The sequence below is a fragment of the Dipteris shenzhenensis genome, chromosome 32, assembly GCF_047967505.1.
Source record: "Dipteris shenzhenensis isolate YYH24624 ecotype China chromosome 32, Dip_SZ_1.0, whole genome shotgun sequence".
In the NCBI taxonomy this organism is placed as follows: Eukaryota; Viridiplantae; Streptophyta; class Polypodiopsida; order Gleicheniales; family Dipteridaceae; genus Dipteris; species Dipteris shenzhenensis.
This window is the reverse complement of record NC_141627.1, coordinates 43,288,649-43,432,827: the sequence shown is the minus strand read 5'-3', so window position 1 is coordinate 43,432,827 and position 144,179 is coordinate 43,288,649. Positions and strand designations below refer to the sequence as shown.

The 144,179-nt window shown below is 43.7% G+C and overlaps 2 protein-coding genes across 4 annotated transcripts; one reads left to right on the top strand and one right to left on the bottom strand.

The window, feature by feature from the left end:
* Positions 1–6,034: 6,034 nt before the first annotated feature.
* LOC147880797 (cyclin-U4-1-like) lies at positions 6,035–7,264 on the bottom strand. Its single transcript, XM_087371132.1, has 2 exons — positions 6,528–7,264; positions 6,035–6,390 (listed from the first exon to the last, which is right to left on the bottom strand). Exons 1-2 carry the CDS (start codon positions 6,941–6,943, stop codon positions 6,105–6,107), a joined length of 702 nt encoding a protein of 233 aa, XP_087227258.1. The 5' UTR covers positions 6,944–7,264; the 3' UTR covers positions 6,035–6,104.
* Positions 7,265–27,035: 19,771 nt separating this feature from the next.
* Positions 27,036–120,325, top strand: LOC147880796 (putative LRR receptor-like serine/threonine-protein kinase At1g63430). Of its 3 annotated transcripts, none has more exons than XM_087371079.1 (13): positions 27,036–27,681; positions 27,822–27,954; positions 56,691–56,762; positions 80,194–80,329; positions 80,471–80,638; positions 112,184–112,297; positions 112,458–112,522; positions 112,620–112,847; positions 112,961–113,148; positions 113,281–113,413; positions 119,260–119,417; positions 119,497–119,715; positions 119,938–120,325. In XM_087371079.1, exons 3-13 carry the CDS (start codon positions 56,714–56,716, stop codon positions 120,187–120,189), a joined length of 1,710 nt encoding a protein of 569 aa, XP_087227205.1. In that variant the 5' UTR covers positions 27,036–27,681; positions 27,822–27,954; positions 56,691–56,713; the 3' UTR covers positions 120,190–120,325. The 3 variants fall into 3 exon arrangements, with proteins under 3 accessions (XP_087227205.1, XP_087227203.1, XP_087227204.1); XM_087371077.1 differs by having other exon boundaries at positions 80,186–80,329; XM_087371078.1 differs by lacking the exon at positions 80,194–80,329.
* The last annotated feature ends 23,854 nt before the right edge of the window (positions 120,326–144,179 follow it).

The window sequence follows — 144,179 nt, the reverse complement described above, 5'->3', positions numbered from 1 at the left end:
ACAGTATTGGCTCTCTAACTGTAATAATTCCTTCTGTGCTTTGTGGGGAACCACAGAGAGAGAGAGAGAGAGAGTACTGCTTTTCAACAAATGGGAGCAAGTCCATTGAGATGAAAGAGATCTTGAGAGAAAGAAGACATAGGAAATGGCCAAGGAAGCAATGATGGAAGAAAGCCAAATTTTGTCAAGGATAGAAGACATGATGACGAGGAGCAAGAGCACAACATGAGGCTGAACGAAAGATCATAGAACTATAGGTTACCGATGAGGATAGAAAGGAAGGGCACCATCACCATTGCCATGCATACAAATTGAAGAAAGCTTATTGAAACAGAAGAGATCTTGACAGGAAAGAAGATATAGAAAATGACCAAGGAAGCTAGATTTTGGCAAAAATGGAAGACATGACGATGAGGAAGAGGAACCCAAAATGGATGGATGGGATCCTGAAAGAAGCAATGATGGAGGTTGCATTTGATTAAGGGCTAGGTTTTACATGATTAAGGGCTCCTTTATTTTCAGGCAAATAGCTTACTTTATAGCATGACAAGTAGTTGAATGAGAGCCCAACTTTTTGTTTTATCCCACTACCTAAAATAGTGAGTCATGAAAAACAACAAGTCATAAGTTGCCATTTGCAATTGGCTATTATGAATTTTCACTAGTCTTAAAGATCAATTTTACAATCTTTTGGAGACATTAATGAGAACTATTTTAATAACTGTTACAGAATAAGCATTAGTTTCAAACTTCTTTTAAAAAATGTACATATTGCTAATTTAAAGATGAAAAGTTTCTACTTTTTGTGCTTCAAATGACAAATTAAAAAAACAAGATCAATGATACGATCCAATATTCTTTGAAACTACTAATAAATCATGCATGTCTAAGTAAAGTATAATACATTGTTAACTTGGAATTACAAAATGTGCTTTTTCTTCTATAAAAACTTCATCCCAATCATGGAAGTTCATTTGATTCATTGAATTAGAGCATATATTTGGTGTTAAGATAAGCAAGTATATGTATTCCATAGCCAAAGAAGAGGCTTGTTGAAAGAAAATATTTCGAAAGATGTAGAAAGAAAATGAAATATTTGAACGGTCAAATTTTAGATGATTGTGAGTAATACAATTTAGTGGTTTACTTTTTTTAAATCTAATTATGCATCATGAAGATGAAAACAATTCTTGTTTTCAAAAATGATGTAAATATGGATTCTGGAATCCAAATTGTTTTGATAAAGTTGATCCAAATTGTTTTGATAAAGTTGAACACATACAATTTTTTGTCGATGAAACAAACTTTTCATTGAAAAAAGGAAAATTTTCGAACATGAATGAACACAAATTTTATTACATTAGAAGGCAAAAATTTTCATCACGTAAAACTTTCATCGATGAAATATTTTGATCGATGGAAATTTTTTCCCGTCGATGAAAATTTCAATCCATCGATGAAAAATCTGTCGACAAAAAATTTGGGATTTCATAATCTGTCGACTCATTGAAGGATTCCAAAATCCCAAATTTCCATCGATGCATTTTTTTTTTCATCGATGACATTTGGGATTCTATCCCAAGTTAAATTGACAGGAAAAAATTCCACCGATGGATTGAAATTTTTGTCAACAGGAAAAAAGTTTCATCGACAAAAATTTTTCATTGATGGAATTTTAACATGACAATGTTTTTTGCCCGAGATTGTTGTTGATTCATGAATCAAATTTCATCTTTTTTCGGATGGAATTGTTTTTTGACAAAAGTAATCCTTTTTCAGAGAAAATTTATATTTTGTTCACGTTTGTCAATAAAGTGGATTCTAGAATCCAAATTTTGATCAATTTTTCAAAAAGACAACTATTGGCATATTCACGCTTCCAAATCTAACTAAAACCTATATTTTTGCAAACTCTAGTGCTCTCAATCAAACCAATAGATCAAAATAGAGTAAATGATAAATTGTAGTAGTTATCACAACCTACAATTTGGTTTTTTGAATCGTCAGATTTCTATTTAAATTTTAAGACATGTTTTCTTTGAATAAACCTCTTTTACGGTTGTGGACTCCTTATATACCTACCCATATTAATATCAAAATATGTTAAATTCAACCATTTGATCAACTTTGTATAAAAAGAAAAGTCTTTTTAGACAATGCACTAGCCCAACGTAAAAGTGTTTCATCAAATTATATTAGATCTTAAAGTAACATCAATTTTACTAACCATCAATTTGTGGATAGCATGCTATGTACAATAAGTATATAGAAATGATATAAAAAGCTTATCCATGAGAGCAATGTTGTTACTTATGTGTAAGTTAGTTGATTAAAAAATATTTCAATCAATGCAATTAAAGGAACGTATGATCTAGAGGTGCTTAAAGAATGCAACAAAAGAAATTAAAAGTAATTCATCGATGTGTGGACATGCTTAATTTGTAGGATGTATAAATTCTTGTATATGGATTGAGTCAAAAATACATGGGCACTTTCACAGAAAACAATTGGTATTTTAAAGCAAAGCTCTAATGACTCTCTTAGTTGAATGAAGCAGTTTCTTCTCCTTTGTAATTTGTCATGTTTTTCAAATTAAAGAGGAGAATACTATTTTTCAATTGATAATACTAGACATTTTTTAATTTTGGAGTAAAATATAAGTAATATTTTATGCAATCTTTTTTTTAATAAAAGTACTAGTTTTTTAAATGTTTGACATGAAGTGTATATTAATTTTGAAAAATTGTTCATTTTTTGGGCATTTTTTCAAAACTGGAGTTGACTTGTCGTTTGCATGATTTTGTTGTCGTTTTTTAAGAAGGATCAAGGTCCCCACAAATTTCACGCTCATTATTCTTTGGTAACATAAGTTAATCCATAAGAACATATGGATTTTTTTTTCGTCTATATTTTTTGCTCTTCTCCATCTGCTATAACAAGTACTTCTATGTAGCAACAGACTTCCCAAATGAATTCATTCGAGATACCTTTTGACTTATAGGTTTATGGAGCATCTACAAGTGTCAATAGATGGAACCAACTTATATCATATGTAATTCATGGTAAGAGGCTATTGGGGACCTTCATCATTGCCTAGGATCGTGAACAAGAAAAGGGTTAGCTCAGTCAAAAATGTTTCTACATACATGACACGGTCATTGCAATGGGGTGTTGATATCTTTGACTCTACACCATATTTGATGCTTTGGAGCTCCTTATTGCAACATCGACAAGTCATATTAAGAGCCATCATACTATTTCGCAAGCTCGTTGGACTACCCAAAAAACACCTACCCTTTTATTGAGATATCAATGCTCCATGATGCTATAAGTTTTAGAACCGAGATAAACTTCCAAAACAAATTGTTCTCCATTTACACTAGTAAAACGAGTTTAAAAAATTTGTCCAGAATTCTCAAGTGATGGACCACATCAACCATTCTCAACACTTTGTTGAAAATATTAGACTCATCGCAGGACACATTGTTAACTTTGGCAACATCAGAATCTAATGTAGAAGGAGCTAGACATTGTGCAAAGCACAACAAGGAGTATAACAAATAGCCTAAAAAATAGTGTCATATACACATGCTAGGATTTATCTTGTAATATCAAAACATGCAATTAAGTGTAATGTGATTGTTCATATCTCAAGACTCGTATATCTAGAACCAAAGGTTTTGGAGCAAGGATATTTGAGCATCGCCACTCATCCACTGCATATCCATCCAAATTGCCTTTTCCATACTAGGGAGAAAATAGCTGGATGAAGGAAGATAAGTGTGGCCTTGTGTGATAAGGGCATGGAGTTGCAATCAAAAATATGAACCTACATCAGTGGAGGAAAGCTAGTAGTGTTAAGCATCATTAGATAGCAACAATGAAGGTAGCACAATAACCATCGAGCAACAACACACGAATTTTTTTGTTGGGCATAAGCTTCCAATGTCATACTTGTACGGTTCATTAATGAGTCAATATAGTAAAAATGGGTGAATGCAAATGAAGAAACTCAAGAGTGGATGCATGAAACACAAACACTATATGTCAAATAACTTTTACAACTTGTATTTATCAATTTCCTACTACCAGTTGGGATGCAACATTTGCCATTGCCACATTGTGGCTCTATATGCCAATGTTTCCAAGGGGTACATCTGCCTTTGCTTCATGGTATGGTTGAGGCTTTGTTCTGAGAGGGAAATCCATGCATGCATGCCCAACTCATCAACAATCTCTGCACATAGGTTGGAAAGTACTTGGGCTACCTTTGTGAGGGCACTCAACAATCCGATATGAAGTACTTGGGCTACTCAAAGTACAAAGGAGAAAACTATCGGATTGTTGTACAAAGGAGAAAACTATCCCCTTGAAGTTTTCTCAACAATCCGATAGTTTTCTCCTTTGTACTTTCCAACCTTGTGAGGGCACTCAAAGGTCTTACTTGATTGAAGTACATCGAAATGAGTCCTTTGGCTCTAATCCATGTAGCACATGGGGTATTCTGTTTCATACTCATATTGCAGTTCTAGTTCTTTAGGTTAGAGTTGTTGCATTGGAACTACTGGAGCAAGATTGGGGGCTCATGGATACTACGAAGGATTGGGATTTCTCAAGAGTTGAGGCACTTGTGTCCTCATCGGGATGGGATTGAGCTATGGCACTTATGCATTGGGTGCTAGTGTTAGCTGGCTATATACTGGGATTGGCGCCTGTTGATACTATTGGTGTGGTTGTGCAACCCTCATATTGTAGAAGCAGATGTTTACATCTGAATGGCATGCAACATTGCAAATGGCACACCATAACCTTGGGGGTTGGGCCACTTCTGGTAGGTTGTGTATGTTCCTTAGGATGGGGTACCCATTGGTTGTGTGGTTGGCCATACAGTGTGGGCACCAGACATTCTCCCTTCTTGGGTACTGTGGTGGCTAAGAGATGCACAACTTTTGCTTTATGGCATGTATTATATCTTCCTTCACCCTTAAAGCCATAGGTTCCACTCGATCCTCGATGGTGCGGTCCTTGGGGGAAGTGCTTCCCTTCGAAGATTTCTTGTCATGATGACTTGATTTATAGTCATCATTGTCACTGTCAGAGTTGATCATGCCTTCCTCGATGTCATGTCATTGGAGGTCTAACTATTTTCTCTCACTTGCAACACATTTGTCAGCGTTCCTTCAGATTTTTGTGTTTGTGTGCATAAAATATTGTCTAGTACCATATGTTAGAATGCTTCCTCATAGGACAAATTGGGTCATTAAAGGGGTTTTGTATGTTAAAACTTCATAACCATACTCTGTGTATACTACAATCATAGCATTGCATGATATCACATTCCAGACAATGCCACTATGTTGTCTAGGGGCCCCTCATTTGCCATATAGCTTAAATTTTACAAATTTCAATTCCCACACAAATTCACTATGTGAGATTTAGTGAATCAACTTTTCCAAAAAGCAAATTGAAAAAGTAGTGCTTTTGTTGGCTCTCCCTCCTTTGCGACCCATGGTTCTAGGCTAATAGTGCTAAAATGTAGACCAAACCAAGCTAGAATGTAAACAAGGGACCAAATAGTCCCATGACTTTGGGAGCATTCAATTCCTTTCAATTATAATCTAGTTCTTCAAGCATCATGTGATTTCATATCTATTGGTGAAAAATGTCCTATATCAATGAGATTCTTCACAATTGTGGACCATGATGGTTCTTAAGCACCACTTAATTCTGATTGTTTAAAACCTTTTGTTCCCACACGATGTACAACTAGTCATAGTACGCATGAATTGGATGTAAGCTCTACTACCTTTTGTCCCCACATGCTCTACTATATCTCGTGAGATTATATATGTTCTAATGATTGGATCACATAGTGTGTAAGCTTTGCTATGCTCACTATATTCAACCCTAATGCATTTATTAATCAAAGTATGGAGAAAATGCAAAAAAAAACTCACAGAATTTATGGAATTGTAAAAAAGCTCGCGAGAAAATCACACCCCTCAAATTGGAAGGAAAATGTAGAGAGCTCATATTCAAACTCTAGGCACAAGGACGAAAAATTTGGAGGTCCCTTTGACGTTACATAACATGGCTGCATCTTCTCACACTCCGCTATACGTGCAAGTGCAACGCATGGCTGCCATTCTCTTCAGCGATTTCTCTTGTGTTTCCCGTTCGCCCACAGTAGAGGCCACAATCAACGGCCTCTCAGGCCCATAGCTTCCTCCCATCGCCGCCTCTTTCTCCAAATAAGCGCAGAAGCTTTCGAACGCATTCACTGTAATGTGCAAACGGTAGCCCAGACTCTTCAACAGATCTTGCTCTAGCCGATTCATCTCTTGTGTGCAAACACCGCCGATCTTGGCGTAATAAGCATTGTTGTAGTGGCTGTGGAAAGGCAAGCGCGACCGCAAGTGCGGAGGCAGCGAAAATGACATTCGGACAATTAGTCTGGATCTACAGCTCCTTCTTTGTGCACAAGAACCACACAAAACGAGTACAACGCAATCAAAATTCCTGCTTACCCATCGTCGAGAAACTTTGCTGACACCATGACGCTGGTGATTACTAGTCGATGTACGTTGAGAGACGTGATGGGAGCTCCCCACAGTTGGTGAGTAAGGTTATGGATGTATGCATAAGCAAGCACAAAGCAAGATGGACTGCACTTTGCGTACTTGAAAATCCTTAGAATGTAGTTGTGGATTCCTATGGTCGGGGCACGGAGCCCGTGAAACGGTGTTACCTTCTTCCGACAACTGCTGTGGTTCAAAGACCTCTCATTTCGGAGCACGATCTTGTCCAAAAGTGAAGATAACACAGACAAAATTCGGGGACTCTCACACGAATCTAGCTGGGACTCAGCGATTTCCAGAGAGCTGTAAAGATCGGAGCCCGCAAGGATGATCTCGGGTCCTTCATCTTCCTGGGACACCGCCATCTACACAGAGAGCAATTTCGATCTGCCAAAGCTACGATTCAATGTCAAAAGGAAAGGTTCACTATCAAAACTGATAGATCAGTGCAAAGAGCCCAGCTGCCAAACACCTCCTAGAGGCGTATATCAGCTTTGGAGGAGCTCTGCGGCGCGGCATGACTGAATTCGCGGATCTTGACAGAAATGAGAGAAGCACAAAACAGTGAGGGGATGGAGAGAAGAAAGAGTGACAAAGCGTGAAGCAAATGCAGCACAAAGCAACAAACGAACGAGAGGGTGGAGATGAAGTGGAAAGAGTGAGGAGCATCAAAGAAAAGCATGCGGGAAAGGTATGGCAAAGGGAAAAGCCTCCCATTATGGAAAACCATTCAAGAGTTTTTCCTTGGCGGTAGTTATAAGAACATTGGCTCACCTTCTCTTATGTGGCTTACACTCATATAACATGGGGACCTACACTCACTTCAGGTGGGTGCATGGTCGGTGGGTGAGGTGAGTGGTAATTGTTGGTAAGAGTGTGTATAAAACAATAAAGAATATACATGCACACCACATTGCAATTGCACCACACCTCTTCCCTCAATCCACCCTCCACACACTTTTACCTTACCTATGCATCCAACAACACATCAACCTTATCTAACATTAAAGCACATCCAACATTAATTCCCCTCCCATCTTGGTCCTTCAGTCAACTATTGTACCTCTTTACGCATACATGGTGAATCATCTCGGGATAATAATAATCATATAGAGCTCTAGAAGTTATTAGAGAATAACTTAAAGTCTACTAGAGTTAGACTTCCAAAATGGAATTTTGAGTCATTAGTGGCATGCATTCAACACTACCCTTACTAGACCAAACATGTTTATCCTTAAACTAGAGGCTAACTAGAGGCTCAAAGAGGGATCCTAGGTGCTTTATACTAAAAGAGTAACTCTAAAATGGTAATTTCAGCCAAAGTTTGACTACAAGGGTAACACTCCATGAACCAAGATAATAGTTAGGCTCCATCTTTGCATTGATTAGAATGCCAACCCCCTATTGATGTGATCAACTTCTTTTCCCACTTGCCTACTTCCTTTCCCAAAAGAAGCCCACCAAAAACAAAAGGCCAACAAAGTAGGCCCTAATAAATTTCTAAGAATATCACTTTGAGATAATGAACTTTCCTTTTCACAACACACTCACATATTTAAGTCTTTGCCATGGACCACATTATCAATCATGTGCAAGCCTTAGAGTACAAGGGATACCCTTTAAATGTACATAAGTTAAATTGCATCTAGACTCTCTCTCTCTCTCTCTCTCTCTCTCTCTCTCTCTCCAACATTTCTGCCACTCTTGGTAAGCAAACGTATTGGTTATGCAAGTGACTCTTGTTGTTTGGTGTATTGAGTTCGATCCCCACGATCAACATCTGAGGATCCCATGAGGGCCTTGCCTTGTAGCCTGATGTTAAAAATTATTCTCTTCAGTGTGTGTATAGTCTCATCCCAGCCAACGTTTCTACCACTCTTAGTGAGCAAACTTGTTGGTTACTAGACTTTCTCTTGTTGTTGGGTGTGCTGAGTTCGATCCATAGGTTTGATGTCTGATGACCTTGTGAGGGCCCTAGGGGGGGCCTTGTGGCCTAATGTTAAAAAATTCTTCTTCTTCTTATTCTCCCCCCCCCCCCCCCCCTCCCTCTCTCTCTCTCTCTCTCTCCACCACACACCATTTATGTTAGCATGAACAAACGTTCAACGTGTCCTTTTGTTACTTTAAGTAATAAGAGGGACACCAAGATACTTGATATAGATACTAATACCTTCACAAGTGTCTTTATATATACAATTGTGCAATATGTTTTTGAAGGGACATATACAGAACATAATGCACATGAGAACAAATGGTTCTTTTTAAAGCAAGTAATACGGGCTCTACCTAAAGATAGCATGAAAATTTCTTATTCTTTTCCCTTCTCTTTATGGTTAAGCCTAAAGAGGAGAGTTTGTGAGGACTCCTTTAGATTATGTTCCTCAACTAACGTAAATAGTTCAAACATGCAAGAGTGGCCTGAACAAAGCAATTAAATCTAGCTCATTGTATTCCATTATGATATGCTTCAATGGGAATCAAAGTGAACTTTGAAATTTTTTAGGCAGTGCCAAATAGTTTGACTGTTCATACTACAAACTCCTTTTGTTCAAACTCAAATAGAAATGGCTTATTCTTTCACAAACTTTCCAAATTTAAACACGAATTTGTTTCCTTTTTTTCATTGTACTTTACCCTATATTTTTTAATTTTTAATATTACTACTAGAAGGTCTCTCTTGGTTCCCTATAAAAAGGTAAGTAGTTATTGCATGGGGGTGGTTTTGAAAAAACAACGAAAAGTAGAATTCCATTGGCATGTCAAACATTGATTTTCTATATTAGTTTGGTTCTTACAAATTTTCACCAATTATTTGAGATTTATTTTAAATAAAACCATCAAATACAATGTATGTTGAGTAGTCATGGTGTTGGAGTAGAAGTAGGTCCTTAGCTCATCAAAAGTTCTAAACTCTCATGTAGTTTTATGGTGTTACAAGGAAGTTCTCAACATGATATCATGTAACAAACATAGAATTTTTAATGCTATTTCTCAATGCCTAATTTGGAAAAATTATGGGCACTAGAATAAGCATCACTAAATTTGCTAGAAGTTAGCAGTAGGATTATCTTTAGTATAAGAAATAATTTCCATCATTATTTTGTATGGTTTATTTGATTTTTTTTGGAAAAATAAATACATTCATGCTCGATCTATATCTTTGGGAACTTTTGGCATCAAGACTATAGCAGGATGATCTTTGAACAAGCTCATCTTCTGCAATAAATGCATTGTACATCATGACTAGGAAGTAGTGATAATAAGATCAATTTTGATAGAATTTATATTTAGCATAAGGAATGCCTCTAATTTCACTTGTGGGAATGATGGTAGCTCTCTCTACTTAAACATAATGATTTAGATATAGATAGTGGAGCCCTACTAGGGGGACCTAGATGATATTCTTCCATTGGACCTCTACCTTAAGATGTCAGTCTACCTCATCATCCAATTTTTAGGTAAATCCCATGCATTTTCCAAAGATATTGCCAAGTCTATCTCCCACAACAATATCCAAGAACTCATCTAAGGTAAAGACTTCCTCTATGACTACCTAAGTCAAGATCTTTGACTGTATACTTTCCATATGCCCTAAGGTTTTTCCCCTCCCTTGCTGTCTTATCTAGTATTTCCTTCTCATGAGTTGGGGCATCGCTTATGAGAAAACCTCCCACACACTTCTCACCATTTTGAGGGGAAATCTTCTAGAGCCAAGGCATGATGAAGAGGGATTACCTTTTCTTTCCTCTTAGATTCTTTGGGTTGTCTGGGGACCTTTGACTCCTCGTTCACATATCCAAATCACATCCGAGTCAATGTGCTCAAATGAGGGTGCTTTTAGAGACTGTGGTTCTTGAAGTACCTGTACAAGATCCACCATGTCCAAGTCAATGCACCAATATAGCATATAGCACTAGCAATTGCCTATCAAATTTGTGGTCCACCACCGTACAAAGCTTAATGTCTCCAAGATCCACATTGAGCACCACCCGAGCACTCCACTATTGCCCCTCATTGCACATTTTAGAGGCTTCCCCTTTGTTGTGTTGGAATTCACTTGCATTGTCAAGGGGTACCTTGAGCATTCCTTGACCATTGCATCGTACCTTGTCAATGGGGCAACTTGAGCATTCAGCCACCATAGGGTGCTATGACTTGGTCTGATCCCTAATCATGTATTTCTTGGGCCACTCTCAACCATGGATGACCATGAGTAAGGGGTAGGCATGTTACAATCTTTCTATCTCCAATTAGGGCTACCATGTCCCTAGTTAACACCCTAGACTTATCCTTAAATGCAATACATAATTTTCATATAAATAACCTTATATAACCTTCTTTGTTTTAGTATATTATTTCTATTGATGATATAGCCATGGTTCTCACTAGTAGTAATGAGTGTATGGTGCACGCAAGGGCGGGGGGAGGGGGCTGTCATGCATGCTACAAGGGGGGGGTCGGACATGCATGTAAAGGGGCGAGGGGCATGTTCAAGGGGGCTGGGGGTGTGTGGCACATGTACACAAAAAGCGGGGGCAGGGGGTGTCACACAGGTACACTAGGGAGGGGGGGGACGAGCATGCATGCAAGGAGAGGGGGGGAAGCATGCACACAAGGAGAGGGGGGGCTATCATGCATGCACAAAGGGGGGGTCATGGGAGGGGTCGTGCATTCACGCAAGACCACATAATTCATCATGACAACCAATCCATTCACATCATGGATTGCATATTTCATATAATCACGTGCATTTTTTGTATGATTTATGGACATGAACATCATGTTCACATAGGAATAGATGCAATGACAGATAAACATACTTGATATTAGAAATCTAGAAACTGACAATCTACCACTAGTAGTATTCATAGTCAAATTGGTACACAAAAGATTTATCTATGTGATATATGTACATTTATCATTGGTATAATGAACACTACTGCCATTAAACACAATCAATATCAGCAATAAGATTTTTGAGAAATTGGGCCACTGATAATGGAAAAACTATCATCAATAATGGTACTATTATCATTAAGAACGGTACTATTAACACTGGTATGGTACTATTACCAAAAACAATAGTACTGTCCTTTCTATATAGCAAGGCCATGGGGCAATTTCTGGTACTTTGAATTTAAGAGGTAATCTTCCTCTGTTTTCTTAAGACCACCCCAAAGGCTACCATAGGGAGTGGTTCTTGGTTCCTAGGCTCACTCACAAGGTTAGGGAGGCGGATGGGACTACTTGTTAGATGCAAATGCCTAGCATCTCTTGAAGGTAGCTTTGCAGTTACCATAGAATGTGAAAACTATTTTTGTGTATATAGAGTTATCTAAGATCTCGTGAGCACCTTCCCACTTGCGTAGGATAAGAGTCTCCCAAGACACCTAGGCTCTAATGTCTTCCATTCCATCTAAATCACTCAAAATGAAAATTTTATCGATCTACTAAGATGACTGATACAATCCCTACAATTGCACCAATAAGAAAAAATAAATTAAGCTATGGCCAACAATACCTGGTTGGTTACAACAACCCTGGAAGTGAGGTCAAGTTTTGCTGAGCTCCAAAAGATAAGCTTCCTTTTGACACTCTCCAACACAAGGGTAATTGTACAATGGAGATATGCCCACCCTATCCTCATAGCCTAGGTACTTGATAGGGACAACCTTCTAGATCCAAGTAAAATTAATGTTACCCACCGTCACTAATCCAAGAGCCATTGGATTTGTTCTAATTAATTTGTGTACCTACTATAGTGCAAACAAATCCAAGGCTTCTCAAAAGGAAGTGAGAATTTGTGCATTGGCATCAAAAAAAATATTAGTATCATCATCTAACTCACTATCCAAAAGCTCCTCATCTTATCTAAGCAAAGTCAGCCAAAAAATCTCCGCCTATGATCTCAAAAATCTTCTCATTGCTTTTGCCACAAATAAATGTAAAAAAGGGGCTGAAACTAGTGCTAAAGTGTAAGTTGAAGTCAAAAGTGGAGATGTAGAGGGAGCCGAGACTAGAACTGGAGCTGAGACTGAAGCGGGGGCTAAAGTCAAAGTAGAGATAGAGGGAGCCAAGGCTGGAACTAAAACTGAAACTTTAGCAGGGGTTGAGGTCGAGGTCCCGAACAAACTAATGTAGAAATCTAAAATCTCTCACCCTTTTCTCCTCTGATGTAGCACTTGGCTATGGACTCATTTGTATAAGGAGGAGACGCCTCTATTCCATGCATCTAAGAATCCAAAGCATGCAAGTGTACCTTTGAAAAAAGATGTAAAAGCCAAATTTCAAAAAATGAGGAGAGGACTCCCGAAAACATAAATGATATCTTTAATGTTGAAAGACCTTGTATAAAGTACAGGTGCTTGGAAGAGAAGCTCAACTATAGGGCTCTTGGCTCTTTGGTTTGACCATGTTATTTGGTATATGTCCAAGAATAACTTGCAAGTTTTCTTCCCCATAGACCTTTGAAGGCAGTTCATTCATCTTGTTCATAAATTCTAATGGCATGGTTCAATTTTTACAAATCCACACAATTTTCTTTACATGAGGGACTAGCTCTTTACTACACTGAAAGTCTAGAAAAGAATCCCAACTTTTCCTTTGCTATACTGGCCCTCCTAAGGAGTGACTTCTTATGGAGAATTGATGCTCCAATCACCATGGGTATCTGTCCCCCAAAATTTCAAACCAATAAAAAGGGGACATTTTTACAAAATGAGGACTGGCATTTTTATTCACCAATGTGGCAAAATGATTGTTTGGAAGCATTCTTCAAAGAGCTTACTACATTTAGATAGTCCAAATACACAATTATAGGCATCTTAGATTCTACATATCATGGGGGAAATGGGGATTAAAAGGGACTCAAATTAGTGTTTCCTATTTTCAAGGGATTAGAGAGTGATTTGAGGTGTACCAATGAGAGGCTGGACAATTCGATATTCTTTGCTGATCTAAAGACCAAAAGAAAGATTAAAATTTCAATAAAAATATTCTCTATAGCTTTGCACTATCCGACTTCTTCCCTATGTTAGCTCTTTGTTATAGCAAGGTGTCCATCTCACGTAGGAGTTTTGAAAGATGTGAAAGCAAAATTTTAGAAACTAAGAAGCGAACTCCTAAATATGAAAATTATATCTTTAATGTTGGAAGACCTTATGTGAAGTGTAGGTCCTTGGAAGAGAGAAGCTTAGGGGAAGCTCAACTGTAGGGTGCAACCTCTTTTTTTAAATCACACTATTGGGTACATTGCCAATAGCTTGCAAGCTTTCTTCCAAATAGGCCTTTGAAGGAATACTTCAATTCATTCCTCTTGTTTGTGAATTCTAATGACATGTTTCAATTTTTCAAAGATGAGCTAGTCCTTACTACTACAATAAAGAAGCTAGGAAAGAACCTCAACTCACATTTGCTGCCCCAACTCTCTTGAGGAGTGACTTCTTATGGAGAATTAATTTGCAATCACTAGAAGTATCTTCCCCCCATAAATTTTAGGCCTATAAAAATAGAATGTTTTGTAGGCACAGTGTGAAATTTCCATGGGAGAGGATATAATACATCTTATTCACCAATGGGAAAGGATCTAGTAGAATGATTGATTGGTAGCCTTCTTAAGAGAGTTTACTACATTTAAATAGCCCCAATTCATAGGTACTGACATTCAAGATACTAAGAGGTGGTAAAAGTGTATCCTTCACAAAGGCAAGTAATAGCACGCTTCTGGTACCTTACAATGACAAGGAGTGATATGATATAGGTATGTGAACTCAACCAAAGAGAGGTGATTTTACTACCACATGGAAGAGTCTCATTAGTTTCCAAAAGAACAAATTGGAATAGATTTATCCATGTGTTCTTTGATAATCTTGTTTTAGAATATTTCTCCATAAAGGAAGTTTTGGCACAATTTTTGAATATACATGGTCTTAAAGATTTAAGGAATGCCTTGAAATAAATAGTTCTTGGATGGAGCTTCTCAAAAAATAGGATGCTATACTTTGTAAATAAAAATTAACTCCCAATTTGTCTACAGTATGGAATGTTTTTCTTTTCATCTCAATGAGGTTTGAGACACATGCCACTAGGGGAAGCAATCTCACCTTCCTTTTCATAATTCCATCAAATGATCTAGTTGGCCTCTTGAATTGATCCATTTAGATGTTAAATGATAAAAATCACCTTAGGAGGAGGACGGTATTTTTTAAAGGTCATTGGTGACTATTCCTCCAAGTGTTTGTTCATTTTCTTCACTACAAAGGAGAAGTCCTTGAAAATTTTAAGGTTTTGGTTGAGACAAATTGATGGCATCATGCACCACCAGATTACACATGCACATACCCTACAAGAAAATTGTGTGGTGGAGTGTATGAATAAGATGATGGTAGATATGACATGGTGCATTGTAGTTCAAGCCCAACTTCCACCACCGTTTTGCATCAATTGCCTTCCAACACCATGTAGACTCCTGAAGATCATTAGACAAGCTTCAAACCCAATATCTCTCACTTCATAGTTTTTGGATGCAAAGTTTTGAAATCCTTTGAAGCTCTGTCCCATATCACAAATTTGCTACTGCTGCATGGGATCCGAACACAACACTAAAGGATATTGACTATGGTGCCCATGAAACTTACAAGATCATATGCAATTAAGATATTTGATTCATGGAGGATTGCCTAGTTGAAGAAACAATAATCCAAATGAGTTGGACATGCTCGAACCACTAGACACCCTCCAAGAAGACGTGCATGTCAAGCCTTCTTCTTCAACAACCCCACCTCAAGGCTCTCCTGATTACATGGTTCCATTGGATGAACCGGTCTCTCCCCTTTCCCCAGATATGATTTATGAACCAGATTTCTCTACTCACCCTCAAATGACTTCTACCCCCGATCATCCTCGTCGGCAATGTACCTTACCCACCTGCTAGGTACACTAATTTTGTGATTCCTCGTTTGTTGTTGAAAACGTAGGTCCTCCTAGGCTCCTACCCTTAACACAATTATTCGATGCCATAACTTTGATTGATGGCTTTAAGCCATATGAAGAAATGGATTCTATTTAGGCCAATGGTACTTAGTCTCTTATTCCCTTACTTGTAGGTCGTGTAGCCATTCGCACAAAATGTCTCTTTAAAATCAAATGCCACCCCCATGGTTCAATTGCCAGATACAAAGCACACTTAATTGCTAAGGCTTTCACTTGGTGAGAAGGTGTGGATTTCTACAAGACCTTTTCTCCCATTACGTGTATCTCATCTGTTTGCATTCTCTTTACTCTATCTGTTATTCAAAACTAGGAGTCCAACACATGGATGTCAATACTGCATTCCTTTATGGAGACATTGAAGAGGATATGTGTCTCCATTTGTTGGAACACTTTGAAGTCTCAGATAAAGAGCACCTTGTATGCAAATTGCACAAAGCTATTTACCAAAGGAATCAAAGTGTCTATATTATTGTTGTTTATGTGGAGATAACCTATTAATTGCCTTGGATTCTAACAAACCCATTCTTCATATCAAAGATATTGGATTATTGTGATTATAACTTCAAAGCTAAATTAGATCTAAGTAGGTTTCATTTTAATAATCATTCCATTTCTACAACGACAGACATGTTTGGTGCACCCCTTTTGTAAACTCACTATATATGCCAAGCCTTGGCTTCATAATATGCAGAGTTCTATTCAAGGCATTATTTCTTTTGATTTTGTTTTTTCTCTCTTCTGTACCGTTCTTCTGTTATACAATATGCACTATAACTCCTCATGGTATCAAATGTATTAGCTCTCTTAGCTATCCTAGAATAATCCTTCTCACCCCCCTTCACCAACAATTTGTATCTTGTGAGACGTGATTAGTTTTCTTTCCCCATAACTCCTCCTTTCAATGTCTTCCATCTCAACCTCCCACAGTTACAAAATTGAGAAGCTTTCCAACACAAATTATTACATCTGGATGGTGATAAGATAGAGATGGTGTTGCAAAGGGCTGAGTTGTGGGATGTTGCTAATGGTGCACATACTCACCCAATGTCTTAGGCAGCTACTACTACTGCTCTATAAGTCGCTAATCCTCAAGTATTCTTTACCTCAACCTGAGGTCGACATGGTAGGGGACTATGATCTAGTCACAGTTATAATTCTCAACCATTCAATCCACCTCTTCTATCAATGCCAAACTCTTCCAGCACAATTGGTTTGAATACTATGTATTCTTGAAGGTTTGCTCAAAATTCCAATTGGTCTAGTGCATGAGGACGTGGACCATCATGGTCAAATACTTCAAACAATTTAAGATCCACCAGCTATGCAGATCCATCAATGAACCTTCAACTTTTATGTCCATCCACAACAAAGCCTGACTTTATTGGCTAGATTAATGATATTTGGTTCTTGATACCATAACTTCTCAACACATGACCTCTCAAAGGTCTTGGCTTCTTGATTATACACCCCTTACCCAACCAGTGGGTAGTCTATTTGGATGATTGCTTTGCACTCCAAGCTCAGGTACGAGGAAAGTTGTCATCAAGTTTTGCAATGGACAAGACCTAGAGGTCACTGATGTTTATCGTGTCCCTCAGTTGCATAAGAATCTATTCTCAGTAGCTTCCACAGCCTTTCTTGGTTTAGACATTTGACTTCAAGGTAATACCTATTCATTTCACATGACAAACATTGATTGTCATTGCATTTTGCAAAATCATATTTACCCACTTGGCACACGCTCCCTGCAGCATCTTTATGCCTCTATGGTTAGGAAATACAACATCTAGATATAACCCATCTATGGCATGAGAGTTTGGGCCATCCCAGTTTTAAAAATCTTCATGCTTTTGCCAAGAAGTCTCTTGCCGTTACCACTCTTTGAAAACAAAATGCCCATAGATAATCCAGCACTAGTCTCCCAAAGCAATTAGTTCTATAAGTTCAAACCCAATATGGATAGTACACACAAAAAAGAAAAGCAAGTGGGTGTCGATTCAACATATCAAGACTCCACCACAGCAAGAAGTAGCAGGAATAGTCAGGCTAGCACCTTCCAATGCTATGAAAGCCTTAGGGATGTACCTGACTATTTTAAATTTTATACAAGTGGAAATGCAACAATATCCATGCCTAGACCCAATCAGGGAATTAGAGATTAAGGGGAAAAAAGGACTAGGGGAAACCCCCATTTATGAGGGACTGGCCAAGACCAAAAAATTGGATCTCACCTTGGAAGGAGGAGAGGAAAAGCCTACGTACATGGGTGAGCAACTCACTAAAGAGGAAGAAAAAGAACTAAAAGAACTATTGATGGAATATAGAGATTGCATGGCTTGGTCCTATAAGGACATGAAAGGGATATCCCCTAAAGTTGCAGTACACACCATACCAATTAGGGAAGGGTCCAAGCCTAAGGTGTGTGGATCCTATAGGACAAATCCAAAGTATGGCACCCATGTCTATCAAGAATTAAAAAAATTATTGGATGCTGGTTTCATTTATGAGATCAAGCACACTAAATGGGTGTCACCAATAGAGATTGTCCCAAAGAAAGACAAGAAGATGAGAATACATGTGAATCTCAAAAATGTTAATGCAGGCACAATCAAAGATCACTATCCCCTACCAGTGACAGAGACAGTTTTAGAATAGGTAGCAGCGTCTGAAGTATATAGCTTCTTGGATGGGTTCCATGGGTACAACCACGTACAAATTGCACCTCAAGATTAGGCAAAGACAACCTTTTGCATAGAATGGGGCATTTTTGCATACAAAGTCATGCCGTTTGGCTTGTGTAATGCCAATACACTTTTCAAAGGGACATGTACACCGCCTTCAAGGAGTTTCTCTACAAATTCCTACAAGTCTTCCTCAATGACGCATGCATGCAGTTAGGCAAAAAGGATCACTTAAAATTCCTTAAAGATGTATTGAAGAAATGCAGGGAGTACTTAAACCCTCTCAAATGTCAATTCTTGATCACACATGGAGTAGTTTTAGGACACAGTCTCTCACTAACATGGACAAAATCAAGATCATCATGAAGGTTTCCCTCCCACAAAATGCTAAGGGTGTCCAAGTAATCTTGTGCCATGCCAGATACTATACAAGGTTCATACTTAGGTATGCCATGATTGCAAGACCCCTCTATAAGCTACTGGTGGTGGTGAATTTCATTTGGATAGAAGAATGCAAATAAGCATTTGAAACCGTCAAGCAGAGATTGATCACAGCTCCCATACTGATGGCTCTGAATTGGTACATTGAATTCTATGTGCATACGCATGGTTCCAAATATGCAGTAGGGAGTGTGCTATGTCAACAAGGCAAGTATAACAAAGACAACCCAATCTACTTTGCAAGTAGGTAGTTAAATGACACAGAGGTCAATTACACTTCCACCACTGAAAGAGAAGCCATAATAATGGTCTACAATGTGAAGAACTTCTGACATTATTTATTGGCCATTGACTTTGTATTTTAACACATATCATCAAGCCTTGTGAATCAACAATGTACCACTATTCGGATCACCAGATGGATTCTACTACTCCAAGAATTCAACTTCAAGATAGTGGTAAGGAAAGGAGCTCAGTGCTACATTGCTAATCATATGTCACGATTGATGGCAGGAGAAGAGCGAGAAGGAGTAGAAGATGACCTACTAGATGCTACTTTGTTTCAAATTGATGTTGCACCCGAATGGTGTGCAAACATCATTGGATACTTAATGACAGGAAGACCACCCCCTAAACTGAGACCAGTGGAGGCAAGTAAATTAATTCTAAAATCTATCCCCTACCAACTAATTGCAAGTTAGCTATACAAGATGGGCAATGACATGATGATTCTCAAAATATGTGTTATGCCACATCCAGTCATAAGAGAAGTTCATGAAGGCATAGCAAGAGGACACTTTGCAAGGGAAGCAACAGTAGGAAAAAGTCCTCTTAGTAGGATATTGGTGGCCAACCCTTTGGGCAAATGCTTACAGCTATGTCAAACGATGTGATGTATGCCAAAGAACAATCAAACCCTAGCACTTCAACCCTTGAATAATAGTTATTGCTCAGCAACCATTTGAAAATTGGGGGATTGATTTTGTGGGACCCATACATCCAACTGTAAAGGAAACACAAGCATGCTATATCATTGTCACCATGGACTATTCACAAAGTGTGCTGAAGCTGAAGCAGTGAGAAAGGTAGATGCGAGAAGCACATCAAAGTTCTTGTATGAAAATGTGATTACACAATTTGAATGCCCCATTGAAATTGTGTCAAACAGAGGCACAGATTTTGTCAATGAGGTAATTCAAGAACTTTTGTCTGGCTTTATGGGGTTATCCACAAAAAAATCACACCCTACTATCCCCAAGGCAATGGACAAGCCAAGTCCACCAACAAGGTACTATGCATTGTCCTCACCAAAATCGTGGAGCCCAAGAGATCTATTTATGCCTTTTCAATTGGTGTATGGCCTTGAAGCAGTGGTCCCATTGGAATTTGTAACACAAGGCCTATGAATAGCTTTACAAGAATGCATGGGAGGCCATGATAACTCCCTCAAGGAAAAACCCTATCAATTGGAAAAGCATAGAGAGACAAGGTTAGTTGCCTACCATGCCATGACGGCAGAAAAACAAAGAAGAAAGGCATGGCTTGACAAAAAGCTTGAAGATAAAGAAATTGAAGGAAGGTGACCTAGTTTTGCTATACAATGCCAAAGTCCACAAGGGCAAACTCAAATATCTAGGTCAAGGACCTTATAGAGTTCAAAAGATGAATCCCATTGGATCTGTGCTGCTAGAAACACTTGACAGAGTCCAATTCACCACAACAATCAATGAGTGCCAACTAAAGATCTACTACATCAACACACAAGCCATCCCTGGCAATAATAAAGATTTGGGAGCCCCAAGCCTTCCATATCTAGTATTAAATTGTATCACAAGTACTCACTAGCATATAAATGTCTTTATACATATAGGTAGATTCAACCAATTTCAACCTAGGGCTCAAAGATGATGACTAAGTCCTAGCTGCCCTATGAACTCCCTAGCAAATTAAGCATATAGGAGGAACTCTCACCTCACTATCATGCATAGCGCACCCACACATTTCAAGCACCATGAATAAATTGCACAAATAAAATCCCCAAGAGATACTTGCTTTGGTCCACACACAAGGCATCCTCATCACAAAAAGAGTAAAATGCATCAGCCACTCACAAAAGAAACATGCACTATTGGTAAATGGCACTCTTACCACATTGCACTATATTTGCATTGTCAACAGACTGGGACCTAGTTCATGTGTGAAATGCCAGATTAAAGACAACTCACTAATATGGGGAAATGCCTACAATGCCATTGACAATGCGACACCAAGCCAAATGGCCCAATCCTCGACCTTGATAGCCCTCCCCAAATTGCAAACTTGAAAAAGGACAAGATCCAGGATCACCAACCCGAAGGTCATCAAAACAACCATGGTTGGTGGTTCTAGATATTGATAGCGATGAGAAAATAGATGCAACATGCCAAGGACACATGCTACAGAACTTGGAGACCCTAGACTCAAAAAACTAGAGGGAGAGACATCGACTATGCACAATGCATGTGCAAAATAGCTTGATGCCCAAGCCAACAAAGAGCTAACAACAGAGGGAACAATACAACTTGTATGGCCACGAGTCTCAATGTTCACCATGTCATTCGTTCTTGCAGTTAAAGGGTCTAGGAAATATTTTTGAGAAGCTACAATCCTTCTTGCCAACACCTGCTACTATGACAGAATACATCATTCAATTCATAACATTCATATAAAACTAGAGAGTTGGAGAAGGTTAAGTATGGCATAGTAACGTATAATAAAAAGCCTTTACAAATCTACCTCAGTAGATCCACAATGCAAAAAGCTTTCTCATTCTCGCAGAGGCACAAGAAGAATATCCAATGAAACATTTGAATACAAGATTCTATGGGATTCAAAATTGGCTCCCACCTAACACAAAGTCGCAAAGCAGGGGAATACACCATGATATGATTTTGGATCCAATATGCATAGAGGCAACCAAGTTTGTGGCTGACATTTTCAATCATACATGAGAGAAAAATTTACATATAAGTAAAAACTCTTCCACTCCTTGGTAAAGAAAAACTATAGGATTGAGACCAACACATATCCTTGCTGCTGCTGCTAAAATATTTTGTATCCACCACCCATCGTGGCAAAATCTACATTGCCCATCTACCGGCCATTATAATTGGGTTTGCAATATAGCAACAAGAAGCCTCTACACCCCTCTGAACAAAAGAAATAAAGGACTTTGAATCATAAGTGTAATATTAAGAATTGAAGGAGTTTTTTACCCATCATACTAGGTCGAGAAACACTACCTATTCATAGGGTGGATTTTTATAGGCCTAAGACACAAACTTTTTCCCATTCCTATTTCCATTAGGAAAATGGATAGTGTGTTCTACTTTATGTAAGTTTTATCAACCATGTTCGGTGATTTCCCTCATGACATTGTTATCCACTTTCATCACTAATCTCATTTCTTTCTTTCTTCTATAGGATGAATCCCTGTTGGTCCACAATGGAGATCGTACACAAGGTATATTGGATACTCCATTGACAGCCATCGATATCACAAGTATACACTACTTTGTCTCTTTATGAAGTCCCAGAGGAGGGATCTCCTTATGGCAAATGGCACAAGGTTACTTCGGCCTAATTAGGTTTCTGCTAATACATTTTCTTGTTCACTTTTAGGAAGTGGGCCCCACACCCGGATAGGTAGGGGTCCACTCCCTTATTTGTTCAGGTGTGTAAACCCGAATTAGGGTGGCGGAGTGCCTTGAAGGAGAAAACAACAACCGGTCACTGACTTTCTAGTGAGTTGGTTGGAACCCCAGTTTGCATTTGAGAAAGCCTCAAGTGTGAAAGAAACATCAGACCAGCTTCTAAATGTTAAACCGTAATCACTAGTTCCTTGTAGATAGGGAAGGATCCTCTTGAGAAGTTGCCAATGAGTGGGATGAGGGTGAGCACTATGCTGGGACAACGTGATGAACGCAAAAGCAATGTCGGGTCTACATACAAACCATTGTATAGAGAAGACTCCCCCCACGAGACTACTGTAAGGGAATTCTGATTCAGCTGAAGAAGAGGAAAGAGCATTGAGAACTGATATGGCATACTTTCCATAGTATCCACCGGATTACACTTGGCCATGTTAAACTTGGAAAGAATGTCATGGATATACTTTCTTTGATGTAGATGAAGAATGCAAGCAGTGCGATTTCGATAGACCTTCATGCCTAAGCAATAGCCCACGTCATCAAGATCCATCATGTCAAAACTAGATTGAAGGGTAGTTTTGACAAACTGGAGAGATGGAATGTGATTAGCAAAAAGCAAGATATCATCCACATATAATGCAAGAAGAATAAACATTGCATCTTGACGTAAGATGAAAAGATTGGAATTTGCAGAAGAGGAATAAAACCAACTTGTCAGAGATGGGAATCGATCTTGGAGAACCATGAACGAGATTCCTGTTTAAGTCCATAAATGGACTTCAAAAGCCTGCACACTTGATTAGAATGATGAGAATCAATATAACCCGGAGGTTGGGTCATATAAATTTCTTTAGTAATGTCACCATGCAAAAATGCGATCTTCACGTCCATCTATTGTATCTCCAGGTTAGCGTGAACTGCAAAGGCAAATAGTACTCAAATGGTAGTGAGCTTCACAATAGGGGAGAATGTCTAGAAATAATCAAGGCCAGCGACTTGTGAGTACCCTTTGGCAACTAATCGCACTTTATATTTGGAGAGGCTACCATCTACATGATACTCATTTACAAGGAATGGAAGCACGACTAGTCGGTGAGAGTCCAGGTGGAGTTGTGAATGAGGGATGAATATTCCTCATCCATGGCATTCTTCCATTCATCAACCTGAGGTCCATTGATTGCTTTCTAATAAAGTAACCGGATCAGAGTGTTGTTCATGATGATAATGAGCTTGAGCCTAGAACCACGGGCACTCAGCAGCATAATAGAATTGAGCATTCTCAATTATTTTACTATAAGGTTTTCGGGACCGAGGAGGAAGATCACGAGGGTGCTCATGAAGAAGCTCTTCCAAATCACGGTATACATCAGAGAAATCAAGACAATCATTAGGGGCAGATTCTTCACAAGAAGGCGGGATTGTGGAAGCAGACAATGGATCATGAGATTGATTTGATGGAGTTGATGAATCATGAAGACCTAAAGAAGGAGAACTAAGAGGGGGATCATTGTTAGTAGAAGAGCTTGCCGAGGGAATATCAATATCACCAGAGAAAGAAACGAGGGGATACGAGGAAAGATCAACAAGATGAATATCTGTGAGATCATCAGGGGAGGGAAGAGCTTGATACTGAGGTTCATTTTCAAGAAACTCAAGGGAAGTATCATTACAAGCACCTAGAAAGTAAGCCTTGAAGAAAATGACATTGGTGATGAGTATCATGGATTGACAAATGGGATCCCAAAGTTTGTATCCAAATTGATGATCAGGATAGCCAATGAAAATAGCACGTATGCTGCGTGGATCAAACTTAGTGCAATGTGAAGACATATTTTAGGGTGTAGTAAACCTCAGAAGATTGTAGCTCTTTCCTCTATTGAAGCCAAGTACATCCCTGGCATCCTAAGATATTGTGTGGCTTCGTCGTCTTCTTCATGATCTTTCTCTTCTTTCCTCTAAGTAGCTGATCACCCTGTGGTGTGACAATCAAAGCACCATTTCCCTTACCAAGAATCTTATCTTGCATTCTCATTCCATCTTAGAGTCTACACTATTTAGCATATACAATGTAAGTAAACCAATTATATTGAGTTTGACAACATACTATTTGTGGTCAATTTTGTTGGATGCATAGCACTTTTGATAAGGCAATCATATGTACATTGATTCTTGGATGTGCAATGAATCTTCTTGCAAATCTTAGTAATATGACCTAGGAGAATGATGGAAGATAGAGTGTGAAGGGTCAACAATGGAGGGTTAGGATCACAGGTCCACTTAAGTTTTTCTTATGATGCTTATTTCAAAAGAAAACTATTTTGGGTTCATCCATATGTATGCCGTGTGTGTTAAGTCCATGTTGAAGTATTGGATGAATGCTAAGTGGTATCCGTACTGTAGATTATAAAATTTTCATAGCCTGCTGGAAGATTGAAATTTGAATTATAGATTATATCAAGTAAAAGGAGGACTGACTTATACAAGGTTTATGAACCTTATCTTATGACAAAGAAATTTAAGGTTGCTAAGTTGTTCTCATTAATATTATTCCCTCATAGGAAGTAAAAAGAGGATTAACTTCTCCATGGAATATGAAAACCATACATTGTGATAAATAAATTTTAAGTTCCTAAATGTTTCTCACAGATTAACATTATCCCCCCTAAACTATCAACAATAAGGAATGTAAGTAAGAAGGAGTCATACAACTTTTACTTAGTAGAAATAGTAGATCGTAGTTTCATTTGCTTTACAATGTAGGCATTAGATTGCTAGTAACTATAGTAATGTTATACCTACAAAAATAAATAAAATAATTTCCTTAATTGAGGAAACTTTCCTTAATAAAGTTCTATGAAACTACTTATTCAAAAACATGTAATGGTGCATCATAAATCTAGTTAAAAAACAACACAAGTCTACATTTGTGTTTATTTCTTTTCAAAACACGAAGCACAAAAACATTTTGGGCAATCTTTGCTCGTTAAACAAAAAAAAGCCCATGTTACTTAGTGGATTATTTTATTGGCATACAATAGTGTCAACCTATTATGGTAAATACACAATTTGTGTAGTTGTTTTAATCAATAAATCCACTTTTAAAGGAACATACAGTTTAAAAAAAGGATGTTTATATAAGGAAAGAAAATGCAAGAATGAACATTTGTTTATGCTAGTAGGCGGGAGTAAAAAAAAATTACATGCCACATTATGCTAGTAGGTGGGGAGTTAAAAAAATTACATGCTCTTCCACATTATGGCATGGTTTTTTCAACTATGTGTAAATCAACATCTCATAATTGAAGCTAGTGCAATCATGAAGGACATATGAGGGCAACATCGTGGAGGCATGATGATGTTAAGAATCACCATCTCATACTTGAAGCTAGTGCAACCATGAAGGAAATATGAGGGCAACATCGTGGAGGCATGATGATGCTAAGAACTTGAAGATGCATCCTACCAACATACTCAATAATATTGTTAATTTGTGGAGGAGCAACCCTCTAAGGTTGTACACAAAATAATTTACTATTTGAATGATTTATGCTTGCATGTTTCTAGAAATAGGAAGACCTTAGTGAGCAAGAGAGATTTATTGTTGCAAAAGACAATGAATTGTGGTGTGTACTAAGCATCACCTTTAGTCACCTAGGGCCTTTACACACTACCCAAGCCCCTGCCCCTACCAAGCCTTTGCTATCGGGGCATGGTGCCACATTGAAAGAGATTATTGGATCCACCGAAAAAGGGGGGTGGACAAAGTTGGGCAGCCAAGACCAATCGCCCAAGAGCATGGGTGGGGGTTTTACGTAGTTGAAAAGATCTATTGCATCAAGGTTGGTGGGGCTTGAGTGTACGATACCTTGACACATACTTTGTAACGGCTTGAGCGGTGTATAATGATCCCTGCCCAAAAAGGTAAAAAATAGAGGCTTGGGCGGGTGGGGGCTTGGTTTGTAAAGACCCTTAGTTGGAAGTCAAGGGCATAGTCATTGTCTTTCTACTTCATTATGCTCCTTGACATGTTGTATAAATACTTTGTAGTGGTTGACAAGTCTTGGTTGTTGTGAAGCCTTTAAGAGTGCCATGAGCAATGCACTGTCACCTCATCTAGTCATGAGAACAAAATATTCAAATCAATAAAGATATATTATTAAGAGATCCAAATATTTTGACTGGTTTTCAATCATGCTTTAAATTTGGTATCGATAGATGAACCACCTCTTGTGGGGTCCTAGGAAACAATATACACCTAAGGGTCCTCAAAACATACCAAATCCATTATGATACTTCCTCCACAAGTGATGAGTCCCATATCAAGGGGACATGGGAATTCCTCGGAAAGTGGTGTTGACAAGCTAAGTTGGGATGTACTAGGAATTATCTTTGTGAGTGAGATGGGGCGATGCTTGGAGTAAAACTTTAGCCTTGGAATCATTTGGCAAGCCTTTGACTTTTATGGGGGGGGTGTGGGAATGTGTTGGTTGGGTGGTGACTTGTGGGTTTAGGTTGGATGTAGAGGCATGGACTTGCCATTTAAAGTAGAAAAGGCGGGGGAATAAAGGAAGGAAAATGGGGGGCATTGATAGATACGCTAAAATGGGATGTGCGGACGTGCAAAGTGGCGGCGCCTCCATTCCATCAGCTTTCCTTCCAAGCTCGGATGGAAATGAAACCAAAACGGGAAGCTTAATTCGCGTCTCCGCTTGCATTGCTTTTCCTTGTTTTGGAGACGAAAAAGGGAAGCAACGAGCGCTTTACTCCTCAACGGGATTTTTCGAGTCAGATCCTCCAATGCAAGCTTCCTTTCATCGATGCGAATCGTCATTCTGTGTTTGATCGTGGTCCTGCAGAATTGCCCAGAAACGTCACAAGGCGCTACTTCTTAAGACGATCATCTTACGTTCATTTATGGGTGACTCAAAACGAATCCTGCGATCTATCCATAGCCTCGGATGAAACGAAATACCTTGCGGTGGAACTTATACGTGGTTCAAAATATTGATGGAACGGGCATACGTCATCGTTTGAGCGCCGTGGCAGCATGCAAGCTATCTTATACAATATTGGAGATTGCATCCATATACTTGGGATTGCGCCGGTAAAAATCTTTTTGCTGCTGACGACAAGGCACCTTATTGGTGTTGGATTATGGTGCCGTGTTGTCTTATGTAATGCAGTACGGATCACTGGCTAGCAGGAGCAGAGGAAGCTGGAGAATGCAGGTTTCCACCTGCATGTTCCTTGCGGTTCTCTGGATTGTATCCTTGCCACTATGTTCGACGATTTCGCGAGATGGTAATTCCTCCCATGCGACGGGATTAAGCATCGTTGAGCTAAACAGGATTTGATTATCCCTTGATGTTAGATAACATAATCAAGCGCTACGAGTTATTGCCTTCAAAGGAACAAGTTCATTGATAATTTCCCTTTAACAGGTTCAGCCCTTCTCAAATTGAAAATGCGAATTCAAACTGATCCTCACGGGATTTTCTCAAGGTGGAACGCCAAAGACGTAACTCCATGCCACTGGCCGGGTGTGAGCTGTGTCAACGGTCTAGTGAAAACTGTGTAAGCCATCGGGTTTCCTTTCTCTGTTTTATTGCTTTATGCTTCGGTTTACCTAGTCCACTCGCAAATGTAGATACCTATTTTGACTGGTGACTGCGTAGGTTTGTTGGAGTTCCATTCTGCGTTGTGCAGCGGAAAGGCATAATGTATCAATTCTGATATGGACGAGTTTTGGGATGGTTCAAGTCTGTCTGATGAGTCGTTTTTTTTGTGGGCTCGACACTTTACATTCTGCACCATTCTGCTGTGCAGATAAGAATTCGTTGTTTCTTAAGTTAGTACGAGTTTTTGCAGTCATTGTTGTTTGTTTGGGGACATATTGGTTTAGGGCCTGCCCAACGCCATCTTTAACACGGCTAGCAGTAAGCTGCATTGCCCGCTAGAAATCAGAGAGAACAGGAAGAGGCAGGTTCCACGGTGAGGCACGATAGATAGACCCTATGGTGTTCCGGAACTCATCAAATGTAACGACATCCAGTTGTGGCGTCTTATCGGGAGGAGTATTTGCCGAGCCTGGGTTGGTCAGGTCAGTCATAGGCTTAGGGTCAACCAACAACCCACCCCTCTAAAGATAGAGGCTTAGGGCTGGTCAGGTCAGTCATAGGCTTAGGGTCAACCAACAACCCACCCCTCTGAGTCCTGCGGTAGAGAAATGTGCTGCCTCAGCACGCCTATCTGAACCAATTTATGCCCCCATTTTATGGATTCCCACATGGCCAGATTATAACAATTGGTTTTGTTGATAGAGTGTAGCATGCAAGTTGCTGTCCAACAATTGTATCAGAATTTAAAACCATAAGCTCCCTTGCTGTTGGCTTTCTGCATTCTTTCATGGACAGACAAAAGACTGAGGATATTAGAAACAGAACCAGAGGAGTGGCGAGGATCATACCAGTGCACAAAGCCTTATATCTTTCAAGCATTGGCATCATAATACGGGTTGGGCACTGGCTTTATAACACTGCCAGTTTTACCTGTCTTGTCTATCTTGCCTATGCACAAATGCCTGTATTTGAAGAAAAACTCCTTAGGACATCTCACTTATAGAGTGTGAGATCTTGATATCAATGAAAGATATCAGCTAGGTTGGTGCCATTTGTTGCTGCTTTAGCCAGTTTGCACCCCAGCTTTCAATCCTCCGTGTTGCTGATGTCAGACAGGGATAAGCAGGCTCTATTGCGATGCCTTTCTAAGGTGGTTCTGCTTGCTAAGATGGAGCTCTTGTATAGCTGGTTTACATGCGGTGGTGCAGCCTCCTATCTACCCTTTTTATGCAATGTTTCAGCTTGCTGCGATGTGAACTGAGGTAGGCTGCAGCAGGAGCTACAGACTCAGCCATGACCTGCTGCATCATTCCTTCATCGAGACATCCTCAGGAGATCCCTGTTGAATTACGAGGAGTCATAGTGTTCCCTTCCGCTACTCTAATTGCTATACTCTAGTGTACAGTTCTCTGGTGGTGTCTGGCTTTGTTTTCCCAGCTTTTGTGTGTTGGGGTAGGCCTAGAACATCTCCCTCATGTATTAGGGTCAGTTCTTCCCACATTAGGTTTTAAAAGAAAAAATCCAGACAAGGTTTAATTGCTTAATGCATGTAATATACATCTGGCCGTCCTGTGAAATTAGTCATCAACAAGGCAAACTAATGGATCGCTGTGCCTGCCCTTGAGCTCCTGCTGGTCGATTCCTGTTAGTTGTCATCCAAGGTTTTGCCAAAGACCAGGGTCTCTGTGTTGTGGGGGTTAAAGGTCACTGTGCCTTTACCCCGGTTATGTACAATACTCAAACACATATATAAATGAATGAAAAAGAAGATTAGGGTGGTTCTACACCCACCAAAACTTGTGTGGCTCTCCGTTTCTTTCTCCCTCTTCCGTTCTTGCTTCCGTTGAGAGCACTCTCAACTGGTATCAGAGCCCGGGTGATCTAGCTGAGCGTGCGTGAATGCTTGGAAGCTCAGCAGCTCTGTGGGAGGAAGGAGAAGCTCTGTGGAAAGTGTTACGCTCTAGCCGAGGTAGCATGACCTCGGAAGAATCAGTCGACATTTCCCTTATAGGATCTATCTTTGTAATATGTGTGTTTGCGCTTTATGTAAATGATCGGGAGGGATTAATGTCAAGGTCCTAGGTGAGGGCTGATAGCACCAGACTAGATAGATCTGAGACCAAGGGCCTAGTGCAAAGATTGTGCCTAGGGGCAAGGAATTAAATGCATCCCAAGAGAGGGGTGAAATGTTGCATTAGGAAGGCCCTATATGGATGACATGTGGCATCTAGAACTATCTAGGGATTTGGGGTCTGTCAAGGCTAGTGAGAGAAGATAAGGATGCGGATTTTTACGTGATTTTTGTACAGCTCCGTCTCTCTCTTGCTTAGCAGTCTTGGCAGAGTTGGCTGGGAGGAATATGAAGGTGCTACTCCCGTGATTAGGCAGGGGAGAACAGAGGAGAAGAAGAAACGGTGTTACAGTTGGTATCAGAGCTTAGGCTGTGTAGGGGAAAGGAGTGGAGCGTAGACCTGTGGGCAGCGCATGTCGATGGGCTGGACGTGGGGCCCTACGAATCGACGAATGAACAGATTTCAGACTGGGGTCCCGTAGGTGGTGGATTTACGGAACGCGTCGATCGTGACGTCGATGTGCAGCACCCTTTTGACGAAGGCAGTTCGAGGGGTTAGCTGGAGAGTAGATCGTTAGCGCAGGTCCTAGTCTAGGGTGGAGATCGTCATCGACGGAAACAGTTGGTATCACCGGACCTGACGGAGGTTCGTTGACGAAGGTCTTCGACCACCGAACAGTACGTGGAGAGTTGATCGGACCTGACGGAGGTTCGTTGACGAAGGTCTTCGACCACTGAACAGTATGTGGAGAGTTGATCGGACCTGACGGAGGTTCGTTGACGAAGGTCGTTGGTAGAAGGCATCGTTAGTTGTTGAGGTGACCTTGCGGGAGGCTAATCGGTGCATAGGGAAACCCGTGGAGAGCTGTTGGTAACAGCAGTCGACTGCTTCTCTGGCGCGTATACAGTCAGAGTACGGATGATTTACGAGAGCTGATAGCAGGCCGTACGTGCAGGCTGCAAGCAGCAGGATTCGAATTCCAGGGAGCCTTTTATCTATTTTCCCTTTTGGTTTTCCTTAATCCCTGTTTTGTCAGAAGCAGTTAGACTTTTATGGTTAGCGATTGGTATAGCAAGAACAAATTATGCTTGAACAGCTTATGCCTGTGTGTTTCAGTTAGAATTAGATTGCAGGAATTTCCCTAGTACAGGGAAAAGCGCCATATGTGATACATGCCTGTATTAAATACGTGATCGGTGTGAAGGTGGGATTGCAGGAATTCCCTAGTATAGGGAATTGTGTTCAGAGTGTCAGTTTGTGATTACAGTGTTCTAAGGGTGTTATAAAAAAAAAAAAAAAAAAAAAAAAAAAAAAAAAAACCCAAAACAAAACACCTATTGAACTAAATGGAAGCAGAAGAAGGGGCTTCCAGGAGGGACCCTGGTGAATCAGGAGTCCGGCCGACCCAGCAGGGATCGCGCCCAGTAGCTCATACGTTATCTGGCAGGATTGCATTGCTGGAAGATGCCTTGCAACAGTTGTTAGCACAGCAGTTACAAGCCAATGCAGGGCAGTCCGAACTTAGGAGAGTACTACAGAGTATGTCTGCGAGACCTTCTCGAGAGGAGAAGGGAAAGGCTCCAATGGAACCGGAGTCTAGTGTCCATACGGTCGAGCCTAGGAAGGCTAAAGTGCCAAATATTGCTAATTACAGACCGGAAAAGTATTCTGGTCGGATGAACGACCGTAGCTCCGATGTCATTGAGACCTGGCTACACAAATGGGACGAGGCGTTCGCCATTTGTGAGATCAGAAATGACATCAAAAAGATCCGCGAGGCCACCCATATGTTTAGTGAGGCTGCGGATCGGTGGTGGATTAAACAACAAAAAGACGGTATAGCATCCACTACCTGGGAGGGGTTTAAAAGAGAGTTCAGGAAACACTTCTTACCTCCTGACGAGGCATCCCGAGCTTGGGATCAATATAGGAACCTGCGTCAGAGAAATTTATCAGTGGCAGAATACACTGATAAGTTTCGAGAGAGTGTAATGAAGGTTGACGAACCCCTGCCTCAATCAATCCAAGTGAAAGATTTCATATTTGGATTGAATGATCGAATAAAAATGGAAGTTCGGGCTAAGTACGCGAACACGCTAGATGATGCAATAGCTATAGCCTTGAACTACGAGGATGCCAAGGGCAGCAAGCCAAGTGGGTTTGCACAGGTCGGAACCCTGTATGGGTATCCGAAGAAATCTGGGTTTAAGAAGAAGTGGACTAGTAGAGGGAGTGGTTCGCAGCCGAGTGGTCAAGCCAAGCAGGCGAGGCCGGCTGAAACTCCTAAACCAAGTACCACCATTGGAGTGAAGAGAAAAGTAACTCCAATGGCAGCCCGGGCTTGGTCTAAGTCTCCCTTGAACCCGGAACAAAGGGAAAAAGCGAGGAGAGAAGGCTTATGCTTTGGTTGCCTTCAACCTCATCAGTGGAGAGATTGTCCACGTAATAAAGATCGTCGGATGGCTGAGATGGTGATCTCAGAGTGCGACGTGGAGATGCAGGGAAGTCCCAGAGCGGAAGAGATGCAGATTCAGCTAGCGGGATCTTCTCAGAGGTTAGTACCTTGTTTGTTCTGTGTGTCTATTACTAAGTTAGTGACGAGTGCACCTGATAACATCCTATCTAAGCCCGCAGCAACGGGGTATACAGCCTTCAATGATACGGAGTTAATCAAAATGAAAGGGCAAGTGGCCAGTCATGATGTCATTGTGTTGTTTGACTCAGCGTCAACTCACAATGTGATTAACTCCAAGCTCGTGAAGAGGCTGAAATTAAAGACAAGTCCATCTGACTATGCGTATACAGTCAGGATGGCTGATGGAAGTTCAACTGAAGTATGGGACCAAAGGGTTACCCAGTTGGAGCTTCAGATTCAGGACTATACTGAGAAGCTTGATTTTGAAATAACCAAGCTTGCTCATGCGGATATAGCCCTGGGAATGGCGTGGCATTCTAGGAAGAATCCAGCCATTGATTGGAAAAAGCACGTATATCAATTCAAGATGAATGATGTGCTTTATGTCTTGCGAGGTGGAAAAGATATACCTCAGGGACCGTTGGTTTCCGTAATGGAAATCAGAAAGGCTCAAGTAGAGTTTTTATACCTTTGCACCACATCGGTAGAGTCGGTGAATGATTCTTCGACTAGCACTGATGTTACGCAAAGTGATGAGATGGCCAAGCTGGCTAATCTTATAACAGAGGAGTTCTCTGAATGCTTTAGGGATGAACTACCTTATGGGTTACCTCCAGAGCGGAAAGTTCAGCATAAGATTGAACTGATCCCGGGGGCAGAACTTGTAAATAGACCTATAGAATGAGTTTTACTGAAGAAGCGGAGGTGCGTAGGCAACTGGAAGAATACCTCAAGTTGGGGCAGATTCAACCAAGTTTCTCACCTTTTGCTTCACCAGTGATATTAAAGAGGAAAAAGGATGATACGTTTCGCCTCTGTATAGATTACAGAGCATTGAATAATATCACTGTTAAGCACAGGTATCCGATGGCTCGGATTGATGATTTGCTAGATGCATTACATGGAGCCGTGATTTTCAGCAAGATAGATCTTAAGTGCGGCTATCATCAGATCCGGATTAGAGCCGAGGATGTGCATAAAACCGCTTTTAGAAGCAGGTTTGGTCATTATGAGTTTTTGGTGATGCCCTTCGGACTTACCAATGCTCCAGCGACCTTCGTCATGCTTATGAACGATTTACTACGTCCGTATATCGGAAAGTTCGTAGTACATTTTATTGACGATATCTTGATATTCAGTAAAAGTATTACTGAGCATCGTGAACACTTAAGGATAGTGTTCAGTACTTTGAGGAAAGCCAGTCTTTATGTGAATAAAAAGAAAACTATACTGTGTATGATTAGGCTTGAGTATATAGGGTTCATAATTACTCCACAGGGGGTAGAAATGGATCCGAAGAAAGTGGCTGCGATACTAACTTGGCCAATCCCTCAGAGTCTGACCGCGTGTTGCGATCATTCTTGGGATTTGTCCAGTTTTATAGAAGGCATATCAAAGGATATTCCGAAATAGTATCGCCATTGACTGATCTGACCTCAGATAAAGTACCTTTTATTTGGGGACAGAATCAACAGGAAAGTTTTAACACCATAAAACAAGCTGTGGTCTCAGGACCGGTGTTAAAAATAGTTGATCCCCAGAAACCGTTGTTCCTAGAAACCGATGCAAGTGGCATTGCGGTAGGAGCAGTCCTCCTTCAAGAGGGAAGGCCAGTAGCCTTTGAAAGCAAGAAGCTTTCTCCCTCTCAAAGGAATTGGCCAACTCATGAATTGGAGTTGTATGCAGTTATCCATGCTTTGAAAACATGGAGGCATTATCTGTATGGTTCAGAGTTTTATGTGGATGTAGATCATGATACTCTGAAACATTTTTGTAAACAACCTGACTTGAGGGGCCGCCAAGCTAGGTGGGCAGAGCTCATGCAGGAGTTTAATTTAACGATTCGGTACCGAAGAGGAAAAGACAATAAGGTTGCTGATGCGTTGTCTCGCATTATGCACAATCTGAGTTTCACGGTATTAGAGAGCGCTCTAATGACCGAGATCAGAGAAACTCAGAAGGTGGACGAGTTTGTCCAGAGCTTATGGCCTAAAGCTCATGTGTTAAAACCCGGGGAAAATGAAAAGGATGACCTGGCATCCAGAAAGGGCCAAACTTATGCAAGATATACATAAGGGATGGTATGCTAGTTAGAAATGGCAAGGTTGTAGTACCTGGTCAGAATGATCTCAGGCAGAGAGTCATTCGACAATGCCATGATAGCCCGTGTGCGGGACATCCAGGTGTCGAGAAGACATATGATCTCGTGAAGCGAGATTTCTTTTGGCCAAAGATGAAAAAGCATATTCATGAATATGTGACACGGTGTTTCTCGTGTCAAGTAAGTAAGGCCGAGCGGGTGAAGCCACCCGGACTTTTACAGCCCTTGGAAATACCACTAAGTAAGTGGGAGAGCATTTCCATGGACTTTATTGTAGGGTTACCTGCAACACAAGGAGGGTATAATTCTATCCTTGTGGTGGTTGATCGTCTAACCAAGATGGCTCACTTCATTCCGACTAGAGAGTCTATTAGTGCCCCGCAAGTAGCGGATTTGTTTATTAGACATATATTTCGTCTGCATGGATTGCCTAGATCCATAGTGTCAGACAGAGATGTCAGGTTTACCGGTCACTTTTGGACAGCGGTATTTGAGACACTAAGGACTGAGTTGGGAATGAGTAGTGGGGATCATCCTGAGACGGATGGTCAGACGGAGAGAGTCAACCAGACTTTAGAGGATATGCTGAGGGCATATGTGTCATTGAGGCAACATACATGGGACAAGTGGTTGCCATTGTTGGAGTTTGCCTACAATGATAGAAAACATTCATCTACTGGGTTCAGTCCGTTTGAACTGAACTATGGTTATAGACCAGCCAATCCGACTATAGTTGGAGTACCTCAGAAAGTGCCTAGTGCCGCGAACTTTGTAGTTCAGATGCGGGAGATGCTAGCACTTGCGAGAGCTAACATCCGCCAGGCTATGGATAGAGCCAAGGTGTATGCGGATGAAAATCGGTCTATAAGAGTATTTGAAGAAGGAGAAAAAGTTTTTCTCAGAATTCCTTCGCACTCGAAGTCGTTGACTTCAGGAGAGTGTGCTAAGTTATCACCTCGATACTGTGGGCCGTGGTTAATTCTGAAAAGAATAGGCAGTGTAGCCTATAAATTAGAATTGCCACAGGGGTGTAAGGTGCACCCGGTTTTTCATGTTTCACGTTTAAAGAAAATTTTACATACTGGTGACTCACTAATCGAAGGTGTGGTTTTGTTTCAGGAGATAGTGGATATTGCAAGGCGCAAACCAACAAGAATCCTGGACCGAGGAACAATGCAAATACGAAATCGGAAGATACCCACGGTGTTGGTTGCATGGCATGGTCAGCCTCTATCCGAAGCTACTTGGGAATCCGTATATCAGTTGCGGAGAGTGTTCCCAGACTTTATCATCGAGGACGCTGATGTCTGAAGAGGGAAGGAATGTTACGCTCTAGCCGAGGTAGCATGACCTCGGAAGAATCAGTCGACATTTCCCTTATAGGATCTATCTTTGTAATATGTGTGTTTGCGCTTTATGTAAATGATCGGGAGGGATTAATGTCAAGGTCCTAGGTGAGGGCTGATAGCACCAGACTAGATAGATCTGAGACCAAGGGCCTAGTGCAAAGATTGTGCCTAGGGGCAAGGAATTAAATGCATCCCAAGAGAGGGGTGAAATGTTGCATTAGGAAGGCCCTATATGGATGACATGTGGCATCTAGATCTATCTAGGGATTTGGGGTCTGTCAAGGCTAGTGAGAGAAGATAAGGATGCGGATTTTTACGTGATTTTTGTACAGCTCCGTCTCTCTCTTGCTTAGCAGTCTTGGCAGAGTTGGCTGGGAGGAATATGAAGGTGCTACTCCCGTGATTAGGTAGGGGAGAACAGAGGAGAAGAAGAAACGGTGTTACAGAAAGCTTTGTGGGTGACTTTACTTGCATCCGAGTGTGCAGAGACCTTGGAGGAACCTTTGGAAAAGTCACTTTGGCTTTGCGAAGTGGTTTTGAGAGCCTGTTACGCAAGCATCCACGTGGACTGCCACCACGTAGGCTCCACATCAGAATACACGTAGCTAGGTGCAATCAATGGGTCATGTCAATAATAGGTGCCGGACTGTAGCGCTATGTCAGCAGGGTCTAGGGACTGGCACGTGGCAATTGGGGGTTCCAGCAGGCGCAGATCCAGGCGGGTCAGTTGGGTAGGGGTAGGGGTAGGGGTCTAGTCGTTGGAAGACCAGCCCTGGTCAGCCAATTTCAGGGCCCAAGGGGCCTATCAAAGGGCAGCCCCTTGGCCCTCATTTATCATCCCACTTTCAGTCCAGGTCTGGGGCCTCACCACTTCAGCCACTAGCAGGGGATCAGCCAGGAATAGGTCAGGACAGGAGCAGCAGATCAGCTTTCTTCTCGCCATCCTCTTCAAGTCATCATCTGGACCGGGTTCAGTCTGGACAACAGCAGTTAGGGTTCTGCTGCAGAGCAGTCCCCTTCCTCCATCAGCATTTAGTTTAGCAGTGAGGGTTTAGTCCCTCCATACAATATTTCCATTCCTCTTTTGTAGTGACAGTTCATCCCCTCCATACAGTACTTAGTCCTTTCAATTATTACACTTGTATTCAGCCCTTTGGGCAGGACTTCCCCTATTCGGGGCCCATTGTATTTTCCTCCCTTAGACTCTCACACTCACTCCACAGTTGCACTTGTGCTGTGAGTGCATTATTCAATCAGTACAGGTAGTAGTGAGTAGGCTTTCAAGTTTCTCCTTGTTACACTCACTTGGTTGGGTAACCCTGGCCAGACCCAACCCAAGGTTGCGTTAGATACCGACCCTGTAGGTTTGTCCAGGTCAGCCTGCAGAAGCAGACCAGTTGTAGGGGGTGAGGGGCTATATATAGGCCCCCCCTCTACCGTCTTTATCATCTTGTCTTGGAGGATTTTGCCCAGCAGAAGAGGGTATTTTTCCTGAGTTTTGGGGCAGCATCTCTCTCTTTCCTTTCGCATTTTCAGTTTGATGTGTATGTGCTCTTCATTGCTGTCCGCACTCCGCTGCACTCTCACATGGTATTAGAGCTGCAAGGCTCAAAGATCTACGGCGTGGAGGGCCGATTGGAGCCAGCAAACTGTGCGGAGGTTTTCGCTGCTGTACGGATTTGAATTGAGGATTTCAGAGGCGTGGAATGTAAGTGTGTGTAGGAGCAAGGTGCTACCAGTTTGAGGGGGTTTCAGTTCGTGGAGAAGGTGTTTTCAGGGTGTGGATGCAAAAATGTGAAGTTGCTGTATGCAGCAAGGCAGAACAGCCTCTTCATCGACTTTTCCAGGCTTCCTTTTCTCTTGTTTCCGCAGTCCCCTTCTATTCTCTCTTTGCCACCCGAAATGGCTGAGAACGAGGTCAAGATCCCAACGTTACTAACCTTTCTAGTGGACCGATGCACAGGTATGTTCCTTTATTTTCTTGAATTGCACTCCTCAGAGCATCAATCATGTTAAGCACATGACGTTGGCCAAAGGGATTTGGGAGCCTTTGGCGTCCATGTACAACAGAACTTCTCCAATGAAGAGAGTCTCGCTTGAAGTCCAAATGAGAGTGTTGGATCTTGCAAAGCCATCTACCATGCAGGAACCCATCAACAAGCTCCAGGAGCTTTAACAAGAGATCCTTCAGGTAGGACAGGAGATTCCATCAGAGGACATGGCCATTACTTTGCTGGCCCATTTCTCTTCCCAATATCCAACATTTGATTCATCTTTGATCACTAGTGGGAGGATGAATACTCTCACTTGGTGCCTATGATGCTAGACCGGGAGGAGCACTTTCAGTGCCCTTCACAAGGCGGGACTCAGAGGCTTTGGCAGCCTTGCAGAATAAAGGAAGAAACCGAGGGTGACGGACCTCTTCTAACAAGAAGACTGATGCAGAGAAGGAAGCACTCAAGGCGGAGCGTACCTGGAATCACTATGGCTAGAAAGGTCACTATTGGAGGAAGTGCTCGTAGAGGACATCTAGCAAGGGCCCTGGTTCCTCGTCTGCAGCTATTGCTTTAGATTTTGTTCATCTTGAAATTCTCCACTCTCTGACATCAACCGTTGGAGAGGTACCTTTAGGCATAAGATTCAAGGACCTGGATTCTGGATAATGGAGCTTCTCGAAACATGTGCCCATCCTCAACAGGATACTTCATGATCACCGAGGGTGACAATTTGAAGGTCCGTGGCATTTGGCTACTTTGCTTAAAAATGGCTCATGATTATTTGGATGGCACCCTCCTTGGATTTTGATTAATTAAGGTGATGGTTTGAAATGGCTCGTGATTATTTGGATGGCACCCTCCTCGGATTTTGATTAATTAAGGCGATGGTTTAAAATGGCTCATGATTGCTTAAAGAAAATGTATCAATATATTCATAAAAGTATATTTGGAATGATACTCTTTTATATATATGCAATAGATAAATACTCCTCTTAGGTATTGTTTGTTCTTTCTCTTGGTTTTAATTTGCTATAAGTCTATGAGACATGCAAACTTGGCACAACTGTCTCGTTTGATGTGGGGTATGTCGAGGCCATGGATAAAGCAACCGGCCAGGTGGTGTGCAGTGGTTCGTTGGATAATGGCCTCTACAAGTTTTCAGCACTCTCTTCTATCACTGGAGCCCCTCGAGGTGACCTGTGGCCCCTGCTCCCGCAAGCTCCAGCCTGTACAGTCCATCCGTACAATCTGTAAGGATTGATTCCGTACAGCCCGTACACTTGTCGTACACCCGTACAGCTCTTGCACCGTCATACTTGCGCCGCCATTCCGTACATTCCGTACCGTCGCTCTTGCATCGTACCTTCGTTGTACGACTACCATACAACAGTACGGTCATCCGTACTGTTTGCATTTCACACGTGCGAACTGTACATCTCGCACATCGTCCGTACCATCGATTAGCTCGTCAGCGCGCCGTACATCCGTACACAGACATCCGTACACAAGCGTCCGTACTACGTGTCACCATTCCGTACCTGACTACGCTGGTTGTCAGTACTCCGTACAGCTACCATCCGTACAGGTTGTTGCAAATCCGTGCACAGTATGGATATCCGTACATTTTGCAAGCTCTTGTACTTTTCGTTGGCATCCGCACTTCTGTGCAAGTTTTATTCTAGCAGGTACTCTAGCAGTTGGTTTTTTGGCAGGCATTGTTTGCAGATAGCCATTGTTTGGCTTAGATCTTGCAGAGAATTTGGGGCATTCTGTATTTGTGGGCAGACATTGCAGTTGGGTTGCAGGTTGTCCAAGAAATTGGGGCTTTTGCAATTACACTGCAATTTTACAGTGAAATTTGGGGCTTTTACAGGCAGAGTGCAATTTGTGCAACATTTGGGACTTTCGGACCATTTGCCCTCTTTTGTATGCAATTTCCCACAAGAAATTGGGGCTTTTGCATTTGGGTTGCAATTTTGCGGGTAAAAGGGCATTTTGGAAGTTTGCAAACAGTTTTGGACTCAGTACGAGTCAAATTGCAGACTTTTGCCACTTTTTGCAGATTCTATTTGCAGATTTTTGGGGCATTGAGCAGAGCAGTGTGGTGCATTTTGAGCCTTTGACAGGCTGTGACAGTATTTGTCACTATGGGCATATTATTCTTTGCAGATTTTACTTGTGCATTTTATATCCCAGGAAGGGATTTCACCTGGTCCGTTTGCTGTATTTTTTTTCTGAGATTATCTGGTGAAAATGGCTCAGAACAACTCAAATGAGGTGTTTGGGGTTCTCACACAAGAGGATAAGTTGGATGGCACCAACTACTCCTTGTGGAGTTTCATGGTTTGCAATATCTTGGTTGGGAGAAATCTTTGGGATTATGTCAATGGAGGTGAAGAAAGACCAGATACACCACCTATACCTGTCACTCTTACAGCTGGAGGCAGGGGTAGAGGTACAAATACAGCACAGGTGATTGGAGCAGCCGCTCCAGGAGCTCCCACAGTAGAGCAGAAAAGATGGGACTCTAGAGATGCACAAGCTCTTTCAGTAATTTCTCTTTCAGTAATTTCTCTTTTTGTCAAGAGGTTCATTATACCTCATATTCGGTCATGCAAGACATCTATGGCAGCTTGGGTAATACTTGAGAGAGTGTTTGCAGCAAGGAACGATGCCAGAGTTTCCTATCTGAAGCGAGAACTTTCCCATACACATATGGAGGAGTGAGAATAATGTCACATCCACTGATGGCACAGATTTCAGATGTACTCTATGTGCCAGGTATAAAGAAGAATTTGCTTTCAGTGTCCTCACTCAATAGAGGAGGATTTCAAGTTGTTTTATATGATGACAAGTGTGCAGTCAGAGTCAAAGAAAATGGCTATGCTTTGATGTTGTCTGGCACTTTGTATCGGGGTCTTTTTCAGCTTGATCTATATGAAAAAAGATCCCATCTTGCATTATCAGTTAGCACCTCCACTGCTACGATGCAGAATGCGGAGTTATGGCATGCCAGGTATGGGCACATGAGCTATGACAGCTTAATGACACTTCAGAGGCATGATATGGTTGATGCATTACCTCCTTTGGAGTTGCCTCCTCCTCATGCATGTGAAGGTTGCATTCTTGGCAAAATGCATAGGCTTCCCTTCAAGAAGGATGGTGCAGTGAAAGCTACAAGAAAATTGCAGCTTATTCACAGTGATGTCTGCGGTCCCATGAGGACACCTGCTTTTGTGGGTTATCTCTATTTTGTTACATTCATAGATGACTTTACCAACTACACTTCGGTCTATGATCTCAAGGAAAAATCAGAAGTGTTTATGCATTTCAAACACTTTGTGGCTATGGTTGAAAATGAGACAGGACTCAAGGTGCAGACACTTCGCACAGATCGAGGGGGGGAGTATATGTCTCATGAATTTGAGACATTTGTGAAAGAAAAAGGCATTATGCATCAGCTTACAGTGAGGATTACACCTCAACAGAATGGCAAAGCTGAGCGGAAGAATTGCACCGCCATGGAAATGGATAGATGCATGCTCACAAGTAAGAAGTTGCCTCACAAGTTTTGGCTGGAAGGCCTCATGTGTGCCAACTATATTTTAAATCGGGCTCCTACAAAGGCTCTGAAGACAATCACTCCCTATGAGGCATGGCATGGGAGAAAGTGTAAACTACTCGGTGCTTCTATCAATTCAGACAACGGATTTTGCAGAGGCATTTGAATGAGATGATTGCGAGTTGCCAAACACATATACTTGAACTTCAGAGTTTGCAATTAAGCTGGAATTAAGACTTATACAGCTTAAACACAAAGTGACATCATTGGAAAATGCAATATGATTGAGGGGCCAAGACGGGCCCCCCCCCCCTTATCCACGCTCACTTTATTCTTGAAAATGGAGATACAAGACCAAGGTGCAATGCACCTTCCAAACTGATGAACTCAGTGAAAACCTAGGACCTAGATACAAGACTCAAGAGCATATGTACAAGGTAGACAACAAAAAAAAGGACTCCAAGCTCAGGTTTCAACTCCTGGCTTGCCCAATCCACAAGGAAGAAGCCTGCAGCAATCACCACTTACATCCAACATTAGAGACAAACACTAGTTTCTAGGAAGATAGTAGAAACAACATGAAATAGTGCTGTAAATGAGATAAACTTGACAAGACAGGCTCCCTTCGTGACTTGACCCTTTTGTAGATGAAGTCCTTGATGCCTCTGAAGCTACCTTGGGTGAGGAGAGTGTGGAAATGGGGCTGGAATGAGAACAGCTTAGAAAAACAGCCTGTAGGCTAGAGAGAGAAAGCTTTTATGGAGTGATAGCTGTAGAGAGAGAGTGCCAATGCTGATCCCAAGGGAGGAGATGTAAGAGAGGAGCTGCTACTGTTCCAGAGGTGCACAGAAAGGCAGATTTCTGCAAGGGAAATGGGCTGGAACAGTAGAGAGAGAAATTTTGCAGTAGAGAGAGAAAGACTGCAGCAGGAGAGAGAAAGGGGCTGTGGCTGCTCCAGGCTAGGTGAAGGAGAGAGGATGCTGCTGCTGTTCCAGAAGAGCTGAGAGGGGGCAGATTTCTGGAGAGGAGGGGCTGGAACTGTAGAGAGAGAATGTGTTGTTGTAGAGAGAGAAAGTGCTGCTGAGGTGAGAGAATGGCCTGGGGAGAAGCTGGCTGCACCCAAGGAGCTGGAGAGGTTCTGCTGCATCATCCAAAAGGAGGGAGAAGAAAAGTGACGAAATTTTCATGTGTGGAATGAAGGGGAGAGGCCTTCTTTTATAGGCTCAGCCCCCCCCCTAGGCCTAGAGTGGAAGGTGGACACTTGTCCCAGATTTTTGGTGGGCTGCAGTCCCAAAGAGGACAGCCCACAACCTGCCCCAAATCTACCAGATTTGGGGCCAAACACTTGGCCTGCATGCCCTGCCACTTGCCATGCATGCTGCCACATGTGTGGGACAGGTGGACTGACCTGCCAGCTCAGATTCCATGTGGCAGTCTACCACGTGTCAGCTGCCACGTCACTCCCAAAAACCCTAAAATTTCAAAGTTGTCAAAATTTAATTCTGATCGCACCCACGGGTTCCTAACAGCTTAGACTATCTATTGACGTACTCTAAGGTCATAACTGAGCCATACTGAGCTCATTTGTTTGTCGTCTTATCTTGTATCTCCATTACTCTTGGCATGCTGCCAGGCCCACACCCAAAGCTCAGGGAACATTCTCTTGAATGGTTCCTAGGTCGGTTTTGTGGGTCACTAATGCCCATAACCCCAAGCAAGGGGGTCCACCCTCAAATGCTAGACCTAGTCCCCATTGTCCGTAACTAAACAGTAGGCAAACATTTCATTTCTTAATAAGCATACTATTGAAAAACAAAAAGAAATAGTGCCAAGCAAGTGGATACATGTTGAAGCAGGATGACAGAAAGCCTTCAGTGGACCACTTCAAAGTTTTTGGTTGTGGAAATGGTTTCCTTGCCTGTTTTCCAAATTAACTGGCTTCACAAACCTTATGCATTTCTGCAACCTTGAATTTAGGCAATCCTGCAACAATATTTTAGGCTTGCATTGATTTAAGTCGCTGTATATTAACATGACCAATGCGTTTATGCCAGATATCAATATCTGCAACTACACCGGTCCCATGTGCAAACATTGCTGCACTCAATTCAAGCATGTCCGCATCCAACATAAACATCCTGTCCTTCTTCTTTCCTTTTGATATCAAGCGACCGTTATTTTTCATATCCTCAACAAAGCATCCATGAGGATTAAATCTGACCTACAAGCCCTGCTCAACCATTTGACCAACAGAAACTAGGTTTTTGGTGATGTTCGGGACATGAAATACATCAGACAGGTATTTCTTTTTTGCCTGTGGAGTTCAAACACAAGTTGTTAGATAAGGCACTAAAATGCATTTTTGTGGGATATAGTTCACAAAGCAAAGGCTATCATCTCTACAATCCTGCTACACGTAAGATTTTTGTCAGTAGAGATGTCATATTCTCTGAAAACTCTGCACATACAAATGCTGAATTTCAGATTCCGTCCTCTTCAGATGATGTGTTTGAGGGGATGCTTCCTATAGCATTTGGTTCCCCTGCTGAAACTCAGAATTTACAGCAACCTCCGCTAGCTCCACAAGTACAGCTTCAGCCCCGAGCTGAATTGGTACAACCTCAGGGTATGGATGAAGTTGTCAGGCAAGAAATTCAAGGATACACGCAGCCAAAACAGTCCCGCATTGGTTACTTCAGACTCTCAGGGAGAGTAGGCTTGAAGCTCCATTGCTTGGCAGAACTCGTAGTGCAGTAAGGCACATGGAGGGAGCTCATTCAGTTGAATCAGCTTATGCAGGTACTCTTCTTGATGAGGAGGAGCCTGAGACATTTGAAGAAGCAAAAGATAATGTGCATTGGATGAATGCCATGCACGATGAGTTGCAGTCCATTCATAAAAATCAGACTTGGGATGTGGTGGATTTGCCACCAGGTAAGAATGCCATAGGTACATGGTGGGTTTTCAAAGTCAAAAGAAGGCCAGATGGGTCCATTGATCGGTACAAGGCAAGGCTGGTTGCAAAAGGATATGCTCAGAAAAAGGGCATAGATTATGAGGAGACTTTTGCTCCTACATCCAGGATGACCACCATCAGGTCAGTTATAGCCATGGCTGCAAATTTTGAATGGAATGTTCATCAGTTGGACATTAAAACAGCTTTCCTTAATGGAGACTTGTGGGAAGAGGTTTATGTCAAACAACCTCCGGGCTTTGAAATTCCAGGAAATGCACTTCAGGTATGCAAGCTCAATAAAGCTTTGTATGGGCTGAAACAAGCCCCACGTGCATGGTATGCCAAAATTGATGCTTTTCTGACCAGCAAGGGGCTGCACAATAGTCCAACTGAGAGCACCCTCTACATCAAGAAGGATGGGGGGGATATTTTGGTCATCATTCTTTATGTAGATGACATGCTGCTCACCGGATCGAATGAGGAAGTAATTGCAGATTTCAAAGTCCAATTGAAAGCTACATTTGATATGTCAGACTTGGGCTTGTTACATTTCTTTTTGGGGATCCAGTTTATTCAAGAGAAACGTGGCATTGTTATGTCTCAGTCCAAGTATGTTCAAAAACTCTTGGACAGAGTCAACATGCATGATTGCAAGCCTATGTCCACTTCCATGGAGCCGGGGCTGAAGCCTACAATGCATGATGCAGGTGAATCAATTGATATCACACTCTATAGCGTGGCTGTTGGATGCCTCATTTATCTTTGCAATACACGACCTGATATTCCGTTTTGAGTTTCTCAGGTGAGCAGGTATATGCACAGCCCCCAAAGATTATGCATTGGCAGGCTGTAAAACGCATCTTTCGTTACTTGCGAGGTACAAAGTCTTTTGGCTTGATGTTTCCCAGGGGGGGTGACTTGCAGATGCATGCTTACAGTGACTCAGATTGGGCTGGAGACTATGATACTAGGCAGTCCACTAGTGGGAATTGTTTCTTTCTAGGACATGCTTGCATTTCTTGGTTGAGCAAGAAACAATCTACAGTGGCTACCTCCTCATGTGAAGCTGAGTACAGGGTAGCTTTCACAGCGACAGTTGAATGTGTTTGGCTGCGTGGTTTGTTTGCTGATCTTCATCTTTCATTGGAGGGTCCTTCTCCGATTCTCACTGATAGTCAGAGTGCTATAGCAGTGGCAAAGAATCCTGTGTTTCATGCTTGCATGAAGCACATTGAGGCTCACTATCACTATGTTAGAGAGAAGTTGCATGCAGGAGAGATCAATATGATCTATGTGTCATCACATGACAATGTTGCAGACATCTTTACCAAAGCACTTCCACGTGAAAAGTTTGAGGCATTTCGCAGTGCCCTGAACTTATCTCCTTTTGGTGATTGATCATTTCCTTGTACATGACATTGGCACTGCAGGGGGGTGTTAGAATTATTATTATATTCTAGCAGTGACCAATGTAATGTAATAAGTAGGTTAGGGGCACTTTTCCCTCTTTTTAGAGGTTTCTTCCCCTAACCACAGTTAGTTCACTAACTACGGTTAGTGAAGGATAAGGTTTTGTCACTTAGACAAAACCTATCCCACTTCTTGTATTACTCACTTCTTCTATTGCAAGGACTACGTTCAGCTCTCTAGCTCACACTCTCTTTTCTAACAGATGGTTCTTGGGTTACCAGATGTGGGCAGCAAAAACATCTGCAGCTCATGTTTACGAGGGAAGCAACATCGAGAGACCTTTTTGAAGCAGGCTCCGAGGTGGGCTTCTTCACTTCTTGTATTACTCACTTCTTCTATTGCAAGGACTACGTTCAGCTCTCTAGCTCACACTCTCTTTTCTAACAGATGGTTCTTGGGTTACCAGATGTGGGCAGCAAACATCTTCAGCTCATGTTTACGAGGGAAGCAACATCGAGAGACCTTTTTGAAGCAGGCTCCGAGGTGGGCTTCTAGACCCTTTGAGATGGTTCCTATTGATCTCTGTGGACCCATGATGACCCCGAGCCTTGGCGCTGCTCTGTACTTCATATTGTTGGTCAATGATTTCAGCAGGTTCATGTGGGTCTACTTCCTGGCTCAGAAGGTCGTGGCATATTCCCAGCTCCAAGAATGGTGCGCTCTCGTGGAGAATGAATTTGGGTTGGCCGTGAAAGCCTTAGGGCTGATAAGGGTGGTGAGTTTTGTTTACAAGCATTTGAAGGGTTTTGTGCAGAGAAGGTCATTCGGACAGAGTTTGCAAACACAGGTTTTGCCTTGAAGCCATAGTAATCGAGAGGAAGAACAAGATAGTAGTGGAGATATCTGAGACTATTTGGCACATCAAGAAGTTTCCCGTTTTTTTGAGTAGAAGCTACAGCAACGGCAGTCCACATTCTCAATTGCTCTCCAACGATTGCTGTTTCTATGGTGACTGTTTTGAAGCCTACTTTGCAAGGAAACATGATGTCTCTCTTTTGGCTGTGATGCCTACGTCCATGTTCCCAAGAAGTAGGGGGAATCACCAAGATGACCTTTGTTGGGTATAACTCTTAATCGACAAGGTATTGGTTGTATGATCCTGGAGGAGAGATTGTACTTAGCAGAGATGTCGTCTGTGACAAACAAATACCATCCTCAGTGTTTGATGAGCCTCTTATTCTTGGTGAGCTTGCTGATGATTATGATGATAGTGCCAATAGATGATCCAAACAGTGAACTAGATGACGATCTATCCCCTCAGGAGGTAGGGGAGGGTCGGGGTCTTAGAAGGTACCCAAGTTGCTGATTGAGACCCTTCAAGACTGTGGAGTTGACTGATATTTCTTCTTCATGGCTCAAGGAAGTGGAAGGTCCACGCAAGTCATAGCGTGGTAAGGAGAAAGTTTCAGAGGCCACCCATCTTTAAATAAACTATTCCTTGATGTCTCGGATCATTAGAGATGGAACCATTGAAACGAACAAACATCACAGTTCCAAGCAAATCACCGGGCGATGACACTACTTTGTTCCTCCCAACCAACCTTCGTGAAAGCAAGCTCAATTTAAAATCCCACGTTAATTCACCTGCATGTTGTACACAAAGCCCATAACTCCCTAGATGGTTCTATATGCCACATCTCACAATCCTAGGGCAATCCTTAGGTGTACCATTTACCCCTCTCTTGGAGTATCAATTAATTCCGTTTGCCCCTCGGCAATTACCTATTTTGGTGCACCTAGGCTCCTAACCTTAGAAGCATATAGTCAATGCCAATTTGCCCTCACCAAGGACCTTGACATTGATTCCTTTAACCATATACTTAAAGCGCTATAAAATAAAATACAACAGATGGTCCTCTAAAGGAAAATGTCCATCGACCCTTCCGAGGTCATGTTATCTCGGCTTGAGCATAACATTCCTTCCCTCTTTAGGTATCAGCGTCCTCGATGAAAAAATACTTTCCGCATTTGGTACACTGTTACGAGGACATGAAAAGTGATGTAAACTATCTTCGTAACTCAACCTACGCTTAACCCAAGGTTAACCATGGTTAAGTGTTGTAATGGTTTGGCCGCGAAGACTGGCTAGGAAGTGCACACTTCTTAGAAGTTCCTAAGGGCAAAGTCTAGGTGCACCACTAGGTCCTAGGGGCAAGGCAAAGGCTTTAAAAGAGGGGTCTAAAAGTTGGGCCCAAGGATAACCAACGTTGTCCTTGGTATGGGGGTTAGGACTCTAACGAAGGGGCAAATGGCAAGGAGGAGATGCCATTTGTCATGCATGTGTATGCATGCCCTTCCCCCACCTTCCATCTCTCTCCCCTCACTCTCCTAGAGGTGTTGGACGTTTTCAGTTATTCTTGTGCAGTTTTTGAGCTGTTTGAGCTGTTTCAAGCATGTTTTCAACCGTTTTAAGCCGTTTTAACTCTGTTTTGACTGTTCCAAGGCTAGTACACATTTCTAGGAAGTGCCAGAAGTCATTTCTGAACTTTTAAAAATTTTCGTACGGACGGTACGGACGTCCGTACGGCTGAATGGAATCCGTACAGATGTGTTCAGCTACCTCCAGCAGGTGCCCGGGGTTGTCTTTTGCTGTGCTGGACCTTTGTGCACATGTTTTTGGCTGCGTGGTGGGCGGTGGCTTCTGGAGCTGTTTTGGACCAGTGCAGGCTGCCGGAGGAACTTTCTCTGCTGCTTTTGGCACCTTCTCTTAGGAGGACTCATGCACAGATCCGGAGGCAATCATTTCGGGGCAGATCTGTGAACCATCTTTCCTCTGTAGCTCTTTCTTGTTCACCCTCCGCTCTCTACCTTCATTTCTCTCTTCTCCTGATTGCTGGAAGACACTTACTGCACCCTGCGGGAAGCGTGGACAGAGGATAGGTGCGAGGAAGGAGCTCGCCCCTCTGCCACAGACAGCGGGAGTTGGTTCCAGGTTCAGTTTTTCCTTGTTCTTTCTTGCTTTGCAGCTTTTTGCAATGCATCCGTATTGTGTGCAGTCCTTTCAGGACTCCAACAGGTTCTAGGGAGCACCCAAAGGCCAAGGTGATCCTGTGGAAGGCCTAAGGACAGTGTGGATGCATGTCATAGCCTTGAGCTCAGTTTGCCAGTGGTTTGGATGCCTAAATGCCTCTAAGTTGTGTCAGATCAGAAGTGAATGCCTGAGTATGCCTTGCCAGTGGGAATTCTAGTAGTGCACTGGGATTAGATGCCTTGAAGACAAGTAGAGGATTTGCAGAGAGGAACAGTGCAGGGTTGAACCCTTGTTGTAAAGCGTTTCCGTTCAGAAGCATTAAATAAATACTGTCAGGGGCGCCAAGGCATTTGGGGCCAGTGGGTGCACTGTGTACTGTTTTCATTGAGCAGGGGCATTCTAGCCTCACCTTTGTTGTTGTTGAAGCTTGTTTCTAAGTTGTGCTAAGTGATTTAAGTGACTGAAGCTTACATTGTGGCTATTTATGAAGTTTATGCCGGTTTCATTGGTTCCATTGTCGGGATCGTCACCATCTTCCTACAGAGGTGGGCCCTGGTAGTGTTGGGTGAAGGACACCTTCAGTGCAATTGTTGCTATAGCCATCAATCTTAGCAAGTATGTCACACCGTGAGAGGTCATTGACCATTTCAGAGCAGGAGGGGCAGGACGAAGACAAAGCATCAGAGAGCTTTGAAGAGGAGCACAATACTAGCAGGGGTGATGACCAGCAGGATAGTGGGGCTCATCCAGTCTCTCCTGAGCATGCCATGGAGGACTCACAGGATGAGGTAGACGAGGCAGAGAAGCTTGATCCCAATGCACTTTTTCAGCTACGAATGCAAAGTGTAGCGGGAGCCTTGTCGCAGTTGCAACATGTTGTCATGGAGATTATGCAAGCTCCTCCCCCTATGGTTGCTTCCCCTGGAAGCAAAAAGTCATCTCAGAAGAAACATAAGAAGCATAAGAAGACCCCTAGGCATGTTTCTTTCGGTGGACAGCCGTCAGAGATGCCCTCGATCACCCCTGTAGTGGGTAATGAAAACTTCCATTCAGTCAATCAGGGACAACAAGCCTTTCCTTAGCCCACGATGCATCTAGGATATTTCGGAGGGGGATCAGTTTTTCAGGCAATGGTGGCACCATCCGCAGAGGCACCCGGAATGCCAGGTAGCTTTATGGGCAGCACGCAGCCGGGAATGCAGAATTTCCAGCAACCTATGATGGGTGGAATGCCCCTTGCAAATGCCAATATGATGTACTCAAACATTGGGATGAAGCCTGGAATGTAGACAGGAATGCCTGGGACAATGGGCAATACTTGGAATATGCCACAGATGCAGGGAGTGGGACCTGGAATGCCAAACCCCACCATGGGTATGGTTGGAATGGCTCAGAATGCGGGAGCAGTGATGCCCCCACCGTTTTTACAGGCCCCCATTTATGACAATCTCACCCCTAAAGGCAAATTGAAAGATTACAAGGAGGGAGGGGCAACTGTCAAGTTTGAGACTTTCAATGGATGCAGGACAGATTGAAGGCTTTGACATTCGTGCAACAGTTTGATGCTGCCTACTCAGGTGGACACTTCACAGAATCTCCAAAGTCCAAAAGGCAGCCACCTTTTTCAAGTTGGATGCTGCAAATTGCAGAAATTTGGAGGACTACAATAAGAAGATTTGGGAAGCCCTACTGCCAGTGAATTCTTACAGACATGTACCGCTGTCCGAGCAAATTGAAAGATATTGCTGCGGGTTGCCAAAGGAGATTTGGGACTACTGCACGAAGACAAGGGTCTCAGTTGGTTGAGAATGCCACTACAGCTTATGCACTAATGCAAGGGAAAGTTTCTGGGTTCAAAGGAAGCTCACAGGAAACATCAAGGTCAAAGGGCAGCAAGACGGAATCCCTTAAGAAGTTCAGAAAGTTTTCACAGCCCATGAAGGCAAAGTTTGTTGGAGGACAGAGGTGAGTACCGACCCGCATGTCTGATGAGGAAAAGCAAATTCTTTATGATGCCAACAAGTGTTATATTTGCAAGGAGGAAGGCCACAGGGCTTTTGAATGCCCACATAAGAAGCGGAAGTTCCTTCCTTCTGAGCAGGGTGAGCACGAGGAGGAAAAGAGGACTGATCAAAAGAATAAAAAGCCCAAGCCCACTGCTGGTCTTTTGCCAGACTTGATTGGGGCTGTTCAGAATACAGATGCTACAGAGTTATGCCGGGCATGGGGCAAGATAAGAGACCAGACAGCTTTGATGTTTTTCGATCCGGGAGCCAAGGCCAATTTCATCTCTCCAGAGCTGGCTGGAAAGTTAGGAATAAGGGCAAGAAGAGATGGGTCCTTTGTGTGATGCAGATATGGCTTGTCCGGGATTCAGCCAGTCAGTTACTCCGGTGATAGGTAAGCTGCGGATGCATATTCAGAGCTACGTGGACACAGAAGAGTTCTATATTATGCCGTTGAATGGTTGTGATGTGTTACTGGGGATACCTTGGCACTTTTGTGTTGGGGCTGTTTTGGATACAAAGAATAAAACAATCACAATCACTCACCGTGGCAAGACCCACGTTCTGGATGCTAAATTGAAGGGAGAATCCATCCGTGTTGTATTTGCTTCTGCCATTGGCAACGTAATGAAAAAGCATCTTTCAGCGTACTTAGTGTTTGCATCTGAAAAGAAGTCAGTAGAAGAAGAGTCTCATTTTTCTAAGCTGGAAAAACAGCGGACAGATTTTCTTTTTCAGTTTAGGGACCGTTTTCTGACTCACTTCCATAGGAGTTGCCCCCTGAAAGGCCAGAAGACCACACGATAGATATAATCCCTGGTAGCAGTCCTCCTAACCGACCTCCTTACAAGGTCAGTGCAGCCCAGCAAGAGGAAATTATGAACCAGGTCAAGGACCTGCTGGAGAAGGGGCATATTCAGCCCAGCTCACCTTACTGCTCACCCGTGCTCTTGGTCTAGAAGAAGGATGGATCCTGGCGGATGTGCATTGACTATAGAGCCCTCAATAAGATTACCATTAAGAACAGATTCCCTATACCTCGGATAGATGATATTTTGGATAGGTTACAGGGGTCTGGAATGTTCAGCCGCATTGATATGAAGAGTGGTTATCATCAGATCAGAATTCAGCCAGAGGATGTTCACAAAACAGCATTTCGTACCACATTTGGTCTGTACGAGTTTCTTGTCATGCCATTTGGGTTAACTAATGCACGTGCCACCTTCAACAGAATGATGGACAGGATTTTTAGAGAGCACCGAACCTTTGTTGGCACTTTCTTCGATGATATCATCGTGTTCTCTCAGGATGAGGCTGAACATAGGAAGCACCTGACAATTGTTCTCGAGGAGCTACGGAAGCATAAGCTGCTTGTCAATGCCAAGAAAAGTGAATTCTTCATGCATGAGATCCATTTTCTCGGGCACATTGTTTTCAAGGATGGAGTTAGGATGGACCCTACCAAGGTAGAGGCCATCAGGAATTGGCCACACCTGAAGAACATCCATGAAGTACGTAGCTTTCTGGGCTTGTGCTCGTACTACAAGAGGTTCATTCGGTATTTTGCTGAGATTGCATCTCCTTTACATGCCTTACAGAAGAAAGGGGTCACTTTCAGATGGGGTCCCAAAGAAATTGCAGCTTTTGACACTCATCCACGAGGAAAGCCCCCTTTGCAATTGTGGCAGGAGAACGGAAGGTACCTCCCATTCTGCATACGAAAGAGAAGATTTTTGAAGCGGACAGATTTGTAGAAAGTTTGGATGTTGCTTACCAAAAGGTCAAAATAGCCCTCTAGAAAAGCCAAGAGAAGCACAAACGGGCAGCCGATAAGCATCGCTGCGAGTTGCTCTTGAAAGAGGGCGATTAGGTGCTGCTGCGTTTTCAAACAGCACGACTCAGGAAGATGAAAGGCAAGACGAAAGTGTACACAAAGCTAAAGATGCGGTATTATGGTCCTTTAAAGATTTTTGAACGCATTAATGATGTAGCTTACAGGCTGAAGCTACCTGCCACTTAGGACCATACACAATCCCTTTCATGTGAGTTTATTGAAGCCTTTCCAAGGTGATGTGCCTGCTGCATGAGGATCAGCCCAAGGTGGAAGAGTTGGATGAAATCTTGGTTCCGGAACAGATTTTGGCACACATGGAAAGAAAAGTGAAAGGTAGAGTTTCCTGTTGCTACCTGGTGAAGTTCATGAATTATCATGCATTGGATGTGAGGTGGATGGAGGAGGGTGACCTGGCAGACTCACCTCAGATTTTGCAGCTCTACCTTGACTCGTTTCAGCTTGCGCCAACTACAGTACATGCTCCTACAGGTTCAGCAAAGCAGAGATCTGGAGCATTGCCTAGTGCTCAAGAGGAGCTCAAGAGGAGGGTAGCACCTCCCCTTCCTTGATTCAGACTGCTCATATATCCGGAGATCGCTTGGTAGCACCGATTGTCTCACCCGAGATGTTGCTTGCTGACAATATTTCTGCCATGAGGTCTCCATGATGGGTGTTCGCGACACTCGACATAGAGGATACATCGATGTATGGATGGACTCTCGAGCTCTCCTAGCCCATATTATCATTGCAAGTTGTATCTTACAGATGATGTATATTCTGGTATGGGCTATTTTTGCCTATTTGTACTTTTTTAGTAGCAACCTAGGTAGTTTGTTGTTTTAAGAGGAGGGTATGTCACGAGGACGTGAAAAGTGATGTAAAGTATCTTCGTAACTCAACCTCCGCTTAACCCAAGGTTAATTATGGTTAAGTGTTAGAATGGTTTGGCCGTGAGGGACTGGCTAGAGGAAGTGCACACTTCCTAGAAGTTCCTAAGGGCAAAGTCTAGGTGCACCACTAGGTCCTAGGGGCAAGGCAAAGGCTTTGAAAGAGGGGTCTAAAAGTTGGGCCCAAGGACAACCAACGTTGTCCTTGGTATGGGGGTTAGGAATTTAATGGAGGGGCAAAATGGCAAGGAGGAGATGCCATTTGTCATGCATGTGTATGCATGCTCTTCCCCACCTTCCATCTCTCTCCCCTCACTCTCCCAGAGGTGTTGGACGTCTTCAGTTGTTATTGTGCAGTTTTTGAGCTGTTTGAGCTGTTTCAAGCCTGTTTTCAACCGTTTTAAGCCGTTTTAACTTTGTTTTGACTGTTCCAAGGCTAGTACACACTTCTAGGAAGTGCCAGAAGTCATTTTTGAACTTTCTGAAAATTTTCGTATGGACTATATGGACATCCGTACGGACATGTTCAGCTATCTCCAGCAGGTGCCCGGGGTTGTCTTTTGCTAAGCTGGACCTTTGTGAACATGTTTTTGGCTGCGTGGTGGCTTCTGGAGCTGTTTTGGACCAGTGCAGGCTGCAGGAGGAACTTTCCATGCTGCTTTTGGCACCTTCTCTTAGGAGGACTCCGGCACAGATCCTAAGGCAATCATTTCGGGGCAGATCTGTGAACCATCTTTCCTCTACAGCTCTTTCTTGCTCACCCTCTGCTCTCTACCTTCATTTCTCTCTTCTCCTGATTGCTGGAAGACACTTGGTGCACCTTGTAGGGGGCCTGGACAGAGGATAGGTGCGAGGAAGGAGCTCGTCCCTCTGCCACAGACAGCGGGAGTTGGTTCCAGGTTAGGTTTTTCCTTGTTCTTTCTTGCTTTGCAGCTTTTTGCAGTGCATGTGTGTTATGTGTAGTCCTTTTAGGACTCCAACAGGTTCTAAGAACCACCCAAAGGCAAGGGTGATTCTATGGAAGGCCTAAGGACAGCGTTGGATGCATGTGATAGCCTTGAGGCTGCCTTGAGCTCAGTTTGCTAGTGGTTTGGATGCCTAAATGCCTCTAAGTTGTGTCAGATCAGAAGTGAATGCCTGAGTATGCCTTGCCAGTGGGAATTCTAGTGGTGCACTGGGATTAGATGCCTTGAAGACAAGTAGAGGATTTGCAGAGAGGAACAGTGCAAGGTTGAACCCTTGTTGTAAAGTGTTTCCATTCAGAAGCATTAAATAAATACCGTAAGGGGCGCCAAGGCATTTGGGGCCAGTGGATGCACTATGTACTGTTTTCATTGAGCAGGGGCATTCTAGCCTCACCTTTGTTGTTGTTGAAGCTTGTTTCTAAGTTGTGCTAAGTGATTTAAGTGACTGAAGCTTGCATTGTGGCTATTCATGAAGTTTATGACTGAGTAGAAGAAGATCACTGGCCTTTTGTTTATCGAAGGCCAGTTTCATACACGGATTCCGAGGTAGCCTCAGATAGAGGTAGACCATGCCATGCAACCAACCCCGTGGGTATTTTTCGATCGATCCTCTACCTCTTGAAACAAGACAACACCCTCGATTAGTGAGTCACCTGGGTAATAGTCAAGATGACTTCTTGACTCATATTCATGCTAACTTTGAAGAACAGGAAGCTCCATGGCGATCAAGAAACATTAACATAAGGGTTTACTAAGTCTACCATCCAAGACTCTTAGCTCATTGAGTTCAGTCCAATCGATGCGACACGACGTTAAAGAGGATCAGGGCACCTCTAAGCCACCTTTAAGCTGCACATGGAGGAGTTATGACTGCACAGGAAGAGGTGGAGGGCATCACCTAAAGATTATATGGATGGACTCTTTGGGACATTCGGGAATCTAGAGGTCATGAAGGAGCAAGGTGGTAGAGGGTAGCCTGAGGGTGGAGGATTCCCATGGCCAATAAGGGAAGTCATTTTTGACTGAGAGTGGGTACGACTAGGAGGGGATGAAGATGGAAGAGACGCGGATGGGAGGACATTCGGAAGAGCAGTGTGAGAGGAGATGATGCTAGATGTGCTAGCTTGCTTGAATAACAAGTGAGTACAAGTACTCGTGAGCACTGCCATAAGGTTTGCGAGATGCATACGATTGTCAAGATGAATGGGGACGATGCAACCGCTTGCAAATGCAAAGAGATTTGCAAAGTCTAAGTGTGTGTGTGTGTGAGAGAGAGAGAGAGAGAGAGAGAGAGAGAGAGAGAGTTCTTAAAAAAAGAAAGTGTGAGAGAGAGAGAGAGAACCAAAACAGAAGGGGGCCACTTGGCAACAAAGTGTGTACACTTTTTAACAAAAGTGTAACTAGAGTGCTGCCTGGAAGGCAGTGCTAACAATGGATTAGGAATTTCACTGGGAATCTATACTATGGCATTAGCAAAATTTTCCTAGCCTGAAAAGTAACCCTTTTAATAAAGATGCAACAAGGAGAAGACTGGCTTTTTCACAACTTATGACTATAAGATTGGCTACTTGGTGATCTGTAGAGTTTCCATATAGTTGCCTTAGGGTGTGATAGGAAACCATTCATTTGGTTTTTCCTTTCTCTAGAATACTGATAATGCAGAATGATATGCATTAGTGTAAATATCATTAGATTCAACGCAATATGCATTAAAAAATATTGGTTTTTTCTTTCAATTTATGTCTAGGTACTATCTATAAGACATGAAGCTTCAATCATCCTGATTCAGATCCATCAGGATGTTTTTATTTGTGTCTTAACAACTATTCTTTGACAATGTGAAGCTTCACAAAATATTGTCGCTAATTTGGGTATTCGATCTCCCAGGAATCTGAGCAATCAATATCTTGATGGCTTTATTGCACCAGAACTTGGAGAGATTGCCACCCTTCAAAACTTGTAAGTTTCTAACCTTTATACATCATGTTTATGATAATTATTAAGGATGGATATAAGTAAGGCCCTATTAAAGGAGTACACTTTTGATGTCAAGTAACACAATTTAGAGAGAATATTAAGTAAACAAAGATGGAAATGTCACCCTTCCCCCCCAACAGACTCACACCACACACACACTACACAGATGGATCTATCTATCTATCTATCTATATAGATGTGCGTGTGCGTGCGTGCATGTATGCGTGCCCATGTGTGTGTGTGTGTGTGCGTGCGCACGCAGTGTGTGTGTGTGTGTGAGAGAGAGAGAGATGGTGTGTGTCTTGAGGTGTGTGTGAGAGAGAAGCGTGAGAGAGAGCAGGTCGTGAGACAGAGGAGGTCCCGTACAGCTCCCCCATCTGCCCGTACACCTGTACGGTCGCTGTACAGGTGCCGTACGGCCGTACGAACAGGCCTGCCCCTTCTTGCGCAACCCCGTGCAATCCCGTTCCAGTTGTGTGTGTGTGCATCGCCATCGCTGTTCCCTTCTGAAGCCCCCTCCGTACGTCTGTACACCCCGCCTTTTTCCATACAGTCTAGCCCCCCTACGCCCCGTCAGCATCTCCGTCCAATTCATTTTCCTCCGTACAGCCTCCGCGTGCCCTGTCAGCATCCCGTACAGTCCGTACAGTCCCGTTTATCCGTACAGTCCGTACAGTTTCGTCTTGTCCGTACTATTTGCCCTATATTTTTCCCGTGCTGTTTGCCCTATACAAACCCTGCTGTACAGCTCTGGTTTTTTCTGCCTCTTCATCGATCTTGCCCTGCTTACCTCCATGGAGGACCATCTTAAAAGCTATTCCCGGAAGGACCTGTCCCGGGACTCCAAAAGACAGCAAGTTGATTTCTCTACTTCAGCCTCTGTAGATGCTCACTATGTTTTCGACGTGCTCAAGGATGAATTTCATCACAGCCGGAAGGAGTGGGCCAAACCTCCCCCGGCCCTTAAATATAAGCTGAAGCTGCCCTCATTGGTCGCTCCTCTCCAAAAGTTTTCTCAGCAAGCAGTCATCATTTTCTTCCTAGGGAAGCTACCTTCAGTAAATGATGTAGCTCAGTGGGTTCAGGCTTTGTTGGGAGGTTGCTTTGTTGAAGGAGTCTACTTTGCTTCTCGAGGTTTTTATGAAGTGCACTTTTTGGATGCCTCATATCGTCAGCAGATATTGGAGATGTCCCCTCTATTCTATGGCAGACAAATGGTCCATGTCATGCCATGGTCGCCACATAAGGATCATCACGGTCTCATTCGACATCACTGCCCTGTATGGGTTGAGGTAGTGGACTTTCTGGACTATATGAGGGCTGAGTTACCAAGTCTGGCAGCTACTTTGGGGCAAGTTGTATGCCCACCCCGTCCTTCGGGTAATCGAAATCGGTTTTGTGTTCTTTGGGATACAGATCACCCAACCCCTCCTTCCATTGCGGTAGAGGTGGAGGATGTTCCCTTGGGCGAAAAATATTTTGACTTGAAATGGGGAGTATTTGCAGGTGCTTGTTTCACATGTCATAAGTTTGGCCACCTAGCTTCACAGTGTCCTGCAGTTCTGCATCAGCTCCCACCTACAGCTATTGCTCCAGAAAATACTTCCCCTCCAACTTATGGTCCGGGGCCTAAGGCTATGCCTAGCAAGTTGGGGGATATGGCATCTAAATCTGCCCCACCCAAAGAAAATGTGGTTCAGGCTTTAGCCAAGCAAAAGGATAAGGGAAAGGGCAAAATTTCAGAATCTCATCCCTCTCCCCAGGGTGCCTGGCAGCAACCCAAAAAGGTATTTGCGCTCAAGCCACGACCGTTACAATCTCGCCATTGGGATGCCTCTACTTCCACCCCTATTTAGGCCTCTACCCCTGCTGATAGCCTCACTTCTCAACTGTGGGTTGATGTGCTCAAGAGGGGCATCCCTGTACGTGACAATGATGAGGATTATAGAGCTGATCCAGGAGGCCAAGTGGACGTCGATGTCATGGCTGAGGCCTGACAACTTACACCTTCACTATGCTTTTTGGTTCGGCTGTACATACCTTCTATGTCTACTTCAATTACTTGCATTACATACAATGTTCAAGGTCTTTGCAATGTCAATAAGTGGAGACTTTTTTGGCACTATGTACATAGAATGCACCCCGATGTAATTTCTTTACAGGAACACAACCAACACTTCTTGGCTGGCCAGCAAGGCCACTTTGCTGGTCATCACATCTTTTATGCTGGTACAATGCACTTTTCGGGGGTATGCATGCTGGTGAAACATGATATGCAGCCCACGGTTGCTTACAATGACCCCCAGGGTCGATGGATGGTGATTAGATGCATCTGTCATGCTGATCTTTATGAAATAGCATCTGTCTATGCCTCTCAAACTTCTGCGACAAGAGCTCGAATGTGGGCCTCCCTCAAACAATATCCATGGCTGTCTAAGGCCTTTTTGTGTGGAGACTTTAATAACTCGCCTGCCATCCAAGACAACACCACTCATCGTTCTCACATGATCCCCACTGAGCTTCGACATTGGGAAGATATGCTTTCTTTCTTGCATGCAGAAGATTTATGGCTCTCAACAAGGGATAGAGATATGGGTTACACATACCATCACAATGCCTTTACTCATTACTGGGCTCGACTTGACAGATGGTATTTGTTGCATGCTCAGCAGTATGCTAGTTTCACATGTGCACTATGGGTTGATCATTCCCTCTTGCTATCTGATCACTTTCCAGTATGCTTGACATTATCTATAGCACGTTTGACAGATGATATGTCTTTTTTTGGTCGTCGCCTACTCCATGTTAATAGTGCTTATTTGCTTCATTAACAATTTCAGAACATGGTGAGAGTGGCTGTCCACCCCCTCCTCTTACATGCTCAGGAGGACATGGATTTCGCTTGGATCAGTCTTACCCATCGTTTGCAGGCTGTTATTCAAGATTATGGACAGAGTTACATGGGAAACCTCAGGCTTAAGCTGAAATGGGCTCAATCTCATAAGCAACAAATGGATGTAATCAGCTCTTATAGGCAGCTCACCTCCTCTGAATAGGATTCTTGTGCTTATGCGGTTCACATCATCCATCAAAATGATCTTCGCAAATTAAAGAAGTGGCAAATCCGAACTCGCATAAAACCCCTTTTGGATAAGGGCTGCTCCTCCAAAGCCTTTTTTAAAAGCCTGCATGCGGATAGGCGAAAGGAGGATATTTGTAGGATCAGGCAAGATGATGGCACCTGGACTACCTCCAAATCAGAATTGGAATCGCAATGCTCTAGTCATTTCGAGCATCTCTTTTCTCCTCAGCCTGATCATTCAATGCAAGTGAATGCAGCTAGGTCTCAATTTCTGATGCATGTTCAGCCCATATTATCCTCGGAACAGGCTCGTGCACTGGAGCAGCCCTTTATGCTTAATGAACTGGATGATGCTTTGAGTCATTTACGTAAAGGCAGCTCTCCTGGTTGGGATGGATTGACTGTAGAATTTTTCCGTGCATTTTGGGGTGATCTCAAGAACACTCTGCTTCTTATGATCAATCATGCTTGGGCAGAACAATCTCTTCCTCCTTCTTGGAAACATGGCCTTGTCAAATTGATCCCCAAAAAAAGGTTGTGTGAGACAATGGCTGATTGGCGGCCCATATCTCTTATGCCAGTCATTTACAAACTCATTGTCAAAATGATTGTCCTCAGGGTTCAATTTATCTTGCAAGCAGGACTTCATCCTAGGCAGTATGTGTTTTCCCAAAAGACAGATTACTGACAATATCTCCAATGCTTTGCTTGCAATTGAGTATGCCAAATATTCTAAACAAGATGTTCTCATTCTGCAAGTGGAAATTGCCAAAGCATTTGATACTGTCCATTGGGATTTTATTTCTCAGACTATGCATAAATTGGGATTTGGCCCTCGGCTGGTCCATATTATTTACTGGTTCTATTCTCATGCCACTGCGCAGTGTTTGCTTGGTGGTGGGTTGTCAAGAGCATGGACTATGACCCGCTCAGTGAGACAAGGTTGCCCTCTTAGTTCGCTATTGTATGCCATTGCTACTCATCCGTTATTGTTGCATATGGACCATCTTGCAGATACAGGGCAGCTTCATGGCTTGCAAATTCCAGGGACACAGCCGTTTCTTGCACAGGCATATGCTGATGATTCATATTTCATGCCCAGGAATTCTCAAAGTGACCTCTCTCATTTGATGCATACTCTGAATGATTTTCGCATAGCTGCTGGACTGCATATTAACTTTCAGAAATCGAATCTTCTAGCATTGAAAGAAGCTGATTGGCATGCACTTCTCTGGCCAGGCCACATCCTCCCTTCCCATACTCTTGTGAGGCATTTAGGGTATCCCATTGGCTGGAATATTACTCCTCAACAACAGCTCAAATGGGTGCTTCAAAAGATCAACAAGAAGCTGGAATACTGGCATTTGTCCACTTGGCCTCTACATGTTCGACTTCGGATAGTACAGTCTATCATTATGGCATACGTGCAATTTTATTTGCCTCTTCTTCCTTGGTCTTTTAAGCATTTGGCTTCCTATATGTCCCAGGCTATGGAGATATTTTGGAAAAGCAAATCTCACAAAAAGGCATTGCGACTACTTCCCATGCAGTCTGTTTGTTCTCCTAAGACTCATGGGGGACTGAATATTCTCAATCTTCAGTTTCATATGTTGGCAAGAAAGAGCACTATGATTGCTGATTTTTTTCAGCAAAAACAGCCATGGGCTATTATGTTAGCAGCTATGTGTGGAAACATGACGTCCCATGCATATGGGCATTGGATTACAGATCACTGGGAAGTAGTCATGACCACATTTCAGGGGAAAATTCCTGGTTGTCCTGTTTCTACTGCTTTTATTCATGATTGGAAGAGATTCTCTCTTATGCTAAATGGACAGGTGCTTCTTCCCATCATGGTAATTCTTTTCGCTTGGAAAGCATCCATTGGAGCAAGGTGTTTGAATGGCCTCTCGCTTTACAGGCACCTATTAAAGCATATAATCTTATGAAATTGGGCATAAGATTTGTGGAGATGTTGTGGATCAACATGGTTATGTGCTTTCATTCCCACAAGCTTGCAGGACATTCCCTTTGGGTCTGCATCATAGGCCCATTTGGAGAATACTTACAACTATGTTGCAACCATTTGTTCCTGTTCCTCCACTGTTTGTATAGGACAGATTACTGGACTGGAATCTGACTTCCTTATCCCCTGCTACCTGTTCGCTTTCAATGCATAATCTGGCCTCCTCGATGGTCTACAGATTTCTTCTTCCACCGCCATGGATTGATAAGCATGCCAACACTCTTTGGAATTTGGATAGGCCTTTATCTTGGTGGCAATCACGACTCAAGAAAATTTGGAAAGCCAAATTGCCTTTGAAACAGAGGCTTTTCTTTTGGAGATGTATAGTGGGAGCTTTTTCCATTGGGGTGAAATTGGCAGCACGTCGCATTGCTTCCCCCTCCTGCCCCTTTGCTCTCATCACCGTGAGACAGTTCCCCATTTGTTATGGTCTTGCCCGCACTCTCGGATATTGATCACTCATGTTTCTCATTTGCTGCGGCTTCGGTTTCCCTCTATCAGATTTGGGAAACTCTTTTGGATGTTTGGATGCTTCTCATCTCAGATGTCTCCATTCCTCCTTTTCTTTCACTGGACTCGTTTTTGGGTACTATGGACTATTTGGACACAGAGATTGCATTCTAGGATGGGACAACAGTTTCCTCAGGCATATGCTTTCTTTAGAATGTCCCTCAAGCAATCTTTATATGATAGTTATGCTGCGAGGGACTTGGATGCTACTAGCCTTGAAGTGTTTTCTGACTGTTTTTGAGTTCTTCCATTAGGCTCTCTTTTGGAGTCTAATGTCATGTACATTGATATCATGTTAATAATATAGTTACTGGTTTTATAAAAAAAAGTGTGAGAGAGAGAGAGAGAGAGAGAGAGAGAGAGAGAGAGAGAGTGTGTGTGTGTGTGTGAGTGTAGGAGTGAGTGTAGGAGCGATGGAGATCTCCTCCTCTGCACAGCCAGCCTCGTCTTCCTACTTGACTCCATCCGTAGTCCCCGTCCATACAGTCCCCCACCACAACCCTGCTGCCTGCCCCATCTTCCGTACAGCTGCCGTCAGCTGTACGGATTTCCGTACCATTTTCGTTCAATCTGCCTTCCGTACCGTCGCCTGTACAGTTTCCTGTGCAACCTTCCGTCCCTTCCTCGTGCTCTGTGGACCCTTCCGTACAGTCATTCGCCCCTGCTGTACGGCTTTCTGTACAGGCTGTACGGTCGACCGTACAGCCTGTACGGAAGATCGTACAACCTGTACAGTCCCCTGCGCAGCCTTCTCCCTCTTTTGTTTTCTCCGCTTCGGCACCTCCTTCTGCCTCTGCTCCTACTCGTGTGTTTCTTCGCCGAAAGCATGGTGGTCTGCCTGCCTCTCCTTGCATCAAATCGGCAAAGCTGGATGATTCTGATGGCCCTTCTTCTTCCCTCCAGCTGGATCTTCTTCGCCAATTGTGCTCTGCCTCTGTCACAGAAGTTCCTTCATCGAGTTTCCCACTTGTTTGCTCCTTGGATTTTGCCCTTTTGGTCTCTGGTCTTCGACATGCTCAACAATTTGGAGTTTGCCTCTACTTTATGGGCAGGGTTTTATCTTCAACTCAGCTCAGCTCCGTCATTGGGCTGATGTTGCAATGGGTCTGGATTGTATTTCTTCCTTTGTCTTTCTAGGCAAAGGATTTTACTATGCCCAATGCTCTTCGATTGAGGTGGTAGAGCGCCTTGTCAATGATGCTGGTGTTCCTGGAGCGGGTTTCTTTGCTTATGTTATGCCCTGGGATCCACTTTTCGATCCTTCTGCAACACTTCTGACTCACTGTCCGGTTTGGATTACTCTCAAAGCGCTACATGTGCCTCTTCTTCAGCATCTTCCAACTCTTGCAGCTTTTTTGGGAAGGCCTCTCCATATACTGAGACAGGAGTTCTTGCAAGCCTCTTGTGATGTTCGTTTTTGCATTCTGTGGGATATGATGCAGCCCGTGCCATCTACTCTGGATCTTGATTTGGGATTTGCTCATCTGATGCGCATCAGGCTCCATTTTGCATCTTTCCCCGCTGCATGTTATCGGTGCTGACAGGTTGGCCATTTTGCACGTGCTTGCCCTTCTATATCCAGGCCCATTCCACCTGCTCCTTCTTCAGCTGTCTCTCCCTTCTCCTCCGGTTTCTGCTATGGCTTCTTTGGTGAAGTCCTCTACTGCTCCGAAGCACTACTGGAGGAAGGTTGATAAATCACAGGCAAATCTTCCTCTTGCGGAAGAAGCTCAGGATTGCACTCTTGTTGAGCACCATCAGTTTCCTTCTACTCAGGATATGGATGTACCCCTTGCAGAGGGCAATTTACAGGATGATATGCATGCTGTCTCTCAGGATACTGCCTCTACTCTTATTCAGATTGATCCTCCGAATGAAGCTCAAATGCTGAACCCTATTTCATCAGATGTAGCTTCTTTATCGGAAGATACGGATGTTGAGCTAGCTTCTATGCCTTTGATGCCTGTGCCAGAGTTTTCTTCTGTCAGGGATGCAGACGTACCTTTTTTATTGGAATCTTTCCATCCCATGTTACAACAGGTTTTTGACCCTTTGATTCAAAAATTTCGGGTCCCAGCCTATATCAAGAAGAATCACAAGGGCAAAAAACAGCTTGTTTTTATTGATGGTGTGGTTTCATCACTGCATCAGTTTTTACAGAGCAACAATTTGAAGCTGGAGGATGCTGTGTTTGATTCTCCTCCAGCTTGATATGTAACTTTTTACTTGGTTACCTCATGACTTTTGCTCTGAGGTTTTACTTGTAAAAACTTTTTCCTTGTACTTATTGGTGGGTTTTTACCTCTTTTGAGGTTTCCCACACAGAAATATAAAGATTTCACTAAAAAAAAAAAGCGTGTGTGCACGCGCGCTAGACAAACTACTGTAAGGTTTACACATTATAAAAATGCTTCACATTGACTCAAACATTTTTGATTTGGCAAAATATGGAGTCATTTCTTCCCAATTCCATAGATGTTCCCGCCTTTGTATAACTAAGGAGTCTTTTATCACTCAATGTAGTAATTTGATCACTTTACTTTTACACAAGAGGTATAATCCAAGGAAAATAATGAAAAAAGTACGCACAATCTTAAATATGAAGTCTTTTATCTATGGTGTATCGGCCATAGGTATGTTTAGAATGATTGAACATAAGCTGAAAACAAAAAGCGGGGAGTTGAATAGCCCGTTTTTCTTTTAGTTTCAAAAGAGAGTTTGATTGAGTATGCTCGTGCTTTCTAAGTTAGGAATGTAATTTTGCCTCTTTGTAGGAAGCGATACATAAGTGTAAAAGGGTCCATTTAGCTTTTAATTTTATGTTTTAGATAAGAGAGAGAGAGAGAGAGAGAGAGAGAGAGAGAGAGATTTTATTCCTATTTTTTTTGGAAGAGTTTGTTTCTTGACTTGCTTGTTTATTTTTGCTTAGTCACCTTCTTCCTTTCTTCTTTATTTCTTGTTTTCTTTCTCTTGTTTATTTGACGTATTTTAGTAAGCACTGGGTTTGCCCAAGAGTCTCCGCAGGTCTTTAGAAACCCAGTATAGTTGCTTATGCTTGGGCACTGATGACGACATAAGAGTTGCCTTGCTTGCTAAGTATTGTCTTCCTTTTGTTTTTCGTAAAAGTTTTGTTTCTAACATGGTATCAAAGCAGCTTAACCCTGCCATAGCTGCCACATCATCTCTGCCCTAACCCTAACCCTAAGTCTGCTCAAGCTCCTCCCTCTTGCAGCCGCCTCAGTTCTGCATTCATTTCCGCCTCAGCTGAAGCTCTCGCTGCTCATTTCCGCCTCCTTTCAGCTGCCTCCTACCCAATTAGCATTTTTGCACAGCTGCCTTCATTGCTGCCTCCATAACCGCCTCTCCTTGCAGCCCTTTGCGTTCATTCCTGCCCGTTTAGCATCTCCTCAACTAGCCGCCACAATTCGGGGTCTCTTGGAGCAGTGCCTAGGCCATTAATAGCCTCTCGGATAGCTGGTTAGTGCATCTTCTTCCTCCTAGCTTGCTGGTCGGCACACAGTTCAAGGCATGCCTGCACGTGTGGATCTTTGAAGCTGTCTTGGAGCTTTCAACGCGGATTCTAGGTTTTGCAAGCTGCTACGATATCAAAAATCGACCATCTATGAGCATTTATTGCAGATTTTCGAGGCTTTTGAAGGCCTTTTCGACCTGTTGTATTTTCGGGGCATCTTAGGGTTGTTGCTGCAGAAGTGCCTCTTCCATAGCATTTTCGGGGCTGCTCCTAGCCTCTAGCTCATATAGAACAGCCGTTTTTAGGACTGGTGACCTACTTGTGCATTTTGGTACAACTACCCCATCTCGGTATGGCTTGGAGCTGGTTTACTGGAGCGCTTCACACATTTCGAGATATATTATTGCATTTGGCGACCCTCCAACTGCCTTCTTGACGATTTTGGACCTGCTATAGCACCTTGAGCAGTCATCAAGCCCACATGTGCTCTTCCCTTGGCCATTTCAGGGTATTTACTTACTGTTATTTGACTTGGATTCACTTAGTTCTGCATTTTGGGGCATTTGGAGCAGCACTAGACACCTATATTTGCCCGATACAGGTTTTCCCACATGACAAACCAAGATGCAGCTGCTCCTTATGCGTGAAGGCGTTTGGGACATTGTTGAGGATGACAAAGTTGAATTACTTGATTAGCAACACCAAAGGCTTTCGAAGCAGGTGAATGCAAATTTCATTGCCCTCATTCGTCTTTGCTTGGCCGACTCTCTCATCCATCATGTGGACTTCAAGTCAATAGCTAAGGAGGTTTGGGATCGCCTTGAGGCATTGTTTGGTAATAAAATTAACAACTCTAAAGTCTTTTTGAAGCTCAAGTTTTATGATTTGAAAATGGAAGAGAGTGATGAGTTAAGTTATCATCTCGCAAGGTTTCAATCTCTTGTTCAAGAGCTTTCAAGTTTGAAAAGCCCACCCGATGATCAAGATAAAATGGCTGTCCTTATGAAGAGTATGCATGGAATATCCCGCTTTGAGCAAACTCTTGAAGTACTTCGCCTTGCTACTACCATGTTGAATGATATGGTGGCACTACTCATTGAGAAGGACTGTCGTAATAAGGAAGCCCCACTTGCCTCTCCCGGTGATCAAGCATTTGCCTCCACAAGCAAATGGAAGACCAACAAGAACATTATTTGCAAACTTAGCAAGAGGAAAGGACATATTGAAGCTCATTGCACCAAGAAGAAGGAGCAAGAATAAGAGACGCACCATGCCAATCTCCTTGCTGAAGAATAGGCTGAACTTGAAGAGCCCCCTGAGGAGATAGAAGCAGCGATAGCCGAGGTTCATGGCCTTTCATTTGAGGAGCATTATGCCTAGGATTCTTGGGCTTTCTAGGCCCTCTATGCTATGTGTTTTTTTGTTGAGTCAAATAAAGGTTCTTAGCCTTGAGTTGTTCCTCTAAATTGAATGCATTTGGAATCAATAAGAGGTACTCTGCCCAAGGTTGTTTCCCAAAAATGCATGTATTGTCTTTTACTTTGGTTTGATGATATTGACCACCCAGTTCAGAGTAAGGGGAGCTGACTGAGAAGTCACTATTACACGGGAGGTTGTTGGATAGTTGGACTTGCTCTTTGCAGTATTGCGATGGAGAGGGGATCGGTCTACTCTTTGCATGTTGGGTCTCACACTCTTTGCTCTGAAGGGGGATGTTGGAGATATCATAACCAAAGATTGTGTTGATGTGATGTGCTGGTGTATAAGTACTAGGAGATCTAGTACTAGCTCATGTGTAAGTCATATGTGAGTGCCACGTGTCACTATTGGACTTATCCCATAAGTGTAATTTGAGTAGTCATCAATAAATGTGACATAATAGAGATAACCACCCAATGCAGGAGTCCTCATGCGACCACAGACATCACTATGAATAAGCTGTAATTTTCGAACAGCTCGTACTGCACCATCCTTCTTGGAGGGAAACCTGTGCATCTTATCAAATATGCACTCTTCACAGGCATGAACAGTGGGAGAAGAAACCTGCAAGTGCATCATCTGGTGTTTTCTCAAAAACATCAAGCTGAAATATGTCATGACAAGAGAAATCACTAATCCATGATTAGTAGACATTAAAACATTATTATATATTATACGCCAATGGTGTAACATGTATATGTATTTATGATGGACACCGACCGATTTGTTATGGCGGTGGATCAACTGAGTAGATAGGACCAATCCTACGGGCAATAGGAAGGAAAGGGTGCATTGAATGGTAGATGCATGGATCATAGGATAAGGGCAGGTGTAAATGGGAAGATGGAACTTGTGTGATCTCAAGGGACATTAATGAAAGGGTATTACCCTTTCATTGCAAATATCACATAGCATTCTCTATTCACCTTGCATTCATCCGCTATCTCTCTCCACCTTGCATGTAGGTCGAAATAGAAACAAGTACTCTCACGAGAGCGCTCTTCCCCATTGGAGGGCCAATTGGCATTCAAATTTTGCTTGCATTGCACACATTTGCATTCTTGAGAAATTAGATCTTTACATTTGGTATCAGAGCTTCGATGATCCACTATCGGGACGGGAAGAGAAGGAGAAGAAGCGAGCAAAGGGAGGGCGCAAGCGTGCGGGACAGCAACCAATGCAACATTCACAGAAGGGAGCTGTATGAGAAGGCAACGCGCAGGGAAGACCGCACGGGAGGCACAGCGGGAGAGCAGCGTAGGAAGGCCACGCGTGTGGAGAGTTGGATAGGAGGGAAAACGTGTGACAACCCCGCAACGGAAGACTTGCAGATCTGCACGCGAAACAGTGTATTGACTGAGATCTGGAAGGCCTTCTGCCAAACCTGCATGTGAAACATCGGTTTGGATGAGATCCAAAAGGTCGACAAAAGGCTGGCTGGGTGGCTGCAAAAGGCTCTCTCTGATCTTGGAAACCGTAAAATCTGGAGCCCCTGAGGTAAGGGCTTTCTCTAATTTTTTTGGTCTTTGGACGGGGAACGGGGTGTCCCAACAGGGCAAACCTCCCCCCCCCTCAGGGCAAACCTCCCCCCCCCTCCGGGCCACCTCTGTGCGAATAGACCCTTAAAACCCTTAAACCGTGAGGAAAAGAGACCCCTCCCGTTCTCCCCAATGGAAAGTCGGATTGGAACAAGATTTTAAGGGGGTTATCCACCCATCAAGTACCCCCTATAACGGGATCTAGAGCTGCAATCCACTCAAAATAAGTAGCCCAAACAGAGTGTACTAGTTTACAGTATAAAAACAAGGAAGGAAGGCTAAAAGAGAAGGAAGAAGAGGTCATTTAAAGTGGTTTTTCGACACAAGTGAAGCGGGAGTCAGATAAGTACCACCAACTCTACAACACTTGACTTTTCTGTAAAATAAACCCCTTTTCTGAAATTACAACAAGTCATTTTTTCTCTTGTATTACTAAAAGGAAAGAATGGAAGGAGAAGGGATTATTAATAATGAACTTATGCTTTTTCCTCCACTACCAGAAGGAGATAGGGAGAGAACACCATCACCTCCTCCTGAAGAGGATAATGTAGATGAGAGTTACACTTATATTGAGTATGATAACTCATGTATAGAATTACCTTCACATCTCTCCTTCAAGAATCTCTTGATAGGGAGTTTTTCTTTAGAAGTGAAGGGAGAAACGAGCCCATCCAAGAGCAAGGCGCTGAGTTTATGCCTTTAGTTCAAAAGCCCATACACATGGATTATAATCCAAGTGCAAGAGGGAGAGAGGAGTCTCCAGTTGCTAAGCTGGTTTCTCAGCTTGGCCATATGATTGAACAGTCCATTATGACAAAATTTGGGACTAAGAGAGAAAGAAGTATTTAGCAGCCCTTACCCCGAAAGTGAGGTATGAGGTTGAAATGTTCAACCCAACCACCTTGAAAGACCTCACTAAATTGGCTGAGATTGCTGAGAGGAAATTGAATCCTCGGAAACCTTTCAACAAAGGAAAAGAGAAAGCTATTGTACAAAATGTTAGCAACCAATCACGTCCTGGATGGATACCATTTCCCAACTCACAAATAGAGTGGAGAGCTGTACAACCAACGAATTCCTCATTCTGTGAAGATGGAGAAGACACCCGCAAGCAAGCCCTATAGATCTGCACGCCTCTCAGGCGGTCGCTTGAGATCCCATCGTCCCTCGCACCCATATGGCGCACAAGGTATAAATGGTATCTTGCCAAATGGCAACGAGGGTGGCTGCTTGGGGGAGCTGCTAGCCACCCATGACCAAATTGCAACCGACAATCCAAATGTTCCAAGCAGTGATGTTTGACACCGTCTCCCACACATTGTCCTTTGGAGAGGATGTGGGCCGTTGACAAGGAGGAGGGGTCGGTCTTGATTCTCAATCCGGAGGACCCTCTGCCCCTGAATCCTAGAAAGTATATCTAGTACTATATACATAGAAATACACACTTTTTTTTATAGTGAAATCTCTCCCCTTGTGATTCTTCTTGATATAAGCTGGCAACCTGAATTTTTGAACCACAGGGTCAAAAACTTGTCTGAACCAAGGATGAAAAGTATCCAATGAAAAAGGAACATTTGCATCTTGAAGAGAAAGAGACTATGGCACCGTCTTCACAGGCATAGGGAATTGAGTACCATCTACACACTCTGACATAGGAGTTGCAGCTGATAAATCATGACACATCATTACAGCTTCACCTTCTGCATCAGCCTGAGTTGTACCATGTGCATCATCCTGTTTAAGCCGGTCTTCAACATGTAACTCCATATCCTGAAGAGAAGTATGCTGAGTATGCTCAATAATAGACTGATCCCGAGCTGCTTTAACAACAAATGGATTAACCTGAGAACAATCTGGTGCTGAAACATCTTTAACCCACTTCCATATCTTAACTGTATCCCAGAAGAAGAAAAACGGGAGAAGGAATTGAGGTACCTAGAGCTCGAGTAGAAGTGCACGGGACTGCATTGACTACATAGAATCACACACACACTTTTTTTTTTTGGGTGAAATCTTTGATTGATTACATTATATGAGTAGCAACCTCAAAATAAGTTGCTACAATTACATCAACTGAAAATTTCAGTATATGCCAAAAAGACCTCATGATCTATGCAATGGGTCTGCAAGCAATCAAAGAAAGATTGCTGCAGAGAACGCCTAAAAAAGCCAAACAGAGAGAAAGTAGGATCACCAAAGACTTTAGAATTCCTATATGTCCATAAAGTCCATAGTGCCCAATAGCGAACCCAAACGAAGAAAAGATGAAACTCCGGTCTGGATGGATGAAACCCAAATACCCAGAAGAACTTCCCAAACGGAACAAATGGGAATCTCGCTCGCAGGCGCTGTCAAAGCAGATCAAAAAGCTCACGAGAGCACGAACAATGCCAAAACAAGTGAGGCACAGTCTCCGAAGAAGCATAACATCTATGGCAAAGTGCAGGAGCAATGTGTTGATGAGCTAATGGAAACACTCCCAAAAGAACTCGCCAAAAGAAAACCTGTCGCCGAAGCGGTTCTTTATAGGCCCAAAGTTGCTATAATCTTTTTCTCCACCACTTGGCTGGGCGATGCATTCGCCAAACAGAATCACCTCTCTCTGAAACCCAAGGTTAAGGCAAAAGGATTTTATATAATGTAGGTATAGTAATCTGAGATAGCCTCAAAGGACGAGAAGAGGACCCTGGAGAAGTCAAAGTCCAATCTTCCAACTGGTCCTGGAGTTCCAAAGGAGGAATCGGAACAAAAGGCGAAAGCATAGAAGTAATTTGTCGCCACAAAGGACGATAATGAGAGCCCCATCCATATGTAGTGGGGAGCACAGTACCAGCATCATCTATAACATCAACAACCGAGGTGATGCCTTTAAACGAGACAAAGTAGGAACGTCGAGGTTCCTATAAAGCCAAGGGAGGCTGAAAGACTTTCAACCAATGAATGCTTTCAGCTCTCAAAGAATTCCCAAGCAAAGATTACCATCCATTCCATTCCAGATGAGAAAGAACATGCCTCCAGTCAAGAAGCAAGCGGGAGACAAAAGGGAAGCCAGGCAAAGTGCCATCAGTGCAGTCAAAAAAGAAATCCCAGTGATCGAGTTGTCAATGACCAAACACAGAAATACTGATATGAGTGACTAGAACCCTATTCATAAGAGCCCAAGGTTGATCACCTTGCAGAAATTGCAGCAACATTTTTCCCCTGTGGGCAAGAATATGCACATGAATATCCATGATGTTCAAATCCACCATGCATCTTGGGAGAACAAATGTGATGCATCGAAAGCAGCCTGAGACTTTTTCTGCCATGTTTGGATCATCAGAAGATTTCCATAAAGACAGACATGAAAGATGTAAGATCTGCCTTAGTGAACATGATCAATGGCGTGCAAAGGCCAGTTTGCCAGTTTCCAATACTCAAGCTTTTTCCGAAGGTTAGCCAAAACCCAATCAATTTGTTGTCGGCGAGTGAGTTCCCACCCCAAAGGGTAACCAAGATGACGAACAAACTGAGTGGGTGGAATGATATCCTGGAGCCATAATATACTATGCCAGTCTTTGGAATGCAAAGGGAGCAGCTTAGACTTCTGAAAATTAACATGAAGACCAGCTGCCAAACCATAAACAAAGAGGGCGTGCACCAAGGCACCAAGATCATGGGGCGTATTCTTTGGGGTAAAGAAAGAATCATCAGCATAAGCTTGAGCAACCATGCTGCGATTAGCATCCAATTCCAATCCGAGAATGCAAGAAAAAATTCAACAGTGAGACCATCCCATCCTGGAGATTTCCATCTGCCACAGGATCTCAGTGCATCAGACAAATCCCTTTTAGTGAAGGGATGTTCAAGTTCCAAAGCCTGAGCATCAGACAAAATTGGATGAATATGCTGCAAAAGAAGCCGACGTGCAGACACGACCCGAGGAGAAAGAGTATCCACATGCCCAAAATGAGTGGAGAAGTGCTGCACACATAAATCATCAAGCTCTGAACGAGATGTTGACCAAGAGCCATCAGGCATCCGGATCCGACAGATATTGGCAGCCTGTCTTTTGTAGTGTAAACTCTTAAAAAATTGCTTGGAAGAGCAACCTTTATCCAAAAATGCCCGTTGTCTGGATCGAGCTTATTTAGCAAGCTTTTTGCGATCATTGGATTGAAGAGAGAATTGAGCCTGACATAAGAGCATGCTTATCTCTGAAGACAAAGGGCGAAGATGAGCAAGCTCAGTCAAACTCTGACAAGTAAATTTGGCATGTGCTACAGTCTCCCTTGTGGCTTGCATATAGGATTTGCCATAATCTCGAATAACTGCTTGCATCCGAGCAACAAAAGCCTGCCAGGCATAATCCAAACCAATGTGTATCTGAAGAGAGAGAGGCTGAATAGCATCAGAGACCAAGGCCTTAAAGTTAGCATGCTCTAAATAACTATTATTAATCAGCAAAAGCCTTCGGCGAGGCAATCTGTTAGTGGGAAATTCATATAAGGAAAGCCTCAACCAAAGAGGAGCATGATCCGAATGTGTGAAAGCATGATCAACCCAAATTTGACAAGTAAAGGCATCTCAATGCTGTCGATCAATCTGATACCATTTGTCGAAGCGTGCCCGATAAGAAGATTGAGCATTATGCTGAAAGGTATAGCTCGGAAGCATGGACTGGAATTCCTTCCAGAGATAACCAAGTGCAACTGAAGCAAAAAATCAGACCATGCCTGTGTTTCAGAAGCCAACATATGAGTGTGGCCTGAGGTGTTGCCCCCCGATTAAGGGGCATTATTAAAGTCACCACAAATGCAGGCATGTTGTCGCCATGGATAAGTATGCATGGCACCCCAGATCAAAGCTCTATCATGAGAAGATTGGGAGGCATAAACCGATGCAAATTCAAAAATTTCCCCTTGAACAAGGCGTTGAACAATAATCCATCTACCATGGCAATCATTGAGAGCCACAACAGGTTGAAGGTCGTGCTTTACCAAAAAAGCCACACCAGAAAAGGACTGCTCTCCAGCATAGAAGATATCATAACCAGTAAAATGGCCTATCTGACCAGCATACATATGCTGATTATGCTCTTGCAAAGCAACTATATCAGGCTGCAATTGCCTGATATACATCCAGAGACCAGTTCGCATTTGCAACCATCACACATTCCTTGTACATTGAGAGTAACACACTTCAGATGATCAAGCATATTTACAGTTATGGGACAGGTATGTACAGCAACTAACGGGCTGTCTACGTCTGCATTTCCACCTTAATGTTCGGGCCTCTGCCCTGGGATGAAGCATCAGCTTGAGGAGAGGACAAAAGTGCAGCAACTTCTTCTTCAGGAAACAAGGTCCGATTTGCAGTCACAGCAGCCTAGGTCACCAGAGTTTTCAGTAGGTGTTTTCCCATGAGAGGATGCACCACTCCAAGTCCGAGAAGGCAAAGGTCGCTTGGGGGAGATCACTTTGCGAGGAGTTTGCCATCCATCAATCAAATTTTTTTCCTTCTTCCCCTGAGGTGGAGAGGACAAAGGCACAGGAAAAGAAGCATTACCATTTGAGACAGTCGGGGCTCTGCCTTTGTCTTGAACAGAGAAAAACTGTTTGACCCCTTTGTTTTTTATCACAGAAGAGGCATTTGCATTCTTATTCAAAGGCTGAACCATTTCAGCTTGCACTGGCATCCGTGGAGCTCAGGAAGGGCATTGTGAAGCCATGTGCCCAAATAGTAACCAAATATGAAGCTTTCACAAAATGAACTAATAGAAGTGTTCACAATTTGCATTAGTGAATATTTTGAGAGAATAAATTTAAGAATGAAACCTCATTTGGTATCTCTTTGGGGAGCATTAACATGGACAATGTAGGATACGATTGTTGGCTAGATTTTTGAAAGTCTATACTCGCAAGTTTCCCACTTTGGAGAAGTCATGCACCAACTAACCAATGTAATGGAACTACTAAAATCTCAAACGCTCCATAATGTATCTTTGGATAGAGACTTTACTCAATAAATACCTACAGTAACATATCTCAAAGCACCAAGGGAAGCTGCAATTTTAGGTAGAAGAGAAGACAAGCATTGAGGAAAATCCACAACTTCTATCCAAACAGGGCAACGATGTCGAATCAATGCTTGATAATCCCGAGTGGGAGACCAGGGTAGGACATGGACCATCTGCTGACCATAGAAGAGAGGAGAGTGTTCCAACAAAATCTGACGGTGCTCCTTATCAGCCATGATCTCAAAAAAGCCCCTCGCTGCATAATGAACTTTTTTGACATAAGAACCACCCAGGGTTCGAGTCAACCAATTCCCAACATCAGCTGCAGCAGGCATCCGTCCTGGGAAGAAAATTATAATGGCATGCTTTGCATACTCCTTAACTGGATCAAATATATCATCCACTTCCACCATAATGCCAGTGGTGGGAAGTGGATCTTTCCAACCTTTGCGGGTGTCTTCAGACCCTTCATGCATAACCTCATAAACAAGCTGAGCCTCAGCAGAGTCATAAAGGGAATCATCTGAATCCATCACCTATTTTTGTTTCTTGTTGGAAATCGACTTGTCTTTGTGAAAGAATAATCCACCATTCGAGTTAAGGAAAAGGCTTGGAAGCAGCAACGCTTTACAAGGAGGAAAGCACAGCAGGTACAAAACTATACGGACAAAATTGTACGGATTTTTGACATTACCTTTTTTTTTTTTTTTTGGTGTGTGTGTGTGACAATAAAACTGTACGGATTTTTCCGACTGTATGGATTTTCTTGGCTATACGGACAAAATCGTACGGATTTTTGACAGTACGATTTAAAAAAAAACAAACAAATTTCTTCGAGTTTTTTGACAGAGCGTACGGACACAAAACGGGCATCAAATGGAACCTTGAGGGTGTCAAATTGAGGGAGAAACAAGCAGTTGCAGCGTGGGAGCACGAGATCTCTCTCTCACACCCTGAGACTAGAACTCACCACCACCACACACACTCACACACACACACACACACACACACACACACACTAACACCAAACTCACACAAACCTTTACACACACACACACACACACACACACATATACACACACTTTTTTTTTTGTAAAACCAAGATACTTATATTATGAAACATTCATTTACATCCAGGCAGTGCTCAAAAGAGAGCTAAAGCCCTATCCATCAGAAGCAGTACAAGAAAAGTTGAATACAAGAAACATCCAAATCTTCCTCATGTAAGGCATCATATAAAGACTGCCTTAATGAGGCTCTGAAGAACTCATAAGGATGCTGAAGGGGAGAATTCAGAAATGCTTGATTGCGCTGCAGCCAGAGGGTCCATAAGGCCCAGTATCTGATCCAGTGGAAGAAGAGAGAATACTGTGACAAAGAAGCTGATAGTTTGCCATACATCACACACACACACACACACATCACACACACACACACACACACACACACACACACACATCCTTATACCCGCCCCTCTCAAGTGAGAGAGGTCTCTCACACGTGCCTTTGTCTCACTTCTTTGGGAGTTGACTCCATGCCCCAAAAGAACTAGTTGTGATACTATCCCATTGTGCCCAGCCAATGTGTGTGAACTCCCCCAGCATGTGTCCATCTTGGTCGCAAATCTTTCGATGCCAAAGAAGGGGCTGTTGCTCTTGGTCACAAATCTCCGAATGCCAGCTGTTGCTCCCACTCCTCCCAGTATCATTGTGGGATGGTTCTGATGAGGCCCCCAGACAATCGCTGCCTAAGAAGGATAAGGTAATGAATGGACTAAGCATCCTGGTCTTGCCCACTTCACCTTGTCAAGTAGTGGTGTTTTCCCTCTCGGATCTTGCAAACAGAAAGCTTTCTTTCAACTTCAATTGGTGTTTGGATTTCAGGATTTTCTAACTTTCCTAGGTCAAAGAGTAAAAAAATATTGTTTAGGAAGAAAAGACACAAAGGCATGAGGGTATAACTTGTGCTGTTCCTTTTCTAACATTTTCTGGTGGTGTAATGTGCAAGCTAGTGTTACATGCCTTCTGTGGCCAGCAGTAGAGTTGGATTTAAGAATTCGACATTGTGATACAGTAAAGTTGCAGTCCTAGAATGGTTTGTCAAATGACAAACTACCATGGCTAGATGCGCTTATACATTTTTATTTATTTTTGGGTGAGCTGTGTTTTCTACTTGGGTGAGCTGTTTTTTCTGCTGCTCTTTAGATCGTATTGTTGCCATGTACCATGATGTTGCAAGCTATGGAGAAACGACTTGCGATTGTGTTCAACTTGTTATTATCTATGTGTGCAAGAAAGAGAGAAAGGAATAACCAAACTGTATCAATAAATAAAAATTTTGATATCTTTGAACAAACCAAAGAGCCTTTGTGACCACAAAATTGCACTTTATGCTTATCGTCTGTGTGTGTACATGTGTGTGTGTGTTTGCGTGTGGTACGTGTGTGTGCGTGCATCCTTTGCAATATGGCTTCGTTCCCCGTAGGCATATCACAGATAATATTGCCAATGCTTATATTGGGATTGAATATGCCAAATACACACAAGAGGATGTTCTGCTCTTACAGGATATTGCAAAAGCCTTTGATACAGTTCAATGGGAATTCATCTCGCAAACAATGCGAGCTTTGGGGTTTGGAAAAAAAATGCAGCAGGTTATTTACTGGCTTTACAGGGACATCAATGCTGCTTGCATTCTTTCTGGAGATCTCTCTGATGAGTGGACTCTTCGTTGTTCGGTTCGTCAGGGATGTCCCCTTACTGCTTTATTATATGCCATTGCTACCGATGTTGTGCTGCAATATATTGATCATCTCGTAGCTACAGGCTCCCTTCATGGTTTGGACTTAGATGCAAATCGCAGCATGGTTGCTCAAGCCTATGCTGATGATTCTTTCTTTATCCCGAAGAATACGCAGAATGATCTTTCTGCTTTGATGCAAGCTCTCTCTGTTTATGGTTTGGCAGCTGGTCTTCATGTAAATTTTCAAAAGTCTAAGCTGCTCCCATTGCATTCTAAAGACTGACATAGTCTTTTTTGGCTTGCGGAATTCATTCCACCCACTCAGATTGTTTGTCATCTTGGTTATCCTTTGGGGTGGGGTCTCCCTCGTCGTCAACAAACTGATTGGGTGATGGTCAAGCTTCGGAAAAAGCTAGAATATTGGAAATTGGCAACCTGGCCGTTGCATGTTTGGCTTCGGATAGTGTAGTTTATTTTGGTGGCTTATATTCAGTTCTATCTGCCATTGATTTTTTTTACTAAGAAGGATTTGTCTTCCTTCATGTTCACCATTATGAAAATTTTTTGGTGGTCAAAGCACAGCAAGAAAAGCTTGCAGATTCTTCCAGTACAGAGATTGTGCTTGCCCAAATTGCATGGAGGGTTGAATATTCTTAATATACATGTGCACATTTTAGCTCATAAAGGCAAGATGATGCTTCAATTTCTTCAAGATGATCAGCCTTGGGCGGCTATGATGTGTTCCTTATTGGTTCACATCACTACTACTGCATTTGGTTTTTGGCAACCCACACAGTGGGATTTTCTTCAAGGCTGTATTGAAGACACAATCAAAGGTTGCTCTATGGTCTCTCATATGTTTTTTGATTGGAAGCATATTCTTTCACACTTGGCATGGAATGGAAGAGACTCTTTAAAGGGTAACTCTTTGCGAGCGGAGAGCATCCATTGGTCACGAGCTTTCTCTACTCCCTTGGCTTTGCAAGAGCCTCGACACTCTTATTTTCTTAATTCAAAAGGGATTGCAGTTGTTGCAGTTATCAATGATGATGGCTTCATTTTATCTTTCCCTTTGGCTGCTGTAAAATATGGTTTGGGCATGTACTATCGTCTAGTATAGCAGGTCATTTCTCGAATGATTTAGCCATTTCGGCCAGTACCGCCATTACAGTTTCAAGACAGGCTTCAGGATTGGACTCTTCCTTTATATTACTTTGTTCGTCCTTTGAAGATGTCTCATATCACAGTCTCTTCTCTATATAAAGTTTTGTTATCACCACCTTGGGTGTCAGACAGAGCTAATCAGATTTGGGCATTGCATCGTCCACTCAAATGGTGGAGAAAGAGATTAAAGCAGATTTGGCACTCTAAGCTTCCTTTATGCCAACAGGTTTTTTTATGGCATGTTTTGCTGGGGGTTGTACCGTCAGGACAACTTTTATCTTGTAGATGTATTGCTTCTGCTCTCTGTCGTCGGTGTTTAGCTCCCGGGGAATCTGTATCTCATATCTTTTGGAATTGCTCGGAGACAGAATTTCTTGGGTATTCTTCACGACAGATTGAGATTAAGATTCTCTCAGGCTGTTTCTGGAAAGCAATTTTGGTTGTTTGGGATCTATCCCAAACGGCCAGATTTTGCTTTGTTCTTTACGTGGGTTTGCTACTGGGCACTCTGGACTCTCTGGAAATCTAGAAATCACAGAGTCTTTGGTGATCCAGTATTTTATAATTTTGTATTTTTTCGTCGTTCTTTGCAACAATCGCTCTTCGATTGTTTGAAAACTCACTGCATAGATTAGGATGTATATTTGTCCTACATGGACATCTTTGCTTGATGTGCTATTTCCGCTTACCAGTTTTTTCCTGGCTAGCTATATTGTAATTTAAAGCAATCAAAGATTTTACCCCAAAAAAAAGTGTGTGTGTGTGTGTGTGTGAAAGACTTTTTCTTTGGAGATGTATGACAGGTACATTGTCAGTGGGGGTCACACTTGCTAAACGTCGCATTGCACCATCCACATGTTTAAGATGTCAGGCTCCTTCAGAGACTGTTATTCATTTGCTTTGGCACTGCCCGTGTACTAGGATTCTCCTCATGAGAATTTCAGATTATCTTTTTATCCGTTTCCCGAGTCACAGATTTGGGAAACATTTCTGGCTCTTTGGCAGATTTATGAAGTCTTTGTCTCAATACTCACTATTTCTCTCTTGGGTGCGATATTGGGCTCTTTGGACAATCTGGAGTGAGCATAATTTGGCATACTTGGGTCGGCAGATTCACAAGTCGTATGAATCTTTCCGAGCCTCATTGCGGCAATGCTTATATGATGCCTGCCATGAGGGTGATATGGATGCTTCTTGCATAGAGCTTTTCTTTTTATGTTTCTGATCTTTGGGATACTCTCCATTTTGGAGACCTCCCATCATGTAAATTTATGAGCATATAAATATACTGCACTGGATATTACCAAAAAAAAAATGTGTGTGTGTGTGTGTGTGTGTGTGTGAGAGAGAGAGAGAGAGAGAGAGAGTACCAGGTAATATCTTTATGTGTATAGGCTTCTAGGTGGGAACAATCTACGTGGCTCTATTCCCAGCAATCTTGGTGAGCTAAAGGACTTGAGAGTCTTGGATCTGGGTGAGAATAAGCTTTTGGGAAAAATTCCTCCAGAGATTGGCAATGCATCAAACCTTACTAAATTGTAAGAAAAGGATTTAAAGTTGCATGTTTTGATATCATTTCACTGATCTAGCTTGTATAGCTATGTTGATTTCCAAATCGTGATAGTCAAGAATGTAAGACTATCAGTGTTTCTGACAATCATTGTGAATCATTTTTGTAGATACCTTCACAGCAATTTTTTGGAAGGTGACATTCCTGCTGAACTTGGTGATCTTCATATGCTCTATGAGTTACGGCTGGACAGAAACAAATTGGGTGGTAATTTACCAGTTGGTGACTCAACAATTCCTAAGCAACCCCTGGACAACAATATCCATCTTGGGAGTTCGTATGTTAAATTGTCCACCCTCTGACTCAGTCTTTACTGCCGATTATTCTTGTATGTATAGCCAAGTAACATTCTTACTGATAGCTCTCACATTTGATAACAATTTCTTCCAGTTTCAGATTGGAGGAGCAAGTCTCCATTTTCTATTTCTGCAATTAAGTTTCTATTTAGAAAAGTGGCTTTTACAGCCATGTCTCCATTTTCTATTTCTGCAATTAAGTTTCTATTCTATAGAGTTCCCCTGCCCCTGTCCCCCTCTTTTTTTTTTTTTTGAAGGGGCCAGCCTTGATCCCAATAGTGCTCATGATCTCCTTTGTCCACCCTGTACCTATTCGAACCGTGCCTGATATCCTCTCATAGAGTGCCATTACTGCCCGAATGACCTCTTGACCATACCCTAGTTCCTACAAACTTTTGATAAGGTGAGCTCTGGGCACAGGGACAGGCAGGTTTCTGAATCTAGATCACAATGCACATACTCATACTCAGAGGTGTCATTGAGGAGGCCAGAGCACGGAGGGTTTATGGCTGCTTTGCTCCGTACTCTGCCCTCCTCAATGACACCTCTAAGTATGAGTATGTGATCTAGAGTCAGAAGCCTGCCCGTCCCTCGGCCATGAGTCCTTGAAGCTCTAAAACCAGCTAACCTCTATGTCAAACATAGGTGCATGGATCTTAGACATAAATTGCCCAATCATAATGGTCCTGTAGTTTTTTGGGCTTATGGGATCTCCTGCCTTGTGAACCGGAGTGATGGTGTTTAGGGTCCAGGTTTTAGGAAAACCGGTGCAAATTGGTTTTTTAAATTTTTTTGCTAAGATCGGGCCATAGTGTTATTTCAATATGCAATGAATTCAATACATAGTCCTTGACGATCCTTAGCTCGGACGTTATGAAGCTTCAAAGCTGCACGTTTGATACCGCTCGCTGTGAAAGTATGCAAGAAACCGAACAGGGTTAGTGTGGGAGGTCAAGTGGTGTCTGGTGAGGAAAGTCATATAGCGTGTATGCATAAGAGAGCCATAGTGTGGTGTCTGTTAGAGAGAGGGTGTTGGCCTCTTGAGAAACTTCTACTAGAATTCATTGGAGTTGTTACTAATCATAATGTTTATTAACTCCTCCTCGTTCTAACAAACGAAAGTTTGCTTCTTCCAGTGGACCAGAGGAGGACAGTCCTCTCATATCATCTCTCCCACACTTGGGAAGGTGATGCCTAATCTCGAATCTGAGTTGACAGCATAGGTCCTTACACTCACCATTGTACCAACTATTGCAGGGTATTGAGCCAAGAGACGATTGACGTGTGGAATGGCTCACCTCCTCTCTTGTCTCCTCCTTCCGTGCCCTTCCTCCCCTCCGACCTCTACCCCTCTGCCGCCCCATTTGTCCTCTTGCCAGCCCGCTGCACAACCTCTGCTGGCCGCGCAGGCTGTGGGCTGCGCTGCCCATCTTGCCCTCCTCCGCGTATTCGCGGCCACATCCCCTTGGGAACCGCTTGCAGCACCCAGCAGCGGGCCGCTGTTGCACCTCTAGTGGGCTGGAGGCCACCTCTCCAGAGCACCTCAAGGGCCTTCCCTTAAGCTTCCTTTGTTGCAGGAGGGCACGCTTCTCCTTAGCCCTCCATCCCAAGGAGAACAACGCTGAGGACCCTCGATACCTCAAGTGGTGGATAGCGGGCTGGACTTTTGCAATCGCTCCGGCCCCTCTCAGATTTGAGGTGGCTTGCAAGTTTTTATTGGCCCTATGGTGTGACGATTTTAGTGGAAACTTTCAGCAAGAGCCTTGAGGAACCCTTTCAGTGCCAGGGTTCGAGGGGTAGAGGTTGTGGGCATGCTCCGGTGGTGCTCTTGGAGGGCTTCGGCCCTCCCTTTGCTTTCTCCTTCTTTCATTTAGGCAGCAAAGAGCAAGTTTCTTTCTTCTGGATTTCGAATTTTGGAAGTGACCACTGGTCGCAAGAGGAGCTCAAATGGCAGCATCCTTGATCCCCTCAACTGTCAAGGTTCAGTTAGAAGTGGTTGGATACTGGGGCTCACACCCATGAGAAGGCAGGTACGAGAGTGGATCCATGCGAGTCGCACACTAGAGGGTGACCACATCCATGAGGCCACCATCTACTATAGGTTTTTCGTTCCTCCAGTTGATCTGCCCCGACACCTCCCAAGTCTTCTTAGAGTAGAGCCTTCTTCCTTTAAGCCTGCACTTGGTCTACTTTATCCCTTGGTACATGGGTTCACTATGGAGGACATGAGTCGACGCATCAGGTGCCCTATTTCCCAGTGCTCCCGAAGGAGTGCCGGACCATTCTCTACTCCATCGGACGAACTTTTGATATAGTTCTAGAGACTCCACCCCTAATGGCCGCCTCAGTGGTAGTAGATGATGGGGTCCCCCAGCTCAGGTTGGTTGTAGCGCACCCAAAGACCCTCCCAAAGGAGATCTTCCTCAAGACACTTGACGACGGAGAGTGTAGGCAGAGGATCGAGGTCTCCGGATTACCAAGACAATGCCTACGTTGTTGCAGGCAGATGGGTCATCTAGCCTGCTAGTGTCGGCATGGTCAGGCCAGGGTTTTGACTCATCCTTGGCAAGAGCAACGGGATGCTCACCCGGAGAGAGCCCCGCACGAGTCAGGTCAGCAGATGGAGTCCTAGACCTTGTGGGTGGAGCCCTTGAGAGGGGCTTGGACCATGGTGAAATGTAAGAGGTATGGCAATAGGGCTAGGTAAAACCGCAGGAGGAGACGCCTTGCACAGAGGATGGCGGAGGATGACATGGAGCCGCCTCCATAGGGAAACCAGACAAAGGGAGACTTTGGAGGCTTCCGTCAGACTCCAGAAAGACTACCTTCAATGCCGTCCCCCTACGGCAAGATTCCCCAACGCAGTGTCACAGGCACCCTAGCAGGTCCCTGGTGCTTCCCCCGCCGCCCCGAAAGTGGCCCCTGCCCCCCCTCTTCCCCTTCGCCTCCACGTGACCTTCCATCCCCTCCTCCGGAACCCCCCCCGGCCTCCCGCGGCCCCTCTCCTCCTTCCCCGACCCGCCCGACCCCCCCTATTGCATTGACTCTCACCACCCGCCCCCTTGCCACCCCCTCTCCCTTTCTTTTGGCCCCGCTCCTCCTGTTGCAACAGAGCCCACCTCCTCTTCTTTCTTCCCTCGCTAAATGCTCCCCTGCCCCAAAGCCTTCAAGTAAGTGCGAGAGCGAGTCGCCCGCTCCCTTTGTAGATGAGGCCTCCTCGCTAGAGCTCGAGCCCTCTCTCGCTTCGTCGTGGGACTCGGCTTGGCAGACTCTGGTGTCAGGTGGCTTATTTTCTCAGTCTCCTAGTCCGAAGCCCCGCCCTGGGCAACGCTTGCGCAGAGAGTTCTGGAGGCTGGGACCGTGGAATTACTTGGAGATCCTTGGCGAGTACCCCCTCGCGCTTGAGATGATAGTTATGATTTTGCAGGCCCGCAAAGGGGGATCCGGTGTGCGGCCAAGCTAGGACTAGAGGTCTCCTTCATGATGCAGTGAGCTTCGAAGTGGGAGTGACTCCAGTCATACCCTTGATCCGGTTTGAACGGACACGGATTACTCACGCTCAAAGCCTCCGTCGAAGTCACAGAGATCCGAGATTGTTTTGGAGGCTCCTTCACATAAGGGAGCCCTGTTCGCTTACGCCGCCTCCCCATGAGTTGGAGCATCGTGAGTTAGAACATGCATGGACATGACCTGCAAAAGTCAGCCACAGTACCTAATTCTTGGGCAGGATCTTCAAAGAGTGGTTGTAGGTCGGTTAGTGGACTTTCTTCTAGTTCAGGAGCACATGTTTTTCAGCGCGGCAAGCATTAGTCATCGCCACCATCTTCTCCTGGAGAGCGGAGTTATGGTCCCCCACGGTAGGCCGGAGTGGGAGGGTCTACATTTTGGTATCTCAGACAGCGGCCCTAGAAGTTTTCGACCAACGGGAGCTTATCCAAGGCAAGGTAGTGGGGGTGGTGTACATGCGAGAGAGTCCAGGATTGGGATTTTGAACGTTTGCGCACCAACATGCAGGCAACACTACCTAGCTTTTTGGAGGAGACTGTCAGACAGCCTCCCTGACGTTTGTTTCTGGATTCTTAGAGGTGACTTCAACAACCCGAAATTTGGGGAGGACAAGTAGGGAGGAGCCTCATTTGCAGAGATGCCGGAAGCAGAGAGGGGCATGTGGGAGCAGTTCATCTTTGCGCTCAGAGGTAGGGATCCGTGGTAGCAATTCACCAGGACCCCCGGCAGCCTCCACTTCTTCGGTCAGAGGAGACATGATGGCCTGCTTGAGCGCATTGACAGATTCTATGTTGGGGACTGGGCTTTGCTTCGGGGGGCGCTCTATTGGCATTCTAGTAGGCATGACGATGTCCCGATCACTCCCCAATAGTGCTCCACCTAGAGCCACACCACCAGGGCCTTCCCCAGAAAGGGGCTTGTATTCCAGATGCACTACTTTAGGAGGAGGAGGAGGAGGTGCAGCAAGCAATAGCTTTAATTTGGCAGCAGCCCAAGGAGAGGGTTGGTCTTCGTGGGTTGCCGAGGCAATCCTTCAGAGTAGCAAGGAGTTGCAGTCCCAGGCTGTGCGATGGAGACTTGCTCTGCAGGAGCACAAGCGCGCATTGAGGTGGGACCTCGCTTCCATAGAGAGACTCAGAGAGCAAGACCCGGGTTCCCAGTAGCTTAGTGACCATTATGAGGGTGCGACGTTGGAGCCACATGATGCAGAGCTCAAATGAGCTGAGTATTCTTACCATTCCACGAGGGCCAAATGGGTACAATAGGGAGACTGAATGACCAGACAATTCTTCTAGATCACCGGGCCACGATCAGCCGAGTGATTTATACAACACAATTAAATTGAAACAATTGATCCCAAGCCAAGCAAGGAATTTGCCACGTTTTGATTGGCACAATGATGTAGCTCGCCCTCAAGTGAACGAAGAAATAAATCAGAAACACACTCAGCTCAGAGACATTGTGTAAGTGGAACACTTTTATTACATAAAATGGGGAAAACTAGGAGAGTCCATTGGAAAGTACAAGCTAGTACCTCAATGGAAGAGCATCCCTAGGTGGAGGAATGTACACATCAGAGACCTTTTCTGCAGCATGATGTCAACCTCCCTTTTGAATGAATGTTCAAGGTATGCTAGACCCCTCAAATAAGGTGCTTGGTAGGTGAAGGTAGCTACTCCATCTGTTGGTAGTGTTATTGAACCTATAAAAATTTAGGATCTAGGGGAGGTCTGTAGTGTTCCAAATATGCAAGATCTACATGGTGAGAACCAATATTAGTATTTGTTCTTCACTTCTCACCTATAGAAGAGCTCAGAGACATGGAAGGTGCAAAAGTTCTCATCTCAATGTATGCCAATCAAGTAAGACCAACTACATACCAAACACCCATCAAGTGCCTCTGATGTGGGGAAAACCACCGAACAGCGAAGTGCCTCAAGGGGTAGCCCAAAGCACATTTCAGCTTGTGCGCATGGATTGTAGCGTTGGCCATGCATGCATGGATTTCCCACTAAAAGCCAAGCCTCAACAACCAAATGGAGAAAACCCGATATACCCCTTGGAATTATTGGCATTGAAAGCCAAAGTGTGGCAAACTGAATTTGTCTGTCCCAACCGGGTACTTGGTAACAAGGACTCAAAAGAAGCAGCTCTGAAAACAGATTTGCAGTAGGTTGATTTCAATGTAGCATGTTTGTGGTAACTCTTGAAATCAAGACAGGAGGCTTTGCACAAGAGCTAAGGCAGATGGATCCAAATGTGGCTTTCCTTTGACCACGACTTTTGGAAGGAAGGTTGGTGGATGAATCAACTACAATGCCACATGGAAAATCCACCAATGTTGTGGGGTCTGCAAAGCTCTTCCATGGAGCACAATCTTGGCTCAAAGCCATAGCTTATTGCAAGCCAAATACAAAGAAATGACAATGTGGAGACCTAATGTCCACAATTTCCACTCAACTAAGGACCGAATGATGGATCCAAAGGAGGATCCACACCACAGAGGTAGTGCAGATGACCTCCACGACACTATGCCTTGTGACCTTCTTTTGTGATTTTCTTCAAGAGATTCGCTATGGATTTGGCATAGATACTTGATGAAATGATATTTGATACTATTGCACCACTACGACTATAATCATTGCCAAGGTCGACTGTGGTTGTTGCTTTCTCATGATCTTTGATATGATTCTAAGTGCACCTTTTATTTTTCCCCCAAAGAAAGGAACCTTCTATTAATGCTTGAAAGATTTCATACGAGACAACAGCCCCGAAGGTGCTGAGTATGAAAAAACCGGAAAAGGCTGAAAGAAAAACCGGCTTGTTCTAGAAAAGCCCAGCTCACTGCCTAGGGGATCTCGGGAACTGGGGCTAACAGCCAAGTGGGGGGACTATACAGCCAGCGAATCCCTTGCGGAGTGAAGATGTAGAAAACTTGCAGGCCAAGCCTTGCAGAAACAAGCATGCCTCTCAATAGTCGCCCTGGAGCCTAGAGTCCCACGCTCCCAGGTGGACCGTAGAGTGTAAATGATATCCTGCTGACACGTCCCAGCACTCCTGAAACCTCTGATCTGCAAACAAACACAAGAACCCACACAACGTGAGAAATTGAGCAGGCTGCTCACCACCCAACCATGACATCTACAGGATATGATCCCGAATCAAGAGATGTCCCCTCCGAGCCACGAGCTGAGCTACTGGCACGAACTCCCAACCAGATCCAAACCAGCCTGGTGTCCCATACCACCAAGTGGCGCTGTGAAGCCTGGGATCTGCTACTGGGCCTTGGGCTACGCTATGATGCAGGCGCACGTCCGCGACTCAATCCAGGATCAAACCTAGCACTTGGGAACGAAACTTGCTCCCATCGGCTCACTGAGAACTGAACCCCCTGGGCCCCTTTTATAGACTCGGGCCCCAAGTGCCAAAAATAGCGAAGACCTATAACTGGTTCGTACCCTTGCCACTCAACCCGAGAATCAAGCCTGCCTAGCTCTAAGCCTCCCCAGGCTACCTGAGCTAGTCTTGTGTACCTAGTACACGTCAGATACCAATCCGTGCACATGACATACTTCCCCTCCTCTAAGAACTCACCCCTGAGTTCGATAAGAAACCCGGAAATGTTCTTTGGAGGTTTTGTAATGTCTCCCATGTTGCATCCTCCTCAACACGATCCTTCCACTTGTATTCCGTGATAGTTCTATTTCGAATCTGTCTTTTACGAAATTCAAGAATACACTCAGGTTCGTGTGGAATAAAAGTCAAATCTGTAACTTCTATTATCTCTTGAGGAGAAACAAGTTGATCATCCGCACCCAATACTTCTTTCAGTCTACTGACATGAAAGACTGGATGGACTTTAACATCAGGAGGCAATTCTAGTCGATATGCAACTTGTCCAATTCTTTTAATGACCTTGAACGGACCACAGTATCTGGGGGATAATTTCGGAACCAAACCAGTACTTAGGCTCTTGGATTCCTTGGGAATTCGCAAATATACCATCGTTTCTTCATAGAACTCTCTAGGTGAACGATGTCTATTAGCATTTCTTTGCAGCATCATTTTGAATCCCTTTTAACCCAACCATAACTGGTGACTTAGGTTGAAACCCATACATAAGCATGAAAGGACTGTAACCAGTACTCGAATGCTTTGCACTGTTATAAGCAAATTCTATCATAGGTAGATAATCTTCCCATGAAGACTGTCTCTTGGATACATATGCCCGAAGCATATCTTCAACCAATTGGTTAACCTTCTCTGTACTGCCATCGGATTGTGCATGATCTGAGGAACTCATACTAGAGTAGTTTCGAACTTCTAAAAAACAAGTGTCCAAAAGTTACTTGTAAACTTTGAGTCCCTGTCACTGACTATGTCAGATGGCAAACCATACAGCTTAAACAAGTGGTCCACAAACTCGTGAGCCAGCTGAACAGCTGAAATAGTTGTTCTAGTAGGTAAGAATCTAGCCATTTTTGTCAAACGGTCGACTATGACCCAAATGGAGTCATGACCCTTGCGCGTTCGAGGCAAACCAGTAATAAAATCTATGGAAATACTTTCCCATTTATTACCTGGAATCTGTAATGGCTGTAATAAACCCGCGCTTCTAAGGCGTTCTGCCTTAGTAACCTGACAAACCCGGCAACCTACTACATAGTTCTCAATAAATGCACGCATCTTAGGCCAATAAAAGGTATGCTTCACAAGAGACAGAGTCCGATGTATACCCGGATGTCCAGCACTAGGAGCATCATGACACTCCCAGAGAATCTTGGATCTAAGTTCCAGAACATCTGGCACACAAATCTTTCCATTCCGGAACAGCAAGCCGTTCCTAATCATCCACTGACCTCCCGCCGCCTGTACCGTAGGTGGCACAATCCCTGAGTCCTGGTCAACCATGGAGCTCCCATCCTGGACTCTCTGCCAATAAGAACTGAAATGACTATCAGTTGCGTAAAGCCCTCTCAAGGATTGAAATAGGTCTGAGGATATTTTCGTAAATGACATAGCATTTACAAATTTGACTCGACTTAAGGCATCTGCCACACTGTTCAACGAACCCTTTCGATAACGTATTTCAAAATCAAAATCTTGCATTAATTCTGCCCATCTAGCTTTCCGTCTCCTCAATTCAGATCCATCACACACATACTTAATTGACTGATGATCAGTCAATACAAGAAACTTCGAACCATACAAGTAGTGTCTCCAAACCTTAAGGGCATACACTACAGCATAGAGTTCCTTTTCTAGTGTGGGCCAACGATATTGGGTGTCGTCTAGCTTCTTACTCTCAAAAGCTACAGGTCTGCCCTCTTGGAATAGAGCTGCCCCAATCGCAAAATCACTCGCATCGGCCTCTAAAACATAAGGGCGGGTAGGATCGGGTAATGCAAGAACGGGTGCTTCCTTGATAGAAAACTTCAAGGTTTCAAAAGCCTTGTTCAATGCATCATTCCAAGAGATCGGCTGGGTAGACCTGCGTCCACGACCTGTCAATATGTTTGTCAGGGGTGCCGTGACATGTGAATAATCACGCACAGACTTCCGTAGAAATACCATAAATCCTAGGAAAGAACGAAGTTGTTTCACAGTCTGAGGGATAGGCAATTCTAAAACCTTCTGGATACGATCCAAATCAATGCTAATACCTTCAGAAGAAAGCTTGTGTCCTAAGTAAATGATCTTCTTCATAAAGAAGTCACATTTACTCATCTTGGCATAGAGCTTATGCTGTCTTAGGATAACTAAGACAATCCGGAGGTATCCTATGTGATCCTCAAGCGTTCGGCTATATACCAAGATGTCATCTAAGAACACTACAACGAATTTGCCCAGAAAATCTCAGAACAAATCGTTCATCATTTGCTGGAAGGTGGCAGGAGCATTGGTCAAACCAAAAGGTAATACAAGAAACGCGTAGTGACCATACCTAGTTCGGAATGCGGTTCTATCTATGTGTTTAGCATAGATACGGATTTGGTGATAACCCGTACGCAAATCAATCTTAGTGAAATACTTCGCTCTGGCCAAACAGTCAATCAGATCATCGGAACGAGGTAGAGGGTATCGATTCTTAATTGTCACTTTATTTAATCGTTTATAATCTATACACATTCTTCATGTAGAATCTTTCTTCTTCCTTAAGAGGACAGGTGCACCCCAAGGTGATTTACTTGGGCGAATATAGCCCATATTCAAGTAATCTTGTAGCTGTGTAGCTAGCTCCTCCTCAAGCTGGCTCATCCTATATGGTGGTACACTAATAGGTTGAGCCCCTGGGACTAAGTCTATGCGATGATCTACTGCCCGTTCTGGAGGTAAACCTTCCGGCAGTTGAGCAGGGAATACATCCTTGAAACCATCTAACAACATTCTGAATTCACGGTGTTCAAACACACTTAAATCATTCTTGTTATTTACAGAGACAACAAATGAAGAAAGCGGAATCAAAACACACTGATAGACATCATAATGAGAAGTGTTTAATATATTCTTAAGCTGCATCGCAGATACAATAGGTCCCTGAGAAGAGGGAATATTATCACACTGAATACAAAATTGGGTGTCCTTATCCACAAAAGAAAGGGTATGCTCCGCCCATCCAATCCGAATATTGTGGGTTTTAAACCACTCTGTTAATGCGAATCAAACGGGGTTGACACAGCAACTCCGAGGGATTCAGGCTACTCTCACACTTCTGACTAGCACTGTGTTCCGATTAGCAAGTCCACATGCTCCAAGTGCATAACATAGCACGTAAGAGCCCTTGTGTAAGCTTGAATCCGGATAGGAAGCGCTTCAATCTTGCGATCCCAAAACTGCTTCCCAGCTGGAAGCTGCACCTCATAGGTGTGATCGCTAGGTATTGTGGACAGCCCCATCTTCTGCACAAATTTGTAATTAACAAAGTTGTGTGAGCTGCCCGGGTCAAAGAGAATGTGAATCCTTTGGTCCCTAACTTCTCCATAAACTCGGAAAAGATCATGGGAACCAAATAACGAAGTATTGAAAGTGCAATTACAAGAAAGTGGGCAGGTAATGATATTTACAGAAATACCTGTCATCGAAACTTGGTTCGCTCCCTTGGCTTTGGTACCTGGACCCGCCTGGAGCTTCGGTCCCAGTGCTTGCTTTTGATTCTTGCGCTTTGGACACTCATTCTTGGTGTGGCCCCGCTCCTTGTAGTAGAAGCAACGTCCTTCCTTCTTAAGCTTCAAGGTACGAAGGAAACGGGCTCGACCATTCTTCGCCTGAGTCAAGTGTTTCTTGGAGGCGTTGTTTATGGACTTCGTCTCCCCGGTATCAGTGGTAGACTGGAAGAACTTCCGTTTGTTCTTCCCACTCGTGTCGGAAACTGTAGTTGCCTTTGCACTGACCATGGTATCATCATAAATACGCGCGTAATTCATGGCCTCTTGCAACGTGGTACATTTGTTGTTCTTGATCTGCAACTTGTACGAATCTGGCAAACCATCCACAAAGAAACCTAACAAGGTCACTGGATCCATCTTTGTGGCCCTGGTCTGTAGATCTCGGAACCTTGGAAGATAAACTTCAAACGTCAAGTTTAGCTTAGACATATCGAGGGCTTTAAGCTTACCTACGATATCATAGTCGTCCTCCTTCATCAGGAACTCCTTCCTGAAGACCCCTTCGAAATCTGTCCATGTTACCGGCTTAGGTTGGAGTTCCTTCCACCATAACAAACCCTTTCCTGACATGAAGCCGGCTGCAAGCTGTATTTTCTTTTCATCTGGGTACGGGTGGAACTGGAAGTGTATCTGCCACTTGTGCAACCAAGTGTCAACAACCTCCTTGGTTCGAGACTTCTGATCTCCGGGAAAAGGGTCTGGAGTTGATCAAATTTTCCATATCTGACACAGGCTGTACGAAAATCTGACGCAGGCTGTGGCCTTTCCTAGATGGCGAAATCTGGTAGAAGTGTAAGGAGGTCTTCTTGCGCACTCTAGCTTAGGCTGTGGCTGAGCTTGGGATCCTGCTAGGCTATAAAGGAGATGGTGCAGCTAATCTAGGAAGCTATGCTTTCTAGAAAAGCTCACCCTCCCAATCTTGGAGGGTTGATGCTTTTTTTAAAGCATCCAACTCCTCCTAACTTTGGAGGGTTGCTGCTTTTTTTCGCCCCACCCTCCCAACTTGGAGGGTGGTGCTTTTTTCGAAAAAACAGCTCCTCCAACAGTCTGGCCGCCCAGCCCATGGTGCACCTCCCTGCCTGGCCGAATTCCTCTCCAGCCTATGGCGCACCTCTCAGCCTCTCCTACTTGCGTCACCTACCTCTGCGCAACCCTGACCAGCATACGGAATCCCCTCGCCTACCAATCAGCTCTTCTCATGCCTCTCCTCCATTCATCTCCACTCTCACCTAGCTACACCTCAACCCTCTCTCACTTTTCCCTTCAGCAATTTCGAAATCTTGACTCACCTTCTTCCTACCTTTTCCCTGAATCCTGACCACTTCCGATAACCCATGAACCAACAAGATCTTGCAGCAACAAATTTCGAAATTAGGGCATACCTGGAGGAAGAAATCGTCCAAAATTTTCGCATCAAAAGTTCCAACCTCAGGAGTTGGCTCTGATACCAACTGACACGTCCCAGCACTCCTAAAACCTCTGATCTGCAAACAAACACAAGAACCCACACAACATGAGAAACTGAGCAGGCTGCTCACCACCCAACCATGACATCTACGGGATATGATCCCGAATCAGGAGATGTCCCCTTCGAGCCACGAGCTGAGCTACTGGCACGAACTCCCAACCAGATCCAAACCAGCCTAGTGTCCCATACCACTAGGTGGCGCTGTGAAGCCTGGGATCTGCTACTGGGCCTTGGGCTACGCTATGATGCAAGCGCGCGTCCGCGACTCGATCCAGGATCAGACCTAGCACCTGGGAACGAAACTTGCTCCCATCGGCTCACTGAGAACTGAACCCTCTGGGCCCCTTTTATAGACTCAGGCCCCAAGCGCCAAAAATAGCGAAGACCTATAACTGGTTCGTACCCTTGCCACTCAACCCGAGAATCAAGCCTGCCTAGCTCTAAGCCTCCCCAGGCTACCTGAGCTAGTCTTGCGTACCCAGTACATGTCAGATACCAATCCGTGCACATGAAACCTTTGATCTGCAAGCAAACACAAGAACACACACAACGTGAGAAACTGAGCAGGCTGCTCACCACCCAACCATGACATCTACGGGATATGATCCCGAATCAGGAGATGTTCCCTCCGAGCCACGAGCTGAGCTACTGGCACGAACTCCCAACCAGATCCAAACCAGCCTGGTGTCCCATACCACCAGGTGGCGCTGTGAAGCCTGGGATTTGCTACTGGGCCTTGGGCTACGCTAAGATGCAGGCGCGTGTCCGCGACTCAATCCAGGATCAGACCTAGCATCTGGGAACGAAACTTGCTCCCATCGGCTCTCTGAGAACTGAACCCCTGGGCCCCTTATATAGACTCGGGCCCCAAGTGCCAAAAATAGCGAAGACCTATAACTGGTTCGTACCCTTGCCACTCAACCCGAGAATCAAGCCTACCTAGCTCTAAGCCTCCCCATGCTACCTGAGCTAGTCTTGTGTACCAAGTACACGTCAGATACCAATCCATGCACATGACACCTGCCAGATGGCAACCAAGGTAGTCAAGGGTGGAATCGGGTGCTCTCCCATCACAAGACTACAGCGAGCCACCCAAATGTTCCAAGCCGTGATGCTGGCTACCACCTCCCAAACACTGTCTTCCCTAGGAGGAGCTAGGGCATCAGGGGGGGTTGCCTCGTGGAGTGCAATCCTCTGAATGCTCTAACCCTGTATCTGGTAGGCTGGGGAGATCTAATCAATCTAAAACGCGTGTCCTCCCTTTTGCTCCCTTTGTCAACCAAGCCACCATCCCCCAGGTGTAGTCTCTGTGAGGACTCTGCATGCGTGTCATGATACTGAGGGATCTCATCCAGATCCTCGTTGTGCTACGAAGCTCCATAGGCAGTGGGGGATAGTCTCCAGGACACCATCTGAGCAGCAATGGCACTGCCCCTCCACTGGCATCTGCTCCAACCATGGGCCGATGGGCAAGCCTCCATGGGCTGCCAGCCAGAAGAAGTATGAAATCTTCCTCGGCCACAAGCTGGACCACAACCACGTTCAAAACCTGGAGCAAACATCCCGGGGCACTCTCTGGGTCACCCAGTGTCTCTCCCTCGAGGAAGTCCATCTCGACAAGTCCATCTGAAGTCTCCTACCAATCCATGTAGTGTAGGAAAAGAAAGGCACCTCATCTATCGTCTCAGCTAGGCCGCCCCTGGAGGGCCAGAACCACTCCCCCCGGTCCCACTGGACCTCCCTCAGGGGTCTACCCTCCCATAGCCAGAGGCGCCATCTAGAGGCATCCTGCTCTGAGATACTGGGAGGATCAATGTGCCACTTCTTCCCCAAGCATCCTATGTTACCACTCTTTTCTAACTTAGTCTCTAGTTCCGATCACGGGAGTAGCACCTCTCTTGTCCACCCAGCCAAACTGCCAAAGCTTCCAGCATGAGAGAGAGAACCATAACAAAAATCACGTAAAATCACAATTCTTCATTCACTCACAAGCCTTGACAGACCCCAATTCCCTAGATAGATCTAGATGCCACATGTCATCCATATAGGGCCTTTCTAATGCAACATTTCACCCCTCTCTTGGGATGCATTTAATTCCTTGCCCCTAGGCACATTCTTTGCACTAGGCCCCTGGTCTTAGATCTATCTAGTCCGGTGCTATCAGCCCTCACCTAGGACCTTGACATTAATCCCTCCCGATCATTTACATAAAGCGCAAACACATATATTACAAAGATAGATCCTATAAGGGAAATGTCGACTGATTCTTCCGAGGTCATGCTACCTCGGCTAGAGCGTAACATTCCTTCCCTCTTCAGACATCAGCGTCCTCGATGATAAAGTCTGGGAACACTCTCCGCAACTGATATACGGATTCCCAGGTAGCTTCGGATAGAGGCTGACCATGCCATGCAACCAACACCGTGGGTATCTTCCGATTTCGTATTTGCATTGTTCCTCGGTCCAGGATTCTTGTTGGTTTGCGCCTTGCAATATCCTCTATCTCCTGAAACAAAACCACACCTTCGATTAGTGAGTCACCAGTATGTAAAAATTTCTTTAAACGTGAAACATGAAAAACCGGGTGCACCTTACACCCCTGTGGCAATTCTAATTTATAGGCTACACTGCCTATTCTCTTTAGAATTAACCACGGCCCACAGTATCGAGGTGATAACTTAGCACACTCTCCTGAAGTCAACGACTTCGAGTGCGAAGGAATTCTGAGAAAAACTTTTTCTCCTTCTTCAAATACTCTTATAGACCGATTTTCATCCGCATACACCTTGGCTCTATCCATAGCCTGACGGATATTAGCTCTCGCAAGTGCTAGCATCTCCCGCATCTGAACTACAAAGTTCGCGGCACTAGGCACTTTCTGAGGTACTCCAACTATAGTTGGATTGGCTGGCCTATAACCATAGTTCAGCTCAAACGGACTGAACCCAGTAGATGAATGTTTCCGATCATTGTAGGCAAACTCCAACAATGGCAACCACTTGTCCCATGTATGTTGCCTCAATGACACATATGCCCTCAGCATATCCTCTAAAGTCTGGTTGACTCTCTCCGTCTGACCATCCGTCTCAGGATGATCCCCACTACTCATTCCCAACTCAGTCCTTAGTGTCTCAAATACCGCAGTCCAAAAGTGACCGGTAAACCTGACATCTCTGTCTGACACTATGGATCTAGGCAATCCATGCAGACGAAAAATATGTCTAATAAACAAATCCGCTACTTGCGGGGCACTAACAGACTCTCTAGTCGGAATGAAGTGAGCCATCTTGGTTAGACGATCAACCACCACAAGGATAGAATTATACCCTCCTTGTGTTGCAGGTAACCCTACAATAAAATCCATGGAAATGCTCTCCCACTTACTTAGTGGTATTTCCAAGGGTTGTAAAAGTCCGGGTGGCTTCACCCACTCGGCCTTACTTACTTGACACGAGAAACACCGTGTCACATATTCATGAATATGCTTTTTCATCTTTGGCCAAAAGAAATCTCGCTTCACGAGATCATATGTCTTCTCGACACCTGGATGTCCCGCACACGGGCTATCATGGCATTGTCGAATGACTCTCTGCCTGAGATCATTCTGACCAGGTACTACAACCTTGCCATTTCTAACTAGCATACCATCCCTTATGGTATATCTTGCATAAGTTTGGCCTTTTCTGGATGCCAGGTCATCCTTTTCATTTTCCCCGGGTTTTAACACATGAGCCTTAGGCCATAAGTTCTGGACAAACTCGTCCACCTTCTGAGTTTCTCTGATCTCGGTCATTAGAGCACTCTCTAATACCGTGAAACTCAGGTTGTGCATAATGCGAGACAACGCATCAGCTACCTTATTGTCTCTTCCTCTTCGGTACCGAATCGTTAGATTAAATTCCTGCATGAGCTCTGCCCACCTAGCTTGGCGGCCCCTCAAGTCAGGCTGTTTACAGAAATGTTTCAGAGTATCATGATCCACATCCACATAAAACTCTGAACCATACAGATAATGCCTCCATGTTTTCAAAGCATGGATAACAGCATACAACTCCAATTCATGAGTTGGCCAATTCCTTTGAGAGGGAGAAAGCTTCTTGCTTTCGAAGGCTACTGGCCTTCCCTCTTGAAGGAGGACTGCTCCTACCGCAATGCCACTTGCATCGGTTTCTAGGAACAACGGTTTCTGGGGATCAACTATTTTTAACACCGGTCCTGAGACCACAGCTTGTTTTATGGTGTTAAAACTTTCCTGTTGATTCTGTCCCCAAATAAAAGGTACTCTATCTGAGGTCAGATCAGTCAATGGCGATACTATTCCGGAATATCCTTTGATATGCCTTCTATAAAACTGGACAAATCCCAAGAATGATCGCAACGCGGTCAGACTCTGAGGGATTGGCCAAGTCAGTATCGCAGCCACTTTCTTCGGATCCATTTCTACCCCCTGTGGAGTAATTATGAATCCTAAGTACTCGAGCCTAACCATACACAGTATAGTTTTCTTTTTATTCACGTAAAGACTGGCTTTCCTCAAAGTACTGAACACTATTCTTAAGTGTTCATAATGCTCAGTAACACTTTTACTGAATATCAAGATATCGTCAATAAAATGTACTACGAACTTTCCGATATACGGTCGTAGTAAGTCGTTCATAAGCATGACGAAGGTCGCTGGAGCATTGGTAAGTCCGAAGGGCATTACCAAAAACTCATAATGACCAAACCTGCTTCTAAAAGCGGTTTTATGCACATCCTCGGCTCTAATCCGGATCTGATGATAGCCGCACTTAAGATCTATCTTGCTGAAAATCACGGCTCCATGTAATGCATCTAGCAAATCATCAATCCGAGCCATCGGATACCTGTGCTTAACAGTGATATTATTCAATGCTCTGTAATCTATACAGAGGCGAAACGTATCATCCTTTTTCCTCTTTAATATCACTGGTGAAGCAAAAGGTGAGAAACTTGGTTGAATCTGCCCCAACTTGAGGTATTCTTCCAGTTGCCTACGCACCTCCGCTTCTTCAGTAAAACTCATTCTATAGGGAGGTCTATTTACAGGTTCCGCCCCCGGGATCAGTTCAATCTTATGCTGAACTTTCCGCTCTGGAGGTAACCCATAAGGTAGTTCATCCCTAAAGCATTCAGAGAACTCCTTTGCTATAAGATTAGCCAGCTTGGCCATCTCATCACTTTGCGTAACATCAGTGCTAGTCGAAGAATCATTCACCGACTCTACCGATGCGGTGCAAAGGTATAAAAACTCTACTTGAGCCTTTCTGATTTCCATTACGGAAACCAACGGTCCTTGAGGTATATCTTTTCCACCTCGCAAGACATAAAGCACATCATTCATCTTGAATTGATATACGTGCTTTTTCCAATCAATGGCTGGATTCTTCCTAGAATGCCACGCCATTCCCAGGGCTATATCCGCATGAGCAAGCTTGGTTATTTCAAAATCAAGCTTCTCAGCATAGTCCTGAATCCGAAGCTCCAACTGGGTAACCCTTTGGTCCCATACTTCAGTTGAACTTCCATCAGCCATCCTGACTGTATACGCATAGTCAGATGGACTTGTCTTTAATCTCAGCCTCTTCACGAGCTTGGAGTTAATCACATTGTGAGTTGACGCGGAGTCAAACAACACAATGACATCATGACTGGCCACTTGCCCTTTCATTCTAATTAACTCCGTATCATTGAAGGCTGTATACCCCGTTGCTGCGGGCTTAGATAGGATGTTATCAGGTGCACTCGTCACTAACTTAGCAACAGACACACATAACAAACAAGGTACTAACCTCTGAGAAGATCCCGCTAGCTGAATCTGCATCTCTTCCGCTCTGGGACTTCCCTGCATCTCCACGTCGCATTCTGAGATCACCATCTCAGCCATCCGACGATCTTTATTACGTGGACAATCTCTCCACTGATGAGGTTGAAGGCAACCAAAGCATAAGCCTTCTCTCCTCGCTTTTTCCCTTTGTTCCGGGTTCAAGGGAGACTTAGACCAAGCCCGGGCTGCCATTGGAGTTACTTTTCTCTTCACTCCAATGGTGGTACTTGGTTTAGGAGTTTCAGCCGGTCTCACCTGCTTGGCTTGACCACTCGGCTGCGAACCACTCCCTTTACTAGTCCACTTCTTCTTAAACCCAGATTTCTTTGGATACCCATACTGGGTTCCAACCTGTGCAAACCCACTTGGCTTGCTGCCTTTGGCATCCTCGTAGTTCAAGGCTATAGCTATTGCATCATCTAGCGTGTTCGCGTACTTAGCCCGAACTTCCATTTTTATTCGGTCATTCAATCCAAATATGAAATCTTTCACTTGGATTGATTGAGGCAGGGGTTCGTCAACCTTCATTACACTCTCTCGAAACTTATCAGTGTGTTCTGCCACTGATAAATTTCTCTGACGCAGGTTCCTATATTGATCCCAAGCTCGGGATGCCTCGTCAGGAGGTAAGAAGTGTTTCCTGAACTCTCTTTTAAACCCCTCCCAGGTAGTGGATGCTATGCCATCCTTTTGTTGCTTAATCCACCACCGATCCGCTGCCTCACTAAACATATGGGTGGCCTCGCGGATCTTTTTGATGTCATTTCTGATCTCACAAATGGCGAACGCCTCGTCCCATTTGTGTAGCCAGGTCTCAATGACATCAGAACTACGGTCGTTCATCCGACCAGAATACTTTTCCGGTCTGTAATTGGCAATAATTGGCACTTTAGCCTTCCTAGGCTCGACCGTATGAACACTAGACTCCGGTTCCATTGGAGCCTTTCCCTTCTCCTCTCGAGAAGGTCTGGCAGACATACTCTGTAGTGCTCTCCTAAGTTCGGACTGCCCTGCATTGGCTTGTAATTGCTGCGCTAACAACTGTTGTAAGGCATCCTCCAACAATGCAATTCTGCCAGATAAAGTGTGAGCTACTGGGCGCGATCCCTGCTGGGTCGGCCGGACTCCTGATTCACCAGGGTCCCTCCTGGAAGCTCCTTCTTCTGCTTCCATTTAGTTCAATAGGTGTTTTGTCTTGGGTTTTCCTTTTTTTTTTTTTTTTTTAAAACACCCCTAGAACACCGTAATCACAAGCCGACACAATTCAGGGTACTGACACTCCGAACACAATTCCCTATACTAGGGAACTCCTGCAATCTAACATGCACACTGATTACGTATTTGACACAGGCATATATATTCAATCCCGCCTTTCCCTATACTAGGGAAACTACTGCATTTCACTCTGACTGAAGCCCACAGGCATATTCTCAAGCATAGTCTATCCTTACTACAGCATTAAATTCTATGCATACTTGTCGCTTTTCACGCAAACGGAGTATCAGCAACCAACCAGGGAAAAAAACACAGAATCGACAGAAATGACAAAGAACCTTCCTGGTCTATGAATTTTGATCCAAACCCAAAAGGGAAAATAGGTAGAAGGCCCCCTGGAATTCGAATTCTGCAGCTTGCAGCCTGCACGACTGTCTGTTATCACCTACGGGCCTGGTCTACCCTTTGTAGTCGGTAGTTCTCCGATTGGCGCCGTGCCTTCAGCGATGCCCACACCAATTTTACCCGAAGCCATTCGTCACCACGTCTCCGTTGAATTCCCAAAAGGCGTCGTGACACGGTCTACGCTCCACGCCAGGCGATCGTTCAAGTGCCTAGGCACCTTTTTCGGACGCGTACGTAAAAGAATGGCGAATCTGCTATCCTTCGTCGCTCGTCAGCAACTTCTTCGTTCGCTTTCTCTCCAAAGAAGCTCCGTCCAGCTTACGCAATCGTAATACCAACTGACGCGATCGTCAGACGGACCCTTGCCCTCATGGTAATCCAGCACCCCGCCAATACGCAGGTCCGCACGTGAGCGTCACCTGTCACAACCCTCGACGAATCGCTCCACCAGCCCGTTCGTCGATTCTACCTTTTCTTCCAACCTTCCGCTCTGATACCAAAATGTTACCACTCTTTTCTAACTTAGTCTCTAGTTCCGATCACGGGAGTAGCACCTCTCTTGTCCACCCAGCCAAACTGCCAAAGCTTCCAGCATGAGAGAGAGAACCATAACAAAAATCACGTAAAATCACAATTCTTCATTCACTCACAAGCCTTGACAGACCCCAATTCCCTAGATAGATCTAGATGCCACATGTCATCCATATAGGGCCTTTCTAATGCAACATTTCACCCCTCTCTTGGGATGCATTTAATTCCTTGCCCCTAGGCACATTCTTTGCACTAGGCCCCTGGTCTTAGATCTATCTAGTCCGGTGCTATCAGCCCTCACCTAGGACCTTGACATTAATCCCTCCCGATCATTTACATAAAGCGCAAACACATATATTACAAAGATAGATCCTATAAGGGAAATGTCGACTGATTCTTCCGAGGTCATGCTACCTCGGCTAGAGCGTAACATCCTACCACTCTGATCGTCTGCCAGTGTATCCCGTCAAGACTCCCATCCATCTCAGGGTCACTCCCAGTGAGGGGCTGAAGTAGGCCTCCAGGTCCTACACGGAAGAAGCTGGGGTGCGTGTTGCCGCGCTACAACAAAATCATCAAGGGAACACCAGTACGGGAAAACTGCCCCAATCATCTGCTGTCTCTCTAAATGTGAAGTCCTTCCCACCAGGACTTAGGAATGGCTAAGTTGATCTTACCCATCCGCTGCCCTGCCCCTCTCAGATGCGCTAGGACGTCAAGCCTCGCCTCTGCCTCCATAGGTAGTCTACTCCAGCGACCAAAAGACCCTACTGGACCACTATCCCACTGTGCCCAACCAATGTGAGTCCGCTGCCCAAGCATACGTCCGTCCTAATCTCTGACCTCTGGGTGCCACATAAGGGGTTGACGCTCAAACTCCTCTCTGCATCTGGGCGGAGACCCCCTGCTAGTCTCTGCCAAACCCTGTGAAGACTCCTCATCAGGGGGGAGCCCTTCTCCGTAAGGGGTCCTCTGAGAAGATCCATCTATGTGAAGGCTGCCATTGCCCCCCAGTGCATGGGGTGTTCCTCAGAAGCCCTCTCTGTAAGAGGACCTTCCAAGGTCGGCACTTGGGGTGAGGCCACGAACCACCAGCTTGCCTAGAAGGGCCCTGCTCTGCATCTCCGGATCAATGATACCCATCGGAGCTGCCCAATGCATCCTCTGTGAAAGCACCAACAGGAGGCAATATACTAGGCAGTGGCAAGAAGGACCTGGTTTGCTACTAAGGCGCGACCTGTGAGGGAGAACTGAGCTCCAATAGAGAAGCTTGCGCCGAACACTCTCAAGGACCAGGGCAATCTGTTGTTCTGCTGTAATGTCAATACCCACCTGGCATCCAAGGTATCTTGCTGCCTGGCCCCGCGGTATCCATCTGAAACCAAAGTCACTCCCCCACTCACGGATCTCCCGTGTCTCCTCAAAGCCTGTGAAGAAGCCTATGGATTTCGTCCAATTGATCTGTGCCCCCGAGGCCTCACAATAGATAGCCAAGGAACCTCTGACTCTCTCTAGACTCGCTGTGGTGCCCTCAACATACAAGGCCGTGTCATGTGCAAACTCCGAGTCAAGGAGCTCCTCCTCCTACCTGATTGGGAGCCTCCACCCTGTGAGACCTGCCACCTGTGATCTCAAATAGTAGCCCAGAGCCTCCGCTACAAACAAGAAGAGGAAGGGAGCTAGTGGGCAGCCCTTGCGAACCGAGCGAGAGAGAGGAAAGGCCTCACCTGTGTGTCCTCCGATAATCATCTGACTAGAGCTCTCTGCGTATAGCGCTGGAACTCCTCTGACCCAGCTGCTGCTGTGCTGTAATATCAGTACCCACCTAGCATCCGAGATATCTCGCTATCTGGCCCCGCAGTATTTAGCGAAAGCCAAAGTCTCTCCCCCACTCTCGAATCTCGTGTGTCTTCTCAGAGCCTATGAAGAAACCTATGGTTTTGTCCAATTGATGCGTGCACCCAAGGCCTCAGCCAGGGCTCCCTTGACTCTCTACAAGCTCGTTGTGGTGCTCTCTACGTACAAGGTCGTCATCTGCAAACTCAGAGTCTAGCAGCTCCTCCTGACTGATTCTGAGCCTCAACCCTGTGAGGCCTGCCACCTGTGATCTCAAGTAGTAGCCCAAAGCCTCCGCCACAAACAAGAAGAGGAAGGGAGCGAGGGGGCAGCCTTGGCGGACCGAGCGAGAGAGAGGAAAGGCCTTGCCCATGTGTCCACCGATAAGCATCTAACTAGAGCTCCCCACATAAAGCGCAGAAACTCCTTTGATCCATCTGTCTGAGAAACCCAATCTCCTCATAGTGCCCTCCAGGAAAGTCCACTCCACCCTGTCGTAGGCCTTCTCAAAGACCAAGAGAAGGATGGCCAGTTGTTGTGACTCCTCCCTGGACCAATCCATTGCCTCCCAGAACATGAAGATGTTGGCCAGGATGCTGCGCTCCTGGACAAACCCAGTCTGTGTGTCGTGGATGATATCGGTAAGATGAGTCCATAACCGCAAACTCAAGACCTCGGCGAGGATCTTGTATGCAGTATCAAGCAGAGTGATTGGCCTCCACTGTCAGATATCTGACCTATCTCCCCCTTTCGGGATCAAACAGATCCACCCCCTGCACAAGGACTGAGGGAGAAGGCGTGTGTCGAAAATCTCCTGGCAAGCTAAACGGAAAGGGGTGGAGATAATCTCCCAGAAGTTCCGGAAGAAGGCCAGAGTCAAGCCATCCTCCCCCGGGCACTTCTGGGTCGGGAGAGCCTTGAGGGCTTCCCAGAGCTCCTCATCTATGAAAGGCTCCTCAAGTCTGCTGCATAAGTCCCGCGAGACTACTGTTGAAACATGATTCCAAACTAGCACTCGGGCCACAAGACCAGCTGGGGTCATCCTCTCTGTTTGAAAGAGCTGGCTATAAAATTCGGTGGTCATGTCAAGAATCTCTTGCGGGTCAGTGTGCATGATGTCCTGCGAGTCCCGAAGACGCTGTGTGCCGGTCGATCGGGGCCCAGTGGTCTCAAAGAACTGCTTCGTCATCCTGTCCCCCTGCTGTACCCATCAGGCTCGGGAGGAATGGTAGGAGAACTCAGCCCGTCATAGCTCTGTCCCCTGAAGCTTGAGACGAGCTCTCTCCAATCTATCACTAAGCCACTGAGAAACTGAGTCCTGCTCCTTGAGCCTCTCGATGGAGGCGAGGTCTCTCCTGAAAGCCCGCTTGCGCTCCTAAAGGGTCCTCCTCCGCGTAAGGGCGTGAGCCTGCAACTCCACACTGCTCCTCTGAATCGCATCAGCCACCCACGCAGCCCAACCCTCACTCAGTGTCATCTCTGAGTGCTCCCATAACCTGTTGAATCTCCTCGTCCTGCAAGAGGTCCTTTGGAATGCGGACCCCCTTCTGGGAGAGACCACAGCGGGGCTGATCCAAATGAAGTACCACTGGAGAGTGGTCGCACATCGTGGTACCTGCCAAAATCCCGATAGAACCGCCTCTATGTAATGCCCAGTCCCCAACATAGAAGCGGTCTAATCGCTCGAGCAATCCATCGTGTCTCCTTTGTCCAAAGGACAAGAGAAGGCTGCCAGGAATCCTACTGAACTCTGGCTCTCTCCACGGGTCTCTACCACTGATCATGAAAATGAACTGCTCCCAGGTACTACGCTCTGCTACTGGCATCTCTGAGAACGAGGAGCTGCCCTTCTTGTCTTACCCAAACTCCAGGTTGTTAAAGTCCCCTCCAACAATCCAGGAGTCAACATTCGGAAGACACTCTGACAGCCTCCTCCAAAAGGCTGGGTGGTGTTGTCTACACGCTGGGGCATACATGTTTAGGATTCCAATCCTGGACTCTCCCGTCCGAACTCCCACCCAAGCTGCCCGTCTTGGAATGAGCTCGCCCTGATCATAGACCTCTGAAGCCAAAGTCTGTGAGACTGAGATGCAGACCCCTCCGCTCCGTCCTACTGTGGGAGACCACTCCTCTGGACCTCTCCCTGGGAGAAGGTGATGGTGTCGTCTGATGTCTGCTGCTGAAAACATGTGCTCCTGAATCATAAGGATGTCCACTGCCCGCCCTACCACTGCCCTCTGCAACTCCTGTCAGAGCATCAGGTACTGCAGCTGACTACGAACACGGTCGTGGAGCTCGTGTACGTTCGAGCTCACTATTGTCTAGCTCATGAGGACGGGGGAGTTGGGAACAAGGCTCTCCTGTGAGTGGGTGCCTATCCTAGAAAGACTGCCTTGTGTGATTTTGCCGGGGGTTTGGAGGGCGAGTAGTTAGTGTCTGTGTGGCGTCGTACTAGGGTGGATACCGGCTCAATACCGATCTTTCGTGCCCACTTCCTCATGAAGGAGGCTTCCACCCCGAACAACTCCGCGCACGTCTGGAGGGGCCAGAAGTGTGCATGCTCCACCTTTGCCTCCATCGGCAATCTGATAACTCCTGTCGCCAAACCACACACTGGCTCCTCGCACGTGAAGCTCAGCTAAAAGCTCACCTCCACGCCATGGGCGTACCAAAGATCTAGTCCTTGTGGTGCTATCCACTCGTCCATCATGAGCATAATCTGATTACCCAAAATAGCACCAGACACCTCCGGGGACCACTTTTCCAACCCTGTGGAGGCAAACGAAAATCTCCAAACGGGGTGTGTTTGAGATCCCCCTGCACTGATCAAACCCCCCCTTTCCAGGCTGAAGGACCATGAGCGTGACCTCCAATGGTAGAGGGTATGAGTCCGGAATCTCCAGATAGTTCCAGGGTCCTAACCTCCAGAAGTCCTGCGGTAAGGGACGCCCAGGCTGGAAGTTGGGAGCTGCTGGCTGGGAAGACGAGCCTTGTCCCTCAGGATCCCTCTGTGAGCAGACCTGCTACTGCGATGAGGAAGTAGAAGGGGGCATCGTCGTTCCCTTGCCTGATGGCAGGGGTGTCGAAGCGAAAGAAGCTGCTACTAAAGCGGAGAGGGGGGCGGCGGGAGAGTGAGGGGTGGGGACGCGGTGGACAGAGGGCAGGGGGCGGGTGATGAGGGTGACCATAGAAGGGGGGGCTGGGGGGGGGGGGGGGGAGGGGGCGGGGGGAACCCTAGGGGGGGAGGGGGAAGTGAAGGGGAGGAGGGGGAGGGGTCTGGGGGAGGAGGAGGGAAAAGGGCGACCACAGGCCCCCCCTACTGATCAAGCTCATCGAGGCTTTGGATCGGCTCCTCCACGATCCTCATCGGGCTAGCATCTACGGCTTCCGCCATCGCCGCATCTGGAGCTCCTTGGGCTCTCTGCTGCTGCAAGGGTGGGTGTGGAGGCTGAACTTCCAAAGCTGGAGGATCGACTGGATGGATAGTGGCCTCTGCTGCGGGGGGAGGTGGCTCCTGCTGTTCCTTTTTCGAGGCCTCTCGGTCAACCCTGTCCCTCTCCCTGCAGTTGGTCCTCTGTCTGCGGCGTTTGCGTGCCTGCTTGCTTGGTTTCTTTTTCTTTTTAACCTATGTCCAGCTCCCTTCTGAGGGGGTAACCCATGGGGTCTGAGACTCCTGCTACTCCTGCCTAAGAGGGCGCTGAACTCGGGCCTGCTGACTCTGCCTACTTTGTGGAGGAGGGGGGGGAGGCGCACGAGGGAGGCCACGAGGGCAATCTCTGGCGAGGTGACCCATATGTCTACATCGAAGACACTGGCCTGGTAACCTAGAGATCTCCACTCTCTGGCGAAGTGTGCCCCCTTCCAGGGTCTCGAGAAGGATCAGCTCTGGGAGGGACTCCGGGCTCTCCACCACGAGTCTGATCCTAGGAACTCCATCATCTGCTAGAACAGAGGCGGCCATCTCTGGCGGGGACTCGAGCACTATTCCAAATGCCTGGCCAATGGAAGGTAGGATGGCTCGATACTCCTTGGGGAGCCTTGGGAAGTGGAGTGTAACCGAAAACCATGGAACATGGTGTGTCGTATCCATGTCCTCCACTGTGAACCCATGATACCAAGGAAAGAGGTAGACAAGGTGCGGGCCAAGGAGAATGGGGCTCTCCTCCACAAGTGTCGAGGCGGTGTCAGGGGAGCTCAACTGGATGAGAAAAACGCCTCGTCCATAGATGGTGACCTCCTGGATGTGGTCGCCCTCCAATGTCAAGCTCGCCTGGATCCACTCTCGCACCTATCGCCGTGTAGGCGTGAGGCCCACAAGCACCTTGTCCTGGAGGGACTGGATTGCCTGCTGTACCTATTGCTTGTCAACTTGGGAAAGAGGAACCTTAACGGCTGTGGGAGTCGAGGGTGCTGCCATAGAGCCCCTCTGGCCAGACCAAAGGTCACCACCAAGATTTTCTTTCATTGTAACAAACACGAATGCTCCTGCTGCAGGGAGGCAAATGAAAAAGGGACGAAGCGGAGAGGCAGAGGAGAGAGAAGGAGAGGGCAGGGGAGGAAGGAGGGAGCAAGGGGAGGAGGAGGAAGGAATGAAGACATGGAAGGAGGCGGGAGAGGCGGGAGAAGAGGAGAAGAAGAAGGTGGGAGGAGGCAGAATGGCGGGGGGGGGCGCGTTGGCGGGAGGGCAGAAGGGCGGGAGGAGGTGCGAGGCGGCAAGGAGGGGAGGCAAGGAGGCGGAAGGAGGGGGGGGAGCGGGGGCGGGGGAGCAGCAAGGTAGGGGCGGAGCGGGGAAGGCAGCGGGCGGGGGGGCGGAGGTGGAGCGGGGGAGATGGCAGCAAGGGGAGGCAGAGGTGGAGTGGGGAAGGCAGGGCGGAGCGGAGAGGGGGGAGGGGCAAGGCGGAGCAAGCGCGAGGGCGAGGGCGAGGCAAGGAGGGAGGGAGGGCGGGCAGCGGGAGAGCAAACAGGCCGCCGTAGGCAGAGGGAGGGAGCTCACCGAGCAGCTCCTCCATCAGGTATCAGCCACTGGGCGCAGCCTAGTCTATTCCTTCCACATCCTAAGTGCACCTTTTAATATCTTACATTTGAGAGAAACCCTTGGTGAATATGCCTTACAAGAAAAAATGTTATTCTTTTGTTCGATCATTGCACCTTGAAGCCCTCAACATTATTCTACTTTTAACCCTGGTAACTATTCATCCAAGATCCCAGGTGGTGGTTTGTGCTTTTTGCAGTCAACTTTTTGTGCCTAATAGAAAGCTCCTGCGCCTTCGAATGTCCTTCGCTTGGTTCTACAACATTCGTGCGCTTTTATGGTCATTTGATCTTGGTGTTTTCAAATGGTGTTCATTTGTGTCTAGTGTGCACATTGCTTCCTAACTTTCTTGATTTGTATTTGTACCTAGGTCTCATTCAACCCTGCCTTCATAACTACACTTGCTGCTATAAAGTTGCCGGTTCCATCCTTACACATATATTTTACATTTTTTTTCAATATTACATCACTGCTTTAGACCATGGTGAAGTTGTTTCAATCAAAGTTTTCAGTTCCTTATATTCACAATGATAACACAAAAAATAATTGTAAAACCTACTAATCTCACCTACGTTCATCAATTCATGTTGCCGTCTTCTGCGATGACCTTCAACATCGTTTTTTTGTGCTCGGTTTTCTTCTCTACTTTTGCTTGCAAAATAGTTAGACTATTCACCTCTTCCTTAGTTCTTTTCCATCAGGTCATACAAGAATTTTTAGAGAAGCCAATGACCATGACAAGTATTGTATTTAAATAACTAGAGAATGTAGCCCTTGGAGATTTGCATAGTAGCAAGTGACAACCTTAACTTTGTTTTACAAGTGTGGATCATTTCGTTGGATGATTGACCCTTGAACTTATGCAGAAAAAGCTATACTCATGTAGATCCTTGTTCATGTGCCTTCTCTATAGATAAAGAGTAGTTTCTTGTTGCCTTATCTGCATTGTTGTTAAATTTATAGTTTGCATGCTTTTGGGACAGGCCTTTTCTGTTTCCAAAGTGTATGTGTATAGTGAATAAGAACAGGCTAGTTATAACCGTTGACATCTGCCACAATAAGCTACCAACTTTCAGACCTATGTGCTTGGGGTAGGCTGGCGATAGTCAGTGACTCTCCCCGAAACATGGCCTACAATGTTCATTGTACTGTTGAGCTCTCTTTCAGCACACTCAGAATGAGATTTCATTCATTAACCAGGATTCACGGGATGTAGAGGACACAGTTTTTCCCACTGTTTCTCGATTTCATTTCCAAAGTACATGAGCATAGTGGATATGAACAGGTTGGAGATAAGCGGACTTGAACTGTTGACATCCTCCACACAAGAGAAGCTTGCCTCTCGGGCATACCTAACTGGGGAGGCCAGCAATAGACAATGGCCTATAACTTTCATTGTACTGTTGAGCTTGCCTTTCGGCACACTTGTCATTAAATGTTTGAGCCAAAATCTTTGAAGAGCTTTCATTTGTTGACCAAGGGTAACTGAATCACGATTTGTGGATTCAGGTGATAAACAGACTTGTTCCAAAGTTTTTTACAAAATCATCCCAATTTATAGGACTATAAACGGTCTCTTTCTTTTTTATACCTATTTGACTTGGATTTGTGGCTTGTTATTTGGACTTCTCCCCTGCACCCATGCTTGTTGTCTATAATATATGAGTCACTTTGCATGGGTGCTATGCATCCTTTCGAAAAATTAGATCTACAGTTCATAATATGTGAACATGTCCATACTTAATTTCATTCAAAATGCATACAATACATGTGCTTTTAGGACAACATAAAAGGAGTTGAGGTGGCCAGAATCAACACAATAACAGGAATCCCCTATACACAGGGCAAGCAGATGCAAAATGACTGATAGGGGATATATGAACAGTAACTGCCAATCCTAGGCCATACACACAGTTTTTTTTTTTTGGGTGAAATCTTCAATTGATTATATTATATGAGTAGCAACCTCAAAACAAGATGTTACAATTACATCAACTGAGAATTTCAGTATATGCCAAAAAGACCTCATGATCTATGCAGCGGGTCTGCAAGCAATCAAAGAAAGATTGCTGTAGAGAACGCCTAAAAAAGCCAAACAGAGAAAAAGTAGGATCACCAAAGACTTTAGAATTCCTATATGTCCATAAAGTCCATAGTGCCCAGTATCGAACCCAAACGAAGAAAAGATGAAACTCTGGTCTTGATGGATGAAACCCAAATAGCCATAAGAACTTCCCAAACGGAACAGGTGGGAATCTCGCTCGCAGGCGCTGTTGAAGCAGATAAAAAAATTCACGAGAGCACGGACAATGCCAAAACAAGTGAGGCATAGTCTCCGAAGAAGCAGAACATCTGTGGCAAAGTGCAGGAGCAATGTGTTGATGAGCTAATAGCTGTCCAGATTGAAACACTCCCAAAAGAGCTCGCCAAAAGAAAACCTGTTGCCGAAGCAGTACTTTATAGGCTCAAAGTTGCTGTAATCTTTTCCTCCACCACTTGGCTGGGCGATGCATTCACCATACAGAATCACCTCTCTCTCAAACCCAAGGTTGAGGCAAAAGGATTTTATATAATGCTAGTAATCTGAGATAGCCTCAAAGGACGAGAAGAGGACCCTGGAGAAGTCAAAGTCCAATCTTCCAGCCGGTCTTGGAGTTCCAAAGGAGGAATCGGAACAAAAAGTGAAAGCATAGAAGTAATTTGTCACCAGAAAGGACGATAATGAGAGCCCAATCCATATGTAGTGGCTACTAGAGAAAAGGGGAGCACAGTACCAGCATCATCTATAACATCAGCAACCAAGGTGATGCCTTAAAGCGAGACAAAGTAGGAACGTCGAGGTTCCTGTAAAGCCAAGGGAGGCTGAAAGACTTTCGACCAGTGAATGCTTTCAGCTCTCAAAGAATTCCCAAGCAAAGATTGCTGTCCATTCCATTCCAGACGAGAAAGAACATGCTTCTAGTCAAGAAGCAAGCAAGAGACAAAAGGGTAGCCAGGCAAAGTGTCATCAGTGCAGCCAAAAAAGAAATCCCATTGATCGAGTTGCCAATGACCAAACGCAGAAATACTGATATGAGTGACCAGAGTCCTAATCATAAGAACCCAAGGCTGATCACCTTGCTGAAATTGCAGCAACATTTTTCCCTTGTGGGCAAGAATATGCACATGAATATCCGTGATGCTCAATCCACCATGTATCTTGGGAGAACAAATGTGATGCATCGAAAGCAACCTGAGACTTTTTCTGCCATGTTTGGATCGCCAGAAGATTTCCATAAAGACAGACATGAAAGATGTAAAATCTGTCTTAGTAAACATGATCAATGGACCTAGGCCACACACACACACACACTTTTTTTTTTTTTTTTTAAGAAGAAATATTTTATTGCTGTGAAAATAATTACATTCATTGTTACTCCAAAAGCGGAGTAACTACTACTCAACGGAAAATCTCAGTATAAGCCATATATACATCATGATCAATCAAATGAGTCTGAAAGCTGATTTATGTCCATCCATAGAGTCCAAAGTGCCCAGTAGTACCCACGCACGCACGCACGCAAAGGTATGCACGAACGCGCATGTGAGAAAGAAAGAAAGAAAGTTTATTAAAAGTCTTCGAAAGACCAAAGGGTCTATGAGACTGAAAAAATTAGATACAATGAGCTGAATGGCTGGAGCCTCTAAGCAGCCATCTACACTCAAGACGAGTGCAACGTAAACATAGAAACACTAGTACATAAAATGTCTGAACCCATGTGAGAGGATGGTAGCATGGTGCAGGTACCGGCATCACTGCAACGGGTTTTTGAATGTTGGCGGAGGGCTCAAGACTACGGAGATCCCAATGAAATACAAAAAAGAAAGAAAGAAAGAAAGAAAGAAAGTCTATTAATGTCCACAGGCGACCAATAGGTCTATGGGACAGCAAAAAACCATCTGCTTAGGGAGGGCACATGGCAGGTCCCAAGGATTGCAAACAAAAAAACTACAGTACCTACATTATAGTCTGAAAATCAAAACATAATCAGCGTGAGAGTCTTTTCATTTGGTTTTAAACTCCATGATGAGTGCTACGCTGTCACGCTATACTGCCCATTTTCCATCCTTCCTAGTAGCCTTATTCCGTTGCCTTATTTTCAACTGAGCCCATGTGAGTTCCTCAGCTATCCATAGCTTGGACCCTTTCAACTTTTAAGATTGTAAAGAAGCTTGATCCGTAAATCTCACGAGTTAAAATGTTGTCTTCAAGAATGTAGGATACTAGTTTCTCTAGCATCTTCATCATCGTCAACCGTCCATTCAATGTTAGGCATGGCTGATTTGGCATGTGCTAAGGTCTCACTGAAAGAGTCCTCCGCTTTGTACCAGCCGTCAAGGAGCCCTCCTATTCTAATTTTCATTGCATAGCCATGTCTGGCTTCATGTTCCTTAATCTCTTATTGAATATCAGAGAGAGAGAGAGGGATTTCGATCCCTCTGGTGGTCTTACAATGTTGTTTAATCCACTCCCTTTTTCAGAAGTGGCACAAACATCATCCGGAAGGCACTGTGTTCATTAAACAATTTGACGGTTGGGAATTTCTCACACAATTATTTCACAGGGCAAATCCCTTTGTGTCTTCATCTTTCAAGGTAATCCTGATGCTCTTTTATGTATGAGTCAAACATCATCACTCTGGAACTGCTTATTGATGACACTAATGGCTTTGATGTTTAGAAGCTGTTTGAGATATCATATGCCAATATTTAATTGTCTTCTATCTGATAGATGGCTTGTTTATACTTGTTTTAGTATGAGCTTTGAATGGAACTGCTTTGATGGAAGATTGTTGGGTCAGCGGCCAAATTGGCAATGTGGTAAGCAGTCCTATCCCAGCTTGGGTACTTTTGGAGAATTTCGTCTTGTTTTGCTTTCATGCAATTTTGGCTTACGTGTCATATGTGGATGTTTCAGGATATTCAGAAACATCTCATTCTCCTTTTCCTATTCCACCTCAAGATTATGGAGACCATGGCCATCACTCAAGATGGAAGAAGCATTTACAATCAGCAATTGCCGTGGGAGCGTTTATATCCTTACTTACCTTAATTGCTGTCTTCTTCCGCCACAGGCATGTTGCTGAAAGCGTTAATCCATCAAAGGCGTTTTCATGTGATATACTTCCCAAGACATTGGTAGCAGGTGTGCATTGTTACATATGTAAGGCTCAGAATATTAATTCTACAAATGCTAATATTGTAACATAATTTAAAGAAAATTCTTTTGAGCAGATGTTGTATTTAACATGATGGCAGTGGTTCCTGCAATAAGTAGAGCAGAACTGGAGGTTGCTTGTGAGGACTTCAGCAACATAATTGGTTCTTCCATTGACAGCATAGTCTTTAAAGGAACATTGTCTGATGGCACAGAAATTGCAGTCACAAACGTTCGGACATGTGCCATGACCTGGTCGCGTGATTCAGAAATTTGCTTTGTTAATAAGGTGGTCTGTCATAATTTCTTTTCATGAACTCTTCCATCCCTTTTTCTGATTACCTTCAATCTTCTGGCTCAATAAGTTTGATTACCCCTGTATTTCTTTGACATTGGTTGTGATAATCAACTTGTGGTGCAGGTAAACAGGCTGGCAAGGATCAACCATAAACATGTGGTGAAGCTAATAGGTTATTGCTCTGAAGATGAACCTTTTACAAGAATGCTGGTGTTTGAGTACACACCAAATGGGACACTATTTGACCTTCTACACAGTAGGTTATTTCATCAGACTGCTCCTTGAAGGGAAGATGTGTTAGTTTTGGGCATATGGACATACATTGCATAGGTGCATCCTTGCCTGCAATACACATATTAAGAGTATACTCCATTGTATCTTTATCCTAGAGAATTGATATTTAGACGCATACAAATTCACATGTGCATTGAGAGTAATAAGGTAAAACTGTTAATAATCTCTCTCAAAGGCTTGAAGGGCCTATTCAAAAGTAAAGAATGCAATACAAAGTATAGAATCCAACGTCTACACTCTAAGCAGGAAAAGTATTGTTTGCTAGGAATATGGTCAACTGCATGCTGACAAGATAAAACGATCTCATCTTTTGTATCAGACTCGTCAGTGGGCTCCATAGAGTAGAAGCAATGATTATGTCTGCTCTAGCTTGATGAATCGCAAGCAAACAACGAAGCACAAATGACAGGCAGCATCTATCACATAAAGTTGCAGACCTCCTGAGTCCTTAGTTTGTCTTTCCTTGTGAGAGGAAATGCTAAATGTTTAGCAAGCAAATAGCAAAGAGGCCTGTCTAATACACTGTTACATCCTTGGATAACCATGGTTTGCCGGTAGCTAGTCGTAGGATTATGGCTACATTCAAGAACTACCATCTAGAAGAGGGATCAGTACCAGGATTGTGAATCTTGGTAGAAGCAATGATTATGTCTGCTCTAGCTTGATGAATCGCAAGCAAACAACGAAGCACAAATGACAGGCAGCATCTATCACATAAAGTTGCAGACCTCCTGAGTCCTTAGTTTGTCTTTCCTTGTGAGAGGAAATGCTAAATGTTTAGCAAGCAAATAGCAAAGAGGCCTGTCTAACACACTGTTACATCCTTGGATAACCATGGTTTGCCGGTAGCTAGTCCTAGGATTATGGCTACATTCAAGAACTACCATCTAGAAGAGGGATCAGTACCAGGATTGTGAATCTTGGCCATAAGCATGGCTTTCTGGCAAGCTAGTCAAATGCCTTCTTAGTAGAGGGAATGCTGTGGTATGGGATGCGGATGTCGATTAGGTAGTGTCATGTCATAGACCTTACCCATGGCCTCTATGTGTTGGAGGGTGAGCTGGAAATGATTAGGTGGTGAGTTCAAATGTCAATTGTGAAGGTCAGTTCCTAGTCTCTGGTTTGGTGAAGAAGATCATGGTAGTTGACTTGGAGAGGGAGATATTTTAATGGTTGCATCCTTGGCTAACCAAGGGTTGGCATAGCTAGTCCTAGGGTGGAAGGCCCTATGGCTAAGTTTGAGAGACACCATCTAGAGAGAGATCCAAGGGGTAAACAACATTCGGGCTGTATTCAGCCACGGCCTAGGCTATATATTGGCACAAGGGCTTGGATGGTTAGCAGCCTTTGGCACAAGGTCGGCATGCTTGACCCCTCGGGCTCCTTCTTGGAGTCCCGGTGCAGTACCAAACAATTCACAAGGCTCTCGATATGTGTAGAATGAGGGCCTTCCAAAACCTCACTCTCTCTTGTCGGTCATTCCCTATGTTCACACAATTTCGTCTCAACTCAATGCACCCAACTCTCAATGTGCGTATCCCGCACCGGTCCACTGTGCTCTTAGTCCTAGCCCGCCGTTTACCATTCCAGTGAGTGGGTAAATTTTCAAAATTACCCATCACTTGATGCGAAATGGATGGAGGAAGGTGAACTGGCAGATTCACCTGGGATATTGCAGCTTTACCTTGATGCTTTCTAGTTAGAGCCCACTGCGGTCCGGGCTTCTATAGGTAGTTCAGCAGAGCGAGCGTCTGGAGCATTACCTGGTGTTCGAGAGGGGGGTAGCACCTCCACTTCTTCAGTATAGACGGGCTCATCGTGATTTCATGAGGTCGCTTGATGGCACTGTATGTTTCATCCGAGATACTAAGCTGACAGTATTTCTACTTTGAGACTTCATGATATTGATGCATCTTGACTATTGATCGCTGAGGATCACTTAGATTTTGAGCAGTATATATGCATGGATGCATGCCTCTCCTAGCCATATTTTCATTGTCTCTGTATACTATAGTTGCGGCTTTCTTCTATACTCTTTCATGCTATATTTCATGTTCGCTCCTGTGTTTTAGGGCAGCAAACTGTGGTTTGCTGTTTCAAGAGAGGGGTATGTCACGGGGGCGTGAAATTCTAAGTACTTTAATGTACTACAAGACCGTGACAACTTTGGTTTTAAAAGTCCAAGCGTGGGCTTAATAATGTGTAATTAAGTGCGGCATGGTGCCTAGCACATAAGCGTAATTAATCCCTAGGCCCAAAGGCATTCCAAGGAATTAAAAGAGTGGTTGTTGGGAAATGATGATGTGGCATTTTTAATGGGCCCCCTAGAGGGCCATGTATCTTCAGTGGCCCCCCTAGAGTTCCAGATGGCTCTAGTACCTTCTACATGCTCCTTTGCCATTCCTGGACCTTCCTGTGCCTTCTAAACTTCACATGTGTGGTTTTCTCTCTCATCTTCTCCCTTTGTTGAGATTTTGGACTGGTTTTTCAGCCTCCTTCAGCTGAATTCCGTTTTTCTTCATAACTCCTCACCCGTTTGGATTCCTCGACTTCCGTTTGGCCCGATGGCTTCCCCTCTGCCTCCCCTTTGCACTGATATGCTTTTTTCCTCCATGCATTTGGTAGAACGGGCAAAGTTGAGCACTTCTTTTGCTGGTCGAATTTGCAAAAGTGGCTTTTTTTGGCTTTTTGCTTCTACAGCCTCCTGGGCCTCTCCTCTTGCAAAGCTACAGCTTTCTGTTGAATTTCGAGTAGTCCCACGCACTGGTTGACTGGTTTTTCTCAGTTTTGGAGGACTTTTCGGCGATGAAACTTCTCCAAAACCTTCTCAATGCATTCCTCTCTAAAGCACGCTTCTTTTGAGCCCAAGAATTCCCACTTCTTCGTGACAGAAGTGCTTCTTTTGCATTTTTCAGTGGAATTCTTGCTGGTCGGCTCTTGTAAATGCTCTTTCTTCATGCCTTTACACTCCTCTTTGGCTGAGAATGCAATTGGGCATTGGCTACTATGTCCTCTTGGCAATTGAGGACTTGGTTCGAGTTTTCAGGGCTTGGTGAGTTATGATTTTGTTGCTGCAATTTCTTTTTGCCATAAGCTATTGGTTGGTCTCGTGTGCCGCCTCTTTCTTGGTTCACGGGTGCCCAGGCAGTGCTACATGAGTCATTCTTTGGTTGGGTACTTTGCTGATTTTATTTTGAAGCTTTGAAAAGCTTTGTGAATGCCATCTGGAAACCACTCAAAGAGAGTGCAGCTGGGGTGCAGTGTGATTGCATCTAGACAGCCAATGGAATTGCACTCGGAAAAGAGAATGCCTTTGGATTGAGCCTATGGGTTAAGTGCACTTATGTGATGGTGTTCTATGCTTGAAAGCCTTGCGAAGGCTCAGTGAATTGGGGCTGCATGCTCAGTTGCAAGGAAGGTCTCCCAGATGCAACGTGTAATCATTTCACTGTGAAATAGAAAGAAATACCGCAAGGGACGCCACGATGTTTGGGGCCAATCGGGTGCACTTGTTTATGTTTGTTGAGCAGGGGCATTCTAGCCTCCATCCCTTTTTCAGTGGTTTTGTTTGTGAACAAATGGGTAAATGCCAAATGGTAATCATGCAATGGTTAATGGTTGTGATATATGCTTTGTGACCTGTAAATAAGTGCTGAAGTGATTAAAGGTTTAGTTCCACTGCCCTCTGAGTGATTAGAGGCTGGTTTCAGGGAGACACATTAGGGAGGAAGGAAATGATACTCAAATGAAGACATAATAGAAAGGCTCATATTCATTCTTCAAGTATCAAATCAAGTGAAGTACAAGCCTTTTTAGGCTACACACTCACACACTAGCACCTAGTGCATATGGGATCAGTCCCATGGTGACATGTGGTACTCACACATAAACTAGTACTAGATCTCCCAGTACAAAACATCACACATCACATCTCACACACTCTTTGGCTATGATATCTCCAACAACTCTTTAGCATGTCCTCTTCTAAATAAACCAGTTTATGTCCTGATGGTAATAATTTATTGCTTCTCGTTTTTAAATTTATTGAATTTGTAAGATTGGATATATTCTAGTCTTATGAATACACTTTTTTGCCCCAAATATTATTACTTTTTCACAAGGTGACACTTGATCTTTAAAGTCTGGCTAGACCACAAGGAAAACTCTGACCCTTGGGGTGGTTTTACCTTTCATTTCTCTCTCTCTCATCTTCAGATGGAGGGATAGTTCATGGGGGGAATTCATGGACTTGGTATCATGAGATTGAAACTGCACTATGTCGTGTTTTAAGAGGATGAGTTTGGGCATGTTCCTAGATTCATCTAGATATACATGTACTTAAGGCTTGGACGAGCACGCATGCTTTCTTGGTGCTACAAAGAACTCTGCAGTCATTTTATGGCTCTAGTAGGACTCTATATCAGCCTTTCCAAATCAATGTTCATGGTCTTAAACACATCTAACCTGGCCTTAACAGCAATTCTCAAGAGACTAGTCCATGGAGATATTGACTTACACACCACCCGGGATTGGAGCTCTCAAGCTGACTGTTTTGCCTGACTGGGGCCATGTTAGGGAAGCAGTATGCTGCCATCAGATGATAGACCACGAATATTCTTAGTGTACACTTCCACAATATTAAAGGTGAAATCTTTCCTCTTTGAGATGCTGGTGGTGATAGTTGCTAAATTTGTGAGGACCAGACTGTAGGGTCTCACAGAAACTTGATTGATTGCATTTTGAGAGGCTGCAGACCCTTATGCTAGGTCGTTCTTGTCCTTCATTAGATTCTGCCAGTTATAGTTTGTGGTGATGCCACTTCAGTGCAGGGAGGCCCAGGTGGTGACTTTCCTGCACACAGCGTAACTGTGTTTCAGTGGTTGGACACTTCGAACTGGTCACTCGAGTGCTCTTGAAACATGTGTGAGGAGGAGAGAGTCACCCTAGTGAACTTCATTCAATGCCCTTGGCTGGTGGATTGCAACCGTAGAGTTGTGGTGAGATTGTATATTGTGTAAGTGGTTGGAAAAATGGAGCCTGCAATTGCAGCAAACTTGGGAGGAATGATGGCATAGATTGTTTAACTGCTTGATGCTAATGAACCCAGAGAGCAATGTCCTAGAGTGCTGTGGTTGTCGGGGTGCAGTATGGATTATTGGCATGTAGTTAAGATTATGGAAAAATGTATCTGCCTATGAGGACTGGAATGTTACTAGAAGTTAGGGTTACTACTATAATGCAAGGCATAATTATTACATTAAACGCGAAAATCTATGCCAAACTTTGCACAGAAAATGGAAATCAGTCGGAACATTATGCAAGGCATAATTATTGCCTTAAACAAGAAAATTTATGCCAAACTTCGCACAGAGAATGATTTCTAAGTTGGAACATTCAACAAACCCATGGCCAATGCTCAAGGATAGGACTATGCAGACTGTCTGACAACATTGAGCACTAGTGGAGCTACAGCACAGAAACACCTTAAGGACTACAGAGGAGGACCTTTTGCTTAGCTCGACTTATCCATGTGATTAGTACCGCTGACTAACCCTGAATAAACAATTTGCTGCTAGGCTGTCAAAAGAACCCTGATCAATGCAAACCTTTCATGCTGAAGCATGAGGCGCTGTGTCGAAGATATCTACTGATAAAAGAAAGCAAACATATATCATCTTATTGGGGTGGTGGGGGGAGGGGGAGAGAGAGAGAGAGAGAGAGAGAGAGAGAGAGAGATTCTCAGTTTGTGGAAAAGGGAGGAAGGGACGCGAACCTTTTTACTGGGCATGATTGATTGTATTGTTGTAGATGGTGATGCTGAACAACTGGATTGGAATGCTCGTATGAGGATCATCATGGGGGTGGCTTATGGTTTGGAGTATCTGCATCATTGTCTGACACCTCCTGCTCGTTACTCCAAGTTTGACTCCAATTCGGTTTACCTCACTGAGGACTTCGCAGCTAAAGTAAGTTGCATAGACGTGTTGATCAGTGTGCCTGGCTTTGTGCCTTTCATGGCTGATTTAATGATTGGATCAATTACAGCTGGCAGGCTTTGATGTAGGGAACCCATCACTTTTCAAGAAATTCAAGAGGAAATGGTCTTCCACTGCAGGCAGTGTAATGGTTTATGATGATCTGGACTGTTCTGGAAGAGCTTCACCCGACTTTGAGGCAAACACATTTGGTTTTGGAGTCCTGTTGCTGGAATTGATTAGTGGAAGGACGCCTTACTGCAAAGAGAGGGGTTCGCTAATTGATTGGGTTTGTATACTTGAGTGTAGATTCTAATTTGAGTGATGGTGAAACCTGGAAATCAAGCAGCTGACATTATTGCAGTGTCCCTAAATCACTTCGTTTAGCATGTTAGTGGGCTGTTGCATGCTCTTTTGTGTGATTTTCTCAAGGAGTTTACCATTTTACTTAATACTTGGTAGGCATTTACAACACGTCTGCTTGATTGGTTGACCTTTTTTCTTTGAGCAGGCTGCTGAATTTCTTAATACACCCGAGGTGATTGCCTACATGGTGGATCCTGTCCTACGGTTTTTCAATTATAATCAACTTGAGTCACTGTGTGACATTACACGCCTGTGTCTAAGCACAGACTCTTCCAGGCCAAGTATGGAGAAGATCACTAGAATGTTAGAGAAAGCTCTTGGGATTACTTCTGAAGCTGCGGGTCCCAAGCCATCTCCCCTCCTGTGGGCTGAATTGGCTATCCTTACTCAAATGTGAGAGTGAATGTTGCTTATAGAGCATGTGTAATAGTAGCTACATTAAGCTTAAATAGTGCCCTAGCTCTTTGTTAGCAATTCTTAGTAGGCATTAACCTCACCATTCTTTCGTCCAAGGTACATTCTTAAACCCTTTACAGAGTAATGCTAACAAAATGCTAGCTTTTAAGATGCATATTCAAATATTTGTACAAAAACCTATTGGAGGGTTGTCGTTGACACGTTCAGATATGAAATAGGCAAAGCCTCTGAATTATTTGGTTGTCCTTTGGCAGTGACTCTTCTTTGTTAGCAATTCTTAGTAGGCATTAACCTCACCATTCTTTCATCCAAGGTACATTCTTAAACCCTTTACAGAGTAATGCTAACAAAATGCTAGCTTTTAAGATGCATTTTCAAATCTTTGTACAAAAAAACTATTGGAGGGTTGTCCTTGACACGTTCAGATATGAAATAGGCAACTCTCTGAATTATTTGGTTTTCCTTTGGCAGTGATCTAATTTATATCTCCATATCAAGACAATATTTTTCCTGGGCAAGTGTGTGTGATTTGCATTCATGTATTTCTGGGGAAAGGTCTGCATTCAAGAATATGAAGGATATTTTACCTTTTGTGGTAAATTGACTAGACCTATCATATTGTTGTAATTGACAATCCAAGGTAAAACGAGAGAACTGCAGCCCGTATGGGCTGCAGCCCATATGGGCTACACCATGCATGTGGGCAGGCGCACATGCATGTAGGTGCATGTGTCCAAGGCATGCTTGAGGCCAATGCAGCATGGGAGAAGTTGGGGGTGTACACAGTGCTTTCATGAGAACATGGGTGCATGTGCATGTGCATGCACATGGCACGTTGCGCTGGTTTAAATAGAAGAAGAGAGTATTTAAGTTGTACAGGAGATTCATTTGAGTCCTCAGAATCCTATGAATGCAACAGCAACATAAACAAGCTTTGCTCCTTAACCTGTCTCCCATCCCCTTCCAAAACAAAAAGTTTCCAAAATAAGCACTAGGAAAAGTTTAAAAGATTGACCTCTGATCCAATTCCTCTGATCCAATTATAATATAAGGAAGCCTCTTATTCTTTCACAATGGGATTTTTCATTCTGAAACCACTTGAAATTTAAATAGTTTAATTCTTTTACGATAGTTTTTGCTACAGGGTCATTGATACTTTTGTATTTTGTAACAATTTTTGAAAACCCTACATTAAGAAAATCTTTTTAAAGCATATTTAAATCCTCAAGGACTTTCTAGGTGTGTATTTGTTGTTTATGCTTTTGATATCAAATATGATATTGATGATATGATATATGGACTTTATCTTGATTTATTGTATCGGGTATATTAAATTTATTAAATCATCTATATCATATCATATTAATTTTTAATTTTTGGATTTATTATATATTATATTGTGTATATCATATCATTTTGAATATATTCAAAAGCTTTTGCTTTGTAGCGCTTTGTATTGTAAAAGTGTTTGCTTCTTGTATTGTATTTGCTCAAATGTACTATATTTGCTTTGTTTCATAAAAGCATATGCTTCTTGTATTGTATTAAGCATTTGCTTTTGTAACATCTTTGTGGTTTTTGTATTGTAATTGTATAAGCACCTCCTCTGACCGCACTTTAATCAAATTTACGTCCGTTTAGGTTCATTGTCTTGCATAAACATCTTCAATTCAATCAAAGAATTTTCATATAAACATCTACTCATTTATAGTTGCTAAGACAACCCCACTTTTGTATTGAATTCTATATCGTTATATTCTACTAATAATAAAAGTCCTTGCTTATCTAGTTAAAATCACAATCTGTTATAAGTCTCTTAGCTATTACAGTCATAACCAAGAATTTTAATTTAAAAAAGAGATTAATCAAAACAATAAATCTTACTCCCTCCCCCTTGATCCTTTTTCCTTTCTTTCATTCATTACTTTAAGTTACCTGTCCTTATTTTGAAGATACAAAAAACTACTCCAAATTGTAAGCGCATTTATATCTTAATGTATACCTAACCATAACCCCTCCCCACCCTTGCGCGCATATTGCGTACCCCCCCTCCTACCCCCCATGCCCCCTCCCTTTGCGCGCATGTCGCGTACCCTCCCCTCCCAACCCAACATGTCCCTCCTCCCCCCCTTGTGTGCATATCGCGTACCCCCTCTCCTACCCCCCATGCGGCCCTTTGCGCGCATGTCGCATACCCCCCTCCCAACCCACCATGCCCCTCCCCCCCCTTGCGTGCATGTCGTGTATCCCCCTACACCCCTTTCCCACACCCCATGTCCCTCCCCTTTGCGCACGTCGCGTATCCCCCCTCCTCTCCCCTTTGCGTGCATGTCACGTACCCCCCTCCCCTCCCTTTGCGCGCATGTCACATACCCTCCCCTCCCCCCCCATTGCGCGCATGTCGCATACCCCCCCCCCCTTTGCGCTATGATTGATTTTCCAAAATTTGATGGAATAATAAGTTCCAATAATGGTAAAATATTTTTTGTTAAATTTTCACCTATAAGCTGCTTATTCTATAGGAGCTACAATTATCTCCTATGGCTAGCCACATTGAGCAAATGTCAAGCATGGCTTTTATTGAAAAGGGTTTTGGAGGGATATCTATACTTATGTATGGAGCTATAAGCCATGTCAACAAAACAAGGAGTTGAGCTTAAGTCCTACTAGTCTTGTCCAACCATTGCCTCCCTAAAGGAAAGTGACATCTCCATGGATTTTATTATAGGTCTTCGAGTGACTTCTAAAGGTTGCAACATGCATGGGGTGGTTGATAGGCTAACTAAAGCTGCCCATTTTATTCCCACAAAAACTCAATATACAACCTATATGGTTGCTCACAATTCATGGAAAATTCATTCAAGTTGCATGACTTACCCCAAGAAATTGTGAGTGATCAATATGCTAAGTTTATGGATTATTTTTTATAGGATCTTTTCAAGTCGATGGTTGCACTCCTTACTCCAAGTACAACTCAAAGTGATGAGCAGACTAAGAGAGTTAATAGTTGGTTGGAAGAGTATCTAAGGCACTTTTGTTTTGATAGCAATCTACATGGCTTCATTTAGCTGAATTTTGCTACAATACCTCCGTACTTCTATTGATATGAGTCTCTTTGAGGCTATGTTTGGCTACAAAGCCCATGTACCATCCAACATTATTGACAAGGCACTTCTCAGTGCGCAAGATCTGGCCAATATGATCGCCTTGTTGCAATAGTGCAAGGACAAGATGATGAGAACTCAATCTAGGATGAAGGAGTATGATCATCAACATCAACGGGATATGTATTTTGAGGGGGGGGATTGTGCATTTCTAAGGCTGCACAAATCATGGTATATAGCTCTAAATACTAATGTGAAGCTTGGCCATTGGTATTATGGACCAGACAAAGTGCTAGGAAATTTGGTGAAGTGGCCTATCAATTTAAGCTTCCTCCTACCCTTAGAATTCATAATGTTTCCATGTTTCACTGCTTAAAAAATACTTTAGAGATTGTGCATTTCTAAGGCTGCACAAATCATGGTATGTAGCTCTAAATACTAATGTTAAGCTTGGCCATCTGTATTATGGACCAGACAAGGTGCTAGGAAATTTGGTAAAGTGGCCTATCAATTTGATCTTCCTCCTACCCTTAGAATGTTTCCATGTTTCACTGCTTAAAAAATACTTTAGACCAATGGAGCAAGTTTTAGGGGAACTACCCCCTATGGATGAGATTGGATACATTGAACATGTTCCAGAAAAGATCATTGGTTTTAGAGATCATGTGCTGAGAAATAAATCACACATGGAGCACTACATCAAATGGAGAGGCCAACTTGATGATGAGTCTTCTTGGTAGCCTTCTTATATTTTAGAGAAGTACCCCTTGCTCCTCAGCTGGTATAGAATTTCATAGATTTTGGGTACCATTGTAGCTACATGAAGTTGATTTACATCTATAGCTCTCTCAAAGACTATTTAAAGTTTGGGAATAATTTTCTTTTTGGGAGGGGTGGGTTTAACAAAGGGACTAGTTAGTAGGATATCTAGCTAGCTTGTTAGTAGTCTTTTTAGCAAGCTGGTAGGTTGTTGCCACGTGGAACTTGAGGATTTATCTCATAAGCAATCTTGTAAATTGCAACCAGTCCGAGAACTATAAATAAGCTATTGTACTACATTTATACATACCATTGATCATTCGCCATTCATTAATCTGACTCTCATAGCTAAGTACTTGTTGAAGATGAATTCTAGGAAGGAGAATACTCTTCCTATCCTTGTGCATCCCATCACAAGTGTTGTTGGTAGTTCCACCCATCTCCATTTCCTTCTAGCTAACGAAGAGTGCCTCTTGCTACTTTTCCTTGCAATGCTATCCTATGCTAGATTTGTTTGCCATTGCGCATTAATCTAGTACATTTTTTGGTCAGCCACTAGTCAGTTAGCTATAGACACTCTTGTTCATGGTTAGTATAGTTACACATGAAAAGAATTAGGGCTAGATCTGCTGTTGCAGAACTATCCCAGATTTGAGGGTATTGATCCTGTCAAGAAGTTGAATTGGACAACCCATTATGCCAAAGAGTCTTACAAACTTATTAGCGCTATAGCAAACCTACATTTATAGTTACTCTAAGGCTAGTAATGGCTCTACAAGAAATGAATGGTGCAATTTGCATTTGTCACAAAAATTGAGCAAACAGGTCTAGTCCACAATCTTGTACCTCTATTGCTAAGGCTATTACGCACCGCTAAAGCATGTCCAAGTACATCCCAATAGTCAAATTTGTTGTACCAACTTTTGGGTGCTTGCTTTAAGCCATAGAGACCCTTCTTGAGATGGCCAACCTGATTCTCCTTTCTTGGTTCAACATAACCTGCGGGTTGTTGCATGTAGACTTCCTCATCTAGGTAACCATTGAGAAATGCATTCTTAACATCAAGCTGGTACACATTCCATTTGCTGAGTGTCGCTAATGATATCAAGAGCTGTATGGAATCCATCTTTGCTACTGGAGCATGTCTCATCATAATCCTGACAATTCTGCTATGCAAATCCTTAAGCAACTAATCTGGCTTTATATCTTTGAATGCTGCCATCTGGATTGTACTTCACTTTGTATATCCATTTGTTTGCTATGGCCTTCTTTCTTGGTGGAAGGTCACATAATTCCCAAGTATTATTCTTGTACAAGGCACCCATTTCTTCATTCATAGTATATCCATTTGTTTGCTATGGCCTTCTTTCTTGGTGGAAGGTCACATAATTCCCAAGTATTATTCTTGTACAAAGCACCCATTTCTTCATTCATAGTAGTTTGCCATTCTAGCTTGTCAACTGCATCTTCGAAGTACACTGGCTCTCTTCTATAGCCATGATGGTAGTCATAATAGCATAGTTGGTGGTTTCAACATGAATTGCTTTGCCTTTTTGAGCATATGTCAATCTGGCTAGAGGGCCACTTTCCCTAGCAGACCGTCTGAGTTGCTGTGGCTCTACTTGGGGTGTTTCTGGCAATTCTTGCTCTTCTTCATCAACCTTTTCTATAGATGACTGTGAAATCGGTGCTTCTATCTCCTATGTGTTTGAGGTTTTCCATTCTGATTCCTCATCAAAGATTACATCTCTGGAGATAATGACCTTGCCGTTGATGGGATCATACACCTCGTATGCTTTGCTTTCTTCACTATAGCCAACCATGATGCATTTACGTGACTTTGCATCCAATTTTTTGCGATGGTCGTCATGTATGTGGGCATATGCTATGCAACCAAATATGCAGAGGTGCCCAATGCATGGCTTGTGTCTAGCAAATGCTTCATACGGTGTCATACCCTGAATCGGTTTAGTAGAAAGCCGATTAAGCAAGTAGTTTGCAATGGCTATTGCTTCTACCTAATACTAATTTGAAAGATGCTTCTCACTAAGCATTGCTCTAGCACTGTTTGCTAAAGTACCATTCTTCCTTTCAGCTCTTGCATTCTGTTGAGGAGTATCTGCACAAGTGAATTGCCTTCGAATGTTGTGACTTCTGCAAAAGTTCATGAATGCTCGACATGTATTCACCTCCTCTATCTGATCTCATGACTTTGATCTTTCTGCTTGTCTGGTTTTCTACCATGGCTTTGGATTCTTGAAACCTGAAAAACACTTTAGATTTCTCTTTTAGAAAGTAGACGCAACAATATCTATTGTAGTCGTCGATGAAAGTCAAGTAGTAAAGTGAACCATTGATGTTGTGGGTTTGGGCATAATCCCATACATATGTATGTATCAAATCAAGAATACCTCATGCTCGAGAGGTGCTTCTACCAAAGTTAGTTCACTTTTGTTTACCGAAGTAGCATGCTTCGCAAACTTTTTCAAGAAACTGTAACTTTGGAATCCCAATTGCCATATATCGATTCTTGAGATCTAGCAAGCTCTTGAAATTGACATGACCATATCTCTTGTGCCATTTTGCGGATAGTGGCATCTGTTGTAGTTAAGCTGACAAGGCATGCAAATATGGTATTGTACCTAGCTTTCTCTATAAGCGTCCTTCCTTGACTCCTTTTCCTACTAGCTAAAATCTTCTAAGTTTGTCTCTTATAGTGCATTCATCTCTATCAAAGATGACTCGGTAGTTGTGTTCTGTCATTTGACCTACTGACAAGAGGCTCTTGCTGAGCTTTGAAACATAGAGAACATCTTTCACCAATCCTTTCGTACTAGAGTGAAATTATTCATAGGGATAATGCCTATCCCTTGAACTAGATTCAGTGTATTATCTGCTGTGTAGATGACATTCTTTTGACCTTCTAATAGTTTCATCTATATGAACCATTCTTATGATTTGTCATATGAGATGATGCACTGATGTCGATGTACCAAAGATCCTGATCTGCTTGGTCGGCTAGATAGCTAAAATCTTCTTTTGAATTGCAATCAGTGTCTAGATACACTGTATCAGTCTTCTGCATTTTCTCATTTGCAAGAAACATATTCCCATGTTCATTTGCAAAATGATTGTGACTAGAATGTCCACACGATGATTTCCTATTCCACAAAAATTCCCTTGATTGTTGCTGGATTGACCGCCTTGTTTGTACTGCTTCTTGCGGCAATCTCTTTCATAGTGTCGAAACTTATGACAATAGTTGCACTAGATGTTTGACACATTGGTGGATGCATTCCCTCGTCCTTGGAATCTTCCTCAATTGGAATGATTTCCTCGTTGCTATTTTAGATGTTGCTGAGAATGATGTTGATGCTGATTTTGTTGCTGATGATGACCACTTTGCTAGAATGATCTACCTCTGCCTCTACCTCTGCTTTGTTTGAAGCTATGAATGTATGATCATTGGAATGACCTTTTTATGCATGAATGGCTTGAGTCCTGAGTTCTTCACCAAGTAAGACTGACTAAAGTTCTTCCAGTGTCAAAATTTGCCGTTGGATGGCAATACTTTGAACTAGATTCTCATATCCCTCTCCTAGTCCATTTAGGATGACTTGAACCATTTCTGCGAGATTCATAGTCTCTCCTACTGCAAGTTGATTATTGTAGTCTTTGATCTTGAGTACATTGAATAATGTGCCAATACCACTAAAGACTGCTCACTGAACTGATGGATGGTGCTTAAAACCTTTGCACCACATGCCCTCTGGAGGTGGTGGGTATCTTGAAGGGGGGTTCCTTGGTGGCTAAGTCTCCTAGGAGTGAGAGGCTACCTCCACCCTCTTCCTACAATTAGCGTGCTATCTATGGTTCTTCAAGCCCACTTGCTTGGTTTTGTTTTCCCCACCTTGTCCCACTTTCCCTTGGAGGGATTCACCCAGGGGGTCTAGGACTCCTGATATCACTGCTGTGCCTATGGGGTCACTTGGTTCTATCTAGCTAGGGCTCCCTTTTCTATCTATCCTATATCTGGGGAGGGGGGAGACATGCCTTTAACCTCTAGTGCAATCCCAAGTTAAGTGGACCATCTGCCTTCAACAAAGACAATGTCTTGATAACATGGGTATCTCTAGCCTCTATCACAGCATTCCACCCTCGAGGGTCTCATAGAGAATCATGTGCGAAAGGGATGCTGAGCTCTCAATAACCAATCTAAGCTAGGAGACACCGTCATCTACCACAACTAAAGTGCAAATTCTATCGGAGACTATAGCATTGTACCAAACAATTGCCCGATGGAAGGAATAATGGCCTTATACTCGTGCACGAGCCCCAAGAAGTAGAGTGCTATCTAGAAGCAAGCGACGTGGTGGGCCATGTCCATGTCTTGCATTATAAAGCCATGGTATGAGGGAAAGAGGTATATCAAGTGAGGTTGAGGAGCATGGGGCTCTTCCACTAGCAAGCTTGATAAGCTGCCCAATCACGATGCCAATTGGGACCTTACTAAGAAATTGCCCTACAAGTGTTAGGGTGGTGATGAGGTTCATGAATATTTAGAGTTGCTATCAATTTTTAATGTAATCAAATGTACTCATGGCTACTAGGTTTCTCATGCTCACATGGTACCAAATAAATCAGACATCATTATAGCTACATTTTAATGACTATAGAGAGTGAACAACAAAGTCTCATATATTGAAGCTCCTCACATTGTAGTTTCACTTACCATGCACCTCATGCTTGACTTTCCATACATCTGATCCAAACACATAGAAGGATAACACACATCATCTTTGGCATGTAACAATTCTTTCTTGCTTCTCATTGTGTGAAGTTGAGACACTTACAATGCAAGAACTAAAATTGTGTGACAAAGCATGTTAGACCCTTACAAGTGAACTAGAACTTGGCCATATGAAATTCACAAGACCAAGACCAAATCCAGGTCCAATGGTGTTCATTTTGAAAATGTATGGCTACTACTACTCCTGCAATTGTCCAAGAAACAAAGTGCTTTGTAAGTATGTATATCTACATCTCCTTTTCAAATCAAGTAATGAATCTATCACATCATCTCTTCCTTGGCATAATGTCTTGCACTTCGCAACACTCTTTGTAGCCTTTGATGTAGTGTGATTGTCTTCAACACCTCAGGGAATTAGTGATTATCATTTGCAAGTAACATATCCATCATAAGATCGTGTCAGAGAGGACTCAATGTATTTTCCAGATATATAGCTAGAACATCTGCTCATCCTTCATTGAAAATTTTTATATGTGCAAGTTGAGTAATTTGTCCAAACAAATCCATCTACATTTTGGTCCATTCCAAACATTGGAGAACCATCGAGCATTGGGGGGAACTCAAAGACAACATAATCATCAGTGCTCTCAGCTCACCAACTCTCTCAACTTGTAGTGGTGACATGGAGACAACTTTTCATAGGCATCTTTTGAAGAAGTGAATAGCATTGATTTCTTCTACAATCTACAAGTCACTATGAGTACCTCTCCTTGCTACTACTTTGACTCTAAAAGGTGAATTATTTGCCATCAATTTTGTAACGTTTAGAACCATCTTTAAAACTCCACTTATGTGGATGACCAATAGCAATTCCATTGACTCCTATCTCTTAGTAAAGACTGATATCAATATCCATGAGGTGAAATTGTTTCCTCACATCCTCAAGTAATTCCTTCAATAGAGGTATGTCATAGCAAATAGATAATGTCTACACTTTCCCATATCAAAGAAACATAACTATAAGCATGTCTCAGTGCACAACAAACAAAGGAGCAATAAGAGAAGTACCAGATGGAGGAAATAACAAATCAAGAAGCAAAAGGAGTATGAGAATGGCAAGATGGCCTAAAGAAGAAGTTACCAACTTTATTTTTTGGTGAACTACAAAACAAAGAGATCACGTGGTGCATTAAATCATTTGCATCAAATGTTCTATGTGATTTAGTTGAGAGATACATGATTTTGCAGCTATTGAGAACTTATAACTAGAATTGCTCCTCTATTTGCAATTGTTATTTGTCATGGCATGGACAATTGGCACATCATGTCATTCCATATCTAGTACCTATAGTGCTATACATCTAGTATCTATAGTGCTATATTAATTTATATATCCATATTGTATCTATTCTTACTCACATCACTGCATATATGCTGCACATAACTAGCTCATGTCATTACATACATATTGCACTATATATTACTAGCTCACTTTGCAACATATGTTGCATATAAGTGCCTTGCATTATCGCATATATATTGTAACATATATAATTAGCTATATTGTATATAACATAAAGAGCTACTTATAGTACACAAGTGGCTATAATGTAACATAGATAACTTTGTTGTTCTATCATACATTATATAACAAGATATTCTAGCATATATTATAACTAGTCATTAACGTATGCAATTAGCCATCATTGACCCCTCTTGACCAAGTACCACCTAAGAGGGATATCCTACCATCAGCAACCTTGAGAAAAGATAGCCAAAAAGGGGGTATTGTTCTCTAACCTTGGTGGAGAGTCCCTTCTTTGGCCCTCCCTTCCTTTTAGCAGTGCTAGTTTATTGCTTTTTCTAGAGAAGATGAAACTTGGTGGTGACCTTTGATTTGGTAGCACCTTGAGACCCAAGCGGCTAAGGTTCTCCTTTCTCCAGTCGACAAGCAACAGGTGAAGCAGGAAATCAATTTAGGACATCAAAGTTGTGGGCAAAATAGTTGGTCTCATGCCCATGAGGAGACAGGTGAGAACTTGGATTTAGGAAAGCTTTGCACTAGAAGAGGACCACATTGAGGAGGTCACCATCTACACGAAAGGCATCTTCCTCCTCTAGCTCAATTCCCTCATCACCACCCAAACACTTGTAAAGTTATCTTCCTCCTCTAGCTCAATTCCCTCATCACCACCCTAACACTTGTAAAGTTATCTTCCTCCTCTAGCTCAATATCTTGCATGACCCATAACTTATGCATTGCTCAACGGAATTCGGCAAATTTGTCTTCAAGTTGTAGTACAATACAAGTGCTATGTAGCATGTGAAGCATGCATCCTGAAGACTATAAGATATAGCAATTTATTCAAAAACATCTAAATTTTATTCTATACATACATGCAACCAAGTAATAATTCTAAAGTACAGTATGTGAGCTTCTCCTCAACCCAAGGACCCACCTAAATGGGAGCACTAGGCATGGGTTAACAGGCCTCCAATGTTGTGCTGAAGTGATGCATACCCATTTGAGGGCATGCTCTATAACTTTTTTTTTATTTGTTGGAAACCAAAACGAATTAAAATTTTGGAATCCAAACTAGTGCAACTATTATATGGTGGTCTTAAAACATTGATAGTTGTTGGTATTGTATCTAGATTCACCCTAAAATGGAAGAAGTTGGAAAAGTTCAATTTATGCATGTGAAAATATATTTTAGTAAATCCACCACTATTTATAATTTTGAATTGTTTATTTTTCATGCACTTGCTTGCTATATGGCTCATAAGCATGCCAAAGGTATCACATTTAATAATACACAGCATCAAATCCGATAGCATGCGCTTTGGCCCATTTGTGTTTTGAAGCATTTGAGGCCACATTGCACTTGTTTGGGATATCCAATTCTATTGACCTGTATCGCCAGAGAGGGAAGAACCGATGGATTGAATTCGTATGAATAGATTTTATTCATACAAATACCTATTCGTATAAATAATGTATTCGTATGAATAAACCTATAATGAGACGATTATGTGGCTACATTTTTGTATATAAGGTCACTGTTTGCCAGTGTCTCTTATCTCACGCTTGGTTCCCCAGCCGAGCATAATAGATCGAACAAGAAAAAGAAGAAGAAATGTCTTTCAACGTTGTGACTAAGAGCACATCGCGTGATATCTAACTTAGACTGCAACACACAACTATCAAGGGATAGCTGAGTGCTAGACTAAGTGTCTAAGAGCACATCGCATGATATCTAACTTAGACTGCAACACACAACTATCAAAGGATAGTTGAGTGCCAGACTAAGTGTCTAGGAGCACATCACGTGATATCTAACTGAGACTGCAACACACAACTATCAAGGGATAGTTGAGTGCTAGAATAAGTGTGCTCAAAAACATCTCTAAACTTAGACTACAATGCAACACACAACTCTCAAGGGAGAGATGAGTGCCAGAATAAGTATCTCTGAAAACATCACTAAGCTTGGACTGCAACACACAACTCTCTTAAGAGAGATGAGTGCTAGCCCAAGAGTTCCTAAAACAAACATTTTTAAGAGAGATGAGTGTGAGCCTCAGGTAAAAAATAATTATTTATATTAAAATTGAAACTGCAACACCACGACAAAAATAGACTATAGCACACAACTCTTGCAAGAGCGACGAGTGCCAGCCTGTCTACACACTAAAATGCAATACAAAATAAATATTAAATAATTTAAAAAGATTGCTGCACACAACTCTCTAAGAGAGATGAGTGCCAGTCCTAAACAAAACAAAACAAAATAAACATTAATTAGTAACGAAAAACTGCAACACAAGCAAGGGTTTCAAAGGTACCTATGAAGAGAGCTAGTAGGTATTTCAAGCAAGCAGAAGGTAGGAGGTAAGCAAGCAGGAGGTAGCAAGGCTGGCAAGCAAGTGGCTGAGGTGGCAAGGAAGATAAGTGGATGTATTTCCATGAATACTAAAAATGGTAGTGGCTGCATATTTATACTACATTTATTCGTACAAATAAACTATATTATTCGTACGAATGGCACGTTATTTGTACGAATAGCATGTTATTCATACGAATAAAATAGCAAAAAATGTTTGAAATGTTTTAAATCGTAAAAAATGCATATTTGAGTGTTTTTTTCGAATTAAAAAAAAATGTGCCCGAATTAATAAAACTTAGATCTCAAGTCTTCACAAGATTTAGCATGCACCCTAAAGTTCACAGAGTAACAACCCTACCAACACCTCCGGAGATGCATGCCTAAGAGGCGATGCTCTCGAACCTAAGGTGGAGCACAGCTTAAATCAACTAGCTGCAAAGAGGGTGACATTAGCTATGTTGGTGTCTCCTGAAACAAAGGAGAAACGGCTTGGGCGCACAATGTTGAAAATGTTGTCAATCAGAAGAACAAATGTGGCTCCAGTGGTTGAACATAGAGTAGAATCAATGCACGATCATCCTGATCCGAGAAGTCTGTGGGCTTCAATAGAACGCAAGAAAAGGAAAGAAAACCTAAGTGTGGAAGTCATTGCTACAGTGACAACATTTTGGCACAAAAATACGAGAGTTTCTCCAAATAGAAAGGACATCTATAAGAAACGGATTGGACGCAAGGTATTTGAGGATCACATCATACACATGCTAGATGCAACGCAGGTCAGTGGTGCCTAAAGTTCAAACCAGCCCGGTGGTTGTTTGTGATTGAGCTTTGGGATAGTTTACTTATTTCATTTCTTAAACCAGGCTTGGACTAAATGTGATTGTCCAAACTAGCCTGATGGTTGAAACATCATGCAATTGTAGGCTAATTCAGCTCAATCGCCAGTTATGTGATTGTCTTGGATCAACATGGTTGAACAGAGATTAGTTGTTGTCCAGCCTACTGGCGTGGTTGAGCAAAAATTAACAACAATATATTTCATAATATATTGCTATTTTATGCAACCATCTCAGTGGTTGGGACATCATGCAACCATGGTTGCTTCAGCTCAATCACCAGCTATGTGATTGTCTTGAACCAATGTGGTTGAGCAAACATTAGTTATTAACTAGCCTGGTGGTTAAAATTATTGTGTTTCTTAGCACTTAAATTTATTAAATTTAATTTCCTACAATTCAGGTCACAGAAATGAAAAGCAATATACTTGTTATTGTCTAATATGTGAAGTTGAGATCGTTAGGCTAAACCAGCCAGGTGATTGAAATTGTGACAGTATCCTAAACCATCCCGGTGGTTGAAATTGTGACTGCCCTAAATGTGTCCCAAACCAGCCCAATGGCTGACTTTCCTAAACATGTCCTAAACCAGCTCGGTGATTGAAATTGTGACTGTCCTGAACTAGCGCGGTGGTTGAAAATTGTTTTGCTTCATTATATACTTTAATTAGACTGTGTTTTGTCTTCTCTTAGTAGTAGCAAAAAGAGGTCTCACTGTTTTGTTGTTCCCGCATGTTGGGTTAGCAGATGGAGTTGTATCTCAAATTTATAAGACAGAATCTAGACATTTCAATTGGGAAGAGGAGCTTTGAGAATTGTAATCCCTCGTACTTCAGGAAACTCAAAGACAAGAATGTTTGTTGTTGTTTGCAAAACACACATAGACTTTGACCCAACCTAGCAAGCTATGAATGACTTGAGATCTGGCCGTGTTGGAGCATTGCTCCATGTTGATTGATGCACATGCCTCCTCGATGAATGCACAGTATGTAGGCCACCTAGATCCTCATCATGTGTTGCAAGGGAGGCCAGGTTTTGTAGCCTAACATCTCTATGGGATCCAGTGGTTTGTCTAGACAGAGACTGTGAGTGGCCTAGGATTGAATGCATTTGTGGCACATGCAAGCATTCTAGTTTGAAGCTGAAGACGAAGACATTCAATGTCTATCCAAATGAAATGAGGGAAGACAATCATGTTGCTCTAAAATGGAGGAGATTTGAAAATGTCAATGTTGAAGGATCCGATAAAAAGAGATGGCCACTGCTATATAAGAGCACCCAGCCAAGGGAGCTTGTAGGTCACGTGGTTCAACAATTTTATGGCCAGCTACCAAGATAAGTAGTTCTGGATGTGCCTTGCCAAATTTTCCCATGACACTATTGTATCCGTCATAGAGTTTGCTGAGAATTATTCATTTCAAGAACAAGATGAGATACAAAGTGCTCACTAGTACAACAAGCAAATAACAATTCTTGTGTATATGACGTACAGTCATTTTCTTGATTCTTCTATGCCTGATGCCAATCTTCTTGTTGAATCATAGGAGTCTAGGTCAGTGCAACGCACGTACCATTTTTGCATTTCAAATGATAGGGAACATGACACCTTATTTGTGCAGCATGATTTTCTACTGCATTGGGAATGGATGAAAAAGGAAAATCCCCATGCAAAAAATATAAAAGAACATTGGGTGTGGTCAGATAGTACTGCCTCTCAATTTAAATCATCCCGTGGATTCTACTTCATCTCAAGGTTCAAATCCCTGACCGCGGTCTAGACATGATGTGGAATTTCTTTGGGTCTAGCCATGGCAAGGGTGAACATGATGGATGTGATGATGTTATTAAGCAAGCTCTGTTTAAACAATAATTAGCATGCCCTCGAGAAAAACTCAATGATGCCCATGATGTTGTAACGTGGCTTATAGCCAACCTCTCCACAGGCATGCATTCAACATATAATAAACAAAGCCAAATGATGCAATATCCCCTTACTCCAAAATGCGAGGATCCATATCACTCCATCTGGATCTGTCATGCCTCCATGTGCTGTAGACTAGGGTCCTCTTTAGCTAGCTTCATGGCTTTCTTCCACTCACGCTTATGAGCGATGTGTGGCTGACTCCTTAGTGGTTGTCCTCCCTCTCTCTTGGCAATCTCAACCAATGCCTGCCTCTTTAGAAAAGATCTCTTATTGGCAAGGATATTGATAGCTTTATATTTGCCCATTTGTCAGTGAACTCATGACGTTTTGGATTGGGATACCTCCTATGTTATCTTGATGGTATCCTCAACCAAACTCTCTATTTATTCTTTGATTGGAATAAAGCAATCTCTGTAGTTCTTATGAACTTCAGATTGCATGGACATGACATCCTTCCCCCGTGCATCCTACAAGATGCCGTCCATCTCAGTGATATCATAGTAGATCGTACCATCACCCTCTGGCATGTCTACATATGAATCATCCTTGCCCCTAAAGCAATGTGCCATGCATCATGTGTGGCAACTCTCCCTGCTACATTGTGATGAGCTACTATGATCGGCACTTGCTTATGGAGAAGGGGCTCCCAACTGCATCCCCCATTGGCCAAGCACCAAGTATACATTTTGACCACACACATAGGCTCAAACCGAGAAGTAGATATGACCACCTACATAGGACTAAGCCCAACAGTGAATGTGACCACCCACAAAGTCCATGTCAAACAAGTAGTTCATGGGGATGCCCCATGTTATTGACACATGTACTAAGGGGGATTTCCATCCCATAAGCACAAAAGTACCCTTGTGTAACCTTGAATATATTAGACCTCTTAGCCATCCACATTCATTCCCTCTTGGGGTCTTTTGGGAATATGTGGAGCTTCCACATGGTTATGGGATGGGACTCACTTGGTGTTATTTCCAAGACATGTAATAGTAGTTCCATGTCCCTACATCCACCACCTCCACACCACCACTTTTTCTTTCCATCTCTACCCCATCCACCTCCTCCATCTCCACCCCCTCAACCTCCATTTTCCATCCACCTCCCACTGTCTGTAGTTTTTTATGTTGACCTCCCCCCACTCCCCCTCCACTTTCCATCTGCATCTCCTCCACCTTTCATCCACCATCTTCATCCCCTCCACCACCATTTTTCCCCATTCATTCTTTCTCCTCCACCATAATTTTTTCCATCCACCCCTTACAATTTCGTCCACCACCACACCACCTCCCATCATCCCCACCCCCACTTTTCTATCAAGCATCTCCACCACTCAATGTATATCTTCTTATCCCTTGTCTCTTCCTTTTCCCTTTTATTTTCCATCACTCCCTTGTGTTCCATTTATTTGTTTTCCTCCACCACCTTTCCATCCTTCATTCCATCCCCTCTCCCTTCCATTCTCTCTTTCTCTCCCCTCTTCCAATCCCCGGTTATGTACAATACTCAAACACATATATAAATGAATGAAAAAGAAGATTAGGGTGGTTCTGCACCCACCAAAACTTGTGTGGCTCTCTGTTTCTCTCTCTCCCTCTTCCGTTCTTGCTTCCGTTGAGAGCACTCTCAACAACCCCCTTCCATTCTCTTTCTTTGCCCTCTTTCACTCACCACCCTACCATTCCCTCACACCTCCCTTCCCCTATCTCTCTTTAATATTCCCACCCCCTTACTTTTTATATTCCCACCTCTCTCTCTACCCTCTTCCACTCACCACCATTCTCTCACACCCCACCTTCCACTCTCTCTCTAATATTCCCACCCCCTTACTTTTTACATCATACCCTCTCACCTTCTCTCCATTCCTACTCACTCTTACCCCCCATTCCATCCACCCCCCTCACATTCTCTTCTCCTCCATTCCCTTCCCACCTCACCATCTCAAGTTTTGTGATGCAGATTGGGGAGATAGTCCCAAATGCAATTCTATTTTAGGACACACATTTATGCTGAATTCCCATTATGTATCTTGTCTAGCAAGAAGCAAGACAATGTGGCATTGTCTACAACAAAGGATGAATACAAATATTTTGCACAGTGTGCATGTGCAGCAATATGGCTTCAAAGGTGTTGAGATATGGTGCCATGAGCACATAATTAGAGGCTAAGGTATGGTATAGGAAAGAATTAAAGTAGCCACCCTATGATGTGGACTACATGATGTGGAGATATGGATTGAGGATATCCACAAGGAGAGATGTGGATGAGAGGATCACACGTGTTGACTATTCAAAGGGCACTCTCTATATAAGAGGCCTATCATGTATTGTTGAACACACATTGCAAGAGATATAGATTTGCTACCTCCCTCTCATGTTTAGTGTGCTTTGAACCTCCTTAGTTCTTCTGCTACTCTTGTGTGCACTAGGCTAAGTACGATCCGCACTTTGTCATGGCATCAGAGCAGGTTTAGCTAAGTTTAGATTAGTTTTGGGTTCTTCAAAGTCTTGAGAGATTTCCGTTGAGAGATTTGTCTTCTCCTTAGAAAGAGGTTTAGGTCCATCAACTCAGATCCTTAGAAAGAGGTTTAGAAAGATAGCCCACATCAACTTAGATCTTTGAAGCAATCTTCTCCAACCTCACTTACTTTAGCTTCTCGGCTCTACTTCTTCTCATGGTCACGTCGTCCACACCTCTCTAGCAACCGACCATAGTGCCTTCCATCTGTGAGTCTATGTCCTACAAAGTAGTAAGAGCGGCTCTTGATAGCCAGCAACCTCTAGCATCGAGCTCCTGCCAGCAACCATCACCTCATCTCTCCCGTGTCTCCAAGTTATGTGTGCACCTCTCCAATTGCACTCAGCTTCAATGCAGAACAGTTGCACCTCTCCAAATTTGACTCCATCTCCTACGATCTCTAGCGGCAGCTGTCTATGTATGGTAACATCAACGAGGATCTCTATTTGTAGCAACTCGAGTATTTTCAGAGATCCAGCACCAAGACCACTGACGCGGCTCCATAGCAATGAGGCTCAAGCCTTCCAGACCGTATCAACCTGAGCGTCTCCCTCTAATCAAGCCAGCAGACAATGCCCACGCTCCGTAGTCAACCACAGCGACAAACGACCATCAATCGACGGCTTTCCTCAGTGACTCCAACTGTGCATCCACGTCGGGCAACAAGCTCCTACGAGGCTACATCTCCAGCCGCCTCCATCAACGATGCTCTTCAAAAACGAAACGCTTCACAAACAACCTATTTATCCATCGTGACCTGTAGCAGAAAAAGACTCCTACGAGCTAGCAACTTCATCGTCACGTCCCTAGCCTCCAGTCTCCTCAACAAGTTGCTCGAGAAGCTCTTGAACCAGTCACCAGCCAACAGAAATGATCACGGACGCCTCCTCATCGTAGGGAGCAACCTTCATGAAACTGCTCAGTGTTGCTGCCTTTGGTTTTAGCCGCTATGTCATACAAACACATGCACACAATCGTGCTTAGGGGTCATATAAAACTTTAGAGTCACAGACATCTACTTATCACAGTGTCTAAGGGCATTAGGTTCCTTCTACATCGTCATTCTTGGCTCTTGCTTTTGTGTCACCAAATTTGAAAAACTTGTTAGCTGTCGTTCCTCTGCATCTTCAAAGGTGTCTTTCTAATGTTTCCTAAGGTTCACAAAAATGACACGTGGTAGATAAAACTTGACCCAGGATAAGTTTTACCTTGGTTAGCCAAAGCAGATAAGGTTGGTCAAATTTACCACTGTGGTAAAGTTTCACCATGGTTAATTGCCACATCACCAAGTGCCATCAAGCACATAGCCCCTGCCAAGCACAGTTTGGAATTCAGCATGTGAATCCCTGTGCCACATCATCAAGGCCCCCTCTTCTTCACAGAATCCTCGACAAGCCGTAACTTCCAATCCAGGAAGAATTTGGACACACTCCAAAAAGGAAAACTGATCGTCTTTTCGAGCTCTACACGCTTGTTAAGTCAGAATCATTGTATGCAATTAGACACTGCCAATATTGAAAGAAATCAATTGGTAAGACCTTTGCAACAAATGGAAAAGCAATGCATGAATGCAAAAAGCATGCCAAAAGCACAAGTGCATGAGATGACCATAGCAAAAAGCATGGCATCCACACAGAAAGCATTAAGGCACATGGAAGAACAAAGCACAAGCTACGTCAAGAGAAGAAGCGAATGCCATCGACAAATAAAAACCTTGCCAACCTTGCCTATGTTTTGTAAAACAAACCTGATTACCTGCGAGTAGCTATGAAAGCACCCAGGGGAGGATTTGATCTTGTAAAAACCACACTTGACCACCTTATGTAGCAAGGTATGCACTAAGGGGAGGTGATGGAATGTAACTCACATCTGACCACCTTGCAGTAGCCAAAGGATCATGGCACCAAGGGGAGGTGTTGAGATATGGTGCCATGAGCACATAATTAGAGGCTAAGGTATGGTATAGGAAAGAATTAAAGTAGCCACCCTATGATGTGGACTACATGATGTGGAGATGTGGATTGAGGATATCCACAAGGAGAGATGTGGATGAGAGGATCACACATGTGTTGACTATTCAAAGGGCACTCTCTATATAAGAGGCCTATCATGTATTGTTGAACACACATTGCAAGAGATATAGATTTGCTACCTCCCTCTCATGTCTTATTTAGTGTGCTTTGAACCTCCTTAGTTCTTCCGCTACTCTTGTGTGCACTAGGCTAAGTACGATCCACACTTTGTCAAAAGGCTCATGGAGGATCTTAGTGTAGGCCAAAATGGTGCTAGCATGATCTTTTATGACAACCAAAGTGCCATTGCATTGGAAAAGAACCTAAAAGATTATGAAAGGTCAAAGCACTTTGATATCTGCTACCATGTCATTTGACATCATGTGAAGGAAGGAACTATCCAACCAATTCACATCTCCTCCAAGGACCAGGCAACTGAATTGTTCACAAAAGCCTTTCCTCGTGAGAAGTTTGAAATGTTTAAATCCTAACTCTCTTTGTGATAGACACCATCAATGAATGGAGTGTTGAAGTATGTATGTATGGGCAAATGTGATCATATGTTGTATTGGATTGTGAAAGCACATGAGGCACCACATTGAAGTCCTTAGAATGCAACTCAAACCTATCATCGCTTGACGACATCATTTCCTTTGTCTTTGATCTATCCTAATCCCATTCACACTGCTAGAGTTCAAGAATACTTAGGCTTAGTAATCTATTAAAAAGCTTTGAAGACATGTTAACTTGATATTCATAATTTTCCTCACTAGTTGGTTGAGTAGAATGTCTTTTACATGGAAGAAGACTTTCCTCTGAGCTATACAAATTCCTTTTGATGTGAACTAGGAGTTGATAATTGATTCTCCATCATTCCTCATGTTGTTTTCTTAGTGTATTCTCATCCTCAATACACTTAAATGGTTCCAATGGAAATTCATCACCTTTCATTTGTTTAATGGAAATAAATTCTATAACACTTTATTAAATTCAAATAGTATAAGCACATATATTAGTATTTTAAAATGCAAGAAAGAGTAACATTGTAGTTCAGAAACACAATTGTCCACCAAGAATAGCTAGATAATCAAACTTTTTTTTTTATAAAGGCATCATCTTTGTAGGCCACAACAAGCATGCATTTGAGTGTTAAATCTTGCTAGTCACCTCAACTCAGCCAATGTCATTCTAATTCTTTTAAAACAAGAATATAGTTGGTCACCAAGACATTCAAAGAACCAAATTTGTTGAAGATACCAATCAACAAGTTGGGTCAATACTTTGAGTTCCTTAATCTCTCTCTCTCTCTCTCTCTCTCTCTCTCTCTCTCTCTCTCTCTCTCTCTCTCTCTCTCTCTCTCTCTCTCCCTTTCATTCATTTCTCACTCCTTTCTATAAGAAAATAATACAACATCTGTGCTCAATAGATAACAGGATCACGTATGCAAGAGAGAAAACAAGATAGTATGGAGAATCAAAAATTTGATTACTGTAGAACTGATACAATAGATGGTGCTGCCTCCCAGCGGTGCGCTCCTGTGGAAGAAGCTTCGATGGCATACTGGAAACAGTAGAAGACGGAGGCTGAATGCTAAGGAATAAGGGTTGCTGTAGCCAGTGATGAAATGGGCTTCACAGGCTTGCTCTTACATAGCCACCAGTCGTAGTCGGTTAGGCTCAATTGGGTGGTCAACCCAGTCCACCTAAAACGGTCGACTGTCGGTCGCGAAATAGGCCACCGACCATATGATAGAACCGGTGTGCAAAATAGAGCAACTGAGCTACAGTCTCCATTTGGCCCACAGCCATTCGGGATCATCTGAGGCTCCAAATGGGCCCCGCAACCCGAGAGTGGGCTACCCCGAGAAATGCTCCGTCTACCCTTAGTGCGATCAGTCAAGGGATGCCTTCCCGCACTTGCATGTAGCCTAGTTGGCGGTGTGCCAACTCTATCTAAAGCCGTCCAGCCATCAGGCCACACATGGCCCCCATCTGGTTCCAAACCAGGACCTTACCGGATAATCGAGCTACTCAAATGCCTTCTCCTCATATGGGGGGCTTACAAGTAGAGTTAGCTGGTTCTCGCATAGTTACACGAGAGTGGAGCATTGATATCTAACACCCCTCCTCAATGTCCACCCGCAAGTGAACTTACTTTTTCGGTCCCCAATGCTAAGTCGATGAAGATGCCTCTCCAGCAAGTCTCTTCCAAGAGCCTACATGAAGATGTCCGCAGCATTCTCTGTAGTCGGACAATACACCAAGTCAACCTCTCCATCCATGATCAGCTCACGTACAAAGTGATATTGAATCTCAATGTGTTTTGTGCGAGCGTAATGCATCTTTCTAGGTTATGGTGAAAGTGGAGAGATGGGCTATCGTCTTTAAGGTCCAGAAGCAAAGAAAATCATACGCAGCCATGATGTGGTCTTCAATGAGAAGAAGATGCATAAGGCACCCATGAGGGATGTGGAAATGAGGAGAATCACTTTCCAGGATGTGAATCCACCTACATATGTTGATAGACAGCAAGCTGTCCATGCACCAAATGTGCAAGAAATGGTGCCACCAAGTATCAGCTATTGGTGGAAATGATGAGCCAAATGTGGCTGATATGCAAATGGGACAGCAAGCTGAAATGCCCTTGAGAAGATCATCTAGAGTGTCAGACCACCTGATAGGTTTGTTCCAGGAGTAGACTATGTGATGCTTACTGATTGCGGGGAGCCTTCTTGCTACAAAGAGGCTATGATGCGTGAGGATCAACGCAAGTGGGAGTATGCTATGCAATCAGAGATGAGTTCACTTATGAAGAATAAGACTTGGGACTTGGTTTCTTTGCCACATGGAAAGAAAGCATTGCCATGTAAATGGGTCTACAAAATGAAGGTCACAGGTGATGATGTGCCTAGGTACAAGGCCCGTTTGGTTGCTAAAGGGTTCAAGCAAGAGAAGGGTGTGGACTTTGATGAGATATTCTCTCCGGTTGTGAAGATGACCACACTTAGATGCATGCTTGGACTAGTGGTAGTAGAGGATATGGAGCTTATGCAAATGGATGTCAAGACAGCTTTCTTGCATGGGGATTTGCATGAGGAAATTTACATGGTGCAGCCGGAAGGCTTTGAAGAAAAGGGCAAAGAGCATTTAGTTTGCAAGCTGAAGAAGAGTCTCTATGGTCTTAAGCAAGCACCTAGAGAATGGTATCAGAAGTTTGATGCTTTCATTCGGTCCCAGGGTTTTAGAAGGAGTGAAATTGATCACTGCCTCTACACTAAAAGGGCTAAGGATAATAGATTGCCACACATGCTGCCACATCAGCCACATGTGCCACTGCATCATTCCACATCATAGGAACTGTTGGAGAGGCCAAGTTGCATGAGGCCTTTGATATGAAGGATTTGGGATTTGCAGGTCATATTCTTGGTATGCGCATCACGCGTGATCGGAGTAGGAAACTTCTTTGGCTTTCACAAAAAGAGTATGTTACAAAAGTATTGCAGCATTTCAATATGGAGGGGGGGAAGGTAGTGAGTACTTCATTGCCTCCATATGTGAAACTGAGTCATACAGATAGTCCCAAATCAGATGAGGAGAGGGCCATGATGGCCAAGGTTCCTTATGCATCAGCAGTTGGGAGTCTTATGTATGCTATGATAGCTACTAGACCAAACATTGCATTTGCAGTGGGAGTTGTTAGCCAGTATATGGCTAATCCAGGAAAGAGGCATTGGGAGGCAGTTAAGTGCATCATGAGGTACATGAAGGGTACCAAGGAGATGTGCATTTGCTTTGGTAAAGGAGACATGCGTGTACTTGGGTACACAGATTCAGACTATGCAGGGCATGTGGATAGTAGGAGATCCACTTCTGGTTATGTGTTCACCTTTGCAGGTGGTGCAGTGTCGTGGATGTCTCGCGCACAGAAGTGCGTTGCTTTGTCTACCACAGAGGCTGAGTATGTTGCAGCCACAGAGGGTTGCAAGGAGGCTATATGGCTTGATCGGCTAGTGGGAGATTTGGGGATTCATACAGGTGTACCGACATTGCATAGTGATTCCATGAGTGCTATTCAGCTAGCATGGAATCCGATCTTTCATGCAAAGACCAAACACATTGAGGTCAGGTACCATTTCATCAGGGAGGTACTTGAGGACAAGCGCATAGAGCTTGTCA

Coding starts and splice junctions, on each gene's coding strand:
- LOC147880797 (XM_087371132.1), bottom strand. CDS start 6,943: ATGGCGGTGTCCCAGGAAGATGAAGGACCCGAGATCATCCTTGCGGGC. Junction 6,391..6,527: donor GCAAAGTTTCTCGACGATGG/GTAAGCAGGAAT, acceptor GCCTTTCCACAG/CCACTACAACAATGCTTATT.
- LOC147880796 (XM_087371077.1), top strand. CDS start 27,558: ATGCAGTACGGATCACTGGCTAGCAGGAGCAGAGGAAGCTGGAGAATG. Junction 112,848..112,960: donor TCCCAAGACATTGGTAGCAG/GTGTGCATTGTT, acceptor ACATGATGGCAG/TGGTTCCTGCAATAAGTAGA. Junction 119,418..119,496: donor CTGAGGACTTCGCAGCTAAA/GTAAGTTGCATA, acceptor GATCAATTACAG/CTGGCAGGCTTTGATGTAGG.